This window comes from Coregonus lavaretus (assembly GCF_964263955.1).
Source record: "Coregonus lavaretus genome assembly, chromosome: 36".
In the NCBI taxonomy this organism is placed as follows: Eukaryota; Metazoa; Chordata; class Actinopteri; order Salmoniformes; family Salmonidae; genus Coregonus; species Coregonus lavaretus.
Genome location: NC_140023.1, coordinates 27,335,994 through 27,480,172, shown reverse-complemented (window position 1 = coordinate 27,480,172; position 144,179 = coordinate 27,335,994). Strand labels below are relative to the sequence as shown.

At 41.4% G+C, this 144,179-nt stretch overlaps 2 protein-coding genes across 6 annotated transcripts; both read right to left on the bottom strand.

Annotated features, from left to right (window-relative positions):
• Positions 1-25,534: 25,534 nt before the first annotated feature.
• On the bottom strand, positions 25,535-82,233 carry LOC311111055 (kinesin light chain 1-like). 4 transcript variants are annotated; one of them, XM_084153754.1, is made up of 16 exons: positions 82,186-82,233; positions 62,454-62,725; positions 61,761-61,991; positions 58,861-58,942; positions 58,177-58,405; positions 57,310-57,397; positions 56,792-56,893; positions 55,935-56,108; positions 54,989-55,088; positions 51,540-51,592; positions 51,193-51,260; positions 50,624-50,732; positions 45,139-45,297; positions 29,628-29,758; positions 28,460-28,520; positions 25,535-27,745 (listed from the first exon to the last, which is right to left on the bottom strand). In XM_084153754.1, the coding sequence occupies exons 2-16, from the start codon at positions 62,700-62,702 to the stop codon at positions 27,671-27,673; spliced, it is 1,911 nt and encodes a 636-aa protein (XP_084009880.1). In that variant the 5' UTR covers positions 62,703-62,725; positions 82,186-82,233; the 3' UTR covers positions 25,535-27,670. The 4 variants fall into 4 exon arrangements, with proteins under 4 accessions (XP_084009880.1, XP_084009881.1, XP_084009882.1 ...); XM_084153755.1 differs by having other exon boundaries at positions 58,861-58,939; XM_084153756.1 differs by lacking the exons at positions 25,535-27,745; positions 28,460-28,520; positions 29,628-29,758 and adding an exon at positions 31,449-33,703.
• Positions 82,234-102,398: 20,165 nt separating this feature from the next.
• Positions 102,399-141,272, bottom strand: LOC311110935 (adenosine kinase-like). 2 transcript variants are annotated; one of them, XM_084153581.1, is made up of 11 exons: positions 141,149-141,272; positions 126,313-126,387; positions 119,835-119,888; positions 113,784-113,862; positions 113,478-113,650; positions 113,207-113,315; positions 108,968-109,138; positions 107,501-107,536; positions 107,307-107,421; positions 103,764-103,853; positions 102,399-103,658 (listed from the first exon to the last, which is right to left on the bottom strand). In XM_084153581.1, the coding sequence occupies exons 1-11, from the start codon at positions 141,253-141,255 to the stop codon at positions 103,534-103,536; spliced, it is 1,134 nt and encodes a 377-aa protein (XP_084009707.1). In that variant the 5' UTR covers positions 141,256-141,272; the 3' UTR covers positions 102,399-103,533. The 2 variants fall into 2 exon arrangements, with proteins under 2 accessions (XP_084009707.1, XP_084009706.1); XM_084153580.1 differs by lacking the exon at positions 141,149-141,272 and adding an exon at positions 127,953-128,092.
• Positions 141,273-144,179: the final 2,907 nt, after the last annotated feature.

The following is a 144,179-nucleotide window of genomic DNA, read 5'->3' as shown; positions in this document are numbered from 1 at the left end:
CTTCCCTATGTTCAAACTTTCCCAAATTCTTAGTTATAGACTGGTCTAAGATTGTAAGACTTTCTGAGTAGCCTTGAGGTATCCTAGCCTAAGTCCATTTCCTTCCCTGAAAAGTAAAGCCGAACCACCCCTGACTATCCGGATGAACTTGGATACTAAAGAAAACATTAGCTAAATCTATCACTGTAAAATAGGAGTTCTCTGGTTTCAATTGGTTCAGCATTGTATGTGGATCTGTACACATTGAACTCTGGGAATGATATTTCCATTAAACTAACTGTAAGTCCATGACCATCCTCCAGTCGGCGCTAGGTGCCTCCTTTCTAACAGGAAATATTGGAGAGTTTCATTGTACCTCATCTCCAGGAATTATCACCTCTCCCTTAAGTAAATGCTCAAATGTAGGTGTTATCCCTTTTATTGCTTCTGGTTTCATAGTATATTGCTTTTGGTATGGTCTATTATCGAATCGAGGAATCACTTGTACTGGAGCTACCCCCTTTATTAGTCCTACATCTGTTATCCTTGTGACCATAATTTGAACAGAATTGCTGCTAACTCACCCTCCTGTTCCTGAGTTAAGAAAATCTCTTCCTGTCATCCGTTAAAACTTATCTCCAGATGGACACTGGGCTGGGTTTTTGCTCTCCCATTCAACTTTATTCTATATCTCCCAGTGGAGTGGCCATACTGATCCCCATTTTGTGTATTCTGCCAGTCAGTAATGTTCTTCCCTTGTTTTATATATTTACCTAGTGATAAACATTCCTCTGAATGTTCTTTCACTAGGACTACATGGGGGCTCCACCTTTCTCTGTACAGCCTCTGGCTCTGTGAACCCATTTTAACCCAATTTGAAAAAACAACAATCACAAATAGCCAGGCCTCACTCAATTTGATAGCTCACTTTTATGACCTAAATTCTGCCTAACTGAGATGAGCTAATCTCTTTCTCCTAGTTATATTCTAAAGATGGTAGTACACACAAAACATGATAGATATTCCCAGTCTTAACCCATCAATAATTGTTTGTATCATTCTAATTCCTCCTAACTAATCCATTAAACCACTCAAAATTCCTCGAGTATACTATGATTATTTAATTGATTACCCTAACTCTGCTACATGTGATCTCATCTCAAATGATCCATTTATCAATTATTTATTCAACTACCTAGGAAAACCTGTCCTCCCTGTATATGTCATATTTGAGTTTTTAGCCAATACAATCACAGTTACATCAAATGTTCCCTCATTTAATGGTATTTTCTTCCTAATATAACTTCCCTGAATGAGATTAAATCCCCTGTCTTCCTCTACTATCCTTATATCATTACTGGATCAATGATAATAACCGTAACAACTATCAACAACAATTGTAATAACTAATTCACATTAAATTGTGTCTTTTTTCTGATTATGCTACAATTGTAGCCTATTCTATCGCCCCAGTCCAAAATATAAGTTTATGTAACAAATCCATAACCCACCACAGGCTGGCGCCATTCCCCAGCACAACAGCCAATGCATACTTTCATCCTAACCAAAATAAATTATCGTTTTATATTCGTTCCAATTATTTTGTATTTCCCCGCTAACCCATTTCAGTTCGCTATTCAATGTATTTAACTGTTCTCTCTGATTATGCCCTAATTAATAAAACAAATACTTGCTATCGTTGGTCAGCATACGCTTAATGACATTCTTATCATCTGAACTATACTGTCTCTCACCCTCCCCTTGCTCCTTCGGGGAGAGCGCATGGTAACCTTATTACATATTTTCATAGACTTTTCTAGAATACTTCTATTTAAGATATCTAATGCAACCTTTCACATAGTAATCTAGGTATATAGCCCCACTGCGAAAGCTTTGTCTACTGTCCCTACCTGTGTTCGAACCAGGGACAACGCCAGTCACTTCACACCATCTGCGATGCTCTCAAAGTAACTACTTCCAGTTCATAGAGCAAGTGACGTCACCAAATGAAAATCGCAGTAGCTTTCACCTCAGCAAAAAACTCTCTCTCTCTTTGATTCCCTATTGTATAATTAAGTTTTTCTATTTACCCCCTAAACACGCTCGCTACAAATAGTCCATTCAACATTACCAAACCAAATACTCCATCGTACCCATTCAATCAACACATCAGCCGTGGAATTCACACTCATAAATGCAGATTATTACTCCATGCCTTGAAATGATAAATAGATTTCCACTAATAGTACCATTAATGATCTCATCTTACCCTCTGACACAAAATGAAGTTCCCTCACTGTACTACGTTAGCTCTACCATGATAATTAGTTCAATTTAACCCTCTATTTGTTTTGTACTATATTATACATTACGTCTAAAACAACATTACTTATGGTCAGTTTATTCCGCCATCATATTATCCAACAACGCCACAATCTTAAACTCATATGGGGCGGCCGACAGTTTAGTGACCAATAGCGCCGCGCCAACAACCGAGAGGTCGCCGGTTCCAATCCCCGAGCCGACCAGGCGAAAAATCTGCCGATGTGCCCTCGAGCAAGGCACTCAACCCCAATTGTTCCCATAAATCGCTCTATTCAATAGCGTCTGCCAAATTACCAAAAACGCACATGTAAATATTCTCTACTCTCTCACCCAACGCACGTCTACGCTCGGTGAGCAAGTTTAGAATAATAATAAAATAAAATTTAGAACACTCTCTCGCCAGATACCCACATGCGTTCCCAGCCATCTCCCAGTCTTTTCATGGCTCCAAAAGCCACACTTTCGCTCTCTCCAGCCCCTCCCCTCGCAACTCTACCTTTTTGAGGAGCTGTGAGGAGCTGCTTCTCGTCCCAGCGCGCCTCCAATATTCCGCCGTTACTCAAAGTATTCCAGTCCATTTATTTAAATCAAATAATTCCCACCTAATTAGTTAAAGTTTGTGCACGTTTATAAACCGAATTATTTCGGTCTAATTGTTTAACCAGTATTTTGCACGGTCAAACATCAAACGTTAAATCAAATAATAAACCAAATAGCCCAAACCAAGCACCTAAAACCAGTATTATTCTATGTCAAACATCAAACCTCAAATCAAATACTAAACCGAATTGTTTCGACACAACTATTCAAAAGCAGTATTATGCTATTTCAAACACCAAACGTTATATTTCAAATATATCAATTCAACCGTTTTACATTTACATTTACATTTACATCATTTAGCAGACGCTCTTATCCAGAGCGACCTACAAATTGGATAAGATTGATCCCCTACCCTGGGTCCTGTTTCAAAGGGTAGCTCTCGCTGAGGCAGACATAACGTCTCACTCAGAATATATGCTTGGTCTGTCTGTACAAAAACACACCAAAATTAAATTTTAAAAAAATCGTACATGCATAAAACTATAGAAAACACTACAGCATTAAGTAGAAAGTACAATTACTGGAGCCAAAGCCTTATTTTGAGATGTATCTAAATATAAGACTAACTGGAACAAAGCCTCTAGCAACTGTATATTATGCTGGTGGATATCTTGCATTATAACAGGAAGTAATCTCTCATGTTGATTTGCATCCATTAGGCTGCTACCTGCTGAGTCTTTCAGGACACTTGAGAGAACAATCTGACACTGATTACATTGGCCTGGCACTGGCAGCACAACCATTTTAGGACCATGCAGAGAATTAAAGGACAAACATTACGCGTAAACTAATGGCTTTACAAGTTACAAATCCAGGCTTGATGTTTTTTTTTTTTTTTTTTTTTCATTCTGCATGAAAATGTTTGACAGCATTAGCATATTTTTCGATCTTGACTTCCATCACATATTTCATTTCAGTATGTCTACTTTACATGCGTATCACTATGTTTTTGTGCATCTGAAATAAACCTACCGATTTTTTTATGCATCTGATTAATTAAATCTATTTAAAATAAAAAACGAAAATGTGGGATATTTCATATTTCACAACATATGATTCACATTTAGTTCAGTCACACAATTCACCACTTTAGCTTTATGTTCCCAATTGTTTTTAACGGGTTATATGGTTTAAGCAACCACAAATCCAACAGTTATTCCCAAATTATACCGTTTGGACAGCCACAGACGTCTTAATATACAGGTTTATTATTTTTTAATAACACCTATTCACTATTTTATTTCGTCTGTGATCATTCGCGCACTCATGCATACAACAACACCCAGTGTCCCCCTGACTCTATCCGTATCTAGCATTTTGATACGTGTCAGTAGCGTAACACTATCTAAAATTTAAGTGGCCATTGTGATCCTAGCCATATCTTCAGTGGATATGTGCCACAACGTTACACTTTGATCAATTAATCCCTGTATCTCACAGTTACACCATTTGTGCTCCAGAGATTTCAGTATTTTTCTCAGAACCTAGCCATATCTCTTCTGGATATGTGTCTCAGAAACAATACTCAACTAAAATTTTTGGCGTTCCTCTAATCCTAGCCATATCTCTGATGGATATGTGTCAGCAGTCAACGCCCTTAGCCAATAATTCCCTGTATCTCACAGTTCTCACCCCTGGTGATCCTAGCCTGGAGACTTCAGTATTTTTCTCAGAACCTAGCCATATCTCTTCTGGATATGTGTCTCAGAAACAATACTCAACTAAAATTTTTGGCGTTCCTCTGATCCTGGCCATATCTCTGATGGATATGTGTCAGCAGCCAACGCCCTTAGCCAATAATTCCCTGTATCTCACAGTTCTCACCCCTGGTGATCCTAGCCTGGAGACTTCAGTATTTTTCTCAGAACCTAGCCATATCTCTTCTGGATATGTGTCAAAGAAACAATACTCTACGGTACCAATGTTTTAACATCACATTCACCAGAGGTTTACATGTCACAATATTGTGCTTATCTACTCATAATAGTTTCATAATTTAGTTCACTTACATCAGACAGGTGTTTCACAAAATTAATTTGGATAAAGCCAATTTGCAGATCTTTGGTTATTTAACAACAGGTATCTGCTTACCTTTGTAGAAGCCCGGGCAGTTTGTGAAACACACGGTTCGATTAAAGAGTTGACCAAATGGGCCGGACATTTACCCAGCGAAGTCCCTTCTACCAGATCACGACGGGTATCACCAATTGTCAATGTCGCGTCAATTCAAATCTGGTATCAGGAACAAAAGAGGTCAACACTACTTCTAAGGTATACTAGTTATTTTAATTAATGCAAAAACCTTCAATGGTAAATATGATGTTTCGTATATACGGGCTCTCTGATATGCCTCGCAGGACATTCCAGAGAACTAACACATTGCTTTCAGAAACAATACCCAAATACCCTGACAGAAAGTTTCCCACTTCTCTGCTGGCCAATTAGAGTAAAGACTTGAGCGTGGTTTACACTATCTCAGCCAATCCGTTGATGCAGTGGTTGCTCTCATCTCCTCGGCGCCATTTGTTACACACTCCAGGCAGACACAAGATTATCATAACAACCTGTCATAGTGAGAAGAGCCAGCTCCCTTAGACATCATTCCCATGTCAAAGGAAGACTCATAGATCACAATGAACCATTATAGTCTTGTATTTGAAGACACAATCCTTATCTTCACATCAATCACAGCCTTGCCAGGTGTCACAGCCTACATTAGCCCAGTCAAGAATGCATTCTTTCTAAGTTAGTCATCCTATCAGTTTAGAAGAATAATAAATCCCTAATAACAGTATATACTGTATTCTGGTCATGGCTCATCCTAAAACTACTGCTATACGCACCTTTTCTATTCAAATACTGGCCATACTGTCTATACACACCATTCACATACATATATATTATTTATATCCTGGAAGCGAATTTCCTGCAATTCTATACATTTTGCTATGGGTTTTGTACTGTGTATTTATATAATGTATTCTTGACATAGCTCATTCTAATATTTCTACTACTGTACATTTGAATTTTAGTTACACTGTTTATACTCACTGCATATTTATTTATATACTGGATTCTTGACATAGCTCACTCTAATATATCTACTGATTTACATATAAATTCATCCGGTGTAGATACGTATGGATTGCATTCGGATTACTGTTACAGTGCTATTTGGGTTGCTATTGGATTCGTTCCGACATTTCTCGATTTCTTGTTGTTCTTTCTTTTCTTTTTCTTTTTTGTGTACATAACATTTTCCTGCATTGTTAGGAGCTAATAAAATAAGCATTTCGCTGCACCCGCTATAACATCTCAAATCAAATTGTATTGGTTGTGTACACATATTTTGCGGATGTAATCGCAGGTGCAGCGAAATGCTTATGTTTCTATCTCAAACAGTGAAGTATACCTAACAATACACACAAATCCCCAAAATAGAAATTAAGAAATATCAGAACAAGCAATGTCAGAGCGGGGAATATTAATATACACTACCAGTCAAAAGTTTGGACACACCTACTCATTCAAGAGTTTTACTTTATTTTTACTATTTTTTACTTGTAGAATAATAGTGAAGACATCAAAACTATGAAATAACACATATAGAATCATGTAGTAACCAAAAAAAGTGATAAACAAATAAAAACATATTTTAGATTTTAGATTCTTCAAATAGCCTTGATGACAGCTTTGCACACTTTTGGCATTCTCTCAACCAGCTTCATGAGGTAGTCACCTGGAATGCTTTTCCGACAATCTTCAAGGAGATCCCACATATGCTGAACACTTGTTGGCTGCTTTTCCTTCATTCTGCCGTCCAACTCATCCCAAACCATCTCAATTGGGTTGAGGTAAGGGGATTGTGGAGGCCAGGTCATCAGATGCAACACTCCATCACTCTCCTTCATGGTCAAATATACCTTACACAGCCTGTAGGTGTGTTTTGGGTCATTGTCCAGTTGACAAACAAATGATAGTCCCACTAAGCGCAAACCAGATGGGATGGCGTGTCGCTGCAGAATGCCGTGGTAGCCATGCTGGTTAAGTGTGCCTTAAATTCTAAATAAATCACTGAGAGTGTCACCAGCAAAGCAACCCACACCATCACACCTCCTCCTACATGCTTCACGGTGGGAACCACACATGCAGAGATCATCCGTTCACCTACTCTGCGTCTCACAAAGACACGGCGGTTGGAACCAAAAATCTAACTTTTGGACTCATCAGACCAAAGGACAGATTTCCACCCGTCTGATGTCCATTGCTCATTTTTCTTGGCCCAAGCAAGTCTCTTCTTCTTATTGGTGTCCTATAGTAGTGGTTTCTTTGCAGCAATTTGACCATAAAGGCCTGATTCACGCGGTCTCCTCTGAACAGTTGATGTTGAGATGTGTCTGTTACTTGAACTCTGTGAAGCATTTATTTGGGCTGCAATCTGAGGTGCAGTTAATTGCTGATTTTTTGAGGCTGGTAACTCTAATGAACTTATGCTCTGCAGCAGAGGTAACTCTGGGTCTTCCTTTCCTGTGGCGGTCCTCATGAGAACCAGTTTCATCATAGTGCTTGATGGTTTTTGCGACTGCACTTGAAGAAACTTTCAAAGTTCTTGACATTTTCCGGATTGGCTGACCTCCATGTCTTAAAGTAATGATGGACTGTAATTTCTCTTTGCTTATTTGAGCTGTTCTTGCCATAATATGGACTTGGTATTTTACCAAATAGGGCTATCTTCTGTATACCAACCCTACCTTGTCACACACAACTGATTGGCTCAAACGCATTAAGAAGGAAAGAAATTCCACAAATTAACTTTTAACAAGGCACACCTGTTAATTGAAACGCATTCCAGGTGACTACCTCATGAAGCTAGTTGAGAGAATGCCAAGCGTGTGCAAAGCTGTCATCAAGGCAAAGGGTGGCTACATTGAAGAATCTCAAATATAAAATATATTTTGATTTGTTTAACACTTTTTTGGTTACTACATGATTCCATATGTGTTATTTCATAGTTTTGATGTCTTCACTATTATTCTACAATGTAGAAAATAGTAAAAATTAAGAAAAACCCTTGGATGAGTAGGTGTGTCCAAACTTTTGACTGGTACTGTACATATATACACTGCCAGTCAAAAGTTTGGACACACCTACCTATTCAAGAGTTGTCTTTATTTTTACTATTTTCTACATTGTAGAATAACAGTGAACACATCAAAACTATGAAATAACACAAGGAATCATACAGTAACCAAAAAAGTGTTAAACAAATCAAAACATATTTTAGATTTGAGATTCTTCAAATAGCCACCGTTTGCCTTGATGACATCTTTGCACACTCTTGGCATTCTCTCAACCTGTTTCATGATGTAGTCACCTGGAATGCATTTCAATTAACAGGTGTGCCTTGTTAAAAGTTAATTTGTTGAATTTCTTTCCTTCTTAATGCGTTTGAGCCAATCAGTTGTGTTGTGACAAGGTAGGGTTGGTATACAGAAGATAGCCCTATTTGGTAAAATACCAAGTCCATATTATGGCAAGAACAGCTCAAATAAGCAAAGAGAAACGACAGTTCATCATTACTTTAAGACATGAAGGTCAGTCAATACGGAACATTTCAAGAACTTTGAAAGTTTCTTCAAGTGCAGTCACAAAAACCATCAAGCGCTATGATGAAACTGCCTCTCATGAGGACCGCCACAGGAATGGAAGACCCAGAGTTACCTCTGCTGCAGAGGATAAGTTCATTAGAGTTACCAGCCTCAGAAATTGCAGCCCAAATAAATGCTTCACAGAGTTCAAGTCACAGACACATCTCAACATCAACTGTTCAGAGGAGACTGTGTGAATCAGGCCTTCATGGTCGAATTGCTGCAAAGAAACCACTACTAAAGGACACAAATAATAAGAAGAGACCTGCTTGGGCCAAATAACACGAGCAATGGACATTAGACCGATGGAAATTTGTCCTTTGGTCTGGAGTCCAAATATGAGATTTTTGGTGTCTTTGTGAGACGCGGTGTGGGTGAACGGATGATCTCCGAATGTGTAGTTCCCACTGTAAAGTATGGATTAGGAGGTGTTATGGTGTGGGGGTGCTTTGCTGGTGACACTGTTTGAGATTTATTTAGATTTCAAGGCACACTTAACCAGCATGGCTACCACAGCATTCTGCAGCAATACGCCATCCCATTTGGTTTGGGCTTAGTGGGACTATCATTTGTTTTCAACAGGACAATGACCCAACCCACCTCCAGGCTGTGTAAGGGCTATTTTACCAAGAAGGAGAGTGATGGAGTGCTGCATCAGATGACCTGGCCTCCACAATCCCCCGACCTCAACCAAATTGAGATGGTTTGGGATGAGTCGGACGGCAGAGTGAAGGAAAAGCAGCCAACAAGTACTCAGCATTTGTGGGAACTCTTTCAAGACTGTTGGAAAATCATTCCAGGTGAAGCTGGTTGAGAGAATCCCAAGTGTGTGCAAAGCTGTCATAAAGGCAAAGGGTGGCTATTTGAATAATCTATCTATATATATATATATATATATATATATATATATATATATATATATATACAGCTGTGGAAAAAATTAAGAGAGTACTGCAAATTTTTCTTAAATCAGCATCTCTACATGTATGACAGCCATTCCATTCCAGTGTCTGTTGAATTCCAACACAGGCACACCTCATTCTACTGAATTAGGTACTGATTAGGTGATCACCTGAACCAAATCTTATTTAACGAGGAAAAGTATAAAAACCACTGCGGTGGTCATCACTATCCTCTTGCAATAGGACCAGCTGGATGGCAAAAACAGTGCTAATAGTACCTCAAAAGTAATATTAATCAAAAAATAACTATTGACCATGCCAAAAGAGTTGAAAAGGAAAGTTTTGAGTGAGGAAAAGAAGGGTTCAATTCTGGCTTTACTGGCAGAGGGATACAGTGTGCGTCAGGTTGCTTCCATCCTTAAAATTTCAAAGACGGCGGTTCATAAGAACAAGGTCAAGCAGCAGACATTGGGGACAACAAAGCTACCGACCGGCAGAGGGCGAAAACGACTCTCTACTGACCGGGATGACCGCCAACTCATTCGAATGTCACTCAACAACCGTAGGATGACATCAAGTGACCTACAAAAATAATGGCAAACGGCAGCTGGGGTGAAGTGCACGACGAGGACGGTTCGAAACAGGCTCCTAGGGACAGGGCTGAAGTCGTACAAAGCTAGAAAAAAGCCCTTCATCAATGACAAGCAAAGAAGAGCCTGGCTGAGGTTAGAAAAAGTCCATAAGGATTGGACCGTAGAGGACTGGAGTAAAGTCATCTTCTCTGATGAGTCCAATTTTCAGCTTTGCCCAACACCTGGTCGTCTAATGGTTAGACGGAGACCTGGAGAGGCCTACAAGCCACAGTGTCTCGCACCCACTGTGAAATTTGGTGGAGGATCGGTGATGATCTGGGGGTGCTTCAGCAAGGCTGGAATCGGGCAAATTTGTCTTTGTGAAGGACGCATGAATCAAGCCACGAACAAGGTTGTCCTGGAAGAAAACTTGCTTCCTTTTGCTCTGACATTGTTCCCCAACTCTGAGGATTGGTTTTTCCAGCAGGACAATACACCATGCCACACAGCCAGGTCAATCAAGGTGTGGATGGAGGACCACCAGATCAAGACCCTGTCATGGCCAGCCCAATCTCCAGACCTGAACCCCATTAAAAACTTCTGGACTGTGATCAAGAGGAAGATGGGTGGTCACAAGCCATCAAACAAAGCCGAGCTGCTTGAATTTTTGCGCCAGGAGTGGCATAAAGTCACCCAACATCAATGTGAAAGACTGGTGGAGAGCATGCCAAGACGCATGAAAGCTGTGATTGAAAATCAGGGTTATTCCACCAAATATTGATTTCTGAACTCTTCCTAAGTTAAAACATTACTATTATGTTGTTTAAAAATGAACATGAACTTATTTTCTTCGCATTATTCGAGGTCTGACAACACTGCATCTTTTTTGTTATTTTGACCAGTTGTCATTTTATGCAAATAAATGCTCTAAATGACAATATTTTTATTTGGAATTTGGGAGAAATGTTGTCAGTTTATAGAATAAAACAAAAATGTTATTTTTACCCAAACACATACCTATAAATAGTAAAACCAGAGAAACTGATAATTTTGCAGTGGTCTCTTAATTTTTTTCCACAGCTGTAGTGTGTTGTGGCAGACCAGGGGGTTTGATCAATACATTTACACAGATCAGACACGGAGACAAGTGTGATACCTCAGTTTCAAGGGTGTTTATTTACAACAATAAAGGAAAAAGGAAAGAAAACAGGTCTCCTCCAGGAGACCTCTTCCAGGTTACCGCCTTCTGGGCTCCGGGGAATGCTGTCTCCTCTGGGGTAGAACAACGAGCCCCTCGGTTCTATCAGATTGTGAGGACATCTGTCCAGCAGCAACCTCCAACCCTCCCGTGTGCTGCCCTCCTGGCAGCTTTATGGGCCCCGTACGGATGGTGAGCAATCAGACCCTTGATTACTCACCAGCTTCAATCAGCCCCAATTAGTCCTGGCCGGAGGACCCGTCGAGACCTGGCACGTCCAGCAGAGGGAGCCACCGCTTTGGGATACCTTGCCCAGCCAACAAAACCTGCTTTTAAAGACAACCATGTCCAATGAATACAAAGAAACCTCTCTATATAAATAGTTAATTATGGTACAGCAGCCATGAGAAATTGTCAATTTGCCTAATTAAACCCTGACAGATTCTGTAATGTCACTCAGCTCTTTTCTGGCCTATCTAATTGATCTAAGACCTGCCAAATGACAGGACTGCACCATCACTTACGTCCTTTTCTCCTATGATTAACCTGCTAATTGAGTTGATACTGGAGTGATATTGATGTTGATCTTAGACCTAACCAGACAAACACATCCTTGTTTGCTGCAGGGGTGGCCTGGCAAGGCTGGCATCACTGAAAGGAAACGGCATGGTGTTGGCGCCACGTTGCCTGGTCCAGCTGGAACTGGGAGCAGCTCTGGGCCATTCACTCAGCCTAGCTGCTCCAGTACATTGTCAGTCAGGTCCTAATCTCGGCACCAATAACTAAATCAGCTAGACTGTCACAAGAGACTAGTCAGGTCCCATAACCTTTTCATTACTAGCCCAAGCTGAGGCGAGCTCAGCTGTACTGTACTTGCCAGGTTATGCATCCACTGGAATTACTGGAACCATGCTAGAAAATAAGACATGAAAAGAAAATATCCAAGCTGGCACAGCACAATTCAGGTTGGCACAACAGTGTGCAAAGGGTATTGGTGTTTATTCTTAGCTGTCTGGTCAGAGAGACAACACATCTGTTATACAGGTTAATTTTGACAGCCAGGTGCCCTCACAGTGGTAGGAGCACCACTGTGCTCTGTGGGAAAGGGATGGGGATCAGAAAAGCTACTGCTTCAATCTAGTAAGGACAATCTGAGACGGATCAAAAATGCAAATGACTAAAGATGCCAATTATGATAGAGGCGCAGACAGCACACCTATTTTATAATGCTGGATAATGGGACAATAATGCTCAGATTCATAAAATGAATATTTGTCCAATTGCTTTTCAAACATAAGAAAATACTGCATGGACTTAGATCAGTACGATTTGTAACATTATATGTAACGAAAATATTATTTATTGATCCCATGTCAGGCATTTGAAGCCGAACCTGTGAGACCCAAATAATATCATACTATCACTCCATGGATTTCCATAGAAGTTAATGAGTGAATAACAATATTTCTGCAAGCAAACTGAGAAACAGTAAAGAAACTTCATTAGAGAGTCATGAACTAAACATCTCACATTTTATTCCTCTGAAGTCTCTAACAGCATGCTGTCGCATCCTATATGCTAATGAACTAATCTGCTCAAGAATGACGCTTGATTCCGACACAACGTCCAAATGAAGCTTGGGAAATGACTTAGACAGTTCTCTGTGTGAGTGAGCCATCATGTGAGAAAGAATCAAAGAAACTAGGCTCTATGTAGCCTGTCTTAACCAGGGCTGCTACTAGTACAACATATGGTACTGACAGACTTTGAGACTCACAGAGAGGAGGATAACTTCTTCATTCTGACTTCTCGCTGGAGGAAGGAACAGAGGGGGCACGCCAACACACAGATCGGTTTTGGATCACGGTTTTTGATTCTTCCCTAGTTGTCTCTTGTTTTTTTTTTTTTACTAATAGCCAGAGGAAATGTAAGTCACACACTAAAGTTGGTTGTAGAAACCAGGTCCCTTATCCAATTCTCAAGGTAGAATCGGATGATATAATGACATACAGTGAGCTCCAAAGGTATTGGGAGAGTGACAATGATTTAGTTGTTTTGGCTTTACTCCAGCACTTTGGATACAATTACTATGACGTTAAAGTGCAGAGTGTCAGCTTTACTTTGAAGATACTTTCATCCATATAATCTATTACAGCCCTTTTTGTACTTAGTCCCCCCCATTTTAGGGGGCCAAAAGTATTGGGACAAATTCACTTGTATGTGTATTAAAATAGTCCAAAGTTTTTTATTTGGTCCCATATTCCTAGCACGCTTACATCAAGCTTGTGACTCTACAAACTTGTTGGATGCATTTGCTGTTTGTTTTGGTTGTGTTTCAGATTATTTTGTGCCCAATAGAAATGAATGGTAAATAATGTATTGTGTCACTTTTATTGTAAATAAGAATATAATATGTTTCTAAATACTACATTAATGTGGATGCTACCATGATTGCGGATAGTCCTGAATGAATCGTGAATAATGATGAGTGAGAAAGTTACAGACACCCAAATATCATACCCCCCAAAAAGTGCTAACCTCCCCTGTTATTGTAATGGTGAGAGGTTAGCATGTCATTCTTATTTACAATAAAAGTGACTCCAAAATGACTCAATACATTATTTACCATTCATTTCTATTGGGCATAAAATAATCTGAAACACAACCAAAACAAACAGTAAATGCATCCAACAAGTTTGTAGAGTCACGAGCTTGATGTAATCATTGCGTGCTAGAAATATGGGACCAAATACAAAACTTTGGACTACTTTAATACACATATAAGTTAATTTGTCCCAGTACTTTTGGTCCCCTACATTTCTAAACGGTTGACCCGACATGGATGAAAATACCCTCAAATTAAAGCTGACAGTCTGCACTTTAACCTCATAGTCAATGTATCATTTCAAATCCAAAGTGCTGGAGTACAGAGTCAAACAACAAAACGTGTCACTGTCCAAATACTTTTGGAGCTCACTGTAACTACAGGCATAGGGTAATCTGCTGATACACAGATGTGACTGACTGTTGAAGATATGAAACTGAGCACAAATATCATCATCATGTAGAGACGATGGGATGAAAAATGGGACTTCCACAACTGCCTGTCCTCCATTGCAGATACAATATCCTCCTTCTCCAGTCATCTGTCACATTTGGCTAGTCCAACAATGCTGTATTTGGATCAGTTGACTGCCTGCAATGATTGACAGAAAATCATGAAAAAGTTCAACATCTTTTGCAGAGACAATGAGGGTCTTGAGTCTTCTGCAGGCTAGCCTACTGTATGCAGTTCACGTATTAAAATGAAGACAGTGTATATTCAACCAGCAGAAAATGAATGGCGGTGGACGGCGGTACATTGGTTCCTGCACTGTTAACCTCAACCTGGGTGCCTCACCAATGTCTATGTCCTTCTTGACTGTGAATGTATTTGAATCTTGCTGTCAGATCCACTGCCGTATACTGTATTCATGGTAATTCACAAGGGGTATGTCCTCTTTGGTCATATTGAAGAAAGGATGTGGGTCCAGTCATTACCATCCTAAACATTTGCATATCAGATACCCTTTTCTGATCGATGGCAGGTTAGCATTTTTCATTATGAATATTTTTCTGGAGGCAGCTCTGCAGAGTGGTCACTAGCTGCCACAGCCACAAAGTCATAAAATCTGATTTGAAACCTAACCCTAACCTTAACCACAATGCTAAACCTAGCCTTAAATTAAGAGCACCATCTTTTGTTTTCATGAATTTTTACAATATAGCCAATTTTGCCCATCTAGCAAGCGTTGGCTGGAGTGGTGTAAAGCTCGCCGCCATTGGGCTCTGTAGCAGTGGAAACGCGTTCTCTGAGTGATGAATCACGTTTCACCATCTGGCAGTCCGACGGACGAATCTGGGTTTGTCGGATGCCAGGAGAACGCTACCTGCCCCAATGTATAGTGCCAACTGTAAAGTTTGGTGGTTGAGCAATAATGGTCTGGGGCTGTTTTTCATGGTTCGGGCACTTAGTTCCAGTGAAGGGAAATCTACAGCATTCAATGGCATTCTAGACTATTCTGTGCTTCCAACTTTGTGGCAACAGTTTGGGGAAGGACTTTTCCTGTTTTAGCATGACAATGCCCCTGTCCACAAAGTGAGGTCCATACAGAAATGGTTTGTCGAGTTCGGTGTGGAAGAACTTGACTGGCCTGCACATTGCCCTGACCTCAATCCCGACCTCACTAATGCTCTTGTGGCTGAATGGAAACAAGTCACTGCAGCAATGTTCCAACATCTAGTAGAAAGCCTTCCCAGAAGAGTGGAGGCTGTTGTAGCAGCAAAGGAGGGACCAACTCCATATTAATGACCATGATTTTGGACTGAGATGATCGATAAACAGGTGTCCACATACTTTTGGTCATGTAGTGTATTTTGGAGTAGGCAAACATGCAGAGGTAGCATACTTTTTGAAGTGATTTGTTTGACAAAGGTAATTCATTTTAACTGTTTAAATTATGTCTTTATTATTAGGACCATAAAAAAATTGAGACCACCCCGAATGTCATGGTGTAATTCGTACTCTGTATTTAGGGTTATGAATAACATAAAAACTGATTTGGAGAGCCTTACGCTCTAAATATATTGATGAATAAAAAATTCAATGGTTTCCCACTGGGCACAGAGGTCAGTTCAATGTCTAGTTTTGATTTACAGTTGGTTGAGTTGTCAACTAACGTGAAATCAACGTGAAATCAACTAAACTTTTCCCCATGTCATTGGATTTATTGTAGTTTAAAAGTTGTGTGAAAAAAAGACAAAATGCCCTTATGTTGATGAACTTTTGCAAATCCAATCAGTTTTCCATATTGATTCAATGTCATCACCTGAAATTATGTGAAAACAATGTTGATTCAACCAGTTTTTGCCATATTCAATAGTTCAATCCATTAAATATTAGAAGGTGAGAAAAGTAGTCCTATAAACCCTAATAATCCTCACTAATCATGGAACTGTGATGACAACAGTCTAGTCGTTGTGAACCAAACTGCTACATATGGTCTGCGTTCCATAATGATTCAAATAGGCTACATGTCCCAAATTAACTCGGTAGGTTAGGCGCTATACTGTCATTTGCGTATGGCTACAGAAGCCTATAGCTTGGGTCTCCAGATTTACTCCCTGCAAGTTATAAGGCCATCATTTCATCAACTTCACTGTGGAAAAGTTGATGTGTTGATATGCTTCAGTTTGCTGCCATATGACTAGTTTAAAAAATGGCTCTAGCGATCATAAGGTAAAATAGATCTAAAGCAGTTGTAATTTATATTTACAACCCCCTTATCCAAACGGCTTACTGATTTACCTAGATCTTATCAATAGCTCTTATCAATTTGTAAATTACAGTGCATTGAGAATAGTTGTTCCACTTGGAACCGACAGGTTGCTCGACCTTATTCATCGTTTCAACGCGCATAAAGGTGGTGGAATTATGAGGGAATAAAGTCAAGGTCAGAATATAACATATCTGTATACACACCTCTGCCACATCCATTTCTGTGATCTCCACCCCGAAAGAATAGCTGGCTGAAACATGCGTTACCTCAAAAGTGCATAAAAAGGGAATTCAGTTCTATTTACGCACGCAGAACTCGGGTCTGAATCGGCCCCTTAGTGCTTACAAAAATACATCATTACTAATGCTATATATAGGTAGAGGCTCCGAACATATCAAATTACTTGAACATACTCTAACCCTTTTGCATTGCTTCTCTCTCTCTCTCTGGTTCTATCCCACATAAAAGCCCAGAGTCCCAGACATTAAAGCTCAGTTGTCCAAACTGAATCCAGTGAATATATGAACTCTTCTAACCACTCCGCTGTTGTCACTGATTATAAGGCCCACACCATTTCTGTTGCCCATGATGATTGCCGCCAAAGCAATAAACCTCATCCTGGGTCTCTCCACCGATGTCTACATCCTGTGGCTGATCGTGACCAGAGTGGGAGGGACAATGGCCTCAGAGTTCTTTGCTCTCAACCTGACCGTGTCTGTCTGCTATTTTTCTCTTTCTCAGCTTTCACACCCCTACAACTGAAGTTATGGCTCTGATGGGGACTTTCTTTAGTGCTTATATGGGCATAGGATGGCCCGTTTCAGAACTGTATATGTTTTGAACGCTACCTGGAAGTGGTCCACCCTGTGGTCTTCCTGAAGTACAAACCCCTGAGATACAAGGTGGCATGTTCTGGGTTAGTCTGGTTGGTTGTGATTGGGGCTGTTTGCTTCTTGTGGTTTATGCAAAAAAAAGACACCACACTTGAGTATGGTTATTTGAGTGTGTGGCTAGTCATATTTTCAATTATATTGTTCTTCTGCCTCTCAGTTCTTAAGGCTCTGAAACAGCCTGAGTAGGGGGAAGGGGAGAGGGAGACAGAGAGGTGACAAATAACACGAAGATGAGGGCCTTCAAGATCATTTAGATGATCAGGTGTCTATGATGGTGAGCTACCTCCCATGGGCAGTTGTTATACCTTAAGGTGAAATCTTGCCACGAATGTTTGTCTCTCCCTCAGTGAGCAGCCTCTCCTCTACCTCCACAGGGCTGGGAAACTGCCCTATATCAGGGGTCTCTAAAGATGTATACAATCTCTAGACATAGTTTTTTTCCAATCACTTTGGTGCAAATTTCACAAGTATGTGGTTAGAGTTAGGACAATAAACTGAAAATTATCGACACCAACCATAACGATCACTTATCGCAGGCATTTTGCTTATATCGTTAATTCCGATAAGAGGCCTATACTAGAGAAATGTGAAGTTTTAAATGAAATAAATGTGTTAATACGGGTGATTGTTAATGGGACAATTGATGGCTACAACCATCAAACTAGTAGTAGTAGTTTAAACAAACATTTTTTTTAAACGGTGCTGCACATTAATGTTATAAACCTATTGTTCTATTTATCGTTATCGCATCAATTCATGCAATTTATTACAATATATATTTTTCTCCATATCGCCCAGCTCTATACGTGGTACATTTTCACAGTGCCTTGCAAAAGTATTCATCCCCCTTCGCGTTTTTCCTATTTTGTGGCATTACAACCTGTAATTTAAATGAAATTTTATTTGGATTTAATGTAATGGACATACACAAAATAGTCCAAATAAAATAAATAAAATAAAAAAACTTATTCTAAAAAATAAATAACGGAAAAGTGGTGCGTGCAAATGAATTCACCCACTTTGCTATGAAGCCCCTAAATAAGATCTGGTGCAAACAATTACCTTCAAAAGTCACATGATTAGTTAAATAAAGTCCCACTTGTTTGCAATCTAAATGTCACATGATCTGTCACATGATCTCAGTATACAGTGGGGAGAACAAGTATTTGATACACTGCTGATTTTGCAGGTTTTCCTACTTACAAAGCATGTAGAGGTCTGTAATTTTTATCATAGGTACACTTCAACTTTGAGAGACGGAATCTAAAACAAAAATCCAGAAAATCACATTGTATGACTTTTAAGTAATTAATTTGCATTTTATTGCATGACATAAGTATTTGATACATCAGAAAAGCAGAACTTAATATTTGGTACAGAAACCTTTGTTTGCAATTACAGAGATCAAACGTTTCCTGTAGGTCTTGACCAGATTTGCACACACTTCAGCAGGGATTTTGGCCCACTCCTCCATACAGACCTTCTCCAGATCCTTCAGGTTTCGGGGCTGTCGCTGGGCAATACGGACTTTCAGCTCCCTCCAAAGATTTTCTATTGGGTTCAGGTCTGGAGACTGGCTAGGCCACTCCAGGACCTTGAGATGCTTCTTACGGAGCCACTCCTTAGTTGCCCTGGCTGTGTGTTTCGGGTCGTTGTCATGCTGGAAGACCCAGCCACAACCCATCTTCAATGCTCTTACTGAGGGAAGGAGGTTGTTGGCCAAGATCTCGCGATACATGGCCCCATCCATCCTCCCCTCAATACGGTGCAGTCATCTTGTCCCCTTTGCAGAAAAGCATTCCCAAAGAATGATGTTTCCACCTTCATGCTTCACGGTTGGGATGGTGTTCTTGGGGTTGTACTCATCCTTCTTCTTCCTCCAAACACGGCGAGTGGAGTTTAGACCAAAAAGCTAAATTTTTGTCTCATCAGACCACATGACCTTCTCCCATTCCTCCTCTGGATCATCCAGATGGTCATTGGCAAACTTCAGACGGGCCTGGACATGCGCTGGCTTGAGCAGGGGGACCTTGCGTGTGCTGCAGGATTGTAATCCATGACGGCGTAGTGTGTTACTAATGGTTTTCTTTGAGACTGTGGTCCCAGCTCTCTTCAGGTCATTGACCAGGTCCTGCCGTATAGTTCTGGGCTGATCCCTCACCTTCCTCATGATCATTGATGCCCCACGAGGTGAGATCTTGCATGGAGCCCCAGACCGAGGGTGATTGACCGTCATCTTGAACTTCTTCCATTTTCTAATAATTGCGCCAACAGTTGTTGCCTTCTCACCAAGCTGCTTGCCTATTGTCCTGTAGCCCTTCCCAGCCTTGTGCAGGTCTACAATTGTATCCCTGATGTCCTTACACAGCTCTCTGGTCTTGGCCATTGTGGAGAGACAGGTGTCTTTTATACAGGTAACGAGTTCAAACAGGTGCAGTTAATACAGGTAATGAGTGGAGAACAGGGGGGCTTCTTAAAGAAAAACTAACAGGTCTGTGAGAGCCGGAATTCTTACTGGTTGGTAGGTGATCAAATACTTATGTCATGCAATAAAATGCAAATTAATTACTTAAAAATCATACAATGTGATTTTCTGGATTTTTGTTTTAGATTCCGTCTCTCACAGTTGAAGTGTACCTAGGATAAAAATTACAGACCTCTACATGCTTTGTAAGTAGGAAAACCTGCAAAATCGGCAGTGTATCAAATACTTGTTCTCCCCACTGTATATACACCTGTTCTGAAAGGCCCCAGAGTCTGCAACACCACTAAGCAAGGGGCACCACCTAGCAAGCGGCACCATGAAGACCAAGGAGCTCTCCAAACAGGTCAGGGACAAAGTTGTGGAGAAGTACAGGGTTGGGTTATAAAAATATATCAGAAACTTTGAACATCCCACGGAGCACCATTAAATCCATTATTTAAAAAAAAATTGAAAGAATATGGCACCACAACAAACCTGCCAAGAGAGGGCCGCCCACCAAAACTCACGCACCAGGCAAGGAGGGCATTAATCAGAGAGGCAGCAAAGAGACCAAAGATAACCCTGAAGGAGCTGCAAAGCTCCGCAGCGGAGATTGGAGTATCTGTCCATAGGACCACTTTAAGCCGTACACTCCACAGTGCTGGGCTTTACGGAAGAGTGGACAGAAAAAAGCCATTGCTTAAATAAAAAATAAGCAAACATGTTTGGTGTTCGCCAAAAGGCATGTGGGAGACTCCCCAAACATATGGAAGAAGGTACTCTGGTCAGATGAGACTAAAATTGAGCTTTTTGGCCATCAAGGAAAACGCTATGTCTGGCGCAAACCCAACACCTCTCATCACCCTGAGAACACCAGCATCATGCTGTGGGGATGTTTTTCATCGGCAGGGACTGGGAAACCTGTTTCAGTCTTCCAGAGATTTGAGAGGTTCACCTTCCAGCAGGACAATGACCCTAAGCATACTGCTAAAGCAATACTTGAGTGGTTTAAGGGGAAACATTTAAATGTCTTGGAATGGCCTAGTCAAAGCCCAGACCTCAATCCAATTGAGAATCTGTGGTATGACTTAAAGATTGCTGTACACCAGCGGAAACCATCCAACTTGAAGGAGCTGGAGCAGTTTTGCCTTGAAGAATGGGAAAAAATCCCAGTGGCTAGATGTGCCAAACTTATAGAGACATACCCCAAGAGACTTGCAGCTGTAATTGCTGCAAAAGGTGGCTCTACAAAGTATTGACTTTGGGGGGGGGTGAATAGTTATGCACGCTCAAGTTTTCTGTTTTTTGTCTTATTTCTTGTTTGTTTCACAAAAAAAATAAATGTTGCATCTTCAAAGTGGTAGGCATGTTGTGTAAATCAAATGATACAACCCCCCCAAAAATTAGGAACACCTTCCTAATATTGCGCTGCACACCCTTTTGCCCTCAGAACAGCCTCGATTCGTCGGTGCATGGACTCTACAAGGTGTCGAAAGCGTTCCACAGGGATGCTGGCCCATGTTGACTCCAATGCTTCCCACAGTTGTGTCAAGTTGGCTGGATGTCCTTTGGGTGGTGGACCATTCTTGATACACATGGGAAACTGTTAAACGTGAAAAACCTAGCAGCGTTGCAGTTCTTGACACACTCAAACCGGTGCACCTGGCACATACTACCATACCCCGTTCAAAGGCTCTTACATTTTTTGTCTTGCCCATTCACCCTCTGAATGGCACACACACAATCCATGTTTCAATTGACTCAAGGCTAAAAAATCCTTATTTAACCTGTCTCCTCCCCTTCATCTACACTGATTGAAGTGGATTTAACAAGTGACATGAATAAGGGATCATATCTTTCACCTGGATTCAGCTAGTCAGTCTATGTCATGGAAAGAGCAGGTGTTCCTAATGTTTTGTACACTCATTGTAAGTACAGTATCTGCTTTTCACAATGCAATCTTCACCTTACTTTTGATAATATCTTCTTGTCAGTTGTTAACAATACATTTAACTATCACTTAAAACCTGTTAAATGTAACTAAATGTAATATAAAATGTAATCTTCGTAATCCCCCAAATTAATTATTTATCATGAGGGGCCATAAACAATAAATAGTAATGCTGCATACTCCAAGAAAGGTTAAAATCTCACCTTTCTGGTAAAATGTATTATAGATTGCTGAGGTGTAGTCCATTTTTAAGGACACAAGCTCAAGTACACATTACAAATATGAAAATATGAAATATTTTATATGATGTTTTTCCATTCAACAAAACTGTATAAATAAGGTTTGAAATGACTAACTATAAGATTTCACCTTCCTTATAACTGTAAAATACATATTTGTATGTTTAGTGTGCATATTCTCTAAAGGTATCTTTCGATCAAAACGTCTGCCCCCACCGCTGAGAACGTCATACAGAGCTCTAGCTTCTGTCTGTCTATGACAAACAGAAAGTGTTTTTTGTTTAAAATCTATTAATTATTTTAGATTACTTTGATAAAGTTGGCTATAAATCAATCTCTAAATGTGCTAGCGTGACGAAACCACTCTCTCCTGCTTCGCTACAATGTAAGGATTACAGGCATGTGCTATTGCCGCATTCACGTGCTAGTCGGAACTAGGAAACTCTGAAATGTCCAACTTGCTAACTGATTGTAAGCCCTACTCAGGGACAATGTTATTGGGATGCGGGAATGTCAGATTTGTATTTAAATGTTATGTTAACTGTCACTGAAGTTGGTGGTTACTACTGGTTTCAGATCCGATGCGAGACAAATTGTTAGCCATGTTTTGTGTTTTGGTAAGTGCTCAGAGTGAAGTCATGATCCCAAGAATCCTCAACCAATCACCCGACGGATATTAATGACTTTGCCTCAGGGTATCCTACGAAATGAAACTTTGCCTACCGCTCAATGAAAGCCATTTCGATCTAAGGTGTCCACAGATCGACTTATAAGCGAAAATGTCGGTCGGACCCTGTACCAGAACCACGCAGGTCCCCTAAACAGGTTAATAAGAGGTTAACGAAACAGCTCAAAACTGATAACTACTGAACCAAATTTGTATAGCGCCTAGGGTATATTTGAATGGTGCTGGAGGGAATAGCAGGCTCCTGACCAATTGTGCCATTTTGTGTGTGTTTTTAGCACTGATCTTTTTTTTTTACATAATGTTTCCGCCATCTGTTTCCTACGACCGAAAGAGCTTCTGGACATCAGAACAGCGGTCACTAACCTTGATTTGGATGAGGATTTCTACTTCAATGAGTCGGCGGTGAAGGAAATGCTGCTCATCCCGGACCAGGCCCAAATCCCAGACACAAAAAGGAAGAGGTGCCGTTATAGAGGCTGGCATGGTAATGGCAATGTTCAATCACTGGAGAATAAACTGGAGGAGCTCCGTTCGTATCCTATCAATGTGATCTCAATAACTGCAATATTTCATAGAGTCGTGGCTGAACAAGGACATGGAATATATAAGCAGCGTCGGGTAAACTCAAGGCGGGTGGTGTGTCTCTTTGTTAAAAACAGCTGGTGCGCGATCTCTAATATTAAGGAAGTCTCAAGGTTCTGCTCCCTGAGTTAGAATATCTCATGATAAGCTGTAGACCACGTGTCAAACTCATTCCACGGAGGGCTGGGTGTCTGCGGGTTTTCGCTACACCCTTGTATTTGATGAATTAAGGTCACTAATTAGTAAGGAACTCCCCTAACCTGGTTGTCTAAGTCTTAATTGAAAGGAAAAAACAAAAAGCTGCAGACACTCGGCCCTCCGTGGAATGAGTTTGACAACCCTGCTGTAGACCATACTATTTACTAAAATAGTTTTCATCTATATTTTTCGTATCTGTCTATTTACCACCACAAACTGATGCTGGCATTAAGACCGCACTCAATGAGCTGTATGGGGCCATAAGCAAACAAGAAAATGCTTACCCAGAGGCGGTGCTCCTAGTGGCGGGTGTTTTAATGCAGGAAAACTGAAATCCGTCGTATGTACTTTTTACCAGCATGTCACCTGTGCAACTAGATGCGAAGAAAACTCTAGACAACCTTTACTCCACACACAGAGACGTATACAAAGCTCTCCCTCGCCCTCCATTTGGCAAATCTGACCTTAACTCTATCCTCCTGATTCCTGTTTACAAGCAAAAACTCAAACAGGAAGTACCAGTGACGCACTCAATAAGGAAGTGGTCCAATGAAACAGATACGAAACTACAATACTTTTTCACTAGACTGGAATATGTTCCGGGATTCATCCGATGGCATTGAGGAGTTTACCACATCAATCACCGGCTTCATTAATAAGTGCATTGACAACATTGTCCCCACAGTGACCGTATGTACATATCCCAACCAGAAGCCATGGATTACAGGCAACAGCCGCACTGAGCTAAAGCTGCTGCTTTCAAGGAGCAGGACACTAATCCAAACACTTATAAGAAATCCTGCTATGCCCTCCAACAAACCATCAAACAGGCAAAACGTCAATAGAGGACTAAGATCGAATCCTACTACACCGGCTCTGACGCTCGTCGGATGTGGCAGGGCTTGCAAACCATCACAGATTACAAAGGGAAACCCAAGCCTACCAGACGAGCTAAATGCCTTCTATGCAACACTGAACTATGCATGAGAGCACCAGCTGGACCCACTCCAATTCGCACACGCCCCAACAGGTCCACAGATGATGCAATCTATATTGCACTCCACACTGCTCTTTCCCACCTGGACAAAAGGGACACCTACATGAGAATGCTGTTCATTGACTACAGCTCAGTGTTCAACACCATAGTGCCCTCCAAACTCATCACTAAGCTCAGGACCCGAGGATTGACCTGCAAAGATCCAATTTGGATTGAAACGTTGTCTTTTTGTGCGTCTGATTAAATCAGAATTGCCAACATTAATGTTTTCTTTGATACATTCTTCTGTCCTGCACCTGATAAGTTGGATGTGCAACATTTGTCTATTTCAATTAAAGGATCCGAACATAAGACATTGCATTATCAGTTTTGAACTAACAGTTTTGAAAATATACAGTACCGTACCACTTGCATCTGGAAAATGTACCAAAGTGATAAAAAAAACGAATATTCTAGGCATCTTTGTAGCCCAGCAGGCCTACACCTACTGACTCCAAGGGTGAATTGTAAACCTAGCCAATTACAAAAGTATGTAGCAGACAGACAGTGATTTGATATTATCTAATGATTTTAGATATGATCTTCTGGGTGTGAAATAAATGATATAGTTCAATCCCATCAGATCAAATCAAATGTTCTTTGTCACATGCTTCGTAAACAACAGGTGTAAACTAACAGTGAAAAGCTTCCTTACGGGCCCTTCCCAACAATGCAGAGAGAAAGAAAATAGAGAAATAATAGAAAAGAATAACTTGAGGAATAAATACACAATGAGTAACAATAACATGCTCTTGCTGTTAGATACACAGGGTACCAGGTGAGCCACCATTGTGTCAGTTGAACACAGAATGAACCAAAGTTAGCTCACTAAGTCCTCTATCCAGCTTCATAGTACAACCCCTCAGGTGTCTGCCAGTCGAATACACGTCACTTTCTAAAATGTAATACAACGGAGAGCAAGAGAGTTAGGCACAATGGGCAGGGGAACACATTTTTATTGGTCGACAGAAAAGCAGAGCTGACAGTGGAAAAGATGTACAGATGACATATCCAGTATAACCTGTAAGAACCAAAATAGATACCAGACAGACAGAACCTTACTAGAGCAGATGCATTGCAGCATATTGTTTAGCTGGACCTGAATGGCTTTTAAGTACAAAATATGAATCGTTTAAATAAGGAGAGTAGATAGAAGCCTTATCACTTTAAATCTCACAAACCCTGATTATGAAAAGTGTGGACAGATATCTGTCAAACTACTATGCAGATCCCCAATATGTACCAGCATTAAACAAAAACATCAACTGTTGAACAAGGTCCTATTCATTAGGGCACACTGTTTCAAAACGTTTCAAGACTTTGTGCAACGTCAAACGAAAAAGTGTTTCCTTTTGTACATTTTCAGATAGTACCTCCCTGTTTTTGACTGTTTTCTTTCATTTTGTGCCTAGTGAATATGACCAAACACACAACAAGCAAGTCCTTTACAATCACATAACATGCCATTTATGCTCAATGTTGATCTTCTTTACATTACAGTTGATCAATTGGTCCCATGTGGCTCAGTTGGTAGAGCATGGCACTTGCTACACCAGGGTTGTGGGTTCGATTCCCATGGGGGACCAGTACAAACAAAATATGAATATGTATGCACTCACTACTCTATATGTCGCTCTGGATAAGAGCGTCTGCTAAATGACTAAAATGTAAATCAAAGATAGAGACCCATCCAAGAGTTGTGCAAAATGATCACTCCAAAAAACAACCATATATACATTTAGAAATCATACAAAGTAACTCCACTTTAAACCAGAATATTAAGAGAGTGCCTGCTGGTGGTGATCATAACTTCAGACAGTAAATTCAATGACCTCATTCTGGGTGGAGCCATCCTGTGAACTCAATGACCTTTCAAGCATCATACTTCAGCAGGACACACATGGCACCAGCGGGTAGCAGCAATGCGCTTAATCACCCCTTTTATCTATGGTTGCGTCCCAAATGGCACCCTATTCTCTATTTAGTGCACTACTTTTGACCAAGGCCCATAGGAGGGCCCTGGTCAAAAGTAGTGCACTATGTAGGGAATAGGGTGCCATTTAGGATGTATCCTATAATAGTCACACAGTATTTCATTTTATTCGCCCTATTATCCAAAGCTTTCTACCAACACCCTGTCTCCCTAGCAATCTCAAGAGGCAACACTATTTCACAAAGGGTTAATAAATGTTAAGGTTATGTAAATCCAGCAAAAAAGAAAGACAAAATGACAGCAAACCAGTTTCCTACCAACATGTAGCGAGCTCTATCTGGGGAAACATTTTAACGTTTTTTTTTGTTTTACAAGAAGGTAAAAATGCAAAACAAATTGCAATGTTAAAACAAGGAATAGATGGCACAGGAAGACTAAATCAAAATGGTAGGATTCAGCACAATTAAACAAATGGATGTATAACAGATCGTAATTACAGAAAAGCACGGCAATGGCAACAGAGATTCCAGATGTAACTAAACTGTATACACACACACAAACCTAGAGTTATTTTACTAACGGTATACAGGAAACGTTTCACAAGAGGTGTGTTTCCTGCTGGGTAGTTTCCCAGTCTGATCCCAATAGCCTATAGGGACACACGCCTGTTTCAGGAAATGCCCTGTTTTTAATGTGTCCCATAGCCATAGTTTTGTTACATCTGGAAGCCTGAAAACACACCAGAGAACACACACAGGAGAGAAGCCTTATAGCTGTTATCAATGACAAAATGGATACCTCCAGCCCAGAAAACATTATCTCACTGGTGGAGGGTGTGGCAGGGGTAGGGGGATCTTTGGGAGGAGGTCCTGATTACTTAGAGGAAGAAGTGGGCATGTCTTTGGGACCAGAATCTCTGAAAGAAACAGGCAACCGCATCTTTGGGTTCAAGGCTCTGAAGACTTTAGAGCAACATGGATGTGTCTTTAGGGCAGTGGTTGTGGTAGCCGAGATTGAGGTGTCACTGTATCTTTGGCCTTCTGGCTCTGGGAGCTGACTCGGTGTAGTAGGTAGGTGTTTCTTTGGGGCAGTGGTTATTATGGTGGGCTGAGACTGGAGTAACATGTATGTTGCTCATTTCTCAGTTTCCGCTGTACAGATCTACAGTGCTGGAGCTCAGGCCCCGGCTCTCCTTTAGCCTGCTGATCCCTGGACCCTGAGAAAGAGAAAGAAAGAGAGAGAGAGGAGGTAGAGAGGGGGGGGGGGGGGGCATCAATATATGCATTATAATTAAAGGAAAATACAATTTTATTTATCACATGCGCCGAATACAACTGGTGTAGATTTTACAGTGAAATGCTTGCTTACGAACCTTTCCCAACAATGCAGAGTTGAAAAATAATGATACAAAAATAAAATAGTAACTAACATAAGAGTAATAAAATAAAATACACAAGAATGGAGCTATATACAGAGAGTACCAGTACCAGATCAATGTGCAGAGCTACGAGGTACTTGAGGTAGATACTGTATGTACATGAAAGCAGGGTAAAGTGACTAGACATCTGGATAGATAATAATAAGAGTATTTGTGTGGGAGTGACAGTGTAGTGTGTGTGTGTGTGTGAATATAAAGTCTAGTGAGTGTGCATAGAGTCAGTGCAGATAGTTTGGGTACCATTGGTTGACTATTTAGCAGTCTAGCTATTTAGCGGTCTTATGGCTTGAGGGTAGAAGCTGTCTCGGAGCCTGTTGGTCCGAGAGCCGATGCTCCGGTACCGTTTGCAGGACGGCAAAGTATACAAAGAATCACTTTTATTACTAACATCTCAGCCTCACTGCCTTCATACCTTAATATATGCATATTACTGTAGCAGTCATATGGCTCCATCATTTCTACAACCCACGGAGACTAGACAGGGTCTCTTACCTGGAAGCCATCTAGGTCGCTGGCCTTGTTCAAGTAGTTCAGGGAGGCAGCTCTCTTCATGCTGTTGGAACCCCCCCCCAAAAAAATGTAAAGGTCCAATGCAGCCGTTTTTATCTCGATATCAAATCATTTCTGGGTAACAATTACGTACCTTACTGTGATTGTTCTCAATTAAAATAGTAAAAAATAAGCAAAACTGGCTTCTTTGCAAAGAGCATTTTCTCAAGCAAGACTATTGCTAGGACTGTCTGGGAGTGATGGGCAAGCCTAATGGGAGGGATATGTAACCTGAAAACTAGCAGTTATTGGCAGAGGATTGAAACTCTTTGTTATTGGTCTATTAACGTATACCGCCTGGTGATGTCGCCAGGCAGACCAAAACTCCTCGCCACCAAAACAGGCAGAAAATTCAGGTGGTCTTTTCAAACAGCGCTTACACTAAAAGGGCATTATCATTGTCACAGTATTATTCCAACACAGGAAAATCATGTTTTTGACTGCACTGGGCCTTTAAGGACACCAGACCTGGGTTCAAATACATGCATGTTTAAGTATTTGTATTTTAAATACTTATTCTCTGTGTATTTTAGTATTTTCAAATAATGTGGCTGAATCAACTACTTATATTTGAAGTATTTGAAAGTATTTTCTAATAAGTTCCCATAAATAGCCTACTATTTGAAATTACTTTCAAATACTAGTTTCCAAATACATTATTTCAAATACCCCTAGGACGAAAAAAACCTGGGTTCAAATGCATGGAATATTTGAGTTTTTCCAAATGCATTCAAATGTTCAACTATTTTTAAAAAGTATGAATATCAAAATGTGAAAGTAATTTAAATACAATAAATAGTATTTGAACCCAGATCTGAAGGACATGAGGTTGTATGTGAGCTAAGCAGGTGCCTGCTGGTCTTTTAGACATCAAATTAGGATCAATCTAACCCAGCATTGGCTGATTTTTTCATGTTAATGTAAAAAGTATGTTTCAGCTTTTCCAAGCAGCATCTTGACACTGTTTTTTCCCACGACTTTCATTCAGAGTTATGTTCATTAGGCACCAAATGAATGAAGTTGGACTATGTCCATTGCAAAATGTGTGCCCTAATGAACATGACTCAGTTCTTGATTAGATTAATCTGGACAGTGATGGTGTTGATCTTACTTGGTGCTGGTTCTGGTTGGTTCTGGAGGTCCATTGCCCTGTAGTTTCTTCACTAGTAGCTCGCTGCTTCTACGCAGGACATCCCTTAGCTTCCCTAGGGAACCACTGCGCTGTAGTGCCCCACTACCATCCTGCAGATACACCCACACATCAGTGACCCTACACATACTGTACACATATACAATCAAACCAAAACAGTAAACACGAAGACAACCACACATCAGGGACCCTATACACATATTGAAATCACACAATCAGACCAAATCAGTAGACCGAAAACCACAGCTCAGTAAGCTAGCAGGCACTTTAATAATAAAAGAGACTGCAGACCAATCCACACTCTCCACATTGATTAAATAGATGTGGCATTACTGGGTTATTAGTTATTGTGTGTTAATTTCAAATTCAGATTGACATGAATATGCTTGTGGCATAGGCAGATGCCAATTAGTATTTCCTGTACCCAGGGGATCCTTTTTTTTATGTGGTCATCTTGATGGAATAGATGTAAAAGTCCTGTGTAGCTCAGTTGGTAGAGCATGGCGCTTGCAACGCCAGGGTTGTGGGTTCGTTTCCCATGGGGGACCAGAATGAAAAAATGTATGCACTCACTAACTGTAAGTCGCTCTGGATAAGAGCGTCTGCTAAATGACTAAAATGTAAAAGGTACGCAAGTGGAAGAGGTGTATGAGTGTTTGGAATTATACTATAGTAGTGGTCTACAGGGGGCTCCACCCGTCAATCCACGCATCACTTTCATCCAGACGAGTCTGTCCTACATAATAGGTCCCTCTGGCTCCAAACCAGACATTCATGTGAACACAAGTCATGCCGTTACACATGACGTTAAATTAAATGTATCTTCTCATGTCTTGAAATCAAATGTGGCCATCCACACTCAAAACGTATGTTTCTGCATAATAATATAATATGCCATTTAGCAGACGCTTTTATCCAAAGCGACTTACAGTCATGCGTGCATACATTTTTTATGTATGGGTGGTCCCGGGGATCGAACCCACTACCTTGGCGTTACAAGCGCCGTGCTCTACCAGCTGAGCTACAGAGGACCATGTTCCACAGAGACAGCAGTATATCAAATTGGTCAGCAGAGGGCACAATAAGACTTTATAGCATCTTTTGAACTGGACACTCCTCACGGCACTTCGATACAAAGTGATTTTCGTAGCATTTTTGCTGACCCTAACCCTTTTCCTAACCTTAACCTCAGTCTCATAACCTGCTACGTTAACTCTACTAACCTGCTGCATAAATTCTAGCCTGCTACGAAAAGTCACTTCGTGAAAAGAGTGTTTCCCTTTTTTGAACACTTTCACAATGTGCAGCTGAGGAAGCTTTTCATGATCAGGTGCATCAATGCTGGGCCCGAGAAAGAAAAACAGCTTCTATCGCAAGGCCATCAGACTGTTAAATAGCCATCTAGTGATGGGCTGCTTCCTATTGAAATCACTGGCCACTTTAAGAAATGGAACACTAGTCACTTTAATAATGTTTACATATCTTACGCTACTCATCTCATATGTATATACTGTATTCTATAATATTCTACTGTATCTTAGTCCATGCCGCTCTGTCATTACTTGTCCATATATGTATATATTCTTAAATTCCATTCCATTCCTTAGATGTGTGTGTATTGGGTATATGTTGTGAAATTGTTAGATATTACTTGTTAGATATTTCTGCACTGTCGGAGCTAGAAGCACAAGCATTTCGCTACACCCGCAATAACATCTACTAAACACTTGTATGTGACAAATAAAATGTGATTTGATGATCTGGAAGATGTGCAGAGAGAAATGACACTTCACAAATGAAAAACTTTATTTGAGAATACCAACTAGTGTTAAAGCAACAATCATCACAATGCAAGAAGAAATTGTAAATATTATGAAGTCCTACGTTCTAAGATGGTGCTTATAGAGTTCGCCATTGAGTTGACTTCTGCTCTACGAAACAGAAGTTCACACTATATAATATCAATTACAGACAAGTTTAATAAATAATCAGCATTCCACTATAACACAACAATATTGTCAGAATTACACGATAAACATTGCCATTTCTCTCTTTTTCAGTGTTGCTTGCATTCTTAAAAAGTATGCTTTATGGTTAGGAATGGCAAATGACATTTCAAAAGCCTATGTGATGAGTGCCTGATCAAATCCATAAATATCACTTACTACACTTTAGTACAATATGGAAATTCTATTACATTCAGTTAGTTAAACACTTAAATTAATGATCTTGAGCAAGCACTGACTATGGGTTTTGTAGTCCAAAAAGAGATCTAGTCAAAATGGACAATGTCCACCTGTAATGAACTGTGTGATGTAAGGGGTAGGGAAGGCAACATATTCCATTAAAGTGTTCAAAAGAAGTCTAACCAATATATTGACCTTGAGCCATTAAAACACACATGCTACGATTCATACGTTTTCTCCAATGGCAACACTAATTTGTCCTATAATCTCAACACATTCAAAGGCAATATAAAGCAGGCAATGAAAAGCCCATATGTGGTCACTAACTCCCCCTTGGTCTCAGAGGATAGAAAATCGAATTTGAAGACAACAGATGTGCTGTTGCTTCGACAGGGATGTTTTGGTAACGTTCCATGTTGGTTTTGTTGCAGTAGCCTATAACCATTGATAATGCGGCACTATTCCCTTTTTAAACGTAATCTGTGCACGGTAAACAACAGGCCTACAGTATGTAAAACGCTATGCATCGAAGAAGGGAGAGCAGTCTAGCCAAGAAGAACTCAAGCTCTAGGGGAATTGGGAAGGTGACAATGACTTTTGCTTATAAAGCTGCTATATTATTCACAAGCTGAAAATGCTGCAGTGTGTTTTCGTCCATCAAGACAAAACAGCTAGCGGTTACTATAACACCACATATTGGTAGTATAGTAGTAGTATAGTAGGTTGAAATACCACTGCCTTCTTCAGCAGTCAATACACAGCGAGCATAATAAAAGTTTAGTAAATAATAAGAAATAAAAAAAATGAATAGGTAAAAAATATATAAAAAGAGGACAAGTTTGAAACCCCAACATCCCCACTTTTGTCAGAGTTAGCCAGCTAATGTAATATACCAAAGTCATAAGCATTTATTACAATACAGTACCTCTTTAAAACTGCTCAGGCATATGGCTACATTTCAAAATGATGAAATGAACTTTAAGGAAGCAAATTAAAATGACTTTTTCAATAAGATACTACAATGGCACAAATACAGGCACCAAGTTTGTCAACTGCAGACCCCAAGCCATTTTGTATTTGATCACAGACTATTTTCACCAGCCAGCTGCTTACAGTCCTGGGAATGTGCGCGCGTGTTTGTGTGTGCGCACGCTCGCTAGAAGGCAAAGCCACTCCAACACAAATACAGACCGAGGCCAATGCAAAGCAACATTGAAGTCCTGAAGGGAGATGTGAGATGCAGACAGTCAAACCACAGCTATGTTGTGAAGGCAAAAGGACAGGTGTTGTCATGGTGTTTTGGGCAGATGTTAAGGGCTGTGGGAGCAGTTGCAGGTCACAGGTCAGATTCCCCATTGTCCAAAATCATTCTGTCTTTTCTGCTTTGCTCTGTGTGTTCCCCACGGGCCACCGTATTTCCAAACACTGACCCCTTCTATCATGTCATTATTAAATACAGTAGAATAAAGCTGAATATTACAGATTAATGTTAGAAGAAGAAAGAGGTGAGTTTCAGAGGAGAATGTGATAGACATGACATCATGTTAAGGGAAAATTCAGAACATTTTGACAAAGGAGCAAGACAGGGTTAGTGAATGAAAAGGGTGAAAAAGAGAGAGAGAGGGATCAGAGGGAAGAGGAAACCAAACATCCCAACGGTTGTCAGTAGAGGGACAGAGGTGACAACAAGGAGCAGTCTCGCCGAGGACACCAGGAATGGTAGAGGAGGAGCTTTTCATTTGGTGGTAGGAGAGAAGAGAAGGCCAAAGGGAATCGACAAAGACATCCTTTGCTATTTTGGTTGGGGAAGAGGAGAGAAGGATGGAGGAATAATCTTGATGTGGCTTAGGCCTGATGGAAAGAGAGAGAGAAAAACACACAAACAAAAAACATTTGATTTAAAGCTCTGGGGTGAGGCATCTTCTAACTAAACCCATTCTTTAACCTATTCAGGTTATCCTAGCGAGAAGAGATGTGCTCTTGGCCAAATATGCACTGCAGTAAGATCTACTCTTGATTTAAAATAGAATCCATCTTTATTTGCATGGTATATACACTACCAGTCAAAAGTTTGGACACACCTACTCATTCAAGGGTTTTTCTTTATTTTTACTATTTTTTACATTGTAGAATAATAGTGAAGACATCAAAACTATGAAATAACACATATGGAATCATGTAGTAACCAAAAAAGTGTTGAACAAATCAAAATATTTTAGATTTTAGATTCTTTAAAGTAGCCACACTTCGCCTTGATGACAGCTTGCACACGTTTGGCATTCTCTCAACCAGCTTCATGAGGTAGTCACCAGGAATGCTTTTCCAACAGTCTTCAAGGAGTTCCCACATATGCTGAGCACTTGTTGGCTGATTTTCCTTCACTCTGCGGTCCAACTCATCCCAAACCATCTCAATTGGGTTGAGGTCGGATGATTGCGGAGGCCAGGTCATCTGATGCAGCACTCCATCACTCTCCTTCTTGGTCAAATATCCCTTACACAGCCTGGAGGTGTGTTGGGTCATTGTCCTGTTGAAAAACAAATGATAGTCCCACTAAGCGCAAACCAGAGACATTTCTTTTAGATACATCCAAGTGTGTTCGTCCTCATCAGTAGGTGGTGGTAGAGCGATGTCGGACATGATTGGTTCAAAGTGCTACTGAGTGGATGACTGTTTTGCAAGTGTCAGGCTCCCGGTGGTTGGGGTTTGCACTTTAGGACCCTTGGATTTGCCCAAACTGATGAGGATTGGCTCAACTCTGCATGTCAGTCGGCATTGCAAAACAAGTTCACCCTTGAGTGCCGACTCGCCGATGTTGCTTGCATCTTTTTTCTAACATGATTCGTTTTTTTCTTCTAGCTTCAGATTGATTTGATAGCGAGTAACGAAGGTGTCAGGGGAAATGTATTGGAGTAAAAGTATACTTCAAAAAATATATATATGTAGTGAAGTAAAAGTCGACAGAAATATCAATAGTAAAGTACAGATACCCCAAAAAACTAATTAAGTATTTCTATTTTGTTACTTTACACAACTGCCAACAAGTGCTCAGCATATGTGGGAACTCCTTCAAGACTGTTGGAAAAGCATTCCAGGTGAAGCTGGTTGAGACAATGCCAAGAGTGTGCAAAGCTGTCATCAAGGCAAAGGGTGGCTATTTGAAGAATCTCAAATATAAAATATATTTTGATTTGTTTAACACTTTTTTGGTTACTACATGATTCCATATGGTGTTATTTCATAGTTTTGATGTCTTCACTATTATTCTACAATGTAGAAAATAGTAAAAAGAAAAGAAAAACCCTTGAATGAGTAGGTGTCCAAACTTTTGACTGGTACTGTATATTTAAATAGAAAGGAAGCATGCTTATGTTGAGACTTATGACATGGCTCTGCCTTCCTAGTCGAAGCTCAGAAATAATGTGTAGGCCTATGCGTTTATCGATTTACAATTTGAGCTTCACCATAAAATAACAAATTAATGACTGGCGATTGAATAAATTCAAGCAGCCTTTCCTTTCCTAACACATGAAATTCATCCATTGACCTAAATGGCCTGCAGCACCACGGCGGCCATTTTTCAGATGGTGCTACAGCCTCCCTCCACCTCCAGTGCTAGTCAGTGATGTTACTATTATGTCTGGGTGCAGTCAGTCACTGTGACTCAGCTGTTTGCTGTACTGTCTCTGTGGGCTCTGCTGTTGGGCAGACAGGCAAGGGTGGACTTGGCACACCGAGCCCAGCCAGTGACTGTGCACTGCAGACTGAAGCAAACGTCAGCACTGCAGCACCACAGTCATCGAACGAACAAATCGGGAGGCTTGGCAGAGAGAGGTGTCTGTAGTGACTGATGATGGATATAATACCTGAAAATCTATCCATCTCTCTATACAAATGTTATACCGCTGTGAAGAAACTGTCAGTGGCACAAGAGAGGAATATGTATAGATCATATCAATGCAGGACAGCTAATTGTTATGAACATATCTTAAAAACTTGTAATGAATAAACATTTTGGTTATAGATATTTTAGATTAACATATGGTAGTCTATATTAAGTGATAACAGTCCAAATTCTAACCCCCACCCCCTACTAGGCTACATTATAATAGGTGAGTTATACAAGCTCGGATTCTCTAGTCTGTTTTCTGACCATAATAACCCCGCCCCAACCCCCCAGCTTTGGTCCAATCAAGAGGAAGAGTACAATCCACTGAATGAAGGAGGAACATTTGATGGACAGGCTGATTGGTTGACATGGCAAGGTTAACCATCAAAAGGGCAGGTTAGTAGTTGCACAAACAGAAAGAAAAGAGGATGACGTGCATAAACGATGCATTCCATTGGACAAGGCAAAAACGCACCTAAATCACAAGCACAGTACATTCGCGCATTCACAGGCACACAGACTGAGACACGGTCTACATAACCACAGGATACGACCACAACAACACCTGCTTCCATGCTACACAGAAAATCACCACCACCCTCCGTGTACCGCTCTCCATCACTTGTTCAACACAGTGAGAAAGGAGTAAGGATGCAAGAGGGAAGGGACCTTGTGCCAACAATGCTGTTTTCACTAGACTTGTACATTTCCATAACTGATAATGCAGTAAATAAGCTATTCGATATACACTGAGTATACCAACCATTAGGAACACCTTCCTAATATCGAGTTGCACCCCCCTCTAATGCTCTCAGAACAGCCTCAATTCGTCGGGGCATGGACTCTACAAGGTGTCGAAAGCGTTCCACAGGGATGCTGGCCCATGTTGAATACAATGCTTCCCACAGTTGTGTCAAGTTGGCTGGATGTCCTTTGGGTGGTGGACCAGTCTCGATACAAGTGAAACTGTTGAGCGTGAAAAACCCAGCAGCGTTGCAGTTCTTGACACAAACCGGTGCGCCTGGCACCTACTACCATACCCCATTCAAAAGGCATTTTATCCTGCCCATTCATCCTCTGAATGGCATACATACACAATCCATGTCTCAATTGACTCAAGGCTTAAAAGTCCTTCTTTAACCTGTCTCCTCCCCTTCATCTACACTGACTGAAGTGGATTTAACAAGTAACATCAATAAGGGATTATAGTTTACACCTGGCCAGTCTACGTCATGGAACGAGAAGGTGTCCTTAATGTTTTGTATACTCAGTGAGACACACACTAGCCTTTAAACTGCACAAAGGAGTCAAAATCCAGAAGAAAAGTTCAAGTTTCAACAAACCAACTGTATTGCACCTCGACCGATTCAAAGTGAAACACATCTTTGATCTATTGACCCAAGAGGAGTCCAGTTAGAAAAGTATTTCTAATGAAAAAACACATCAGCTTATAAATCAATGTAGGTGATGAACTGGTAGTAATACTACACCAGAATTATACATGGGAACTGATGAGCATCCCATACTCACAATTAGTTATGAAAACAGCATAATTATGCTTAGATGAAACTTTTTATTCTACAATTTGACATGTTGGTACATGTATGAAATATTGATTGATTCTATATTCATTCTTTCATTGCAATGGATGGATAGACAGAGAAACATGTTCTTCAATCTGAACAGATTTCCCCCTTTGATTGCCATGATATTATTTCAACTGCCACAGCCATCACTAGGATGATAAAAGCGAGTATTCGCCAAACAAGATGTACCTTGAGGAGACACAGGCACAAACCTCAGTAACTGTATGGGCTGCTGTGAACCTCATTGGACCATTTAACAGAGTGTGATCTATCGAAACCAAATTTGTAGTAATCTCATTGGCAGAACTCAAGTGGATGAGTGATCTTTGTTATCTGCTTACAATATCATTAATTACACCTATGTGAAAGGTCTGATGATATGGTACTAGGTCCGCAAAATTCCTATAGGAGACTAGTAGGAGACTGAATTTTGGCTAATGGAAATATATATTTTTAAACCCTCTGCATATCAGAATAATTGAGTTCAGACTTTATAGCAAGCATCATATTTCTTCAGCCATCATACACGATTCAACAAATGTACACTCTACCCTTCTTTAAAAGATCAACTCCAGATCAGAAAATATTTATATGAACATGCAGAAAATAACGGCAAGGATTATGAGGACACATGAATCAGCCATAGCACAGCAGGTGGTTAATGGGTAATGTAGTGCAGTTCAAACCAATGGAACACAACACGTTAAACATTGCTGGCAGTTGTGGAACATGCGCGTTTGGAGTGGGAAGGGTGCAGTGAGGGGTGGCTGGGTGTGCTAGTGAGAGAAGGAGGCACAGACTCAGACTGGGGATCTCGGGGCAGTACCAGAAAAGGGCGTCCCAAATGGCACCCTACAGTGTTTCCCCTGTATTAATTAAGCAGCGGCGGGCCAACGCTGCTAAATCGTTGCCGCCACTCCCCAAAAAATATACACACATATATATACAGTTGAAGTCGGAAGTTTAAATACACCTTAGCCAAATGCATTTAAACTCAGTTTTTCACAATTCCTGACATTTAATCCTAGTAAAAATTCCCTGTCTTAGGTCAGCTAGGATCACCACTTTATTTTAAGAATGTGAAATGTCAGAATAATAGTTGAGAGAATGATTTATTTAAGCTTTTATTTATTTCATCACATTCCCAGTGGGTCAGAAGTTTACATACACTCAATTAGTATTTGGTAGCATTGCCTTATAATTGTTTAACTTGGGTCAAACGTTTCGGGTAGCCTTTCACAAGCTTCCCACAATAAGTTGGGTGAATTTTGGCCCATTACTCCTGACAGAGCTGTTGTAACGGAGTCAGGTTTGTAGGCCTCCTTGCTCGCACACGCTTTTTCAGTTCTGCCCACACATTTTCTATAGGATTGAGGTCAGGGCTTGTGATGGCCACTCCAATACCTTGACTTTGTTGCCCTTAAGCCATTTTGCCACAACTTTGGAAGTATGCTTGGGGTCATTGTCCATTTGGAAGACCCATTTGCGACCAACCTTTAACTTCCTGACTGATGTCTTGATGTTGCTTCAATATATCCAAATTTTCCTTCTACATGATGCCATCTAATTTGTGAAGTGCACCTGTCCCTCCTGCAGCAAAGCACCCCCACAGCATGATGCTGCCACCTCCGTGCTTCATGGTTGGGATGGTGTTCTTCGGCTTGCAAGCATCCCCCTTTTTCCTCCAAACATAACGATTGTCATTATGGCCAAACAGTTCTATTTTTGTTTCATCAGACCAGAAGACATTTCTCCAAAAAGTATGATCTTTGTCCCCATGTGCAGTTGCAAACCGTAGTCTGGCTATTTTATGGCGGTTTTGGAGCAGTGGCTTCTTCCTTGCTGAGCGGCCTTTCAGGTTATGTCGATATAGGACTTGTTTTACTGTGGATATAGATACTTTTGTACCTGTTTCCTCCAGCATCTTCACAAGGTCCTTTGCTGTTGTTCTGGGATTGATTTGCACTTTTCGCACCAAAATATGTTCATCTCTAGGAGACAGAACGCATCTCCTTCCTGAGCGGTATGATGGCTGCATGGTCCCATGGTGTTTATACTTGCGTACTATTGTTTGTACAGATGAACGTGGTACCTTCAGGCATTTGGAAATTGCTCCCAAGGATGAACCAGACTTGTGGAGGTCTACAATTGTTTTTCTGAGGTCTTGGCTGATTTCTTTTGATTTTCCCATGATGTCAAGCAAAGAGGCACTGAGTTTGAAGGTAGGCCTTGAAATACATCCACAGGTACACCTCCAACTGACTCAAATGATGTCAATTAGCCTATCAGAAGCTTCTAAAGTCATGACATAATTTTCTGGAATTTTCCAAGCTGTTTAAAGGCACAGTCAACTTAGTGTATGTAAACCTCTGACCCACTGGAATTGTGATGCTGCGAATTATAAGTGAAATAATCTGTCTGTAAACAATTGTTGGAAAAATTACTTGTAGATGTCCTAACCGACTTTCCAAAACTATAGTTTGACGAGACATTTGTGGAGTGGTTGAAAAATGAGTTTTAATGACTCCAACCTAAGTGTATGTAAACTTCCGACTTCAACTGTATATATACATATATATACACACACACACACACACACAAACATATATACATACACACACACACATATATATATACACACATATACAGCTGTGGAAAAAATTAAGAGACCACTGCAAATTCTTCTTAAATCAGCATCTCTACATGTATGACAGCCATTCTATTCCATTGTATGTTGAATTCCAACACAGGCACACCTCATTCTACTGATTTTCAGCTTTGCAAAACACCTGGTCGTCTAATGGTTAGACGGAGACCTGGAGAGGCCTACAAGCCACAGTGGCTCGCACCCACTGTGAAATTTGGTGGAGGATCGGTGATGATCTGGGGGTGCTTCAGCAAGGCTGGAATCGGGCAGATTTGTCTTTGTGAAGGACGCATGAATCAAGCCACGTACAAGGTTGTCCTGGAAGAAAACGTGCTTCCTTTTGCTCTGACATTGTTCCCCAACTCTGAGGATTGGTTGTTCCAGCAGGACAATGCGCCATGCCACACAGCCAGGTCAATCAAGATGTGGATGGAGGACCGCCAGATCAAGACCCTGTCATGGCCAGCCCAATCTCCAGACCTGAACCCCATTGAAAACTTCTGGAATGTGATCAAGTGGAAGATGGATGGTCACAAGCCATCAAACAAAGCCGAGCTGCTTGAATATTTGCGCCAGGAGTGGAAAAAAGTCACCCAACATCAATGTGAAAGACTGGTGGAGAGCATGACAAGACGCATGAAAGCTGTGATTGAAAATAATAATAATAATAATAATAATAATAAATAATTAATAATAAAAATCAGGGTTATTCCAACAAATATTGATTTCTGAACTATTCCTAAGTTAAAACATTAGTATTGTGTTGTTTAAAAATTAACATGAACTTATTTTCTTTGCATTATTCGAGGACTGACAACACTGCATTTTTTTGTTATTTTGACCAGTTGTCATTTTCTGCAAATAAATGCTCTAAATTAATTTGGGAGAAATGTTGTCAGTAGTTTATAGAATAAAACAAAAATGTTATTTTTACCCAAACACATACCTATAAATAGTAAAACCAGAGAAACTGATAATTTTGCAGTGGTCTCAGCTGTATATACATATACAGTGGGGAGAACAAGTATTTGATACACTGCCGATTTTGCAGGTTTTCCTACTTACAAAGCATGTAGAGGTCTGTCATTTTTATCATATGTACACTTCAACTGTGAGAGACGGAATCTAAAACAAAAATCCAGAAAATCACATTGTATGATTTTTAAGTAATTCATTTGCATTTTATTGCATGACATAAGTATTTGATCACCTACCAACCAGTAAGAATTCCGGCTCTCACAGACCTGTTAGTTTTTCTTTAAGAAGCCCTCCTGTTCTCCACTCATTACCTGTATTAACTGCACCTGTTTGAACTCGTTACCTGTATAAAAGACACCTGTCCACACACTCAATCAAACAGACTCCAACCTCTCCACAATGGCCAAGACCAGAGAGCTGTGTAAGGACATCAGGGTTAAATTGTAGACCTGCACAAGGCTGGGATGGGCTACAGGACAATAGGCAAGCAGCTTGGTGCGAAGGCAACAACTGTTGGCGCAATTATTAGAAAATGGAAGAAGTTCAAGATGACGGTCAATCACCCTCGGTCTGGGGCTCCATGCAAGATCTCACCTCGTGGGGCATCAATGATCATGAAGAAGGTGAGGGATCAGCCCAGAACTACACGGCAGGACCTGGATAATGACCTGAAGAAAGCTGGAACCACAGTCTCAAAGAAAACCATTAGTAACACACTACGCCGTCATGGATTAAAATCCTGCAGCGCACGCAAGGTCCCCCTGCTCAAGCCAGCGCATATCCAGGCCCATCTGAAGTTTGCCAATGACCATCTGGATGATCCAGAGGAGGAATGGGAGAAGGTCATGTGGTCTGATGAGACAAAAATAGAGCTTTTTGGTCTAAACTCCACTCGCCGTGTTTGGAGGAAGAAGAAGGATGAGTACAACCCCAAGAACACCATCCCAACCGTGAAGCATGGAGGTGGAAACATTATTCTTTGGGAATGCTTTTCTGGAAAGGGGACAGGACGACTGCACCGTATTGAGGGGAGGATGGATGGGGCCATGTATCGCGAGATCTTGGCCAACAACCTCCTTCCCTCAGTAAGAGCATTGAAGATGGGTCGTGGCTGGGTCTTCCAGCATGACAACGACCCGAAACACACAGCCTGGGCAACTAAGGAGTGGCTCTGTAAGAAGCATCTCAAGGTCCTGGAGTGGCCTAGCCAGTCTCCAGACCTGAACCCAATAGAAAATCTTTGGAGGGAGCTGAAAGTCCGTATTGCCCAGCGACAGCCCTGAAACCTGAAGGATCTGGAGAAGGTCTGTATGGAGGAGTGGGTCAAAATCCCTGCTGCAGTGTGTGCAAACCTGATCAAGACCTACAGGAAACGTATGATCTCTGTAATTGCAAACAAAGGTTTCTGTACCAAATATTAAGTTCTGCTTTTCTGATGTATCAAATACTTATGTCATGCAATAAAATGCAAATTAATTACTTAAAAATCATACAATGTGTTTTTCTGGATTTTTGTTTTAGATTCCGTCTCTCACAGTTGAAGTGTACCTATGATAAAAAATTAGACCTCTACATGCTTTGTAAGTAGGAAAACCTGCAAAATCGGCAGTGTATCAAATACTTGTTCTCCCCACTGTATATACACAAAATATATTTTGATATGTTTAACACTTTCCTGGTCACTACATGATTCCATATGTGTTATTTCAGAGTTCTGATGTGTTCACTATTATTCTACAATTTAAAAAAAATTTAAAATAAAGAAAAACCCTTGAATGAGTAGGTGTGTCCAAACTTCTGACTGGTAGTGTATATACCATGCAAATAAAGATGGATTATATTTTAAATCAAGAGTAGATCATACTTTTAACTGGCAGTATGTATGTATGTGTATATATATATATATATATATATACACACATACATACATATATACACACACATACATACTGCCAATCAAACATTTGGACACCTACTAATTCAAGTTTTTTTTACATTGTAGAATAATAGTGAAGACATCAAAACTCTGAAATAACACATATGGAATCATGTAGTAACCAAAAAAGTGTTAAACATATCAAAATATATTTTAGATTTGAGATTCTTCAAATAGCCACCCTTTGCCTTGATGACAGCTTTGCACACTCTTGGCATTCTCTCAACCAGCTTCACCTGGAATGCTTTTCTAACAGTCTTGAAGGAGTTCCCACATATGCTGAGCACTGCTTTTCCTTCACTCGGTCCAACTCATCCCAAACCATCTCATCCCAAAAATCTCAAAAATGCAAATTTCCACCGGTCTAATGTCCATTGCTCGTGTTTCTTGGCCCAAGCAAGTTTCTTCTTCTTATTGGTGTCCTTTAGTAGTGGTTTCTTTGCAGCAATTCAACCATGAAGGCCTGATTCCAACAGTCTCCTCTGAACAGTTGATGTTGAGATGTGTCTGTTACTTGAACTCTGTGAAGCATTTATTTGAGCTGCAATTTCTGAGGCTGGTAACTCTAATGAACTTATCCTCTGCAGCAGAGGTAACTCTGGGTCTTCCATGGAAAGCTTCAAGTTCCTCAGCGTACACATCACTGACAATATCGCCTCTTCTATCTCAGGAGGCGGAAGAAATTCAGCTTGGCCCCTAAGAAACTTTTACAGATGCACAATTGAGAGCATCCTGTCGGGCTGTATCACCGCCTGGTACGGCAACTGCACCGCCCGCAACCGCAGGGCTCTCCAGAGGGTGGTGCGGTCTCCCCAACGCATCACCGGGGGCACACTGCCTGCCCTCCAGGACACCTACAGCACCCGATGTCACAGGAAGGCCAAAAAGATCAAAGGACAACAACCACCCGAGCCACAGCCTGTTCACCCCGCTATCATCCAGAATGCGAGGTCAGTACAGGTGCATCAAAGCTGGGACCGAGAGACTGAAAAACCTTTATCTCAAGGCCATCAGACTGTTAAATAGCCATCACTAGCCACCTTAGAGGCTGCTGCCCTATATACATGGAATCACTGGCCACTTTGACTAGTGTTCCATTATTACTTAAATAATGTTTACATACCGCTTTACTCATCTCATATGTATATACACTGTATTCTATTCTACTGTATTTTTGTCAATGCCACTCCGACATTGCTTGTCCTAATATTTATATATTTTTTAATTCCATTCTTTTACTTTTAGATGTGTGTATTGTTGTGAATTGTTAGATACTACTGCACTGTTGGAGCTAGGAACACAAGCATTTCGCTACACCTGCAATAACATCTGCTAAATATGTGTACGTGACCAATAAAATTCAATTTTCGGTTACTGGCCCAACGCTCCTACCCGCCAGGCTACCTGCCGCCCCTATCCTAATGAAGCTGTGACCTATCAGATTGACACATTAGCTAGGTGTCAATAAGGTAGGCCAAACAGTATAGCCTGGTGAATTCTGTAAAAAGGGATTCTGCCTTCCCAAGAAGCCCCAGAGTGAACCTGTGCCATTTCCTTCTCTCCTGTTTAACAAGCAACATCGGTGACATTTAACACAAACTATTGGATATTAAAACGAGAAATTAAATACTTCCAACAAGCACCACTCAAAAAATGTAACACATACAAAGCCAGAAGTTAAATGAACAGGAGTTACACAACAGGTTATGCCAGCACAATCAATCAGCTTTGTGCCTTTCCAAAAAGGATTTCCAGGTGACGCTTTAGTGAGGACAGGGTAATAACACAGAGAGCTGGCTGACTGATACAGTATAGATATCTGGAATCAAATTCCTTATAGATGCATCTCCAGGACCAGGAGTGAACAGCCTTGAATGCACACATACTTTACTACTGATGACACTGTCAGCCTCCCAGATTGTTCATGCTTCACCCCAAATGTGCGCTTCAGATGGCGGTACACTCCCTCTCATGGATTTAAGAAATGGTGACAACTCCCTTCAGCAAATGCTTACACACCAATCCAATGCTTTTAAATCCCATGATAGGTAGTGTGCAAGTACACACTTCGGGGAAAAGTGTGTAGAATTGGTACACAACCACTGTGTGGAGTGCCTGAGATTAGGGCTGCGGGTGTGTTACCTGTACCAGCCCATCAGCTCAGCAGTGTACTGTTTATAATTGCTCTGTCCATCATTAAGGCCACTGGAATTTTGGGGACTGAATACGTTTCAGTGGATTTGTACTCACCCCGTTCCACTCCACGTCCATACTCACTTCCTCGCCGGTCTCAGAGCCGCTCTCGTACTTGACGCTGGACAGGCTGTCCCGGCTCCTCCGCTTCTCCCTGTCCCCTTCGCCATCCTTTAAGATCTCCACCACACGGGTCTGGTGGATAGGGTCTATGCCCTGGGGGAGGGACAAAAAAAGACAGGCGCCCCAGACACACACACAGACACACACAGACACACACACACACACACACACACAGACACACACACACACACACACACACACACACACACACACACACACACACACACACACACACACACACACACACACACACACACACACACACACACACACACACACACACACAGACACACACTTTAAAGACATCCCTAACCTTGAACAATTAAATGGCTAGCTAGTGCATTCTAGTACAGATGGGCTGTGGAATTAGAGTGGAATTACAGGGGTGTTATGTGATCTTTGTTCCACTGCCTCTGTTGAGACATTCTGCTGGTGCATGGAGGCAACGGAGCCACTACAGAGACATGGACACGACCATGACAGTTACATGAGAATGATGTTAGGAGGGATACATGGAGACTATTGAGAGTTCCAGTTATAATTAAACCACTTACTGTGTTGATCTGCATCCAAAGCATGGTAGAGAGAGGAAAAAATAGCATGAGATTCATTGCCCTGACCCATCCTATGAGCAAGTAATGCATACTGTACACACTTATGCAATAGGGGTGCACTAAGTTTATTGGTTTATGAGGAATTATTTATTCAAATCATACAAGTATTCAAGTATTACAAAAGCATTGTAGCTTTAGGCATTGGCATATACAGTGACTATAGAAAGTCTACTACCCCTTGAACTTTTTTCACATTTTGGGATTGAGATCGATTTAATTGTACATTTTTGTCATTGATCTACACAAAATACTCCATAATGTCAAAGTGAAAAGTATATTTATTTTTTCTTAACTAAGGAATTAGTTGCATAAGTATTCACCTCCTTTGTTTAGACAAGCCTAAATTAGTTCAGCAGTCAAATGTGGCTCACAAAATGTTTCACATATGTTGATGTTGGTGTGGTGCTGGAGATGAAAATGAAAGTTGATATTTTGTTTAATTTCCCTTGAACAAATCACAAGTTATATGTACTGACTGTGTGAAATAGAGATTGATATAATTGTTGAATGACTAACCCTTCCTCTGTCCCCCATACATACAACATCTGTAAGGTCCCTTGAATTTCAAGCACATATTCAACTACAAAGACCAGGGAGCTTTTCGAAACCTCAGAAGGGCAGTGATTGGTAGATGGGTAACAATAAATCAGACATTGAATATCTCTTTTAGCATGGTCAAGTTAATAATTATGCTGTGGATGATGTATTAAACCACCCAGACACATCAGGGATGTCACCATGAGACCATTGGTGATTTTAAAACAGCTACAGAGTTCAATGGCTGTGATGGGAGAAAACTCAAGATGGATCAACAACACATTGTAGTGACTCCACAATAATTACCTAAATGACACAGTGAAAATAATAATAAAAAATATACAGAATAAAAATATCCCAAAACATGCATAGGTATTCAACAAGGCACTAAAGTAATACTTCAAAAAAACACAGCAAAGGAATAAACTTTTGGGCCTAAATGCAAAGCCTTATGTTTGGGGTAAATCCAACACAACACATCACTGAGTAACTGCCTATTTATGGTATTTTCAAGCATGGTGGTGGCTGCATCATGGTATGGGTATGTTTGACATCAGCAAAGACTGGGGAGTTTTTCAGGATAAAAAGAAACAGGATGGAGCCAAGCACAGGCAAACTCCTGGAGGAAAACCTGCTTCAGTCTGCTTTACACCAGACACTGGGAGAGGAACTCACCTTTCAGCAGGACAATAACCTACAACAAAGCCAAATCTACACTGGAGTTTTTTTTAACAAAAAGACAGTGAATATTCCTGATTGGCCAAGTTACAGTTTTCACTTAAATCTGCTTGAAACTGTATGGAAAATTGCTGTCTAGCCATGATCCCCAACACCTTGACAGAACTTAAAGAATTTTGAAAAGAATAAAATGGGCAAATATTGCACAATACAGGTGTGCAAAGCTCTTATAAGACGTACACAAGAAGACTTACAGCTGTAATCGCTGCCAAAGGTGTTCCTAACATGCATTGACTCAGGGGGGTGAATACTTATCTAATCAAGGCATATTGTTTTATTTTTCATTAATCTTTAAGAAATATTAAACATTTTCATCCACTTTGAAATTAGTGTATTTTGTGTAGATCGTTGACAAAATAAATACAATTACAACCATTTTAATCCCACTTTGTAATACAATAAAATGTGAAGAAGTCCAAGGGTACATTATACACCGTTTGAGTATTTACAGTACCAGTCAAAAGTTTGGACACACCTACTCATTCAAGGGTTTTTCTTTATTTTGACTATTTTCTATATTGTAGAATAATAGTGAGGACATCAAAACTATGAAATAACACATATGGAATCATGTAGTCACCTGGAATGCATTTCAATTAACAGGTGTGCCTTCTTAAAAAAATTAATTTGTGGAATTTCTTTCGTTCTTAATGCGTTTGAGCCAATCAGTTGTGTTGTGACAAGGTAGGGGGGGTATACAGAAGATAGCCCTATTTGGTAAAATACCAAGTCCATATTATGGCAAGAACAGCTCAAATAAGCAAAAACAAATGACAGTCCATCATTACTTTAAGACATGAAGGTCAGTCAATGCGGAACATTTCAAGAACTTTGAAAGATTCTTCAAGCGCAGTCGCAAAAACCATCAAGCACTATGATGAAACTGGCTCTCATGAGGACCGCCACAGGAAAGGAAGACCCAGACTTACCTCTGCTGCAGAGGATAAGTTCATTAGAGTTAACTGCACCTCAGAAATTGGAGCCCAAATAAATCCTACACAGAGTTCAAGTAACAGACACATCTCAACATCAACTGTTCAGAGGAGACTGCGTGAATCAGGCCTTCATGGTCGAATTGCTGCAAAGAAACCACTACTAAAAGGACACCAATGATTGGGCCAAGAAACATGAGCAATGGACATTAGACCGGTGGAAATCTGTCCTTTGGGCTGATGAGTCCAAATTTGAGATTTTTGGTTCCAACCGCATTGTCTTTGTGAGATGCAGAGTAGGTGAACGGATGATGTCCGCATGTGTGGTTCCCACCGTGAAGCATGGAGGAGGTGATTGTGATGGTGCTTTGCTGGTGACACTGTCAGTGATTTATTTAGAATTCAAGGCACACTTAACCAGCATGGCTACCACAGCATTCTGCAAAGATACGCCATCCCATCTGGTTTGCGCTTAGTGGTACTATCATTTGTTTTTCAACAGGACAATGACCCAAAACACACCTTGAGGCTGTGTAAGGGATATTTGACCAAGAAGGAGAGTGATGGAGTGCTGCATCAGATGACCTGGCCTCCACAATCACCCGACCTCAACCCAATTGAGATAGTTTGGGATGAGTTGGACCGCAGAGTGAAGGAAAAGCAGCCAACAAGTGCTCAGCATATGTGGGAACTCCTTCAAGACTGATGGAAAAGCATTCCTCATGAAGCTGGTTGAGAGAATGCCAAGAGTGTGCAAAGCTGTCATCAAGGCAAAGGGTGGCACCTTTGAAGAATCTAAAATATGAAATATATTTTGATTTGTTTAACACTTTTTTGGCTACTACATGATTCCATACAGTGGGGAGAACAAGTATTTGATACACTGCCGATTTTGCAGGTTTTCCTACTTAAAAAGCATGTAGATGTCTGTAATTTTTATCATAGGTACACTTCAGCTGTGAGAGACGGAATCTAAAACAAAAATCCAGAAAATCACATTGTATGATTTTTAAGTAATTAATTTGCATTTTATTACATGACATAAGTATTTGATCACCTACCAACCAGTAAGAATTCCGGCTCTCACAAACCTGTTCGTTTTTCTTGGCACACTCCTGTTCTCCACTCATTACCTGTATTAGCTGCACCTGTTTGAACTAGTTACCTGTATAAAAGACACCTGTCCACACACTCAATCAAACAGACTCCAACCTCTCCACAATGGCCAAGACCAGAGAGCTGTGTAAGGACATCAGGGATACAATTGTAGACCTGCACAAGGCTGGTATGGCCTACAGGACAATAGGCAAGCAGCTTGGTGAGAAGGCAACAACTGTTGGCGCAATTATTAGAAAATGGAAGAAGTTCAAGATGACGGTCAATCACCCTCGGTCTGGGGCTCCATGCAAGATCTCACCTCGTGGGGCATCAATGATCATGAGGAAGGTGAGGGATCAGCCCAGAACTACACGGCAGGACCTGGTCAATGACCTGGAGAGAGCTGGGACCACAGTCTCAAAGAAAACCATTAGTAACACACTACGCCGTCATGGATTAAAATCCTGCAGCGCACGCAAGGTCCCCCTGCTCAAGCCAGCGCATGTCCAGGCCCGTCTGAAGTTTGCCAATGACCATCTGGATGATCCAGAGGAGGAATGGGAGAAGGTCATGTGGTCTGATGAGACAAAAATAGAGCTTTTTGGTCTAAACTCCACTCGCCGTGTTTGGAGGAAGAAGAAGGATGAGTACAACCCCAAGAACACCATCCCAACCGTGAAGCATGGAGGTGGAAACATCATTCTTTGGGGATGCTTTTCTGCAAAGGGGACAGGACGACTGCACCGTATTGAGGGGAGGATGGATGGGGCCATGTATCGCAAGATCTTGGCCAACAACCTCATTCCCTCAGTAAGAGCATTGAAGATGGGTCGTGGCTGGGTCTTCCAGCATGACAACGACCCGAAACACACAGCCAGGGCAACTAAGGAGTGGCTCCGTAAGAGGCATCTCAAGGTCCTGGAGTGGCCTAGCCAGTCTCCAGACCTGAACCCAATAGAAAATATTTGGAGGGAGCTGAAAGTCTGTATTGCCCAGTGACAGCCCCGAAACCTGAAGGATCTGGATGAGGTCTGTATGGAGGAGTGGGCCAAAATCCCTTCTGCATTGTGTGCAAACCTGGTCAAGACCTACAGGAAATGTATGATCTCTGTAATAGCAAACAAAGGTTTCTGTACCAAATATTAAGTTCTGCTTTTCTGATGTATCAAATACTTATGTCATGCAATAAAATGCAAATGAATTACTTAAAAATCATACAATGTGATTTTCTGGATTTTTGTTTTAGATTCCGTCTCTCACAGTTGAAGTGTACCTATGATAAAGATTACAGACCTCTACATGCTTTGTAAGTAGGAAAACCTGCAAAATCGGCAGTGTATCAAATACTTGTTCTCCCCACTGTATGTGTTATTTCATAGTGTTGATGTCTTCACTATTATACTACAATGTAGAAAATAGTAAAAAGAAAGAAAAACCCTTGAATGAGTAGGTGTGTCCAAACTTTTGACTGGTACTGTATATCTATAGTATTATCCTGACCTGCTTGCGGGACCTCATGGCACACTCCTCCAGGGTCTCAGCGGCCTCTAGCTTGCCCTGTCGGCGGTAAAGAGCTCCCAGGTTTCTCAAGGTGGTGTTCACTGTCGGGCTAGAGGGCCGACAGATATATCAGTGGTCACTGAGTGTCATAATGACGACAGTTTTGTGTTCAGTAGGGTACACCGTAGCCAAAGTTTTGCAACAAAAACTAAAATCTGTGTTCCTATTGGAAGTTCAGGTTCTACCTCGCACTTTCATCGTTTCAAAAAGTTGATTATCCTAGTGAACACTACACAGCAGTCACAAATGGTCGTAACAGAGGTCATGTCATATTGTAGACAACCAGTTAAATTCTATGAAATTTCATGGTTAAATATTTTGGGAAAGAACTTGAGATTAATCTCTTAATAACGCTATGCACAATTGACAAAACTACATTACCCTGTTATATTGAAGCCTTTGAAAAACATAATTGCAATGTCCCAATGTCTGTTTGAATAGGGGCCAGAGACTAATGACTTAACGTGTTGTCTCAGCAAGGTCATCACAATTCCTGGCTCTTGACTCACCTGTTCACTTTGCAGGCCTTGTACCATCCTCCATACTCGCCGTACGGGATGTTGTCTCTGTGCTTGCCCTGGAATCAAATCAAAGTTTATTAGTCGCATACACAGATTTTCAGATGGTATCGCAGGTGCAGCTAAATGCTTATGTTTCTGGCTCCAACAGTGCAGTAATTAAAGAGAGAAGTCATTAAAGAGAGAAGGAGAGAAATGGGAGTGGTGAGTGAAGAGAGTGGAACTTCAGACAGTAACTATTACATTCATGCTGTTATACAGGTAAATGTTATAGAGCTCCACCTAGTATGGCCTTAGCACACATGTGAGATCAACATGGGTAAATACACAAAACCCACCTTACTCATCTCCTCCCTCTCTTCCGCGTGCATCCAGATGGGTTTGTTCTCAGCTGCAGATAAAGAGACAGGAGAGGTGTTCTGTACAAAGCTGTCAGGCTGACCACAAACAGACATATACATACAGTGCCTTCGAAAAGTATTCAGACCACTTGACCTTTTCAGCATTTTCTTTCATTACAGCCTTACTCTAAAATTGATTAAATAAATAAAAAAATCTTCCCCCTCAATCTACACACAATACCCCATAATGACAAAGCAAAAACAGGTCTGGAATCTTTTGCTAATGTATTAAAGATAAATAAAAATACCTTATTTACATAAATATTCAGACCCTTTGCTATGAGACTCGAAATTCAGCTCAGGTGCATCCTGTTTCTATTGATCAACCTTGAGATCTTTCTACAACTTGGAGTCCACCTTTGGTAAATTCAATTGATTGGACATGATTTGGAAAGGCACACATACCTGTCCATATAAAGATCTCACAGTTGACAGTCCATGTCAGAGCAAAAACCAAGCCATGAGGTTGAAGGAATTGTCCGTAGAACTCCGAGACAGGATTGTGTCGAGGCACAGATCTGGGGAACATTTCTGCAGGTCCCCAAGAACACAGTGGCTTCCATCATTCTTAAATGGAAGAAGTTTAGAACCACTAAGACTCTTCCTAGAGCTGGCCGCCCGGCCAAACTGAGCAATCGGTGGAGAAGAGCCTTGGTCAGGGAGGTGACCAAGAACCCGATGGTCACTCTGACAGAGCTCTAGAGTTCCTCTGTGGAGATGGGAGAACCTTCCAGAAGGACAACCATATCTGCAGCACTCCACCAATCAGGCCTTTATGGTAGAGAGGCCACACGGAAACCACTCCTCACTAAAAGCCACATGACAGCCCACTTGGACTTTGCCAAAAGGCACCTAATGACTCTGACTATGAGAAACAAGATTCTCTGGTCTGATGAAACCAAGATTGAATTATTTGGCCTGAATGTCAAGCGTCACGTCTGGAGGAAACCTGGCACCACTCCTACGGTGGAGCATGGTAGTGGCAGCATCGTGCTGTGGGGATGTTTTTCAGCGGCAGGGACTGGGAGACTAGTCAGGATCGAGGCAAAGATGAACGGAGCAAAGTACAGAGAACTCCTTGACAAACACCTGCTCCTGAGCGCTCAGGACCTCAGACTGGGGCGAAGGTTCACCTTCCAACAGGACAACAACCCTAAGCACACAGCCAAGACAACGCAGGAGTGGCTTCAGGACAAGTCTCTGAATGTCCTTGAGTGTCCTAGCCAGAGCCCGGACTTGAACCTGATTGACCATCTCTGGAGAGACCTGAAAATAGCTGTTCAATGACGCTCCCCATCCAACCTGACAGAGCTTGAGAGGATCTGCAGAGAAGAATGTGAGAAACTCCCCAAATACAGGTGTGCCAAGCTTGCAGCATCATACCCAAGAAGACTCGAGGCTGTAATCGCTGCCAAAGATGCTTCAACAAAGTACTGAGTAAAGTCTGAATACTGTAAATGTGATATTTCCTGTTTTTTTTTAACCTGTTTTTGCTTTGTCATTATGGGGTAGTGTGTGTAGATTGATGAGGAAAAAAACCTATTTAATCAATTTTAGAATAAGGCTGTAACGTAACAAAATGTGGAAAAAGTCTTCAAGAATACTTTCCGAATGCACTGTATATGATCTGAGGACCGGGCAGTGCACCTCTCATTTCTATTCTTTAAAAGTATGTGACGCAGCATTCTTCAGACGGGATAAAAGTTGTCATTTTAAAGTGTCATTGTTTCAAACTTATAGGTATTCTGAACTATTAATGATCAAGACTTGGGACTTTTCACAAGAAATTGACTGTTCCATTAATAACATTTCTCCTAGAGATTAAATGTGACTTGCTAAATACAGTTTCTCTCATTGAAACTAGACCAATCAAGTAAATTATTTTACCCATATGCCAAGAGTCTAAGGATTAAAATACACTTCAAATATGTGCTTTGGAGTATTGAAACTGGTCGGAGAAAGTCAATGTACTGTGTGATTGACAGTACTCTTAAATTGAGTGGTACTGTGTTAATGATACTGTGCACATTTGAATACAAAAAAAGTATTCCCCAAAAATAAAAAACAATGAATCCTGATGGATAAATGTGTATTGGGGACAAGTGAACACAGACATGGTGATTAAAAATCCATTAATAAATATGTATTCATTAAACATGCATGCATTTGACTTAAACCCACGCAGTATGTTAATTGTGCATAATACAACACAAAAGCTCACCTGCTCCTTTAAAAAAATATTTAGCAAGAACAGTGTTTCAAAAGATTGCTTTGAAAACGCTATGAAAACTACTCCCTAATACCAAATCAACTGAGGCGAGATCAATTAATCTATAAAATCAAAAAGGTTTAAATCAATAAACCTAGTTTTTTTGTTATCACAGATAAAACCCATTAACCCATGACAACATCTTTGTTTTACTGCATGTGTTGAGACAGAAGTCACAAATATACTCCATTTTAAGAACAAAAAGACAAAGATAATATATTATACATTGTGAAATTGTTATACTGCACCTACTTGGTCTAAACTTCAGGAGACCAACAGAAAAAAAGAGTTGCCTTGTCCCCCAATTCATGAACATGCTTTGAGGCAATCTTTTAGTTTTGCTCTGTCAGCTTTAATGTTCCCTTGTGCCAAGTCGCAAGCTTTCGTTCTATTTTTGTACCAATGCGACATTCTAAAGTAGGATATCAAATCGCTTGAGGCAGACCATTAAATAGCGGAGTTTAACCGAGTTCATCCTAAAGGAATAAGAGCAAGGAAAGTTCATCTGTTAAAACCTCTTTATTTTCTTCAGAATTGTCTCTTGAAAAATCCTATCATCCTCTGACTGGTGATCAAGCCTCGCCTTGACAAACCAACGGCACTCTGTTTAGAGCACTGTCCATTTTTTAACCCTGTGTCCGTCAGTGGCCCTGCTCGCTGGGGTAAGATGAACGGTAAGACAAGAGGAAACACATGACATCTCCTTTCTAAGGGAGCCCTGGCCTACCACCTCCACCAGTTCTGCTCATATCTTCATTATAGAAAACTACAGGTAACTGCCAAAATAATGGAAACGCTTGAGTAAATGAGGAATACAAAGTATATTGAAAGTGCTTTCCACCACAATCAACAAAACACCAAATGATAGAATTTCTCGTGGAAAAATAGTGTTGCATCCCTCCAGTAGAGTTCCAGACACTTGTATAAATCTATGCCAAGGTGCATTTAAATTGGCTCATGGTAGCCCAACGCCCTATTAAGACACTTTGTTGGTGTTTCCTTTATTTTGGCAGTTGTATATTCCCCTTCTGAGGTAAGAGCTTTGATGTTGCACTGTACAGTCAAGGAAATGCAATTTGATGCTTTGGATCATACTGTAGAACTCAGTTCTTCTTACCATCAACAGATCCAAACTCTTTCTCATGGGCACGGGTCAGAATCTCTTTGTACAGAATCTCAGCCTCCTTGTATTTCCCCTCTTTGAGAAAGCAGGATGCCTGGAGAGAAAAGAGAGGAGAGAAAAAAAAGTGCTTATCAATGTTGTATCAAAACAAGGGTATTGAATCACACTGTGTTCCCTGAAAGAACATGGCCAATCCATCCATCCACATATATCCCCAGTGTAGTTCAGGGGCTCATGAACAATTATATAGCACTACCGCGCCTGCCTCTGGGTCTCAATACAACACCTCAATGAATCATAAAGCAGACAAGATATGAGTGGGCGGACGAGACGAACTACAGGACTCTGAAAGCAGACAGAGAAGAGAAATACACAAAGCCCCAGTGGCCTTGTGCAGTGCAGCAGTTTGCTTTTACACACTAATTGAGACCGTTTTTCCCGTTTGTAGAGACGAGTCCAATTAACTACAAAGCAAAGGTGCCGCTGTCTGTCAATCATGCTGTGAATGTGAAGCAAACTCTAAAGTGGAAAATCACCTTGGTTTCTTTTCTCTGAATACCAATATAGATGGTTCATCCTGACTGAATCTAATTCTTTGAAACTCCACAGCTGAATGTGAAGTGATGTTTTTCTTTAAAATCATTCAAAACTCTAGGCAAGCATCTTCAGCATCTTCAGCATCTTCAACTGTAATTACAAACCACTCCCACAGGAACATAACTAATCTAGGGACACAGAAACCCTGACTCTAACCAAACATACAAGTTCAAACTAATCCACACATGGCTTATATTGGGTGTGTTTCTATAGGTGAATGACTATGCACGTTAACATTAGTTTTTCCTAATTGGACAAGTCCAGGTAGTCCCTCCCTGTTTGTCAGTTTTCTTCAGTTTGGTGCCTAATGAACACCACCCAAGTGTTGCCAAGTAGTACTCACCAGGTTGTTCTTGGTTTTGGCCACATTCGGATCGTCCAGACCCAGTCTGCACTCGTAGATTTCCAGGGCGCGGCAGTAGTAGTACTCCACCTCCTCGTACTTGCCCTGGTTCTGACACAGCAGGGCCAGGTTGTTCAGCTGCTTGGCCACATCTGGGTGGTCCTTGCCCAGTACCTGAGAGTGACAAAAACATAAGTTGTACATGTATTTGTATGTTGTTTGGCAAACATGAAGGTCAATATAGTATCCGTGTAATTATCTATATGGTTGTATGAACAAATCGCATCATTAAAACGGCAAAATAACAGAAATTCTACCAAAACCGTAATAAAACGGTCAAATAAAAACTGCCACAACGTTAACACAATCAGTAGCATTTTCTAAGCATATTATACAAGTATCTTAGTGCTACAGGAAGAGAGCTTAACTGTTTTGTTGTCTACCATTGAATGACCATTTTAGTACGTCTCAACCTTTGATTATGTGTTCTAATCTGCTTAATTTCCCCAAGTCTCTTTCAGCAGTCAACATATCCACCCACTGTGTCAGTATAAGGTTTCTCCACTCCAAGCGAAGCAAATCTAATAAAATCCAGATCAATACGGAGCGATCTGTTCGGGGCTCTGAGGCACAGAACGTATCTGCTATGTTCTGTCTGCACTGTTCTTTCTCTCTTTTCCTCCAAACCTCTCTCTCCCCCTCCCTCTCCCCGGTAATTATAATCATCACTTCACAGGAATTTCATTCTGCGAGAGTTTCTATCAGAACTGAGGCCTAGATAAGTGTGTGTTTTCAGGTGATCTGAGCAATATTATGTCAGGGTTGCAATAGATAACAGGTCCAGGGATATGGCCTACCTTTTCTCTTATCTCCAGGGCTCTCTTGCACAGTGGCTCGGCCTCCTTGTACTTGCCCCTCTTTCCGTAGAGCACGGCCAGGTTGTTGAGTGTGGCGGCAACCTGGATGACAGGCACAAACCCAACACACAACACAATGACTACTTGGAGTTATTGTCACTAATCAGCAACCATTTTTATATAATATCAGTATTTCTATCTATGTCATCAGGTGATGTATCAAGACCATAACATGGATATTGCCCAATCTAACATGTTTTAGCCATCGGTCACTTGGGTCTGGTATAAGTGAGATTCCTATAGCCGACAGTGAAATACAAGGAATTGATCTGGATAAAGCATGAAATCCATATAGAGATGTAGTGTGGGATGTACATTATTGGCTCCCCAGTGACAGAGCCCACAAAGTCATTTTGGCTATTATGAACTAACACCTGATGACAAATCTTTTTATTCTACATATGGGTCCGTTTGTCTGTCTACATAGTGTGGTTGTCATGACGAGGGTCCTTGCTTACAGCAGGGTGGTCTTTGCCAAGAGTCTTCTCCCGGATGGACAGAGCATCGTTGAGCAGATGTGCAGCCTCTTTGTATTTGTTCTGATCCCTGGAGAGAGAGAGAGAGATCCGATATGATCTCAGCATACATGCACACTGCCAATCATAATGTGCTGTCTTCACTGCATGCATAGAAATGCAGAAATTAAGGATAGTATATATGCACTGAAGGATTAATACTACAAATCCTACAAAGATGGCAAATAGGAAAACCTAGCCAGGCAATCTGAACAAAATAACAGGTAGTGTAAGATTCTGGGTCTTGTTCACTATGCACAAACAAAACTGAAGACAACTGACTGAAAAGGCCCAGTGCAGTCAAAATTCAGTATTTCCTGTGTTTTGTATCATATTGTACAACTGCTGATGAAACTAACACTAAAAGTGTGAAAGCATTTGATCAGTGTTATTTCCTGATAGTTGCCAGTTGAAAATACAATCTACACAGGACCTTCTAATCAGCAGGTTTGCATGGGCTGGAGTTTCGGCTTTCCATGGTGACATTACCATGCGGTAAATTGGTTAATAGACCAATAACAAAGAGTTCCAAACCTCTGCCAATAACATCTAGTTTTTAGTTTTCCCCTCCCAACTCAGACCACTCACAGACAGTCCTAGCTAAATTCTTACTTGAGAAAAGTTTTATGCTAAAAAGCTATTTTCGCCCATTTTAATGGAAATCTATTACAGTAAGGTACTTCATTGTTACCCAGAAATGATTTGATATAGAAAAAAAAGAACTTCTGTATTGGGCCTTTAAAACGTTGTCTGCTGGGTGCCCTAATGAACACGACCCTGGTATAGATTAAGGAGGGTGCCAGGCCTCACCTGTAGACCAGGGCCAGTATATTGAGCATGGTGGCCACATCAGGGTGGTCGTGTCCGGAGGTCTTCTCCAGGTCCTCCAGGGCCTGTTTGCAGAGGGGCACGGCCACCTCGTAGCGCCCCTGGGAGGCATACTGGATCACCAGATTGTGGAGGGTCCTCAGGCGGGCTGGGATCTCATAGCCTCCCTGTTGGGCTGCAGCCACCGCAGCACTGTTGTGCTGGTGCTGCACTGTGGGGGTGAAGGAGGGAGGGGACACAGAGCAAAGGTCATGTCAACAGGAAGACGAAGGACACTGGTTGACCTTGTTATAGGTAACAAACAGTGCAGTGAAAGACTGAAATGTTGCCACAACAAACAATGTGCAGAGGTAATTTCATGTGTGAGGGAGTAACCTTTTCTACAACAGTGAATTTTGTAATTGCATTTGAGTAGCAGAACTCCAATAATACATTACAAGCCATGGTTCTACAATTATATCTAAGACTGTGTCCCAAATGGCACCCTATGGGGCCCTTGTCAAGAGTACTGCACTTGATAGGGTAGAGGGTAGGCTGACATTATTGTTATCCTTTATTTAACCACAGAGGTCACATTGAGATTAACATCTCTTATTACATTTGGGATGCATCCTAAAAAGTACAGAGATGTCAGGGATGGCTAGTAATAATGTCAGTGGTTCTTACTGCCTTGGCCTTGCTCCTCTTCATCGTTGGGGAAGAGATCATCCAGAGAGTCCTTGGGGGGCTCGCCGTCCTTCTCCTCCTGCTGAGAGACACGTCACCCGTCATTAGCCCAATTAACACAAGCACTTCACTACCATGAACAATACACAGCATCATTTTGTTTGATACGCCGGTAAACAGCTTAGCTGTCCAGTAGCAGACAGGGACCGGAAGAACCATGTAGAAAGGCTCAAAGAGGAGCTAGGTTTTTGGTTTGGTTTTATTGTTACCCAGCACTGTGGCGCATTCTGTGGTTTCTTTTACTGAATAAAAGTCCTGGGTAGTTTCCCTGGAGAAAAGGTCCACCTTGGTCTAAGCTTGTGTTACTTCACATTCTCGTCACTTGTGTGCCGGCCCAGCCCCACTGACTGCTACACTAGTGGAGAATGCGGGCATTATACCTCGGGGCTTGGAGGGTTAAGTGACAAGAGACTGAAGTAATACCAGATCATGGAGAACCTCATCAAGCAGCTGGCTCATGACAGCCAGGCCCAGTATGACATGCACAGGGAGTTCATTACAGAGCAAAATTCTAGGTTCCTGGTCCACCTACAGACCATCACCGCTGGTGCTTCACAGGCGACCCAAACCAGTGGACCCAACCCGGGAAGGTTCCTGTTGAAAATGACAGAGGTGGATGACGTGGAAGCCTACCTCAACCTCAGAACCGCAACACAGGAGGGTTGGCCAGAGAGCACCTGAGCTGGGCTGCGTGGACCCTTCCTGGCTGGAGATGCACAACGGTCCTACTATGACCTATCAGATGATCAAGCTAAAGACTACAAGGTGGTTAAGGCAGTGATTCTGGCCCGGTATGGCTACACGTTGATGACCCGGGCCTTGAAGTTCCATGAATGGACCTTTGTCCCCGCCCAGTCAGTTAGGGCCCAGATGCACTACCTTATCCGTCTGACGAAGGCCTGGTTGTAGAGTGACCCCTCAGGGTTCAGTGTGGTGGAGAAAGTGTAATGGACCACTTCCTACGGGCCATTCCCTATGTTGCCAAGATGGTGGCCAGCCAGGGCAATCCACAGTCTGTGAAGCCGCCCCGACGACGTAGGTTCGAGCTATGGGTGATCGGATGCAGAAGTTGTGGCCAATGGTAAGAGAGCATATGGCCCAAGCCCAAGAAGCACAGAGGAGGGTCTACAATCAGGGAGCTCAACCCAGAGAATTCCAGAATGGGGAGAGAGTTCTGGTACTGGTGCCCACAACAGATAATAAGTTCCTGGCCACCTGGAAGAGCCCATACGAGATCCTGGAGAAGGTGTCCAGTGAACTACAAAGTTCAGCAGCCAGGGCGCCAGTGCAAATGTGTCCCCTGTCCGCACAGAAGCGGCTTGAAAAGGAGGTTGCCATCAACACCCAGCTTACAAAACTACAGCGGCAAGAGATGGGGGAACTAGTGGACCAGAGCAGGGACATCTCTCCCCTCCCAGGGTGCACAACCTTGAAGCACCCCCACATCCACACAGAACCATGTTGGAAAATTAAACGCTTGAGAATTAATAACTCTTCAATATGTACTGATAACATTACAGTGAATGCAGCAGATATTCTGAAAACCAGATATATTTTTTAATTCATAATCGTCTCAAGACCAGTGGGGGGAAAAAAAAAACAGAACAGTTTGGTTCCTTTTCAAAATTCAGTTACGTTTTATGAACTAATGACACGACCCAGAAGAGATTTTAAATTCTACATTTAGTCAGCGTCCTTCAAGAACCCTTGGGGGAAATTGCACATCCATATGCATTTAAACATTTTCTTAGCCAGGCAACCTCTTCAAAGACCTTAAAATAAAAAAAACTGATAGCAGGGTGAGGGTTGTGGTCCCAGAGGTTGTTAATCTGGAACGGGTCCTGCTGAGTTAAGCAGCAGTCATTGCGTGGGTCATTACAGCTTCAGTGAATGATTGAGGAGAAAGTCGGGTGCATTCAATGACGTTCAGAACGTTGCAGATATAAATTTAACGAATCAACCTGACATTATGGACAATCCTATATGACAGAAAATCCTATCTGTTCTACAAAATGCATTTCTATCTGAATGTTTTGTAACATTGCACCCTTCTAAACAGACCCACAAATACAGCCAGGGTCATTTTCACTATGCATTAAACAGAAGTGAAAAAAAGGACTGAAAAAGGGAGCGACAACCTACACTTGTCCAATAAGAAACATCTATTTTTCATTGCAAAACATTTACAAAATGTTGCATGCCCTAGTGAACATGACCCAGGGGGATTCATTCCAACCACTGGATCATTGAGGCACTGACCAATCACTTTCCAGGAAGACCATGCAGGTCATTTCCCCTTCCCGGTAAAGACGTGACAGCTGCATTAATCTCATTCCAATTTCCTCTCCTGTTGGTTTGCTTCTCTTCAGAGAGAAGAGATTACATACAAAATCAGATAAATACGTTGTGTGTTCTATACATCATTATCATTGAAATAGAATGTTTTAATACCCTTAGGAATTGCATTATATTTTCTGATCTGACTACATTGTGAGCATTTTACCTTTCACGAGTTATTCTTTCAACACCAAAGCTAGCTAAAGAAAATTCAGAGCCCAAATCAATGAAGCGTAATGACCCATTATACCCTAAAGCATTGAGAACAATGATCAACAAATACTTTAAAGGATACTGTAGGATATCTGCAATCGAAGCACAAAATAATGCACTATGCAGTGCATGCTTGCTGAAATAAAATACCCAATCTTCATGAAGAATAGATTAATAAACAGATTTTTGGGATTAAAGAACAGAAATGCTAACACCATAACCTGTGTGTGTGGGTCTGAATACATGTGTATAAGTGCGTACGTGAATCCACACATTTCTTAGAAACTCACAGTGGGTGAGACGTCCTCGTCGTACTTCTTGAGCTGGTTCATGAACTCCAGGTGCTTCTTCTCCTCCTCCAGCTGGGCCACGCTCTGCTCGCTCTTCTGCAGCTTCTGCTGGGTGTTGGCCAGCTCGTCCCTCAGCCACTGGTTCTCCTGGCACAGCCGACGCACCTGGGCTCGCAGCTTCTGCTTCTCAGACTCCACCGCGTTCAGGTGGTTGGACAGGGCCATCATCACCTGAGGAGAAGATTTTATCAGACCACTGCACATCAGTAGCTGTCCATGGTTCTCTTCAGTACGCTTTCATCTTAGTTCTCCCTGGTTCCTCAGATGGAGAAACAGCATTAGAGTAAGAGAACAAGGAAATGGCAGACAGGTAGGTGGTGGAGAGAGAGCAAGAGCCTTGTGAAAGACAGAGAGACCCTAACAGACACAACTAGCTGTGGTTAGGGTGAATCATGATGATTGTTTTCCTAAGCTTGGTCTAAAATACTGTAGATTAAGTTGCTGTGAAATACAAATACCCTCAGAAGTTGAAGAAGCATATTAGCAACCAACTTGAGTCATTTGCAGAGAATCTGGTCCCAGATCTGTTATACCGTCTAGCCAATGGTCATTTTAACACCAAACAAATTTAGCAAGACAGCATTAAACAGATCTGGGACCAAACTACTCAGCTCCTCCCTCAGGCTTACATACCTGTGCTTCTCCCAGGCCCAGCTCGATCATCTCCACAGACTTGCGCAGAAGGCTGGACTTCTCGTGCACCAGGTTGGCTTCCTCATCTTTCTTCAGGCACTTGATGGTCTCCAGCAGGCTGTGCAGGATAGAGTTGTGCTCATTCTTCAGTGCCTCCAGGCCCTGGATCACCAGCTTGGTGTTGGAGATTATCTCCTCCTGGGACAGCTTCGACAGCTTCTCTTCCCTTGGGTACACCATCGTGGACATCGTCTAGTCTACCGTAGGGGGACCTGGGGGGAGAGGAAGGGGGGGAAACAGAGGAGGACAAGGGTGGGTTAATGTCTTGGAAGAGAGAGGTAATATATAGGGTTGCAAACTTCCCATAACTTTTCCCAAATTCCCAGGATGTAAAGAAAACCCGGTTGGAAGATTCCCTGGAATCTGAAGTTTATAACCCTAGGTAGAGGGGCCTACTCAATGTCACGTGAAAGGAAATGTCAATTAAATCAACTCTATGCATCCCAGTGGGGCAATTATTGCAGGGCTCAGTGCTTACTGTCTCAGCAGTCAGTGTCAGTCAGGGTGACAGGAATGGAGCTGGGTACTGTCAAATCTATACTGAACAAAAATATAAACGCAACATATTAAGTGTTGTTCCCATGTTTCATGAGCTGAAATAAAAGATCCCAGAAATGTTCCATACGCACAAAAGGCTTATTTCTCTCAACTTCTTTGCATCCCTGTTAGTGAGCATTTCTCCTTTGCCAAGAGAATCCATCTACCTGACAAGTGTGGCATATCAAGGATCAAACAGCATGATGATTACACAGGTGCACCTTGTACTGGGGACAATAAAAGGCCACTAAAATGTGCAGATGTCTCAAGTTGAGGGAGCATGTAATTGGCACGCTGACTGCAGGACTGTCCAGAGCTGTTGCCAGAAAATTGAATGTTCATTTCTCTACCATAAGTCGCGTCCAGCCACCCGGACAGCTGATGAAACTGTGGGTTTGCACAACCAAATAATTTCTGTACAAACTGTCAGAAACCATCTCAAAGAAGCTCATCTGCATGCTCGTCGTCCTCACCAGGGTCTTGACCTGACTGCAGTTCGGCATCGTAACCGTCTTCAATGGGCAAATGCTCACCTTTGATGGCAACTGGCATGCTGGAGAAGTGTGCTCTTCATGGATGAATCCCGGTTTCAACTGTACCGGGCAGATGGCGTGTGTGGCGTTGTGTGGGGGCAAGCAGTTTGCTGATGTCAACGTTGTGAACAGAGTGCCCCATGGTGGCGGTGGGGTTATGGTATGAGCACGCATAAGCTATGTACAATGAACAAAACTGCATTTTAAATCGATGGCAATTTGAATGCACTAGAGATACCGTGACAAGATCCTGATGCCCATTGTCGTGCCATTCATCTGCCGCCATCACCTCATGTTTCAGCATGATAATGCATGGCCCCATGTCGCATGGATCTGTACATAATTCCTGGAAGCTAAAAATGTCCCAGTTCTTCCATGGCCTGCATACTCACCAGACATGTCACCCATTGAGCATGTTTGGGATGCTCTGGATTGACGCGTACAACAGCATGTTCCAGTTCCCGCCAATGTCCAGCAACTTCACACAGCCATTGAAGAGTGGGAGAACATTACACAGGCCACAATCAACAGCCTGATCAACTCTATGCGAAGGAGATGTGCCGCGCTGCAAAGGGTGGTCACCAGATACTGACTGCTTTCTGATCCACACCCTACCTTTTTTTTAAGGTATCTGTGACCAATAGATGCATATCTGTATTCCCAGTCATGTGAAATCCATAGATTAAGGCCTAATTTATTTATTTCAATTGACTGATTTCCTTATATGAACTGTAACTCAGTAAAATCTTTGAAATTGTTGCATGTTGGGGTTTATATTTTTGTTCAAGATAAAAAAATATTAACACAAAAAAACTACATCCGTCCACATCTCAGTGGTTCAGTGAACCCGCCCTTGACAGTGACAGGCAATGACGATGTCATCTCTCTGGTCCAGTCATGATGACACAGTAAGCTTGAGACTGACAACCTTAAGTAGGACATATTAATAGAGATTTTCTGGACATGCAAGAAGAGACAAAAGGATTGAGACTTCATCAGTGAGATGGGTCATTACTTGCATGGGGCTGTCAGAATTATGCCATGACTAATAGTAGCCTAGCCTAATCCTAGTACATCAACTGCCCAAAGTGAGTCACCACTGCAGTTTTTAATGAGTAGCCTACGCTAGACATTACTCACTGTTCTGTGTGGCCTTGATAGAAGAATGTTAGTCCCAGCCTTATCATAGATAACTACACTGGCCTTGTTTAAACTATAGGCCTGTAGGCTGTAACACTGGCCTTGTTTAAACTATAGGCCTGTAGGCTGTAACACTGGCCTTGTTTAAACTATAGACCTGTAAGCTGTAACACGGGCCTTGTTTAAACTATAGGCCTGTAGGCTGTAACACTGGCCTTGTTTAAACTATAGACCTGTAAGCTGTAAAACTGGCCTTGTTTAAACTATAGGCCTGTAAGCTGTAACACTGGCCTTGTTTAAACTATAGGCCTGTAGGCTGTAACACTGGCCTTGTTTAAACTATAGGCCTGTAGGCTGTAACACTGGCCTTGTTTAAACTATAGACCTGTAAGCTGTAACACTGGCCTTGTTTAAACTATAGGCCTGTAGGCTGTAACACTGGCCTTGTTTAAACTATAGGCCTGTAGGCTGTAACACTGGCCTTGTTTAAACTATAGGCCTGTAAGCTGTAACACTGGCCTTGTTTAAAACTATAGGCCTGTAGGCTGTAACACTGGCCTTGTTTAAACTATAGGCCTGTAAGCTGTAACACTGGCCTTGTTTAAACTATAGGCCTGTAGGCTGTAACACTGGCCTTGTTTAAACTATAGGCCTGTAGGCTGTAACACTGGCCTTGTTTAAACTATAGGCCTGTAGGCTGTAACACTGGCCTTGTTTAAACTATAGGCCTGTAGGCTGTAACACTGGCCTTGTTTACTTCTCAGCTGCTCTTATTCCTATAATTTGTATAGACTTACACTACAGTATGTGTAAGGTGAATTTGTCCATAGACCTGCTTTGCATGATGAACAGCTGTAGGGGAGAATGGGATAGGAGAATTCTAGTGGACAGGCGGGAACGCTTTGGGCCAATCTCAATAACACCAGGTTCAGAGCAGGTCAGGGCTGCAGCTGTGGGACTGAGGGCACACAGATGCATCCTTATGGAGGGTGTCGGTCTAGTGCCTGGCTGTGGACTTCAGTGACAGGCGTTCTTGCGCCTGCTTGACTGAATGACTGGCTGACTGTGTCAGGCTCGGTCATGGACAGCGGACACAGGGTGGATGGCATAAATCATGAGCAGTTGGAAGAACGGCTGGTGAGGTCACTTCAAATGACAGTAATATACTGCTGTGTGGTGTGTGTCCTTGAGAAAAGCACTTCAGAGCTATTCTATGTAGAAAGTGCCTAGGAAATGTAGGTTTAAAAGCCATGTTTATTTCTTTAAATTAAAAACCCAATAAAGATAATAGGAATGGCCGCTCCCATTAGTGGATGCTCTGGTCAGTGGGTAAGCTCGCCCCACCCACACGCCGGCATGGCGAAGCCCCCGCCCCCAAGGGATTTCCCAAGAGTGTGAAGGACCAAGCCTGACGCCCAGGTGGGCATGGAAGCGAGCTCACCCATAAGCACCAGGACCTACATGTAATCTGATTAAATGTTTTTTTACTAAATCAGTTATGTTACCAGCAAAGATATTATAATCAGATTACAGATACTTTTGAAAAACTAGATGATTACTTATTGGATGACTTTTACCCCTTTGTTTTCTCAATGACATTCAATTCAGCATTGAAAAAAGGTGCAAGATACATTTGTTCCACCTGAGGAAGTCTGACCATAAGTCAGAGACCACTATGATGACACACCAAATGCGTTTGATGGATTCTTTTAGTCTTCTTGTAATGCCTCTTAGTCCAAAAGTAAAACTAATCAGATTACGCTAATGTGTTTGGGTAATCCTAAATTTACTTTACTGATTACAATTTGACAGGTGACTAGTAACTAATGATTACATTCAGAAAGTAACCTACCCAACCCTGTGTGTAGGCTGTCTGTTTAGAGTATGCAGTGCAGGATTTAATGTTTTCCTGGTATTTTACAAATGTTCCATCCTGAGAATAAATCACCTTTCTCCCGCCAAAACCAGAAGTGTCATTCAAAAGCATATAAATAGCCCTATGTCTGGATTTGATTAAAGCGTTGATCAAAAATGCATGCCTGATGCTACCTGAGCCTGATGAGCCATACATTAAATGAGCCCAAGACCAAAAAAGGCCAAATGATTGTGCCGTTATCCAATACATAAATATGATATAGGCTACTACACATTACGCACAACAGAAAAACAGAAAAGCCCATAGATGTAGCTAGCTATATGCTCCCTTGGGTAAATAAATGAAACAAGCTCCAGTAGGCTAATCTTTTTGAGTGTGAACTGTATTACTGTACTGTATTGTATTATATGGACTGGAATTACACACATCGTTCAAACCATGATAAAGCAGGGAGAGAACATACGATTCTGGTGCAGCACATGTGGCCTACAAAGTTACAAGTATAGGCTAGCGAATTTTATTTAAATACTTAAATATAATAGGGCCTATTTGACGCATATACCTTTCATAACATTTCCCCTAATGTTATTAGCCTACCTCCTCTTTCTCGATTGTTGCTTAATTCCTTCCTCGCTTTAAACAGTTAAATTAAATACACTTCGTTGTCCTTCTCTTCATCATTCTAATGACATCCTTGAATAATACAGGACTAGAATTAGATGCAGAAGGCTTTCACTTCCCTTTATGATGATTGAATGGTTAAGGGTCTGAATAAATAACTGCTATAGCCAACCACCATTGCGCGTTCGCTCTTCTTTCAAACTACCCGTGAGTTCTATTGGCTGCTGTATTTAACATTCAGCAAACAAGAGCTTGCGTCCCTTTTCGAATAGTCTATTAGTATAAGCGTCTGCTAAATGACTAAAATGTAAATGTAAATAAGAAATTTACAAATCTTAAAAAGAATATCCAGCCAGCTATTCTAGTCTAGCTTTTCCTGCACGGGACTCCAAGAGCTAAGGAGCGTTTTTTTAGGAGAGAGAGGCCAGCAGCACACAGTTGTGTGCATATTGCGCAAGAGACAGAGGCTATAAGTTAGAATCTTATTATGCATAACCCATCATTAATTAGCTAAATATAAGGCTAATACTGCATTGAATGTATTACCTGAAAGAGGTAGGCTAGGAGATATATATATATATATACACACACATACACACACACACACACACACCTATACATCCATCCATAGAGATATATCTATTTATATATACACACACACACATATAGACACTACCGTTCAAAAGTCTGGGGTCACTTAGAAATGTCCTTGTTTTCGAAAAGAAAAGCAATTTTCTTGTCCATTAAAATAACATCAAATTGATCAGAAATACAGTGTAGACATTGTTAATGTTGTAAATAGCTATTGTAGCTGGAAACGGCTGATTTTTTATGGAATATCTACATAGGCCCATTATCAGCAACCATCAGTCCTGTGTTCCAATGGCACGTTGTGTTTGCTAATCCAAGTTTATCATTTTAAAAAGGCTAATTGATCATTAGAAAACCCTTTTGCAATTATGTTAGCACAGCTGAAAACTGTTGTGCTGATTAAAGAAGCATCCCGGAGTCGCCTCTTCACTGTTGAGACTGGTGTTTTATGGGTACTATTTACTGAAGCTGCCAGTTGAGGGCCTGTGAGTAGACTCAAGAAAGCCAGTTTTATTGCTTCTTTAAATCAGCACAACAGTTTCCAGCTGTGCTAACATAATTGCAAAAGGGTTTTCTAATGATCAATTAGCCTTTTAAAATGATCAACTTGGATTAGCAAACAACATGCCATTGGAACACAGGACTGATGGTTGCTGATAATGGGCCTCCGTACGCCTATGTAGATATTCCATTAAAAGAAATCAGCCGTTTCCAGCTACAATAGCCATTTACAACATTAACAATGTCTCCACTGTATTTCTGATCAATTTGATGTTACTTTAATGGACCAAAAAATTGCTTTTCATTCGAAAACAAGGACATTTCTAAGTCGCTTAGAAATGTCCTTGTTTTCCATGAAAACATACATGAAATGAGTTTGAATAGGAAATATAGCAAAATAAATAGGAAATGTAGTCATTGACAAGGTTAGAAATAATGATTTTTGATAGTAATAATAATTGTGTCCTTCAAACTTTGCTTTCGTCAAGGAATCCTCCATTTGCAGCAATTACAGCCTTGCAGTCCTTTGGCATTTTAGTTGTCAATTTGTTAAGGTAATCTGAAGAGATTTCACCCCATGCTTCCTGAAGCACCTCCCACTAGTTGGATTGGCTTGATGGGCACTTCTTACGTACCATACGGTCAAGCTGCTCCCACAACAGCTCAATAGGGTTGAGATCCGGTGACTGTGCTGGCCACTCCATTATAGACAGAATACCAGCTGACTGCTTCTTCCCTAAATAGTTATTGCATAGTTTGGAGCTGTGCTTTGGGTCATTGTCCTGTTGTAGGAGGATATTGGCTCCAATCAACCACCGTCCACAGGGTATGGCATGGCAAAATGGAGTGATGGCATGGCAAAATGGAGTGATAGCCTTCCTTCTTCAAGATCCATTTTACCCTGTACAAATCTCCCATTTTACCACCACCAAAGCATTCCCAGACCATCACATTGCCTCCACCATGCTTGACAGATGGCATCAAGCACTCCTCCAGCATCTTTTAATTTGGTCTGCGTCTCACAAATGTTCTTCTTTGTGATCCGAACACCTCAAACTTCGATTAGTCTGTCCATAACACTTTTTTCCAATCTTCCTCTGTCCAGTGTCTGTGTTCTTTTGCCCATCTTAATTTTTAACTTTTATTGGCCAGTCCGAAATATGGCATTTTCTTTGCAACTCTGCCTAGAAGGTCAGCATTCCGGTGTCGCCTCTTCACTGTTGACGTTGAGACTGGTGTTTTGCGGGTACTATTTAATGAAGCTGCCAGTTGAGGACCTGTGAGGCGTCTGTTTCTCAAACTAGACACTAATATATTTGTCCTCTTGCTCAGTTGTGCACCGGGGCCTCCCACTCCTCTTTCTATTCTGGTTAGAGCCAGTGTGCGCTGTTCTGTGAAGGGAGTAGTACCCAGCATTGTACGAGATCTTCAGTTTCTTGGCAATTTCTCGCATGGAATAGCCTTCATTTCTCAGAACAAGAATAGACTGACGAGTTTCAGAAGAAAGTTCTTTGTTTCTGGCCATTTTGAGCCTGCTCGGGGCGGCAGGTAGCTTAGTGGTTAAGAGCGTTGTGCCAGTAACCGAAAGGTCACTGGTTCTAATCCCCGAGCCGACTAGGTGAAAAATCTGTCGATGTGCCCTTGAGCAAGGCACTTAACCCTAATTGCTCCTGTAAGTCGCTCTGGATAAGAGCGTCTGCTAAATGACTAAAAAAATTAAAAATTTAAATGTAATCGAACCCACAATTGCTGATGCTCCAGTTACTCAACTAGTCTCAAGTAAGCCAGTTTTATTGCTTCTTTAAAATGCTAACATAATTGCAAAGGGGTTTTCTAATTATCAATTAGCCTTTTAAAATGATAAACTTAGCAAACACAACATGCCATTGGAACACAGGACTGAGGGTTGCTGATTGTGGGCCGCCGTACGCCTATGTAGATATTCCATAAAAAAATCTGCCGTTTCCAGCTGCAATAGCCATTTACAACATTAACAATGTCTACACTGTATTTCTGATCAATTTGATGTTATTTTATTGGACCAAAAAAATTGCTTTTCTGTCGAAGACAAGGACATTTCTAAGTGACCCCAAACGTTTGAACGGTGGTGGCTCTCTCTCTCTCTACACACACCTATATATCGCTATAAATATATAGGGATATATATATCTATATCAATCTAGAACAGGATTTTCTATTTGATGGAATTTAAATTGAGTTGATGGAGATAGAGAAAGACTGCGAGTGTTCACCCGTGCACTGATTTAAAGCAACGATATTCGAGTGATAGGCTGTTTTAAAACTCTGCAACGGCAATTAAAAAAATAAATCTTTACAATTAAAAAATATGGTGACCCCGAAAACCAGACAGTATTTATATTACTGTAGCATAGACTATGCTGAAGCAAATGTAGGCCTACCTGTCACAAGAAAAAAAGTTACCATGATGAGATGATCGGTCTACATGCATTGTAGTCCCCTGTAGCTCAGTTGGTAGAGCATGGCGCTTGCAACGCCAGGGTTGTGGGTTCGTTTCCCACAGGGGGCCAGTATGAAAATGTATGCACTCACTAACTGTAAATCACTCTGGATAAGAGCGTCTGCTAAATGACTAAAATGTAAATGTAATTGTGAACTGCACTCCACACTGAGATGGGCTGTTTGTCCCCACCCTGAGCGTTGATGATTCATCATGCAGAGGCCGTAGAGAAGCCATATTTAAACATCGCATATAATTTAAAACAGTTCCATTTCACGCCATGCTGTTCATATGAATAATTTATTATAATTTACCAGTTTCTCAGTTATTTATCCAGGGAAAAGGGAGTGGCTTTGGGCGGTAAATCATGGTACCCGTCATTCAACCCTAACGCAGTGTCACGGTCTCCCATTGTGCAGTAGATACCATGTGATCACAGGCTCCAGGAGGCAAGAGAAGTGTGATTGATGATGACTGATTTAAGGACGGCTCTGGGCAGGCGCATGGAGAGAGCTACAGCAGTCAAACTAATGAAAACATAAGGTATGTAAATGGGCTGAATCTAAATCAGGATTCAGGAGGACATATGTCGTATAGCCTAGGCTAGCCTATACTTTCTGTAAATTACGGAGCGCTGGAATAGGCAATGGGAGTAAAATTGATCCATAGGAGTGTCAGGTAACATATGGAGCAGAGGACGATAAGTTGTTTGTTGAGTGGAGATGGAGAAAGCCTGAGGGGAAAGAAAGGAATGAGAACACGGGCTATTTCTATCAAGCATCTCAAACTACGAGTGCTGATTTAGGATCAGTTCTGCTTTTTTACTTATCAATGTTTTACTAAACACTTATTTTTCATAAAACTGCATTGTTGGTTAAGGGTTTGTAAGTAAGCATTTCACTGTAAGGTCTACACCTGTTGTATTCGGCGCATGTGACATATAACATAGGCCTATTATGATATTATACAAATTAGGGGATTCGTAATAGGCCAATATTATACAGAACAGGGGATTTGCTCCCACAGGCTACATGAAAAACCTCAAGAGTCTAATGCACTTTACCCTTCAAAGGAGAACTGTCATAATCTAATATGAGAAAATAGGCTACTAACAGCAAAGCCATTGTTTTGTGACAGCTGTTGCCTGATTTCTGCCATCTACACTACTGGTCAAAAGTTTTAGAACACCTACTCATTCAAGGGTTTTTCTTTATTTTTACTATTTTCTACATTATAGAATAATAGTGAAGACATCAAAACTATGAAATAACACATATGGAATCATATAGTAACCAAAAACAGTGTTAAACAAATCAAAATATATTTTGTATTTGAGATTCTTCAAATAGCCACCCTTTGCCATGATGACAGCTTTGCACACTCTTGGCATTCTCTCAACCAGCTTCACCTGGAATGCTTTTCCAACAGTCTTGAAGGAGTTCACACATATGCTGAGCACTTGTTGAATGAATGAACAGGAAACATTAAAAAGTCTCACAATGAAGCCAGTCAACAGACAAGAAGAAACATGTTTTTAGGAGTGCTGGAATTGCCCACAAAATGTACAGAAAAAGCATGGTGGCTTACATCAAGGTGTGTTTACTTTTCAAATTAAGACGACAAACCTGCAAAACCTGCTTCTGTGCAACTACAGGGTAATCTTGTAGCTATTCAAATACCAGGTGACTCCAGCAGTAGCGTAGCCAGAACTGCTGACTTCCTGCTATTCTACACATTTTGCCATGAAACAGAGAAAATGTTGCCGTTTTAAAGCGAATTAAAGATCAAATATAGGTATGTTGACTGTGATAAAGGCACTGGGTTAGTAGCTGTCTTGTGTGCTAAATGAACAAATGAAGTAGGCAGTGGCATGGTGCAAATAGCCATAGAAGCACAGTAACATATGCCTCAAAGCAGTCATATTCGTGACTTATTGGGGGGGGTGTGGCTTTCAGTTAGTTATTTCTGGCCACCCATCCCATGAGTGAATGTCATTCAAGTTCATCCTGAATGTAATTTCAGTGCGCTGCTTGCTATGAATTCTATCCGATGGTGTTTGCATGTTTAGGTAAAAATAAATAATGTCCCGTTTGGAACACTGACAAGTAGAGCATAAAATATTTTTTAAAAATTTGCACAATGTGATTGGGTGGGCCTGACTCCCCAGTGGGTGGGCTGGACTCCAGTAGTTTAATTTCTTATGCAAGGTTAAAGAGTCAGTGGCAGAGAAGGATTTGCATAGGCTAGTAGTCTATAGGCCTTATCTTGCTTTACAAACACAATGACTGTATAATTCCCCTTGCTTAGGCCTAGGCTATATGACCATTTCTAACTAAGCCAGGAGGAGCCAAACGAATAAGGTGGATTTTGAAATCAACTGGTAACACACACACACACGCGCAAACACACACTTTAATCCAGTGAACGGAGAAGAAAGGGGATTTAGAGAAACCCTGGATGAAGTGGGAGAATATTACAAGCCTCTCACCAAGGTTGCACTGAAATCACACACAAACACGAAACAGCAGTGCCACAGAAGCTTAGGCTATGTTTCTGGTTGATGTGGTGCACAAAGCTTCTACTTGCCCAAGCTAATATTTCTATGCTATTTGAGCTCGTTGAACGATGAAACACATTCACAAATCAGACAGTTTATTAGGCCTAACTGTCTCACTGTGAGACTCAGTGGAGTGCCACTGCTATGGATGAAAGGATACAAGTCTCAGAGGCTCACAGCAGTGACAGGCTAACCAGGGTCTCAGACAACAACAAAAAGGTGTGAGCTATTGTTTCAAGCTCCTCAAGCGGTAAGGTATCACTGTGCAACAGTGCAGGAGCAAAACCCCTTGAGGTATGATTGCTGTATCAAGGACTTCTAGCTAATCCAGTAAATGGGTATCATATCATCAAGAGTAGTGAATGTTCAAACAGAATTCTTACTGGTGTTTTAGGACTCCTCTAGAATCCAACCATTTAAAATACCAAATAACCCAAAATAAAAAAATTGGAAAATGTAGAGCGACCTGAGATTACGAGGCAAGTGAAGTTTGTCATGAGTATTTCCCTGGAGGCAAAACTGAGCCGTTTCTGTTAGATGGGCCAGCTGCAAAGTCAAAATTGGCTATACTATAAAATTCATGAAAACAAAAATGAGCTTTTTGGTCTTAATTTAAGGTTAGGCATTCGTGTTAGCACTGTGGTTAAGGTTAGGTTTAAAATCAGATGTTATGACTTTGTGGCTGTACCAACTATTGACCACTCTGCAGTGCTGCCCCCAGTACAGTAAATGCCAACCTGTGTTTGGGAGGGGGGTAAGTGGATGGTGTAGTAGGAAGTACCAGAATCAATTTCTAGGGGTTTACAAAGTGACCTAGCCATTACCATTGATTACCAGGTACTATATGTACTAGGTGGTGTAATGGATGCAAGCAAGTAGTGTTCATGGCCTTTTTCCATACCAGCACCAGAGGGTCTCCAGTGATTATGGTAAAGTAGGCTCTAGTGCAGGGCTCTCCAACCCTGTTCCTGGATAGCTACCCTCCTGTAGGTTTTTGTTTCAACCCCAATTGTAATTAACCTAATTCAGCCTATCAACCAGCTAATTATTAGAATCGGGTGCGCTAGATTAGGGTTGGATCGAACACCTACAGGAGGATAGCGCTCCAGGAACAGGGTTGGAGAGCCCTGTTCTAGTGTCTCCATCACCCAGGGTGACACTAAATACTTCTGAAGAGCAGAATCAACAACCTCTGCATAATCAAAACAGTTGCTTTGTAAGGTGTTAACTGTGAAAGATGTCAGTCCATGTGCACAGTTAGCCATCGTTATGTAAAATGACAGCAGCCTCAAAAAGTCCCAGCAGCCTCAAGTCAGAGCAGGTCTGCTGAGGCCATCAGTAATTCCCTATCAGTGTGCCAAGGATTTCCATTGTAGGTTTATCTGAGGCAATGAGGTTTGCACAGTACAGTAGCTACTACAATAGTCTGAGGATATGCTTAGACATGCTAACACCTATAAGCAAAAACAGGCTATCACGCTCCATTCCTAATGCGAAAGCAATGCCCGTTAGTTACATCACATTGTGTGCAGGACACTGCATGATAGCCTACTCCTGCCCATATGTAGGCTAAAGATTTCCTAGTTCTGTTCATAAGCAGAGGTGGTTATAAGAAAAGTGGGAGATGAGGTGGCCCATGTGCTAATGATGATAATATCCAAGCAGTTCAAGCAAAGTAGCGACATTTTAGAGGAAGGGTTAGATTAATCAAGTCCTATGTAATTATCCTGATGCTTACCGCTAACCTAGGAACAAACCTTACCGATATATAACCTAGGTCTAATCTAACCACACAGAGAAGAAAATCATTTTGAATCTAATTTCCATCAAAACATTCTTCAGGCAAAATACTAGGCTAAATGACAGTATTTTGCTAGACATATGACACTAACCAGACATACAGGTATCAAAACATCAACAAAAAAATGCAAATAGCCTATCTCCCCAGTGTTTTAAGTCAACTTGACATGGACTATGTAGAAAGACCCACATCTATACAAACCAACATTCCAGCAGAAAAATAACCACACGCACAAAAATCATTTAATAATAATATAATAATAATAATATGCCATTTAGCAGACGCTTTTATCCAAAGCGACTTACAGTCATGCGTGCATACATTTAAAAAGCGGAGAACATTTGTTGAATAAGAAACCTCATACCAAAACGTCCTGGTCTGAGAGTGATTCCTAAACACTGCCACTAAACACAATCTATTAAGTCCCTGCACCGTTAACCTGTACCGATGTTGAAATAAAGCCATCTCAGTGGACCAGAAAACCAACCTCAGTTTTGGCAACAGCTGATCAGATCAGATCCTCATCGCTTGGCACAGGGAGAGGCTGATGAAATAATAACTCCGTCACCAGCAATACACCCCGAGCACAGTCACCGTAGCAACAGCATCACAGAAAGACGAAGGCTAATCCAAACAGAAAGAGAGTGAGGCTCCTTGGGATGAGGGAAGGGAATCTCTGAATGGATGGAAACAGCTAGGCAGGGCAGTGTTGGGATAGAAAGGACGGAGTGTGTGTCTGTGGTGGAGAGGATGGGAGAGCTCTGTGCCTGCAGGACTGTGACCTTCCCACTGCTCTGAGAACAGCCAGCCTCAGCACGGTGGTGACGGAGCAGGCATCAGGGTGTGGAGCCCCACCCTCACAGAGGAGCAGGTTGGGTAGGGGGAGGGGAGAGGGAGCTGTCCTGATCAAGAGAGCAGACACTGCCTCTGCTCTGCAGCCACCCCCATGCACAAAACACTAGCAATATTGGGACTCCGCACGCACACAGGTTTGGGCACGTTTGCCAGTTCACATACCATTATCCAGGTGGAGTAAGGTCATGCAGACATAACACAGGCTATTTCCCAAAAACAGACATTTAGGCCACAAAGAATACACAAACACATATCCTAGGCTACAGTTGCTAACTACTTAGTGACTATAGCCTCTAAAACACTGTTTTAATCTAACTAACAGGTCAACATGCTGTGAGAATTCCAGGTTAGCATTCATGAGCCTAAGCTCAATGATAAGACAGGAAGGATGGATCATCACTGACACCCTTCTAAATAATACAGAGCACATGTGAAGATCTCATCCACACAAAATGTACTAAGCTATGCTCTGTTGTTCATACAAAGCCCTAGGGCAGGGATGGGCACCAAAACCAAATCTATTTTTTGAATGGTTTATACTATTTTTTTAAAATGAGATATATATATATATATACACACCCGTTCAAAAGTTTGGGGTCACTTAGAAATGTCCTTGTTTTCGAAAGAAAAACACAAAAAAAGTCCATTAAAATAACATCAAATTGATCAGAAATACAGTGTAGACGTTGTAAATGGCTATTGCAGCTGGAAACGGCAGATTTTTAATGGAATATCTACATAGGCGTACGGAGGCCCATTATCAGCAACCATCAGTTCTGTGTTCCAATGGCACGTTGTGTTTGCTAATCCAAGTTGATCATTTTAAAGGGCTAATTGATCATCAGAAAACCCTTTTGCAATTATGTTAGCACAGCTGAAAACTGTTGTGCTGATTAAAGCAGCATACTTTCGCACTATATATATATATATATATATATATATATATATATAGTGCCTTGCAAAAGTAGTCATCCCCCTTGGCGTTTTTCCTATTTTGTTGCATTACAACCTGTAATTTAAATGGATAATTATTTTGGATTTCATGTAAATGGACATACACAAAATAGCCCAAATTGGTGAAGTGAAAAAAATTACTTGTTTAAAAAAAAAAAAAAAAAAAAAAACAACGGAAAAGTGGTGCGTGCATATGTATTCACCCCCTTCGCTATGAAGCCCCTAAATAAGATCTGGTGCAACCAAATACCTTCAGAAGTCACATAATTTGTTAAATAAAGTCCACCTGTGTGCAATCTAAGTGTCACATGATCTGTCACACCTGTTCTGAAAGGCCCCAGAGTCTGCAACACCACTAAGTAAGCGGCACCATGAAGACCAAGGAGGTCAGGGACAAAGTTGTGGATAAGGACAGATCAGGGTTGGGTTATAACAAAATATCAGAAACTTTGAACATCCCACGGAGCACCATTTAATCCATTATTTTAAAAAATGGAAAGAATATGGCACCACAACAAACCTGCCAAGAGAGGGCCACCCACCAAAACTCACGGACCAAGCAAGGAGGGCATTAATCAGAGGCAACAATGAGACCAAAGATAACCCTGAAGGAGCTGCAAAGCTCCACTGCGGAGATTGCAAGGTATATACAGCTGTGGAAAAAATTAAGAGACCACTGCAAATTTCTTAAATCAGCATCTCTACATGTATGACAGCCATTCCATTCCAGTGTCTGTGGAATTCCAACACAGGCACACCTCATTCTACTGAATTAGGTACTGATTAGGTGATCACCTGATCCAAATCTTATTTAACGAGGAAAAGTATTTAAAAAACACTGCTGTGGAGCAAAGTGCCTTTGTGTGAAGTGATATATAAAAGCTGTATATGTTTTGGTGGCAGAGCTCTCCATGATTAAATAATACAGATCATTCTTGCTGGTTGTGAACCTTTGTTTAATTCATGATTAAAACCAGAGCCTTACACCCTCTGGGAATTATTCAAAGCATTAAGTTTAATTAAAGATAGAAATTCTCGTGACAATGAGAAACATATTCCATTTTATTTGGAACGGCAAACCAGACAACATTTAACGGGCCTATTTATATACTGAATATTAATTCGGAGGTCAGAAATGAAATATTAAAGCATTAAACCGATCATTAAAAGCTTCAGTCATACAAAAGTTATACTTAAATCCAAACAGGTTCTCTAGCAAATTAGTAAAATTGTCTCACCCCATGTTCAAGAATGGCCTTTTCCCCTATATTCAGATTACAACCTCTCACTTTCAGTTATTTGAAAAGGAAATCTCCCAAATATCATTATTTCTAAAACAAGCCATAGAAAGTTGGTTGTAATTTCAATTTAATCCTCCAGAAACGACAGAACAAATAATGCAACAAATATTGTGGTTAAACTCAAATATACTAATTGATTTTAAAATGTTTTTTGAAAAAATGTTTTTTAAAAGGTATAATCTTCGTAAATTATACCATAGGTAGGACTGGTGGAGTTGTCGCACATGCAGTTAACAAAAACATATGGAAATGGCTGCTCTACCCAAAATTAAAACCAAATAATTGCAGCATTACCGCAAAAACGGAAGAGGAAATTGGTAGGGGGAAAAGTAAGGAACTTGTCTGTCGGCCCTGCATTAAAGACCATAATTGGTTAAAGAAAATTGTGATAAATAAAAAAGTATACGAGTTTTATTTAAGGACCAAATGATTGACCGCCGTCCCATATATATTGCAAAATAGTTGGGAAGAGATTAACTTACTGATTCCATGGCAAATGGTTTATGAACGGATACGCAAAACGACGCCGGATTCAAAACTTATAATTTTTCTATGTAAATTATTTTAAAAAATTCTTGCTACCAATAGAATGTTATTTATATGGGGGACTGGAAGTGATGCAGACAATTACATTGATGGAAGTTACAATATTTCTGCAATATTAAAGCTAATCTACCCCCTAAAAAAACTATTTAAAACATTTAAATAGGGAGGACAGGAAAAAATAAAACAGATCACTAGCACTGCAAATACAAGCCAGTTTGACTGAAACCAAGACCTCTGTGCCATCTCCCCGGAGATGCATTTCCCCTTGCTCTGGCTGCTGAACACCACTAGATAATTTAATCATCCTGTTTACCGCACATACGCACATCCCCTCCTCCCCAGCGGTACCAGACACAAAGAACCGTCAGCCAACTGGGAGGGTGTGGCAGGACATGGGACAGCTGAGAGGGAAGTGCCCATGACACAGTTCCAATTCATCAAATCATGAGCCCCTGCCAGCCCGCTTTAGGGAGGCTTTTTCCACATATGGCAGGTTTGAATGGGTCTGTTTGGTGAGGTAGGCTGGTAGAGGTTAGAGACAAGAGGACTATCATTATAGCCTAGGCTGCCGTTGTCATTGCGCTCTCACTGTAGTCTGTAGTACACAGTGGCCTCGCAGATAAAATATCAAAAGAGGTTAGTGTATCGCTAAAGCGAGCCAGAGGTGCAGCAAATCTGATAGCCAACAAATATGCTGTGGCTCTCTGTACACGTGTACATCTATCTGATGCTGGCTTCCCTTGCCTTCAATGCTAAGGGAAGCAACAACGTCATACTCGTTTGGACCAGACAGCATCAGATAGATGGCCTATAAGTAGAGAGACAGAGGCACTGTTTCGCTCACATGCTTTCTCCTGTGAGATACATTCAGCCTCTTGTGAATTGAAGGACAATTATGAAACACAGAGACAAAATAAATTATTACATCTTTTTTTTTGGTCCATTTTTTGGGGAAGCCTGGCTTCACTTGGCATCCATGAACACACGCCACTGGTAATGGGTAAATCCAGTTGAATTAAATTACTTTTTGACAGCACCCCTTTTGATTTGAGTGAAACCTTCCATAAATATTTGCCCATTGTAGAAGGGCTCAGAAAGGGAATTTTGGACCTGAATGCCGAAACATTCAAAATATAAAAGGTGCTCAAAGTTGACCCATTTTGCATACCCCACCATACCATGAGACATCCATGTCTTCCTCAATGGAAAATATAAAATGGTTGAGATCGATATCATTAAAAAAAAAACTTAAACAGGGTTTTCAAACTAGTTCATACAAAGTCATTTTTTAACGTCAATTATTTAAAAATGCGTATACTTTTTTCATATTCACATATGTTGTAGATCCACAGATGATGCAATCTCAATCGCACTCCACACTGCCCCTTTCCCACCTTGACAAAAGGAACACCTATGTGAGAATGCTGTTCATTGACTACAGCTCAGCGTTCAACACCATAGTGCCCACAAAGCTCATCACTAAGCTAAGGACCCTGGGACTAAACACCTCCCTCTGCAACTGGATCCTGGAATTCCTGATGGGCCACCCCCAGGTGGTAAGGGTAGGCAACAACACATCTGCCACGCTGATCCTCAACACGGTCCCCTCAGGGGTGCGTACATTGTCCCCTCCGTACTCCTACAAACTATAATGGTCCAAACACACCAAGAAAGTCGTGAAGAGGGCACGACAACACCTTTTCCCCCTCAGGAGACTGAAAAGATTTGGCATGGGTCCCCAGTTCCTCAAAAAGTTATACAGCTGCACAATCGAGAGCATCCTGACCAGTTGCATCACCGCCTGGTATGGCAACTGCTCGGCATCCGACCGTAAGGGGCTACAGAGGGTAGTGCGTACGGCCCAGTACATCACTGGGGCCAAGCTTCCTGCCATCCAGGACCTATATACTAGGCGGTGTCAGAGGAAGGCCCAAAAAATGTGTCACCGACTCCAGTCACCCAAGTCATAGACTTCTCTCTGCTACCGGAGCGCAAAGTCTAGATCCAAAAGGCTCCTTAACAGCTTCTACCCCCAAGCCATAAGACTGCTGAACCATTAATCAAATGGCAACCCGGACATTTTTTTTTTTTACACTGCTGCTACTCACTGTTTATTATCTATGCATAGTCACTTTACCCCTACCTACATGTACAAATTACCACGACTAAACTGTACCCCCGCACATTGACTCAGTACCGGTACCCCCTGTATATAGCCTCATTATTGTTATTGTGTTACCTTTTTTATTTTTTAACTTTAGGTTATTTAGTAAATATTTTCTTAACTATTTTCTTAAAAATGCATTGTTGGTTAAGGGCTTGTAAGTAAGCATTTCATGGTAAGGTCTAACTACACCTGTTGTAATCGGCGCATGTGACACATACAATTTAATTTAAGTAGCTAGCAAGCAACAAAATATGCCAAATAACAGTCTAAAAAACACTTGAGGGCAAATAAATCAGATTTGACCGTCCAGACAAGTCACACGGCCAGGAATCAGATTTGTATCTGAGGCTAGATTTCTTATGAAGGTAGTTTGAAATGTGGCTTGAAATATACGATTCCATGTTCTTTTTGGATGTTCAGACTGCATGAAAATGAAGAGATTCGAATCGGATATGCAAATACATAGGATTTGGGTCACTTCAAACTGCCAAAGTTAACATGGCTTTAGTCTGAATCACAAGCACTCCTGGAAGTAGTGTGATGTTGCGTCTCTGGGTGTTTAGAAACTCTGATGACATAACGAGGAAAAATATTTATAGATAGCTATTTAGTGGTTGACTAGTGCCGCGTTCAAAACAACTGTGAACTCGGAAAAATACAAGGTCAAATCATGACGTCAGTTATCTAGCTGTCGAGCTCTAGAAAGAGGTCCGAGTTCGATAACCGTTCAAATCGATTTTTCCCAGAAGGAGCTCGTTCCCCCGCGGCATTGATGGAGTACAGCTACGGCTGGGAGTTACTTTTCGTAGCAGGTTAGGAGAGAATTTTCGCTAACCTTAACCTAATTCACCTAGTTAGCTACGTTAATTATCTTAACCTGCTGCGTAAATTCTCCTTACCTGCTCCGAAAAAGTCACTTCCAATCGTAGCTGTAGTAGTTATACCCCTTAGCAGCCTACTTTCTTCCATGAAGATAACTATCTACATACCTAAGAATGAGTGAAAATTGGTTGCTACAAAAACACTGCGAACTGCTTCACTAGCATTGTTATCTAGCTAGCCAATGGTTTCTCCCCCACATCTATTTATTGAGAATAAACTGTAAATCAGCAAAACACAATAATAGTTACATGACATCTTCTAGTAATATACGTTTATGGCAGTCACACGTTGACTTGAGGTAAAATAAAATAAATATCGAACTTGGACTCACCGAGAGCTGAGACTAACAGCTGGACCCTTTAAATTCAAAATGTCCTCTGGAAAGCCTATGCTCCCAGAAGGCTTTGCGTGGAGTTAAAATGACGTCATATTTTGTATTCACCAGTTTGCTGGGCGGGGCATGGATTCTTCTTCTTCTTTTACATTTACATTTTAGTCATTTAGCAGACGCTCTTATCCAGAGCGACTTACAATTTTTTGTGAGTGCATACATTTTTCATACTGGCTCCCCGTGGGAATCGAACCCACAACCCTGGCGTTGCAAGCGCCATGCTCTACCAACTGAGCTACAGGAGGCTTCTTCTTCTTCGGTATATTGGCGTTTGCACGCTTTAGCCGCAGATAGTTCTTCTTCTTCGATGAGGTTTAACGGCGGTTGGCTTCCAATTTGTTGCATTACCGCCACCCACTAATAATAATAATAATATGCTATTTAGCAGACGCTTTGACTTACAGTCATGTGTGCATACATTTTTACGTATGGGTGGTCCCGGGGATCGAACCCACTACCCTGGCGTTACAAGCGCCATGCTCTACCAGTTGAGCTACAGAGGACTGGAGTACAACTCCCTTATATTTTGCTTGAAAAATAAAATAAAGAAATACCCTACCATTTAACACTACACTCACAAATTCAAAAATATTATTCATAATTAACACCACCCTACTCCACTATTTAAATATATTCATTCCTACCTCATGCCCTCAACCTGAAATGATGGGACATCACCACTTAACACTCCCTGTAACTCTTCTGATGTCAAGTCTCGAACACCCAAATACCTCTCTGCAGCCACCACCACCACCTCAATTTTCTTCGACTTACGTTCCATCCCTGCACTACAATTAATAACCATTGCTATAAATGCTAAAAATCCAATCTTACTGAAACATCACTTGTTGGCCTATCCCTCTGTACTGGTACATATCTACTACTCTCACCACTCCTCCCCCTTGATCCATCTTCCTCTACTTTCTTCACTACCTCAGCATATGACAACTTCTTCACTACTCTTACCCTGGAAACCTCAACCTGTCTCTCTCGCATGGGACATTTCTGATCCCCAGCCCCATGGGCACCCCTACAATTAGCACATACCCCTACTTTCCCCAATACTACACATTAATTTGTCTCATGCCCTTCTGCACACTTCTCACACCTTGGAACCTCCCTCCTACACACTGCTGCCACGTGCCCATAAGTTTGACACCTGTAACATCGAAATGTATTCGGCACATAAGCTCGTACAGGATAACTTGTATATCCTAACTTCACTTTGTCAGGCAAAGACTCAACTTCAAAACTCAAAAGGACAGACAATGACTCTTCTGTTTCCCCACTCTTGCCACCCTGTTTGCGTCGCGCTAAACGACAAGCATCACAAACACCGGGAATCTTCCCCTTCAGTTGGTCAACTTTTACATTTACTGCTACCCCAGTAATCACTCCTTTCAATGGCGCCCTTTTCTTGAGAGCGAAACCATTTGTTTTAACTCTGAGCGCCTTCTCCCTCTGACCAACAGAAACACAAACAATTATCACTAGACCACTTCTGGTTACCCTCACCGATTCCACTATACCCAATGCTTTTTTCACCCATCCTGAAACCACAAATGGATTAACCAAAAGGCAAGGGTCCACTTTTTACAAAAACTTCACTCCTACTGTGACAGACTCATCTTTATCCTGACCCTCTGTGCAAGCCTCTGGCTCCGAGTACCTCACCACACCTACCACCTCCGATACTTCACCCTCATTCACTTCCATTTCTCCTCCTGTCTTCAGCTTACTTGCTTACATTGTCTACCATTCTTCTTTAACAAACCTTCTCCCTTTTTCCCACCATTATTTACTGACTCAAGCTCCCAGTCTTCCTCCCTCTCTCTCTTAGACCTCCTCTGCCTCTCTTTTTCCCTCCATTCCTCCTCCGTCATCCAAGTATACGTCTCCTTATGATAATACTGCACTTCTCCTGACATACATCTGTTTCTTGCTTTCTCAAGGGATGCCATTTACGAGGCTCTCACATGCTCACACCGCACATATAGTTATAAAGATCTTTGATTTTAGTGTGCATCCCGCTACCTACTGTGCGGGATGGAAACAGGATTCCCCCCAAAACTGAACAAACTACCAAAAACTGCTAAACTACTAAAAATCAAATAAACTAAATCAAACAACTTTTCTGTTAAAAATAAAACAGATCTGATCCCTACACAGGCTCAATGGGAGCCTGGGAGGGCAGGCCGTCTTCCGGCACCAGTCCCCCTTGCAAGTCTTCAGATGTAAAATCCTTAAGTCCCCAAAACTTGTCTGCCACAGTCTCAATAATGTCCAGTTTATTTGACTTCTTTGAGACTTGAGTCGTACAGTTTTTAACTGTGGAAATGAACGCCGCAAAATCCACCTTTTAAACACACAGTATCTTTTGACTGGCAGCAAATGTTTACTATAGGCTGTGGTGCGTCCACTACCATATCTTCACTAGCGTCACTTGTTTTCTCAACTCTTTTAATAGCCTCCGCATAGGAGGTTCGATTGACCGCTCTAACTTTTGCCACCTCAATATCCTTCACCCTTACAGGGCACTCCAGGAACTCGGGATCATGATCCCTACCACAATTGCAACACTGTCGACCTTCTATACCTCATTCTTCAGTATACTCTGTCCGTCTGCAAACACTTGAAACATGGCCAAATCCTTTAAAATGTTTACACTGCAGTGGTTTGGGGACAAAACTCTTACGGCGTATCTTACATAACCAAGCTTCACATGCGTAGGTAGATGCTATTAATCAAAAAACAACAGGACCAACAGACTTTCTTATTTTTCTCCATTCACCCAGCGGGTCAGATGCCGGGCACCAACCACACCAGGAATTCTCTTCAGGTATTCAACCTGAACATCCATCGTCACCCCTGAAATAACTCCTTTCATGGGTGCTCTGCACCGAAGTTCAAAGCACGATACTTCTGTTGTCCGGATTCTTTTGAGGCCCATTGCAATCTTCCTCTGTTCTTCAGCAATACAATTAATCAAAAATAAGACCACTCTGATAGACTCCACTTTTCCCAGCGCACACTTCACCATTTTCAACATCTCAAACGGGTCTCCCACATATGCATCCTTACTCAACAAACGCATCCCAACAAGAAGCGATTCATTATCATTCATACACGTATCCTCCAATCCAATTTTAGACAATTTCATTTTTGTTCCAGTTTTTGACACTACTGTTGTCCATTCAGGACATTCATCTTCGCCAACTTTGCTCAATGCGCTGCTTGATTCGAACTCAGCATCCTCTTGCGCCATCTCTCCGGGGGAATGGGTTTGGCTTTACAGTACATTAAGTAATGTCAAGTATATATTTTTTTCCAGGTCCCATTTGTCTTCAATACACTGAAGTCGCAAGTCTGAGATTTCCAAGTTCTCAGTTGTTTTGAGCACAGCATCTGCTCAAGCCATGTGGTCGTTATCAATAAAATGTCACAATATGATGCAGAGCATTTGATTTGGCTGCGGGGGGGGGGGGCAAGGAGAGTAACTGCATGCTTTTCGTGATCAGTAAATATAATAATAATAATTTATTACATTTCTATTGCGCTTTTCATAGTATCTGAAAGCGCTTCAAGAGCAAAAAACAAACAAGCAATATATCATGACAGGTGAAAGGTCAACCAATAAAGGCCAAATCTTTGAAAGCTGCATCCTCCAAAGATGGAGAGGTCGAGGAGGGGGAGAACTCCTCCCGTGAAAATGGCAGAAGTGGATGTTATGTTTGAATCAGATGGCGTGTCGAGTTGAGAAGAATTGGCAAATGCAAAAGTTAATAAGAGAAGTAAAGTGGTAGTGGAATCTAGTAAATCCAAGCCTAGTTCTGAAAATGTTTTGGTCGGAGTAAAGCACCACCCATACACTGGAGAGAAACCGCCACCTGACTCCTCAGGAGAAGAAATGGAGGAATCTGGACATTCGGTTGATTCAGAAACTCCAGCCAATAGTCCTGCACCCAAAAAGACACAGAAAGAATTGTCTTTGCGCGAACTCCAGGTCAACATAATCGATGCTGTCACTGCAAAGATAAACGGAAGAGCCGATAGTCTGGAGCAAATGATACGCGAAAACACATAAAAAATCGTTGACCTCGAGACCTCTCTGAATCATGGATAGGAGAGTATAGAAGAGCTTAAACGTGCAAACACTGCAACCTCTGATAAATGCACTGCACAGGAGAAGACCATCGCTGACATGCAAGAGCGCTTGTCGGAAGCGATACCGGAGAAGGTGGGGGCTACGGCTTTACGGTGTCCCGGAGGACCAGGGTGAGAATGGGAAGGGCATAGTAAGTGACATCTGTAACCGTGTGGCTCTGGACTTCCCCGAAGGATATATGGACATGGCTGTGGATGTCGCTCATCGTATTGGGAAGAAGCAAGATGCCATTGGCAGCCGTTCGATCATCATCCAGTTCGCTTTCCGCACAGCGAGAGATGCAGTTTGGAAGAAAGCAAAGGAAAGCGCCTTTCTGAAAGAGAGAAAATGTAGATTCGGTGAGGACCTGACTGCAGCAGACAAGGCAGCAAAGGCAAAGTTGTGGCCTCTCGTCCAACAGGCCCGAAATCAAGGAAGGGGTGCATACTACAGGGAAATCAGAGCCTTTTTCGCCGACAGAAAATAAATTTGACCGGGTTGATTTGCTCCGCCAGTAGGCTTACAAGGTAGCCCATTCCCCACAGCAAACTGAGCGTTCTAGTTTTGAAATCCGGTGATATGGTTTACAAGTTAAGACTTATGTTAATACATATATGAAGCACCTTTTATAGAGAGGGTAGAGTTGAGATTGCATAGGATTTTCCTTTCTATTTTGTATATACAGTTGAAGTCGGAAGTTTACATACACCTTAGCCAAATACATTTAAACTCAGTTTTTCACAATTCCTGACATTTAATCCTAGTAAAAATTCCCTGTCTTATGTCAGTTAGGATCACCACTTTATTTTAAGAATGTGAAATGTCAGAATAATAGTAGAGAGAATGATTTATTTAAGCTTCTATTTCTTTCATCACATTCCCAGTAGGTCAGAAGTTTACATACACTCAATTAGTATTTGGTAGCGTTGCCTTTAAATTGTTTAACTTGGGTCAAACATTTCGGGTAGCCTTCCACAAGCTTCCCACAATAAGTTGGGTGAATTTTGGCCCATTCCTCCTGACAGAGCTGGTGTAACTGAGTCAGGTTTGTAGGCCTCCTTGCTTGCTCACGCTTTTTCAGTTCTGCCCACAAATGTTCTATAGGATTGAGGTCAGGGCTTTGTGATGGCCACTCCAATACCTTGACTTTGTTGTCCTTAAGCCATTTTGTACAGGAATTCTATTCCTTCTGCTATATTTTATTGGGCTTCATCGTTTGATGTAAACTGGCGCCGTGCTTGGCTCACTCCACACACATTTATGGTGACCAATAAAGTAAAGATTATCCATAGATTCTACCCTTGTAATAGCCTGATTTCTAAATATATACCTGATGTTACTGGTGAATGCAGTTTTTGTGAACTAGAAGCTGAATCTATTGAACACTTATTTTGTAATTGTGTATATAGTGAGGTGTTCTGGACTGATGTACAACTATATCTTGGCAACAAAATGCATACAACCATTGAAATATCTAAGTTTGACATATTATTTTACTACACTGATTCCACAATTGAACGTCAGTATGTCATAAATCTCTTTATTTTATTAGGAAAATGTTTCATACACAAATAAAAATATATGAAGAAAAAGCTCCTTTTTAATTTTTAAAAATCAGATTTGGAAAACTATTTAGCGTCATTAAAATGTATACAAAACAAAATGTCAAAAAAATGTATTCGTTACATGTCTGTATTTGATTTGATATAATGTGGATTTGTATTATTATTATTTTTTCTCTCTTCCTTATTTCTTTGTGTAATCCCTCTGGCTGTTCTGTTTTTTGTGTTTGACATGTTACTGTTAAATAAATAAAAATAAAAGAGTTACATTAGTAGTGCCCATCCAAGAAGGCTCAAGGTCATTGGCCACAGATAAAATGACGTCGAATCACGTTATATCTACAGCAGCTTTGATTGGACTGATCCTGTCAACGTCATACTTTCAAAATCCTAGCTAGCAGTCATCATCATGAATCAAGTCGGCAATCTACTGGCAAATCCTTTTTAATCCTTGTAATATGAAGATAAATAATGAAGAGAAATTATAGATAAAACGTATCGGTGCTCATCGGCCATTGGACATAAACATTACTCAAGAAGTTGGAAATCACAAATTCAACAATGAGTGGTTTGGAAGGAATCAGTGGTTAACTGCAAGCATTGCAAAGCAATCACTAGCCTGCTATTCAGTGGAGTGTGTGTGTGGTCCCAATTATTGGTTTAACGTTCTGTTTTCCAAGCTTAAAAGGATAAACATTCAACATTGGCCATGGTGTCAATCCAGCATGACTTCTGCCGCGCTCAAAACAACTGGGAACTCTGAAAAAAACTAGCTCTGACTAGGAAAATACGTTTTAAACGGTCATGCAACTCAGAATTGCAAGTCGGGAACTCGGGCCTCTTTCTAGAGCTCCGACCTGAAGATCACTGACGTCATCATGATTCAACCTTGTTTTTTTCAGAGTTCCCAGTTATCTTGAAAGCACCATAAATCCAGAGAATGTCAGGATGAGCTAACTAACGTTAGCGAAGCTAACACCATTGCGGATCCAGGCACAATTGACCTGGTGATTCAAAAGATGACTGATAACATTACTAAAGTGATCGATGTCAAGATAGGAACGGTCTTGGAAGCAATAGCAGGCCATTCAGCCGAACTACAGAAGGTTGTCAAGCGTGTTGAAGAGGCGGAAGGAAGAAATGCTACTGTGGAAACGTCAACGACATGAATGGACACTAAGATAAAGGCACTTGGGAGACCGGTGAGCGAAATGGTGGAGCACATTAATGACTTGGATAATTGAGGACGCAGATGCAATATCCGTGTGGTGGGTCTCCCGGAAAATACTGAAGGGACACGTTCAGTTAAATTCTTCAAGGAATGCATTCCTGGCTACCTACATATGGATACAAAGGCTGGACGTGTGAAGCTGGATAGAGCCCATCGCTCTCAAACATCGATACCCGGTCCCAACCAGCGCCCACGACCATTTGTTAAAAATATATATCTTTTTTTGAGTTTTACATTTTACCCCTTTTTGTCCCCAATTTCGTGATATCCAATTTGTAGTTACAGTCTTGTCCCATCGCTGCAACTTCCATGCGGACTCGGAAGAGGCGAAGGTCGAGAGCCATGCGTCCTCCGAAACACGACCCCGCCAAGCCGCACTGCTTCTTGACACACTGCTTGCTTAACCCGGAAGCCAGCCGCACCAATGTGTCGGAGGAAACACCGTACAGCTGGCGACCGAAGTCAGCGTACATGAGCCCGGCCGCCACAAGGAGTCACTAGAGCGCGATGGGACAAGGACATCCCGGCCAAACCCTCCCCTAACCCGGACGACGCTGGTCCAATTGTGCGCCGCCTCATTGGTCTCCCGGTCGCGGCCGGCTGCGACACAGCCCGGGATCGAACCCGGATCTGTAGTGACGCCTCTAGCACTGATCAGTGCCTTAGACCGCTATGCCTCTCGGGAGGCCCCCCAGTGGTTATCTCTGTATTTTTTATTTTTATTTAACCTTTATTTAACTAGGCAAGTCAGTTAAGAACAAATTCTTATTTACAATGACAGCCTACCAAAAGGAAAAAGGCCTCCTGCGGGGACGGGGGCTGGGATTAAAAATAAAAATATAGGACAAAACACACATCATGACGAGACACCACAACACTACATAAAGAGAGACCGAAGATGACAACGCATCATGGCAGCAACACATGACAACACCGCATGGTAGCAACACATGACAACAACACGGTAGCAACACAACATGGCAGCAGCACAACATGGTAGCAGCACAAAAATTGTACAAACATTATTGGGCACAGATAACAGCACAAAGGGCAAGAATGTAGAGACAACAATACATCACGTGAAGCAGCCACAAGTGTCAGTAAGAATGTCCATGATTGAGTCTTTGAATGAAGAGGTGGAGATAAAAATGTCCAGTTTGAGTGTTTTTTGCAGTTCGTTCCAGTCGCTAGCTGCTGCAAACTAAAGTTCCACAACTTGAATGTTGACCTGTTTAAAGGTCTTGCTCACATCGGCTACGACACAGTCGTCTGGAATAGCTGGTGCTCTCATGCATGCTTCAGTGTTGCTTTCCTCGAAGCGAGCATAAGGCATTTGGTAGGTTCGTATCACTGGGCAGCGCGGGTGTGCTTCCCTTTGTAGTCTGTAATAGTTTTCAAGCCCTGCCACATCCGACAAGCGTCAGAGATGGTGTATTACGATTCAATCTTAGTCCTGTATTGACTCTTTGCCTGTTTGATTGTGGGCATAGCGGGATTTCTTATAAGCGTCTGGGTTAGAGTCCCGCTCCTTGAAAGCGGCAGCTCTACCCTTTAGCTCAGTGCGGATGTTGCCTGTAATCCATGGCTTCTGGTTGGGGTATGTACGTACAGTCACTGTGTGGGGGACGACTTCATCGATGCACTTATTGATGAAGCCAGTGACTGATGTGGTGTACTCCTCAATGCCATCGGAAGAATCCCGGAGCATATTCCAGTCTGTGCTAGCAAAACAGTCCTGTAGCTATTCCAGTCCTGTAGCTTAGCATCTACGTAATCTGACCACTTTTTTATTGACCGAGTCACTGGTGCTTCCTGCTTTAGTTTTTGCTTGTAAGCAGGAATCAGGAGGATATAATTATGGTCAGATTTATCAAATGGAGGGCGAGGGAGAGCTTTGTACACGTTTCTGTGTGTGGAGTAAAGGTGATTTAGAGTTTTTTTCCCTCTGGTTGCACATTTAACATGCTGGTAGAAATTAGGTCAAACGGATTTAAGTTTCCCTGCATCAAAGTCCCCGGCCACTAGGAGCGCCGCCTGTGGATGAGCGTTTTCCTGTTTGCTTATGTGGTCCTCTGTAGCTCAGCTGGTAGAGCACGGCGCTTGTAACGCCAAGGTAGTGGGTTCGATCCCCGGGACCACCCATACACAAAAATGTATGCACGCACGACTGTAAGTCGCTTTGGATAAAAGCGTCTGCTAAATGGCATATTATTATTATTATTATTATTATGGCCGTATACAGCTCATTGAGTGCGGTCTTAGTGCCAGCATCGGTTTGTGGTGGTAAATAGACAGCCACGAAGAATATAGATGAAAACTCTCTTGGTAGATAGTGTGGTCTACAGCTTATCATGAGACACTCTACCTCAGGCGAGCAAAACAGTTTTTAATGTCCCGTTGGTAGGATATACGCGCTTTTAGTTCGTCCACTTTATTATCCAGCAATTGTACGTTGGCCAATAGTACCAATGGCAAAGGCAGATTAGCCACTCGTCGCCGGCTCCTTATCAGGCACCCCGATCTCAATCCGCGATATCTCTGTCTCTTTCTCCTGCGAATGACGGGGTTGAGGGCCCTGTCGGGTGAATACCTCTCGTCCGACTCATTAAAGAAAAATTATTAGTCCAGTTCAAGGTGAGTAATCGCTGTTCTGATGTCCAGAAGCTCTTTTCGGTCATAAGAGACGGTAGCAGCAACATTACGTACAAAATAAGTTACAAACAATGCGAAAAAAACAACAACTGAATAGCACGGTTGGTTAAGAGCCCATAAAACGGCAGCCATCCCCTCCGGCGCCCCCTTTCCTTTTAAATGGTCTCCCTCAGGTTTTACGTATCTGGGTATATTCATAACTCCTAAATTCCAGCAAATGTACAAAGCCAATTTTGTTACCTTATTTGATACAATAAGACAGGATCTGGAGCGCTGGAACTCTCTTCCGATTTCATGGTTGGGTAGAATATCCCTCTTGAAAATGAATATTTTACCTAGACTACTTTACCCAATCCAAATGATCCCAGTCTTACTTTCCAATGAGGTAATAAAATATTTAAATGGCTGGTTAAGTTCCTTGATATGGAGTAAACGCAAGCCAAGATTTAAGATGGCAATATTGCAGCTGCCAGGTTCTATGGGGGGCTTGGATCTGCCCAATATTAGGTTTTATCAGTGGTGTGTCCACTTATGTTATATTTCTGACTAGATCACAAATGATGACTCCTCTATTTGGTTAGACTTCCTTTTCAAAATATCCCTTGCAGGATTGTTTATTTTTCAGAAGCTTCAAGTCTGTAAAAGATTACTGCAATAATCCCATTACACTTAACACACTCAAAGCATGGAGGTCAGTTCAACTTTTTTGGGGAAGGTCCAAACTAACCTCTGCTCTTACCCCGATTCTCAGCATTGCTGGACGCTGGCTTTAACATTTGGCTTAATAAAGGCAGACTAAATGATTTATTCGCTGATAAGATTTTATTGTCATTTTAGCAGATGGTTGAGAAATATCGATTCCCAAAGCAGGACATTTTCCGCTTTCTACAAGTAAGACATATTTTGAAGAGCACCACCTTGATTGGCAACCCTGATGTGTCTGTCATTGAAATAATGTTTTTTTTCTCACAAAGGAAAATGTCTAAGTTTATTTTATGATGCTTTAAGGTCCTTTTCTACTGTTGACACACAGGGGGTCAAGCGAGTGTGGGAGAAAGAATTGTCTGTTACTATTGACGAGGAGATGTGGGAGGACATTTGGAGATATGCAAAAACATTATCTATCTGTAATCGTACTAGAGCAATCCAATTAAGAATAATACACCGATTGCATATATCCCCAAATAGCCCCTCCTCTCCTCAGTGTCTTAAATGTAAAACTGAAACAGACACCATAACACATTGTTTATGGTCATGTTCCAAATTACAAAGATACTGGTCTAATGTTCTTCAAGAAATTGAAATAATCCTAAGGGTCGACCTAGGATTGGATCTAGTTTCTTTGCTGTTAGTCTCCCTAGTAGGCATGTTACTTCTGTGGTTAAGAAGAGGCTTTGCAACATCCTTACCTTCACAGAGAGGAAAAACATCCTCTTACAGTGGATTAATGACAAGGCCCCTTCTATTAAGGATTAGCATAAGATACTATTTGAATGGGTGCCATTGGAATGTCTGACATGTACATTACATTCTAAAACAGATCAGCTCTACAAAGTGTGGGAACCTTATTTAAATGACCTAGAACCTGATTTATCAGCTATTATGCTGCAAGGATTTTCATAGAAAGAGGGTTGTTTACTAGTCTCAGGATTACACTGTATGTTCCATGTGTTGGGCCTAATTCCTTTTTTAAACTGAGCTTTTGTGTTTAATTTCTGTCTGTATGTTCGTTAAACAATTGTTTTCTTTGTTATTCTTATTTGATCTTTGTTACTGTATCGCTTAATATGGGAGAAAATTGTGAAATTCCAATAAAAATACTAGTACAAAACAATTACAGCACTTACAGTTGACCGGGGCAGCTCTAGCAGGGCAGTCATTTGCATACTGACTTGTTGGAAAGGTGGCATCCTATGATGGTGCCACGTTGAAAGTCACTGAGCTCTTCAGTAAGGCGATTATCCTGCTAATGTTCACTATGGAGATTGCATGGCTGTGTGCTCTATTTTATACACCTGTCAGCAACAGGTGTGGCTGAAATAGCCGAATGCACTAATTTGAAGCGGTGTCCACGTACTTTTCTATATATAGTGTACTTGTCAGGTATAGTGTTCCCTTTTATTTTATATCACTCAAATATCCAATTAATGGTGGCCAATATTTAGATATCATGAGGTTACCCTCACGTATATGAAATTACATGATCAATTGCTGTTTACTGATCATGAAAATAATGCAGTTACTTGCTGTATAAGTCTGATGATAGAGCTAAATTTGCACAATTCTTTTACATGGAATAATCGTACATTTGTATATTCTATGCTCTTCAAGATGTGATGATATTACAACCAAATAGTTAGCATTTATTTAACAATTCCTTGAAAATGGCACGCAGTTGTCATTGGTTTTAGAGTTGGTGGTCTCCTTGCCCCCAGCAGGAAAGTCGAACGCTCTGCACCATATTGTGATGTTTTATTGATAACAACCTATTGACTGTCTGTTGGAGGCTTGAAACACTCAACTTTCAACTCTGGCTGAAGGTGTCTTAATCGGTTGCACAAGGGGTTGGAACCAAAATAATTTTCCAATCGTTTTGTTCTGAACAGAACTATTACCAGGCAGACACTGGAATACGTTTCTGAGTGAGGGCTTTGCATACAGTAGGCGCTTTGTTGTGTTTTTTTATGACTGACTAATGTGCTCTCTTGATCTCTTTTTTAACGTTGAGCCCTGCAAGAGCAGCTTCTACCCTGTCCAGGAGCTGAAGAGGCCTCTGAAGTGTCTGGAAATCTACTAGACCACACCTTGTTATGTGACACACATCCCTGCATACAAGGTCAAGTTAGACTATTAAAAGGTTCTCACATTTTTTGCATGTTTTTTTGGCAATAATACGTGTCATATATCAGTTTGCAAACAATGTAAAAAAAAATAATAATAATTGTAAAAAACAAAACAATAATTGAGTTAATAAATCTGCATACAAACATGGTCTCTTTTTTGATTTCTTCAGTAAGGCAGCTCCAAAACGGAGGTGTTTCCTAGCTCAGTGCTTTCTGTGGTGGTGGTGCAGCCAGTGGAAAATACAGAGCATAGGGGTTGGTAATGTTCTCTAGTTGCGCTGTGATTGGCTCAGTGTTCTGTCACTCATGGGGAGACTATGTCACTGCAAAATCTTCCTGGAGAGCAGGTTAGGGACCTTTTTGGTTTAAATTATAGTAGCGTGTTTCTGCATTTCTCAACAAGGAAATGCTTCTTCAGTGCTTTAGAAAGTATCTGCAACGTAGGAAGATATGTGCTATAAGACCCTTTTTGTTATTTATATCCTTAATTTATATCCTGTCCTCTCTCCCAGACTCCCCTCATACGCAACAACAAGCTTATCCCCAGTGTTGGCACTATGCTTGTACTAAAATATTCACTCCATGTGACCGTGTTTGTGTTGTTTCCCTCTCTCTAGACCCCAGAAGTCACCAGAACTGCAGTCTGTCTTGATACTCCATTGTCGAAGGCATAAGATCTGACTAAGAAGGCCCTGTTCGCCCACTACTGCATGGCCACGAACGACTCCAACACCATCATCAAGTTTGCTGACGACACGACGGTGGTAGGCCTGATCACCGACAGCGATGACATAGCCTACAGGGAGGAGGTCAGAGACTTAGCAGTGTGGTGCCAGGACAACAAACTCTCCCTCAACGTCAGTAAGACCAAGGAGCTGATCCTGGACTATAGGAGAAAGAGGGGAGGGCACGCCACCATCGACATGGCTGTTGTGGAGCGGTTCGAGAGCTTCAAGTTCCTTGGCGTCCACATCACTAAGGACTTAACATGGTCCACACACACCCGCACAGTCGTGAAGAGGGCACGGCAGCGCCTCTTCCCCCTCAGGAGGCTGAAAAGATTTGGCATGGGCCCTCGGATCCTCAAAAAGTTATACAGCAGCACCATCAAGAGCATCTTGACTGGCTGCATCACCGCTTGGTATGGCAAATGCATCGCCCTTGACCGCAAAGCGCTACAGAGGGTGGTGCTGACATCCCAGTACATCACTGGGGCCGATCTCCCTGCCAACCAGGACCTCTATATCAGGCGGTGTCAGACGAACGTCCAAAAAATTGCCAAAGACTCCAGCCACCCAAAGCATAGACTGTTCACTCTGCTACCGTCCAGCAAACAGTACCGAAGCATCGGCTCTCAGACCAACAGGATCCGAGACAGCTTCTACCCCAAGCAAAAAGACTGCTAGATAGGCAATTAATGGTACCCAAACTATCTGCACTGACTCTGCCTTGTACTGACCCTACAGATTTTTTTTCTCACCCATCTACACACAATACCTCATAATGACAAAGTGAAAACATGTTTTTAGAAATTCTTGAATACAGAAATATGTCATTTACATAAGTATTTACACCCCTGAGTCAATACAGTGGGGGAAAAAAGTATTTAGTCAGCCACCAATTGTGCAAGTTCTCCCACTTAAAAAGATGAGAGAGGCCTGTAATTTTCATCATAGGTACACGTCAACTATGACAGACAAAATGAGGAAAAAAAATCCAGAAAATCACATTGTAGGATTTTTAATGAATTTATTTGCAAATTATGGTGGAAAATAAGTATTTGGTCAATAACAAAAGTTTCTCAATACTTTGTTATATACCCTTTGTTGGCAATGACACAGGTCAAACGTTTTCTGTAAGTCTTCACAAGGTTTTCACACACTGTTGCTGGTATTTTGGCCCATTCCTCCATGCAGATCTCCTCTAGAGCAGTGATGTTTTGGGGCTGTCGCTGGGCAACACGGACTTTCAACTCCCTCCAAAGATTTTCTATGGGGTTGAGATCTGGAGACTGGCTAGGCCACTCCAGGACCTTGAAATGCTTCTTACGAAGCCACTCCTTCGTTGCCCGGGCGGTGTGTTTGGGATCATTGTCATGCTGAAAGACCCAGCCACGTTTCATCTTCAATGCCCTTGCTGATGGAAGGAGGTTTTCACTCAAAATCTCACGATACATGGCCCCATTCATTATTTCCTTTACACGGATCAGTCGTCCTGGTCCCTTTGCAGAAAAACAGCCCCAAAGCATGATGTTTCCACTCCCATGCTTCACAGTAGGTATGGTGTTCTTTGGATGCAACTCAGCATTCTTTGTCCTCCAAACACGACGAGTTGAGTTTTTACCAAAAAGTTATATTTTGGTTTCATCTGACCATATGACATTCTCCCAATCCTTTTCTGGATCATCCAAATGCACTCTAGCAAACTTCAGACGGGCCTGGACATGTACTGGCTTAAGCAGGGGGACACGTCTGGCACTGCAGGATTTGAGTCCCTGGCGGCGTAGTGTGTTACTGATGGTAGGCTTTGTTACTTTGGTCCCAGCTCTCTGCAGGTCATTCACTAGGTCCCCCCGTGTGGTTCTGGGATTTTTGCTCACCGTTCTTGTGATCATTTTGACCCCACGGGGTGAGATCTTGCGTGGAGCCCCAGATCGAGGGAGATTATCAGTGGTCTTGTATGTCTTCCATTTCCTGATAATTGCTCCCACAGTTGATTTATTCAAACCAAGCTGCTTACCTATTGCAGATTCAGTCTTCCCAGCCTGGTGCAGGTCTACAATTTTGTTTCTGGTGTCCTTTGACAGCTCTTTGGTCTTGGCCATAGTGGAGTTTGGAGTGTGACTGTTTGAGGTTGTGGACAGGTGTCTTTTATACTGATAACAAGTTCAAACAGGTGCCATTAATACAGGTAACGAGTGGAGGACAGAGGAGCCTCTTAAAGAAGAAGTTACAGGTCTGTGAGAGCCAGAAATCTTGCTTGTTTGTAGGTGACCAAATACTTATTTTCCACCATAATTTGCAAATAAATTCATTAAAAATCCTACAATGTGATTTTCTGGATTTTTTTTCTCAATTTGTCTGTCATAGTTGACGTGTACCTATGATGAAAATTACAGGCTTCTCTCATCTTTTTAAGTGGGAGAACTTGCACAATTGGTGGCTGACTAAATACTTTTTTTCCCCACTGTACATGTTAGAATCATCGTTGGCAGCGATTACAGCAGTGAGTCTTTCTGGGTAAGTCTCTAAGAGCTTTGCATACCTGGATTGGACAATATTTGCCCATTTATTATTTTCAAACTCTGTCAAATTGGTTGTTGATCATTGTTAGACAACCATTTTCAAGTCTTGCCATAGATATTCAAGCAGATTTAAGTCAAAACTGTAACTCGGCCACTCAGGAACATTCACTGTCTTCTTGGTAAGCAACTCCAGTGCAGTTTTGGCCTTGTGTTTTAGGTTACTGTCCTGCTGAAAGGTGAATTAATCTTCCAGTGTCTGATGGAAAGCAGACTGAACCAGGGTTTCCTCTAGGATTTTGCCTGTACTTAGCTCCATTCCGGGGTTTTTTATCCTGAAAAACTCCCAAGTCCTTAACGATTACAAGCATACCCATAACATGATGCAGCCCCCACTATGCTTGAAAATATGAAGAGTGGTACTCAGTAATGTGTTGTATTGGATTTGCCCCAAACATAACACATTTTCTATTCAGGACAAAAAGTGAATTGCTTTGCCACATTTTTTGCAATATTACTTTAGTGCCTTGTGAATAGAATGCATGTTTTGGAATATTTTTATTCTGTACAGGCTTCTTTCTTTTCACTCTGTCCATTAGGTTAGTATTGTGGAGTAACTACAATGATGTTGATCCATCCTCAGCTTTTTCCCATCACAGCCATTAAACTCTGTAACTGTTTTAACGTCACCATTGGCCTCCTGGTGAAATCCAGGTTTCCTTCCTTTCCGGCAACTGAGTTAGGAAGGACGCCTGTATCTTTGTAGTAACTGGGTGTATTGATACACCATCCAACGTGTAATTAGTACCTTCACCATGCTAAAAGGGATATTTTTAATCTACCAATAGGTGCCCTTCTTTGCGAGGCATTGTAAAACCTCCCTGGTCTTTGGTTGAATCTGTGTTTGAAATTCACTGCTCGACTGAGGGACCTTACAGAGATGAGGTAGTCATTAAAAAATCTTGTTAAACACTATTATTGCACACTGAGTGATTCCATGCAATTTATGTGACTTAAGCACATTTTTACTCCTGAACTTATTTAGGCTTGGCCTAACAAAGGGGTTGAATACTTATTGACTCAAGACATTTCAGCTTTTCATTTTTTATGAGTTTGTAAACATAATTCCACCTTGACATTATGAGGTATTGTGTGTAGGCCAGTGACACAATCTCAATTTAATCAATTTTTAATTCAGGCTGTAAAACAACAAAATGTGGAAAAATTCAAGGTGTGTGAATATTTTCTGAAGGCACTGTACGTACTGTGTGTGTCACTGAGTGCTTGGTGGATGACGTGAGCAGCAGGGTAGAAGTAGGGAGAGAGGTTGAAAGTGGGAATATCGTCAGCTTCTATAGTACACTATGTTCATGTCTCTAGTAGTCAGCATCTGAAATAATAGTAATAGTAGTCAGGACGTGTAAAACATAGCCTATTTTTGTTCTAGTGTAACCACCCTTGCCTAGGTAGGCTCGTTATGATTGAACCCTACTGGAGTTTGTCTACGAGCTGAGACCTGGGTTCGAGATCTGCAAGGGGAGCCGCATATGAAGTGAGATTTGTTTCTTTATTTACATTTTTAGTCATTTAGCAGACGCTCTTTTTCAGAGCGACTTACAGTTAGTGAGTGCATACATTATTTTTTTCATACTGGCCCCCCGTGGGTATCGAACCCACAACCCTGGCGTTGCAAACGCCATGCTCTACCAACTGAGCTACATCCCTGCCGGCCATTCCCTCCCCTACCCTGGACGACGCTGGGACAATTGTGCGCGGCCCCATGGGTCTCCGGGTCGCAGCCGGCTACTATTATTCTTTAAATGTGTCTACCACTATCCGTGCGTATATTCAACATAACTCACAAGTAAAACTATCTGACTATATTAAAATATTTTGTAAATAAAACCACAAAAAAAATTCGCAAATTAAACCATAATCCGTGAATATGTTAAAAATATTTCACAAATATTCACCATAAATCTGATCAGAAATCACAAACCATGATCTGAAAATATATTAAACTGCTCACAAATAAAACTACAATTTGAACAAATGTTCAGAAATCCCTAACATTTACAACTGTGGAATGCGCATTCAAAAAGTGCTTGTGGATCTATTCTGTGTTTAGAATTTTTCCGCCTGTCGATTGTACAATCCACAAACGTGGCTTCAGATGAGTCAGCTATTTCCATTCAACGGTATAACCTGTCACGTGACATCATGGCATTCTCATTTGGCCATTTCCTGGTAGAACACTTTCTAGCAATGTGAGTATAACGTTTATTTAACAAATTATGTTAAAATGTTCAACAAATGACTTTCATATACATGTCAAATTTGATCATTGGGGCATGCAACGCCGAGTGTGTGCTTTTGACATCAACCCACTAGCCAAGCTAGCTAACGTTGGACACTACCGATATAGCTAGCAGGCGATCTCGTCAGTTTAGACGAACAATCAAAGTTAAACTAACTTGTTAATTCAGGAATGGGTCAATTATGAAGAACCGCTCAGTTTAAATATCCTGAAATGGCGATCTGTATAGCCAGCTAATGAGAAATGTTGAAAATAATTTCATTCAATATGTGATTTGTTTGCAGGGCAAAGCACTCTGTCCCATAGCCCAAAGGCCGGCAGATGGCGATATTGAGTCGTTTCCGTCCAAACGCATTGGATGCAGCTGGCAATACACTAGAATCCCCCGTGGAATGGTTTGTATCGAAAACCTTCTCCCTTCAGGCTGCAAAGGCGTCGATTTCCTCCTTAACTGGATTTAATGGCGAAAAGCGGGAAAAATAACGGGGAAGATTTGTACTTTCTTTATGAAACACCATTTCCCACCACCATGCTAAAAAAGTGGCCAATGCCTAGGAATGCTAGTCCCCGATGATGCGAATAGGTTGCACCGTTCTGAAATTACAGCACTTTCTGTACATAGACCACCCATTTTAGGGACCAAAAGTTTTTGGATAAATTCACTTCTGTGTATTAAAGTAGTAAAAAGTTAATTATTTGGTCCCATATTCATAGCACGCAATGACTACATCAACCTTGTGACTTTACACATTTGTTGAATGCATTTGCCGTTTGTTTTGTTTGTGTTTCAGATTATTTTGTGCCCAATAGAAATGGTAAATAATGTATTGTCATTTTGGAGTCACTTTCATTGTAAATAAGAATATATGTTTCTAAACAATTCTACATTAATGTGGATGTAACCATGATTATGGATAATCCAGAATGAATCGTGGATAATGAGTGAGAAAGTTACAAGTGCACAAATATCATACCCCCAAGACATGCTAACCTCTCACCATTACAATAACAGGGGATGTTAGCATTTGTGCGAATGTAACTTTGTCAGTCATCATTATTCACAATTCATTCAGGATGATCTATAAACATAGTAGCATCCACATTCATGTAGAAGTGTTTAGAAACATTTGATTCTTATTCACAAATACTTACCTTTTTACTACTAATACACGTAAGTGAATTTGTCCCAATACTTTGGAACAGATTTCTGAAATTAAAATGACTTGGAGCTGATTGGCTGGTGTTTTTACAGACTTTTATGTCCAGAAAACTTGGGGGGCCAAATAAAATCACCAGTTGGGGAGTAGAGAGAGATGGAATCAGTAGGCGCTGTAACCAAGAGAGGTGGTTGTTTTAAGGGGAAGCGGTACAGTGACCAAAAAGTTCTGACTCACTGAGGGTGCGTGCCCCTGTGAGTGCATATCGATTCTGTGTGTGTATCAGACAAGTTCTTGGTGCACTGTGTGATGGGTCAGTGACGCTGGTCCTGGGATACATGATGATCGAGTGAGGGCACTGGTCGACGCTATTGAGCATGTATGACAGCAACATTACGTTCTGCCCAATCGAGGCTTCCTGAAACAACTGAGAGACCTGGATATAAAACTACAGGAGGACATACTAAGATACTGACACACACACATCCATCCATCCATCAGTAGAGAAGCAAACAGGAGATGGGACTATAACAACATGAATGGAAGTAGAAACTATAATACAGTATATACTCTGTCTGAATGCTCACTGGTTGTATTTTCAACCCCATTCTTTTTTTAAATGTGTGTATTGCCATAATGTTAAGTTATTACACAGTAAATACACTATTACAAATCAACCATATTGTCTTGATGTTAATAGACTGACTGGTGAAAGCAATATGGTGATGGCTCCCATCAATAACAATGTGTTCTCAATTTACCTGGTGAAATTAAGACAAAAATACATTTGTTAATTAAATATCCTTTGTATTTTGAGGTCAGCATTTGGGTTAGCAGCTCATATCGAGGATCCGTAGGATCCTTTCCTGAATCATAACAGTAATTTTATGAAAGAATTAACACTAGCCAGTGTCACTGGACAGTGAGTGAAGTATTCTGTGAAAACACTGATGCAAGTAGAAGCAGCAAGTCACCATACCACACAAATGACACACACAGACTCCAGGAGGTTCAAATCAATGATTTCAACAACCATACACATGAGAGGAGAGGTGCTTACTTCTGCCCTAAGCCTCACACCCCCTGCAGACCAAGTTCCCCATTTACAAAGGTTCCCCTTTTACAAACTAAACATTTGCACAAAGGTTTCTAGAGTGTTATGAGACAATTATAAACAGCCTGTTATAACATTGTGTTTTAGACCAACTGAAATGTGTTTATTAGCCAATATCACAGGCTACACCTGCATCATGTTAAAATTACAATTATTTAAATAGGAATATTTTGTAAAACAGCCATAAAAATCACTTCAGACTCAAGAGGCTTTGACACGTTTACAAAGTGTACAGAGAACTTTACACGTTTACTGTGCGCTTTAAGGTTAAGGAATCCGTTTGGCTTTACAGCAACACTGGCCTGCAACAACACTTCTCCGCTTCAATAAGCCTCCAGTCACAATCAAACATCAATCACAATGACACTGCCTATCTCATTTCTAAGTGTAGTCTTCTTAATATCTCTGATAGAGCTGCTTTCCTAGAGATTATCTTCAACCTTCTCAAAAGAAACATCCTCCATCAAATTACAGTATTCCACCCATCCGTAACTAACCCATTAACCATGCCCCTAACCGGTTACCTAACCCTGACCCACTAACTTGGCTTTAGCTCGGTCTCCAAGGAGAAGACTGGACAGCAGTTGGTTTCCAGCAGCAACCTGCTGTGTGTGTAAACATGACAGTTTACTGAGAGGCTGATAGTTAACTGTGAATCGGGCAGTATTAAGTGAGTACCATCAGTCTAACTGAGTGTACTGAGGGCAGTAGACTTCAGCAGAGTCATTAGGGAGGGCAGTTGAAGATCAGTATAAACAGATACTGCTGTATCGGGCAGTGTGGCCTGAGAGCATCCCCTAGCGGAGGACAAGAAGAACAGGCACAGAAGTCTGGTTGCAGAAAGACAAGTGAAGGAGGGATGAAAGCAATGATAGATATATGGATGGATCGAATTAAAGCATGGATGGATGGTTGGAAAAAAAAAAAAAAGGACGGGAGACCTGGTTTCGTTAAGTTGGAAGGTAAGGGTCAGAGGTAAGGGTGGATGGGTTAGGGGTAAGAGGTCAGCAATTAAGGTTAGAGGTAATCAGTGGAAGTCTGGTTTTTCGGGGAAGGTGCATCCTGCTCGTCTGATGATGGTGTTGGCAGCGTAGTGTCCTGCTTTCACACACTGTTCCAACTCCTTGTCCTGGACCAACTCTGACAGGAATCCTGCATGACACACACACACACACTGATTCAACTTTCTCAAGGACCAGACAGATATCCCTACAGAAACGTTCATGCACATAGATAAAGACACTCAGGGACATGTACCTCCTACAAAGGCATCTCCGGCTCCATTTGTGTCCACAATGTCCTTCTGATCAATCTTCAGCACTGGGAACGTCTCCACCTTGTCACCTCCTTCACACACACACACACACACACACACACACCCTTTACACTCATACCCGTATACGGCTTGAAAATAGCAGATTTGGGCACTAATAAGCGCCTAAATTGGAATGTAGTGGCTGTAGAGTAACATGCTATACATGACGTCAGAACTCTGGCTCTGCGCTTCACAGCGCTGTACAGATATAGGATCTTAATTTGAGCCATTTGCTGCAACAGGAAAATATTCCCGCAGCAATAGGAAATGTGAATTATTATGAGTATTATAATTAATGGATATTTTTTGTATGGGGTTAATACATTTTCTGTTTGGGCGAATCACGTCTAACATTTTAAAGTGGAAATAAACTTCAAAATACGTTTTAAACCTCTAATACACTACAAGTATGCATTTCCTGCAGTGCAGGAAAATTCGCAGCAACAAAAGAGTGATCAAATTAAGATCCTACATCTGTATGGGTTTTGACTGACGGCCGTTCTGAACTTAAGCATTGCGCGCAATTTCTTTTGTTGTCAGCGAGGGAAATGCTGTAAATTGCGATGACTCAATGTATTTTGAAAGATGAGACGTTGAGAATAACAGGATTACAATAAATACTGCTTTGATGTCATACAAGCAAGCCAAACACCTGTGACTCCAAAACTCATGTCATATACAGTGTCAATGTTTATGATCAATGTTTGATGTACCGTTACATGATGATATGGCATCATACTCTGGGTTGTTCTGAACAGAATGAGCCCATGTTTGTTTATTGTGAAGAAAATTCACTGCGGCACACGCACCTCAATGCACTCATGAATCCTTTCTATGAGCACCAATTACAATCTGTTTCTCTGAATTGCCTTGTGAAAGCCTAACACTGTAAGATCATATTTTATAACTTAGCTAGTAATGTTGGCAATAGAACAAGCTTTCAAATCATACCCACCTGACCCAGATTGTGATTTATAATCGACCGTTTTGGGATTGCGTAAACAACAACAGTTATTGTTTAATGGCTGGGTTGCAGGGCTGTGTTCCAAACAAAACAACTACTTAAGTGTGTTTGCTCTAGTTCCTCAACGGCACAGGTAGGAGAGCTCAAAAAAGTACCTTATAGTTGAAGACTCTTCTACACCGGCTCCGACGCTCGTCAGATGTGGCAGGGCTTGCAAACTATTATAGACTACAAAGGGAAGCACAGCCACGAGCTGCCCAGTGACACGAGCCTACCAGACGAGCTAAACTACTTCTATGCTCGCTTCGAGGCAAGTAACACTGAAACATGCATGAGAGCATCAGCTGTTCCAGATTACTGTGTGATCACACTCTCCGCAGCCGATGTGAGTAAGACCTTTAAACAGCTCAATATTCACAAGGCCGCAGGGCCAGACGGATTACCAGGACGTGTACTCCAAGCATGCACTGACATTTTCAACCTTTCCCTGTCTGAGTCTGTAATACCAACATGTTTCAAGCAGACCACCATAGTCCCTATGCCTAAGAACACTAAGGTAATCTGCCTAAATGACTACCGACCCGTAGCACTCACGTCTGTAGCCATGAAGTGCTTTGAAAGGCTTGTCATGGCTCACATCAACACCATTATCCCAGAAACCCTAGACCCATCCAATTTGCATATCGCCCCAACAGATCCACAGATGATGCAATCTCTATTGCGCTCCACACTGCCCTTTCATACCTGGACAAAATGAACACCTATGTGAGAATACTATTCATTGACTACAGCTCAGCGTTCAACACCATAGTGCCCTCAAAGCTCATTACTAAGCTAAGGACCCTGGGACTAAACACCTCCCTCTGCAACTGGATCCTGGACTTCCTGACGGGCCGCCCCCAGGTGGTAAGGGTAGGTAACAACACATCCGCCATGCTGATCCTCAACACAGGGGCCCCTCAGGGGTGCGTGCTCAGTCCTCTCCTGTACTCCTTGTTCACTCCAGGCACGACTCCAACACCATCATTAAGTTTGCCGATGACACAACAGTGGTAGGCCTGATCACCGACAACGATGAGACAGCCTATAGGGAGGAGGTCAGAGACCTGGCCGTTTGGTGCCAGGACAACAACCTCTCCCTCAACGTGATCAAGACAAAGGAGATGATTGTGGACTACAGGAAAAAGAAGAGGACCGAGCACGCCACCGATTCTCATCGACGGGGCTGTAGTGGAGCAGGTTGAGAGCTTGAAGTTCCTTGGTGTCCACATCAAACAAACTACCATGGTCCAAGCACACCAAGACAGTCGTGAAGAGGGCACGACAAAGCCTATTCCCCCTCAGGAGACTGAAAAGATTTGGCATGGGTCCTCAGATCCTCAAAAGGTTCTACAGCTGCACCATCGAGAACATCCTGACTGGTTGCATCATTGCCTGGTAATGGCAACTGCTCGGCCTCCGACCGCAAGGCACTACAGAGGGTAGTGCGTACGGCCCAGTACATCACTGGGGCCAAGCTTCCTGCCATCCAGGACCTCTATACCAGACGGTGTCAGAGGAAGGCCCTACAAATGGTCAAAGACTCCAGTCACCCTAGTCATAGACTGTTCTCTCCGCTACCGCACGGCAAGCGGTACCGTAGCGCCAAGTCTAGGTCCAAGAGGTTTAATGAAAATGAATTACTTAAAAATCATACAATGTGATTTTCTGGATTTTTGCAAAATACCTGCAAAATCGGCAGTGTATCAAATACTTGTTCTCCCCACTGTATATATATATATACTAGGTGAAAAATCTGTCGATGTGCCCTTGAGCAAGGCACTTAACCCTAATTGCTCATGTAAGTCGCTCTGGATAAGAGCGTCTGCTAAATGACTAAAAATGTAAAATGTAAATATATATATATATTTTGTATTCTTTCTTAAAACTGCATTGTTGGTTAAGGGCTTGTAAGTAAGCATTTCACTGTAAGGTCTACACCTGTTGTATTCGGCGCATGTGACAAATACATTTTTATTTTATTTTATTTTATTAAAAGTGCATTGAATTTGCTTAGGAACTGCACACACTTTGGAGATGTGAGACACCAGTTTGTCCTCTCACTCAAACCCTTGTAATTGTTTTGTCTTATGTTGCACCTACCCCACATTTTCCAGGAATAGTTTTATGTTACTGAATCAGTATTTTCAGAATTCATTATCAACAAATGTGGCGAAAAGTACAGTAAATGTAAAATGCACATAAAATCAAAAGTGTAATGTTTGGATTCAGTCTTGTGAACTGTTGTGTACTCACCTTTGGTCTAATAATTTCCCCATTATCTCCAAAATGTTCCCGTTCAATTGCAACCATGGTTATGCATATGCTTTTCATATTTATTGTGTAAGAAACATTTAAATGTAGCCTTATACATATAGGCCAATTCCCACGAGTTGCTGAAGTCAGGCTAGTTTCTGCACTCATATCAGTGTGCGAGTGTCAGCGTGTGTGCCTGTCAACGTGTGTGTATATGTGTAGTTACCATTGGTCATGATGGTTCCGTCCTTCCCCTGAGTTAAGACAACAATTCTCGGTCTCTTCTTGTTGACTTTGGGAAGAGCCTGGGCCTTCTTAGCAATCTCCTCGATGTCCTCAGTCTACAAACACACATCGTAGTCACAAACAAGCTATTCTAATATACAAGAGTGTTTGTGTTTGAAATCGCAGTCCACTCACCTGAAAGCCTTGCTCTTTTGAAAACGTAGCCGCCTCCTGAAAAACAGAAATGTCCCATTAGTCTCCGTATACACGGAGTGTACAAAACATTAGGAACACCTGCTCTTTTCATGACATAACTTTCACCTGGTCAGTCTATGATCCCTTATTGATGTCCCCTGTTAAATGCCACTTCATATCAGTGTAGGTGAAGGGGAGGAGACAGGTTAAAGAAGGAATTTTAACCCTTGAGACATGGTTTGTTTATGTGTGCCATTCAGAGGGTGAAGGGGCAAGACAAAATATTTAAGTGCCTTTGAAAGGGGTATGTGTTACGAGAATTTATATCCCAATGTTTCAAAAATGAACTTATTACTCAGTCTGTATCCCAGAGGTTGTAAATCTCTAATAATCAGATCAAGCAGCCCAGCATACAATCATCAGGCTTTATTAATGAGAACGTTCTAAAACAAAATGGTCGTACAATATTTTTATATGCACACGTCAGAGGAAAAATCCCACCCCTCTTTAGGCGGGCTGTAGTTTTCCACTGGAAAACTGCTCTCCTGACCATCAGGTCACACACACACACACACACACACACACACACACACACACACACACACACACACACTCTTCCAAGCCTAACAGTTTCTCTCCTCCCTATATTCCTCAGTTATCACCGTTCTCACAATATTCTGCACCATGTTTAACAGTTCTTCTTCTTCGCCGTCCGGTCTAACGCCTACTCACATTGCTAAATAGTAACACAATGTCATAATCTTTACTGGTCCTACACTCACACATTACCAAGTAGTAGATTCTAACACATCTCACACAGTTTCGGAGTATAATAATTAGTCACTACTAAGAAAGTACTAATCATACTTAAAACAAGAACATTTCACAACTATATTTAAGGGTGGAACATTTTGTCATTACTTTTAACCTGTATAAATTTTAATTTCTATATCAGTATGGTAGTAGGTGCCGGGCGCACCGGTTTGAGTGTGTCAAGAACTGCAACGCTACTGGGTTTTTCAGGCTCAACAGTTTCCTGTGTGTATCAAGAATGGTCCACCACCCAAAGGACATCCAGCCAACTTGACACAACTGTGGGACGCATTGGAGTCAACATGGGCCAGCATCCCTGTAGAACGCTTTCGACACTTTGTAGAGTCCATGCCCTGACGAATTGAGGCTGTTCTGAGGGCAAAAGGAAGGTGTTCCTAATGTTTTGTGCATTCAGTGTATTTCGCCATAACGTTCTACCTCGTTTGCCTGTCGGTCTCTCTCCATCGTCCTCTCGCTCCCTATCTGTCTGCCTGTGTCTGTCACCCTTTCTCTGCCTATTTGCCCATTGCTCCCTTTCTTTCCGTCACTCTCTCCCTGTCACACTCTCACTTTACCCATCTGTTTGTCTGTCTCTCTCTCTAGAAGGACCTAGATACCGGATAAATTAGTGAATGAGGGTGTGTGTGTGTGTACCGTCTCGTTGCCGAACAGCACGTCCACGTAGGGCATGACCTCCATGAGGCCGTCTTTGAAGAACTGGGAGATGAAGGGAGCGGAGAGGTTCAGAGTGAACAGCTTGTTATTCTCAGACGCGTGTTTGGCCACTTTCAGTATGGACTCCAGAGACACTGTCAGGAAGAAACCCTACAGAGAAGATAATAAAGCCTGTTATCACTGCTACACAGCCTGTTGTAATCAATGTTACTAAACCTGTTATAATCAATTCTACACAGCCTGTTATAATCAATGCTACACCGCATGTAATAATGTTACAGAGCATGTTATAATCAATGCTTCACAGTATGTTATAATCCATACAACTAAGCCTGTTATAATCCATGCTACTAAACCTGTTATAATCCATGCAACTAAACCTGTTATAATCCATGCAACTAAACCTGTTATAATCCATGCTACTAAACCTGTTATAATCCATGCTACTAAACCTGTTATAATCCATGCTAATAAACCTGTTATAATCCATGCTACTAAACCTGTTATAATCCATGCTACTAAACCTGTTATAATCCATGCTACTAAACCTGTTATAATCCATGCAACTAAACCTGTTATAATCCATGCTAATAAACCTGTTATAATCCATGCTACTAAACCTGTTATAATCCATGCAACTAAACCTGTTATAATCCATGCAACTAAACCTGTTATAATCCATGCAACTAAACCTGTTATAATCCATGCAACTAAACCTGTTATAATCCATGCAACTAAACCTGTTATAATCCATGCTACTAAACCTGTTATAATCCATGCAACTAAACCTGTTATAATCCATGCTACTAAACCTGTTATAATCCATGCTACTAAACCTGTTATAATCCATGCTACTAAACCTGTTATAATCCATGCTAATAAACCTGTTATAATCCATGCTACTAAACCTGTTATAATCCATGCTACTAAACCTGTTATAATCCATGCTACTAAACCTGTTATAATCCATGCTACTGAACCTGTTATAATCCATGCAACTAAACCTGTTATAATCCATGCAACTAAACCTGTTATAATCCATGCTACTAAACCTGTTATAATCCATGCAACTAAACCTGTTATAATCCATGCTACTAAACCTGTTATAATCCATGCTACTAAACCTGTTATAATCCATTCAACTAAACCTGTTATAATCCATGCAACTAAACCTGTTATAATCCATGCTACTAAACCTGTTATAATCCATGCTACTAAACCTGTTATAATCCATGCTAATAAACCTGTTATAATCCATGCAACTAAACCTGTTATAATCCATGCTACTAAACCTGTTATAATCCATGCTACTAAACCTGTTATAATCCATGCAACTAAACCTGTTATAATCCATGCTACTATACCTGTTATAATCCATGCTAATAAACCTGTTATAATCCATGCAACTAAACCTGTTATAATCCATGCTACTAAACCTGTTAAATCCATGCTAATAAACCTGTTATAATCCATGCAACTAAGCCTGTTATAATCCATGCAACTAAACCTGTTATAATCCATGCAACTAAACCTGTTATAATCCATGCAACTAAACCTGTTATAATCCATGCTACTAAACCTGTTATAATCCATGCTAATAAACCTGCTGTAATCCATGCTACTAAACCTGTTATAATCCATGCTAATAAACCTGCTATAATCCATGCTACTAAACCTGTTATAATCCATGCTAATAAACCTGTTATAATCCATGCTAATAAACCTGTTATAATCCATGCTAATAAACCTGCTGTAATCCATGCTAATAAACCTGTTATAATCCATGCTAATAAACCTGTTATAATCCATGCTACTAAACCTGTTATAATCCATGCTACTAAATTTGCTATAATCCATGCTACTAAACCTGTTATAATCCATGCTAATAAACCTGTTATAATCCATGCTACTAAACCTGTTATAATCCATGCTACTAAACCTGTTATAATCCATGCTACTAAACCTGTTATAATCCATGCTACTAAACCTGTTATAATCCATGCAACTAAACATGTTATAATCCATGCTACTATACCTGTTATAATCCATGCTAATAAACCTGTTATAATCCATGCAACTAAACCTGTTATAATCCATGCTAATAAACCTGCTATAATCCATGCTACTAAACCTGTTATAATCCATGCTAATAAACCTGTTATAATCCATGCTAATAAACCTGTTATAATCCATGCTACTAAACCTGTTATAATCCATGCTACTAAACCTGTTATAATCCATGCAACTAAACATGTTATAATCCATGCTACTATACCTGTTATAATCCATGCTAATAAACCTGCTGTAATCCATGCTACTAAACCTGTTATAATCCATGCTAATAAACCTGCTATAATCCATGCTACTAAACCTGTTATAATCCATGCTAATAAACCTGTTATAATCCATGCTAATAAACCTGTTATAATCCATGCTAATAAACCTGCTGTAATCCATGCTACTAAACCTGTTATAATCCATGCTAATAAACCTGTTATAATCCATGCTACTAAACCTGCTATAATCCATGCTACTAAACCTGTTATAATCCATGCTAATAAACCTGTTATAATCCATGCTACTAAACCTGTTATAATCCATGCTACTAAACCTGTTATAATCCATGCTACTAAACCAGCTATAATCCATGCTACTAAACCTGTTATAATCCATGCTACTAAGCATGTTATAATAAATTATTCACAGCCTGTTACAATCAATGCTGCACAGCCTGTTATAATCAATGCTACACAGTATGTTATAATCCATGCTACGAAACCTGTTATAATCCATGCAACTAAACCTGCTATAATCCATGCTACTAAACCTGCTATAATCCATGCTACTAAACCTGTTATAATCCATGCTACTAAACCTGCTATTATCCATGCTACTAAACCTGTTATAATCCATGCTACTAAACATGTTATAATAAATTATTCACAGCCTGTTATAATCAATGCTACACAGTATGTTATAATCAATGCTAGTAAGCCTGTTATAATCAATGCTACTCAGTGTATATTTGCTACTCAGTGTATATGTACACTACCAGTCAAAAGTTTGAACACACCTACTCATTCGAGGGTTTTTCTTTATTTTTATTTTTTACATTGTAGAATAATAGTGAAGACATCAAAACTATGAAATAACACAATCATGGCAATAACAGCTCAAATAAGCAACGAGAAATGACAGTCCATCATTACTTTAAGACATGAAGGTCTGTCAATACGGAAAATGTCAAGAACTTTTAAAGTTTCTTCAAGTGCAGTCGCAAAAACCATCAAGCGCTATGATGAAACTGGCTCTCATGAGGACCGCCACAGGAATGGAAGACCCACAGTTACCTCTGCTGCAGAGCATAAGTTTATTAGAGTTACCAGCCTCAGAAATTGCAGCCCAAATAAATGCTTCACAGAGTTCAAGTCACAGACACATCTCAACATCAACTGTTCAGAGGGGACTGTGTGAACCGGCCATTAGACCGGTGGAAATGTGTCCTTTGGTCTGGAGTCTAAATTTGAAATGTTTGGTTCAAACCGCCGTGTCTTTGTGAGACGCGGTGTGGGTGAACGGATGATCTCTGCATGTTTAGTTCCCACCGTAAAGCATGGAGGGGGAGGTTTATGGTGTGGGGGTGCTTTGCTGGTGACACATTCTGTGATTTATTTAGAATTCAAGGCACACTTAACCAGCATGGCTACCACAGCATTCTGCAGCAATACGCCATCCCATCTGGTTTGGGCTTAGTGGGACTATCATTTGTTTTTCAACAGGACAATGACCCAACACACCTCCAGGCTGTGTAAGGGCTATTTTAGAAGAAGGAGAGTGATGGAGTGCTGCATCAGATGACCTGGCCTCCACAATCCCCCGACCTCAAACCAATTGAGATGGTTTGGGATGAGTTGGACGGCAGAGTGAAGGAAAAGCAGCCAACAAGTGCTCAGCATATGTGGGAACTCCTTCAAGACTGTTGGAAAAGCATTCCAGGTGAAGCTGGTTGAGAGAATGCCAAGAGTGTGCAAAGCTGTCATCAAGGCAAAGGATGGCTATTGTTTGGTTACTACATGATTCCATATGGGTTAATTCATAGTTTTGATGTCTTCACTATTATTCTACAATGTAGAAAATAGTAAAAATAAAGAAAAACCCTTGAATGAGTAGGTGTGTCCAAACTTTTGACTGGTAGTGTATGTGGTCTTTGTTACTCACAGCAATATAGTAGACTTTGGCTTTCTCCACCAGTTTCCAGTTCTCCTTCAAGTCCAGATGTTTGTCCTTCTTATAACAGTTAGCTGCCGCTAGGTTAGCTACCAGAGACCTGAGACAGGGAACAAAAGAAAGATTGCAGTTGATGAGAGGGACACTTTGGCGTTCGATGGAGTGGAATCTTGACCTGTTGTCCTTGGAGTGTGTGTGTATATTATGAGTGAGAAAGTGTGTGTATGTGTGTATTATGAGAGCGAGAGAATGTCGTGTTTACCTGTTGTCCCCGGTGATGCATGCGGCACAGGTCCCTGTAGGCTTCTCTGTCTGCTCATAGTAGTGGGCGTCCACGTGGGCCTCCTCTGACTTCTGTTTCAGAATCTCCCCAAACTTATCCTCCCCGATACAGCCGAAGAACGTACACACTTTGTGGGGATCCTGGATCATCCACTGGAGAGGAGTGGGTGTGTGTTAGAGTAGTTTAGAGTGTGTGGTGTGTGTCAGTGTGTGTGAATGAAACATACATTTCGGAGAAGGTACTGTGGGATAGTGTAATGACTAAATGTGTGTGTGTGTGTCATACCTGGGCGATTTTTATAGAGTTCTGTGTAGCTCCTCCGGCATGGTACTCTACTTTAAACTTTTTGACAATCTCTTCAAACCTACAACACACATGCACGTACAATGTTTAAGACAACAGGGAAAAGTTTGTTATATGGTTTCAAGCTTTACTACGATTCAGTACATATGGTTTGAGAAACATTATATTTTCCTCTGAGACAGAGCTAAAGACCGTTATGGCCCAAGTTACATGTTCTGTTCTCTATACTTAGCAGCCTTATCACCTACTGATAACACACACAGACCGACAGATGGAGTGAGAGAGAGAGTGAGAGATGGAAAGGGGATGGTAGAGGGGGAGAGAGACGGATGGGGGAGAGAGGGAGGTGTTTGCGTGCGTGCATGTGCTGGTCCGCGTGTGTATGTATGTAAGGGGGGAATGCATGTTAAACAGACTAAAATAGGGCTGGCCCAGCAGATCACAGTGCCAAGGAGGTGAGGCTGAGATTTTGCGAGACTGTTTGCGCCATTGGCTTAGAGAGACGCAGAGGAGTGAATCAGAGGCCTTCGCCCTCCAGCACAGCTATTTCCCAACCTTAGTGGTTTGTTTACTGCCCAGTCTGTCTGCTGACTCAACTAGAGCAGGGTGGTCGTTGGCTAACAGAACAGCTGAGGTCAGTATTGGTCACAACTCAAACATCTGGACAGGAATGGGCTGGGGGGAAGGGGGACAGCACACCTAGGACACAGCTCAAACACCTACACATGGGGTCCGTTCAGTATGACACAAAGTTACAGAACGTTCAGATAGAAATGAGTTGTGTAGAGCAGATATGATTGTCTGACAAGTAGAATAAATCAACTAATTTATATCTGCAACATCCTGAATGTTACACTTCTTAGTCTCAATACGCCTCCTGCAGTGAGACGTTTCTCCTCGACCAATGGGAACGCCTGGATTAGAGCGGAGGGAAACTCCCAAGGCTACAACAAACAGAGACTGTTGCCTTTTACACACCTCTCTCTGCTCCTTCAGTCTGGACATGCTCCAGATATAATAACTATGTACATATTTTCTGGGGCAGTATGAATCAAGTCTCAGAGTAAGGGCTTTTCCCACATAGTTTTGAGCTATAGCTCTATTTATTGATTTTTGGTCCGGTTGGTTTCATATTGCCAAATGTCAAACAAACTAAAATTCCTAAACAAAAACCACGTGTCCATGCAAGTCATTTGTTTATTGGACATAAATGCTCACGTTAAATCCATCTATGAGCATCATGAAGCATCACTTGTGTGTTCCAATCTTCATAATACTTTCGCTTTGGTCTTCCAAAAACATGCGGGAGGAAACTGAGCAATAACCACTCCAACTGCAATGTGAATAGGCTATTCAGTAACCTATATCCCCATTATAGCCCCTGTCTCCCCTAATCGGATACACTCATAAATGCGCTGCTACTCACAATGTTTCAGAGATGTCAAGTTATGATGCTGCATGCATTTTGCAACCAATCATACTGCGCAACTCTGGTTCTTTTCCTGTGTTTGGACCTGACTGCGTTCTCACCTGCAGCGAATCACGGTGCGTTGTTTAGTGCGCTCCCGAGTGCGATAGTGTTCACACCAGTCCAACCAAACCGAACTAGAGGGGAAACGCACTACAGTTGTAAAAAAAACGCTACAAACCAATTCGACGTGAAAGTCCCCTAAGAATGTTGATCTAGGATCAGGTTCCCCGTGTCCATGTAATCATATTAATTGTGATTGAATTGGCAAAATCAGCATTCCTTCTCTGAGACACTTAGTTAATAGGTCGTTATCAATAACATTTCACAATAAGGTGCAGTGTTCAATTTGCCTGCTGTTGGGCAAGGAGAACCCCAGCTACGCTAAAACTATTGACAACTGCGTGTCGTTTTCAAGGGATTGTTAAATAAATGTTAAGTATTTAGTTGGAATATCATCACCTCTTGAAGAGCATAGTCAGAACTACAATTTTCCAATTATTCCATGCAAAACAATTGCACTGAGGTAAAGACAGTTTCAGGTTGGATATTCGCGCATTCAAACCTCAATAGCTTTCATACCACTTGAGCCACAGACTCCAAATAAGTGTCATGATGTTGGAATAATTGCGCACAACATTGCACAGGTCTTATTTTCATGTTATGGACATTACTTTGCTTTCCAAAGCTAATAAACATGTGGAAATGTGAGCAACATTCCATATTCCTAGTTGAATTAGTTAGGGAGCGTAAACAAAGTACAAACTTTTTTTACATTCGAATTTCAATAGCTCCTTGGTCATGTGACCTACTGACCTCAAACAAGGTTCAGCATGTACACTCATTGGGCCTACACATTGCACACCCTTTAGTTTGTCCATTTTCATCTCACACATTTTTACATGAATCTTTTTAACTTTCTAATTTCAATAGCTCTCTGGTCATGTGACCCACAACCCTCAAACTGCTGTCAGAATATCCACTGACAAGCCTTATATATTGCACACCACCTGAGATGAAAATGGACGAAGGGTGTGCAATATATAAGGCTTGTCAGTGGATATTCTGACAGCAGTTTGAGGGTTGTAGGTCACATGACCAGAGAGCAATTGAAATTCGAAACAATGAAAAACATAGACAAATTCATGTAACATCACCTGAGAGGAAAATGGACAAACAAAAGGTTGTGCAATATATAAGGCTAGTGAGTGGATGTTCTGAAAGTAGTTTCAGGGTTGTAGATCACATGACCAAGGAGCTATTGAAATTGGAAACAATGAAAAACATAGACAAATTCATGTAAAATCACCTGAAAGGAAAATGGACAAATAAAAGGTTGTGCTACATATAGTGAAGGAAAAAAGTATTTGATCCCCTGCTGATTTTGTACGTTTGCCGACTGACAAAGAAATTATCAGTCTATAATTTTAATGGTAGGTTTATTTGAACAGGGAGAGAAAGAATAACAAAAAAATCCAGAAAAACACATGGAAAAAATGTTATAAATTGATTTGCATTTTAATGAGGGAAATAAGTATTTGACCCCCTCTCAATCAGAAAGATTTCTGGCTCCCAGGTGTCTTTTATACAGGTAACGAGCTGAGATTAGGAGCACACTCTTAAAGGGAGTGCTCCTAATCTCATCTTGTTACCTGTATAAAAGACACCTGTCCACAGAAGCAATCAATCAATCAGATTCCAAACTCTCCACCACGGCCAAGACCAAAGAGCTCTTCAGGGATGTCAGGGACAAGATTGTAGACCTACACAAGGCTGGAATGGGCTACAAGACCATCGCCAAGCAGCTTGGTGAGAAGGTGACAACAGTTGGTGCGATTATTCGCAAATGGAAGAAACAGAAAAAAACTGTCAATCTCCCTCGGCCTGGGGCTCCATGCAAGATCTCACCTCGTGGAGTTGCAATGATCATGAGAACGGTGAGGAATCAGCCCAGAACTACACAGGAGGATCTTGTCAATGATCACAAGGCAGCTGGGACCATAGTCACCAAGAAAACAATTGGTAACACACTACGCCGTGAAGGACTGAAATCCTGCAGCGCCCGCAAGGTCCCCCTGCTCAAGAAAGCACATATACAGGCCCGTCTGAAGTTTGCCAATGAACATCTGAACGATTCAGAGGAGAACTGGGTGAAAGTGTTGTGGTCAGATGAGACCAAAATTGAGCTCTTTGGCATCAACTCAACTCGCCGTGTTTGGAGGAGGAGGAATAATGCCTATGACCCCAAGAACACCATCCCCACCGTCAAACATGGAGGTGGAAACATTATGCTTTGGGGGTGTTTTTCTTCTAAGGGGACAGGACAACTTCACTGCATCAAAGGGACGATGGACGGGGCCATGTACCGTCAAATCTTGGGTGAGAACCTTCTTCCCTCAGCCAGTGCATTGAAAATGGATCGTGGATGGGTATTCCAGCATGACAATGACCCAAAACACATGGCCAAGGCAACAAAGGAGTGGCTCAAGAAGAAGCACATTAAGGTCCTGGAGTGGCCTAGCCAGTCTCCAGACCTTAATCCCATAGAAAATCTGTGGAGGGAGCTGAAGGTTCGAGTTGCCAAACGTCAGCCTCGAAACCTTAATGACTTGGAGAAGATCTGCAAAGAGGAGTGGGACAAAATCCCTCCTGAGATGTGTGCAAACCTGGTGGCCAACTACAAGAAACGTCTGACCTCTGTGATTGCCAACAAGGGTTTTGCCACAAAGTACTAAGTAATGTTTTGCAGAGGGGTCAAATACTTATTTCCCTCATTAAAATGCAAATCAATTTATAACATTTTTCACATGCGTTTTTCTGGATTATTTTGTTGTTATTCTGTCTTTCACTGTTCAAATAAACCTACCATTAAAATTATAGACTGATCATTTCTTTGTCAGAGGGCAAACGTACAAAATCAGCAGGGGATCAAATACTTTTTTCCCCTCACTGTATAAGGCTACTCAGTGGATATTCTGAAAGTAGTTTGAGGGGTGTAGATCATATGACTAAGGAGCTATTGAAATGTGAAACTTGTAAAAATTATTGTAAAATCTCATGAGATGCAAATGGACATACAAAAGGATGTGCAATGTGTAGGCCATTATGAACCTTGTTTTTGGTGTGTGGGTCACATGACCAAGGCGCTATTGAATTTCAAAAATTAAAACAAATAATTTAAAATAGTGCGAGATGTAAATCAACAAAAAAAAGTTTGTGCAATATGTCTCTCTGCCATCGGGTTCGCTAGAACCAGTTTTGAAAGTTTTAATCGTTAAACAGCTATTGAAATGTGAAAATGTTGATTTGTCACCATGTTGACGTCCCTAACTGCTGTTGGTGGACGTAAGGAAAACTACAGGCGAATATCCGTTGAATATCCAACCTGAATCTGTCTTTACCTCGGTAACAATTGCACACATTTAGCTCTATCATCAGAGTTATACAGCAAGTAACTGCATGCTTTCATGATCAGTACATATCAATTGATCATGTAATTTCAGATACGTGAGGGTAGCCTCAAGATATCAGCCACCATTCATTTGATATTTCAGTGATATAAAAATAAAAGTGATCTATACCTGACAAGCATGAGTGGTTTAGGTTAATTTTCCATCCTTTGTGGGCTCTGCCTGTCAAGCAGCAGAAGGGCGCATTTGCCGATGTACTGTTAGCTGATAATGTTTACTTTGCAAGCTAACGGTAGCGTAGAAACTTTGTACAGTTGGCTAAACATAGTGGTAAGTAGAACAAATGTACTTTTTCTCTAACCAACTTGGACCACGTCAAATTAGCTAGCTAGCTAATAACAGATCACGTCAATATAGTTAACAAGCTAACTTTCAGGAAATAAACTAGATGGCTATATCCAAATATTGTTTGATTTGCTTGCCATCTATAATGGTGATGACAGTAGTCCGACTGACAACTTTGCCAGGACGAGAACTTGGCGATGTCAAGCTCTTTCCAAAAGCCTAATATCTGATGAAGCAAGCTAAATGACACGTTGTTTGCTTAGCTAGCTAGCTGCATGCCAAATTATTCTCCCAACGCCTTGAGAAGTGCTCAATGTTTTAGGGTACCACATTCATATGATATACTGATCTGAATACAACCTTGGTTGTATCCTACTGAATCTTGGGAAAACCTTCCACTCTGCTGTCTTCTTATCTCTCTGTGATTAAATGTAGACTTTCTTTCTCTAACTGCTTTGGCCCGGAGGGAGGGGGAGGTTAGGCCTCTTGCTCTTCTATTGGCTAGTTCTGAACCTCCTGCCCCATCATTGGCTAGACTCGTCCTGGTGAATTCTAGAACGTGTCTGTTCTGTCCAGCCCACTCCAGGAAAGAGAACAGCTCAGTGTGTGAATTTACGGACCCTGCATGTGTGCGTGCGTGTCTGAACAGTGACCACACAGCGCACCTACAGTCAATCAGGAGTCTAAAATGGAAAAACACTTCTTCATGCAACAGAGAAACAAGGCAAATGTGAGGCTACTGAGACTAGATTAACCTCGGATGATGTTGAATGATTGTTTGAATTAATGGAAGTGGTAGGAGGTACCCACAATGCTTTGTGCTTGTCCTCTGCCAGGATCTGGTCGTTGGGCTTCAGACCATACCTGAGAGAGAGAGAGAGGGAGAGAGAGCATGAGATTATCTGATTATATACATATGTGCACACCGAGATGATTAAAACCCACTCCACTTTAATCAGGATCAAGTGGATTACTTTACACCACAGCTCTCTCTGGATTTATCAGCTTTGTTTGTTTGTGTGTGTGTGTGTGTGTGTTGAATGTGAGTGTAGACTACTATTATTGTTCCCTAAAACCAAAGAATGTTCAAGGTTTGGTCCTATTCTATAGTTCTAATCCATTGTTTACGTAAGTGGTCTGAGACAGACTGGTCTCTGGGCTGTAATCTAGCAGAGCCCTTTGATCCGCTCCCACTACTAAACACTAATTAAACCTAACTAACCCAACTAAACTTTATCCGAACCCCACTAACCCTTAACGTGCTCTCACTACATACAGCTACTACCCCAACATAGGAGCTACACTAGGGCATCGAGGAGCGTCTCACGCTCTGCAAAAGCTACAGGTCTAGTGTAGCAGGTCAGTAACCCCCACTGCTTCAGTCCAGATAAATTTCCCCTTTTCTCGTCCCTCCTCTCTTCATTTGGTGACATACAACTTCATAGCACTGTGACATGATGGGACAGGCTAGAGGAGTGACACACACACACAATCTGATCTCTTACTATGGCCATCTCTGTGCCAGCCTGCTAGCTATATCTCACACATACATGTGACATCTCTGTGCCCATGCCAGCCAAGACCCCACTGTCAGGACAGGAGTGAGGGAGGGTGAAGAGAGGGCGAGATGGGTTAGGAGTAGGGGAGAGTGGTGAGAAATGAGGCCAGGGAAATAGTTTGGCCTTGGACGGTGGAATGATTGGACTGTCAGCCCTACGTGTCAGTACAGGACACTTCCTGCCACGCACAATGAGTGGAGCACTGGGGCGTGGTCTCAGTCAGGGTTGACTGGGTCAGTGGTAGCTAGCAGGGCTCAACTGAGGCAGAGCATGTAGCTTTAGTGAGCCGAAGGGTTCTTGTTCCAAACTTCCAGTTAGTTTCTGTTTATTCAGTTTTACAATATAGCATTTCCAAAACTGCCCAAAAAAGGTCTGTGTAACATGTAGGCTAACTGTTTCTAACGTTTTGTTTACTAAGAAAATATATTTCAGGGAAGGGGCCACCTACTGCAGTTTGTGCCCTTCAGGATGGATAATCTGCTACCCTACTCAGTGGCTGACCAGTGCCGCTTCCAGCCACTCAGGTGCGCGTCCGAAAGGTTGGGAATTAATATAACAGACAGCAACAACATGCGGGAGGAAATGCAATAACCGCTGATTGCTGTGAATAGGGGAGACCCCGTCTGGTTGTCACAGTACTTAGCCTATTCCTCCCAATCTAGAGTGCTTTGTAGCCAAATAATTGTAAGATATAAATGTGTGACTTCTTTGCAAGAGGTTATCTACCTGGTCAATTCATGTTAGCATCTCAAAACATTGAGATGAGGGGAATTTCTGTTTTTATAGGTGGTGGAAGTAAAGAAATTAGGCATGTCTTGGTATTTTCATTGTTTGAATTATTGGAGGCTATCCATGAACAATTATGTTTGTTGAAAAAAGCAAAGGGAGAGCTATATTTCAAACCTATTTCCGAAATGCTAGGTCAAGCCATGTAGAAATTATAGCATCATAGTTAGCCTTTATGCTTAATTCGGAATGGTTATATAAAAAGTAATACTAACAAAGTATAAACTGTTGAATAATGAATATTGTTCAATCAAAATCAATTGCCTGATTAGTGTTAGACTCTGTTGGCTACATTCATTTCAAGTGGACAGTGTGATTGGTAGGTTTAAAGGAATAATCCACTCAAACTATCTAGTGGTATTTTTTTAATTAGTCCACTGTTGATACAATCCCAAAATGTTTTGCAAGTCAGCAGTCAAGTTTTCAAGATATAGGATTTTCAAGAAGCAAAGTTTCACTTGCCACAGTATCATGATAAAGCAAAATGTATCATCATGATGAAAAACACAGTGAAAATGAAAATCCTATATCTTGAAAACTTGACTGATGACATGCAAAACATTTTGGGACTGTATCAACAGTGGACTAATGAAAAGAATACCTAAAGATAGTTTGAGTGGATTATTCCTTTAACACTAAAACCGCCAAGATGGTCAATCTGACCATTTTCAATTTAGTAATTTCAATAAAAACCTTTCACCTACCCGTCCCTGACTTTTCCTCAATATGTGTATTACACTATAGGAGTACTTTGAGATAAATATCATAAAAGACAAAAACTCAAAATAGCCATGACATGACCGTATGCATATTGAACAGTAGAATAGCAGGGCCTCGAAGAGTAAAAATAGCAGCCAGCCCCTCTTCATGCCAATGACACATCTTTTGGATGTCAGCATTCTAACAGTCTAATAAATATATGCTATTGGAAAAAATAATCATTTGGTTGGGTTTATAAAGGTCTTAGGTAACATTAGAATACAGAAACATTTATATTTGAAATAACAACTTTTTCATTACGTTACTATAGGCTGGCTATATGTAAAAACAAAAACACTAAAAACACAGAATTTCAAGTGTCAAATACATTTTATTTGTGGAGTGCCTTTGTTACAACTATGAAACCAAAAAAATATACGTTGGAACACAGTAAAAGCTTCTTTTTATAACAAAACAAATAAAAATACCCAAACCACCAAGACGCACGGTCAGCAAGAGGCGCAGTCAATGAAGAAAATATCAGTAGCCTAAACATCAGTATAAGCGCCAAGTGTGCGTGTGGATAGTGAAAATCAGCACAAAAGTTATAATGGATTTATAATGTATTTAAGTGTCCATATGACAGGTCAAAATAGTACATTATTGTCAGTTATTGGACACATTATTTGTGGCTTCGCTCATGCTTACATTATGGTGTGCGTCTTCACGCAACAGTTGGATCTCATTCAGCTGTTATCCCTTGTCCTAACAGTCACCACACAAATCTTTGTCACTTTCACTTGCTTGCAACACTTCCCACAAACAAGTCGCTTGCAGCTGAAACAGGTGTCGCGGGTTCTGTTCTGTGTGCATCTGCCCACCTGGCAGTTTCTCCTCCCCGGGAGCTGTGTGCAATTATGCTTGCGCAATGGCTCGCGTGGAATCTTTGCTGCTGCCTTGGCCCTCATGTCTCTCATGTAGCCCGTGTGCCAGACTCATGATGAAGTCTCTCCTGCTCATGGTTTTGTTCAATTACTGCTTGAACAACACATGTGCGTTGATAGCAGCCAAGTCAAGCAGGTTGTAGAACACAGCAACAAGCCAGCGGCGAGTTCCACCTTTCACCGAGTACAGCCGTCTGATCCAAAACATCCACACCGACCTATGGAACAAAATAAAAAAAGGTGAGGATAATTTTCTCATAGGAAAAACAACACGTTTGATACAGAAGAGCGTTGCATAAGTGTATCTATATATGGCAATGTGTATTATGTAATAGTGACATACCTTCGTTTGTTGTAGTGTGTAATAGTCTCCAGTTCTCTTTGCTGTGTCCCGATCAATGGCAACTGTCAACTGTCGGATGCATGGCGCTCATGACACAGACGTTTTTTCTTGCCTTGCATTGGTAAAGTGTGAGTGTGGTCTTCAGCACTGTTGTGAAGAACAGCACCACTGTTATTGAGAACTGCTACTGTGCAGTTGCCTTATTTTGCGTAAAGGGAGGGAGCTCCCATCTATTTTGTACATGGTGCCGGCCAGGCTTGTTTTCTTTGCGAGCAACTTGTTCGCTAATGACAGTGAAGGGAAGAAATTGTCCATGGTGACATTTCTCTCCTTGCCAATGTAAGGTTCCACAAGCATGATCACCACATTAGCCGACACTCGATCAACTGCTGTCCGATATGGATATTTTCCCAGATATGGAAAGCCATTCAGCATGATTCAGAATAGTCATCAGAGATCCATTTCTTCCCTGCCATCCAAGTCGTTTTTATTCAGATCTTGTAGTAACGCTAACGCAGCATGTCCATCCATTAGTCTTGGTCTTGTCATTGTAAATTACACACGCTCTCACTGTGTAGCCTACTCCAAGTAGGCCTAGAGTAGACTAATAAGACTGCTTGGATTCGGTGGACTGATATAGGGTATATACTGTTTTGAGATTATACTTTAAAAAGATCAATACAGTAGAATGGCCCACCCTGTTCTTCATTCACAATTAGTGCTGACATAATTGTATTTATCTGTGCTTAGTAGCAGGCTATGGCTGTGTCATGCCAATGAAATCAACTTGTTCATTTAGCAGACGTCACAGGCTATGCCCTACCAGTCAACACATATTTTACAGTAAGAATATAATGGAATATAACAGAAGAAAATTGAAAGGATATTTTTCCCAAAAGGCTATATTGCTGATTGTCACCTGTACTCACATGGGCATGGATCCATGGTTATTCTAGGAACAAGTTATATTTTGAAACAGAGACCATCAGCACAATTTTTAGAGTTGTTTGTGTTTCTTCCATTTGCACTCCCTTTAAGAGTGTGCTCCTAATCTCAGCTCGTTACCTGTATAAAAGACACCTGGGAGCCAGAAATCTTTCTGATTGAGAGGGGGTCAAATACTTATTTCCCTCATTAAAATGCAAATCAATTTATAACATTGTTGACATGCGTTTTTCTGGATTTTGTTGTTGTTATTCTGTCTCTCACTGTTCAAATAAACCTACCATTAAAATTATAGACTGATCATTTCTTTGTCAGTGGGTAAACTTACAAAATCAGCAGGGGATCAAATACTTTTTTCCCCTCACTGTTTTGGTTTTGTACACGAGCTTCAAAACAGCTGAAAAAAACAATATTTTTGGTTATGGAAAATATATTTCACAGCGATTTAGATGGTACATTGATTCTCTACACTATAATTGCTTTTTTTGTCACAAACTGAAATTAGGCAAATTATTAGAATTTTAGCAACCAGGAAATAGTGGAGCGATTTCTGCTTAGTGCATCTTTAAAAGACACAGGTCACAAAAATTAAATGAAAGTAAGCAATATACCCCATTACAACTGAGCAAGAGGACAAACACATTAGTGTCTAGTTTGAGAAACAGGCGCCTTACAGGTCCTCAACTGGCAGCTTCATTTAATAGTACCCGCATAACACCAGTCTCAACGTCAACAGTGAAGAGGCGACTCCGGGATGCTGACCTTCTAGACAGAGTTGCAAAGAAAAAGCCATATCTCAGACTGCCCATCTTAACCTTTTCTTTTTATTGGCCAGTCTGAGATATGGCCTTCACTGCGCCGGAGTCGCCTCTTCACTGTTGACGTTGCAAGGAAATACCAGATGGCCAAACCCTCCCCTAACAGTGGACGACGCAGGGCCAGTTGTGCGCCACTTCATGGGTCTCCCGGTCACGGCTGGCTGTGACACAGCCTGGGATCGAACCCTTGGCTGTAGTGACGCCTCAAGCACTGCGATGCAGTGCCTTAGACCGCTGCGCCACTCGGGAGAGCACCCCATTACTTCTTACTAGTAATACATTTATTGTTTTTGAAACATTAGAAAGCATGCTCATCGGTTTGTGTGTGATATTTTGTGTAATTATGGCGAAACATATATTTTGTTTGGTGAAAAATCTGAGTGGCTGGTAGATTTTTTAAATCTACCTGCCACAGTGGCTTGTGGACCAAAACGTTCATTTCCGACCCTGATTGTCACCCATCAGACTTTTGTCAATTTATTCTGGTCTTTAGGCCACATCTATTATTATTATTATGGGTAGGCAACTGTTGTCTTACAGTCAGAAAATACACTATCATCTTATTTTAGTATTTACAGTCTATGCGCTTCTGGATAAATCAATACATTTTCTGACTGATTACAATTTAGATTTGGTGTCCTGAGGTTGCTCATGACCTATTTTAACATAATAAATGCATTAATTTTGCAATTTATTATTTATTATAGAAAATTTACACAATTGAAACATTAACGGTCAGAATGACTGTCATGGCCATTCTAGTAGTTATGGAATTCCGGCGCTCCCAGTGTTAAGAACTCCATTTTAGAATAATCTATGATAAAAGGGTGCCCATTTCAACCAAAGACCTTGGTCTTTCTATTAATATATAGGCCTACTGGTGTTGAGAAATACATAAAATGTTTTATAGAAATCAAGTTATGTGCATTTCATTAAATGCTTGGTTGTTTTCCTGTGTTTGGTCCGGGCTGTGTTCTGACCTGCAGCGAACGGCACCATGGTACGAATGGAATTGGCCTGAGACAACACTTTTTGAGTGAACTACTCTTTTAATATAATAATGCAACTACTCTGCACTTGTTTGGTGCACATCAGAATGTGGATAGTGTTCACACCTGTACAAACAAACCAAACATAGGGGGTACAAACGATCTAGCTGTGAAAGCCACCTAAGCCCCGTACCCAATGACTCACTTATCCAGGAAGTCCTTGTCCACGACGGCTGAGATGTCCAGAAGGGGGTTCCCCATCCCGAACAGAGAATTAGGGCTGTAAAACACACACATACAGATTAATATCAATCACATTACTTTTGTATTGTTACAAATCATCAGAAAATGGTGGAATAACAGTCTATGCGTTCCATTGACCGCCCATATGTGTACCATTCACGCGACGGCAGGATAATAGGTAGGCCTAAACAGTCTGGCGCGCTACATAACGTCAATAGGTGAGAATATGGACTGTGAACACAGATGGTGTTAACAGAGATGTGATAGAAGACCTATATTCATTCATGCATCATCACATGACATATTTCACTTAAAGGCACCATCAGGAGGACAGCAGTGTGTGTGTGTGTACGCATGCTCGTGTGTATCTTCCAGGGATGAGTTGAACACAAAGCTTGATTTTGTAACAGTTGTAGTCTTGTGACAAGCGTTATCCCAAATATGTTTCTAAACCAACATCTCTCCTACCCACCTCTCCTCCCCCTCTGAGACCCAATAGTAAAACAGAACTGACTTGAACAAACAGACCTGCCTGCGTGTGTGTGAGAGAGTTTCAGCTGCGGGTCAAAAGACTGACACTGCTGAGGGACACAGTGTCAGAGTGATACGCATATTAAATCAGGCTTCAGTACACACACACGGCTTAGGTATAATATTCAAGACCAAAACAAATAAAAGTGGACAGGCTGTGCAGGGTCAGGGTGAACCTTGTTGAACTCTCTCTCGCTACTGTACATCTGGGGTGTATTCATTAGTGCACACTGCACACCATAGCGAAATGTTTTGCAACAGAAAACGTTTTGCAACGAAAACGTTTCTTGATGGACAAGTTCAGGTTATTCCCCCCCTGTTTTGACTGTTTGCTTCCTGCATATAGCCTTGTAGAAAGTGTGAAAATGTATCAGGTAACATGATCCTCCAACGGAGAGGTTTCTTTATAAGTGCCTAAATGTCCTTTTATCTACTGTACTTTTTGTTTTTGATACATGTGTATAAATGACGGAATGTATAATAACTGATACTAATGTATACTATAGAGAATAAAATGTATTATAGATGACGCTAAAGGAAATATGCACCATGTTTGATTATGATTGTTTTTGAGTGTCTCAAAACTCTATTTGAGTGGTCCATAATGTAGTTTAAAAAAATCTGTATTTTGTATTCTCAATTGTATCATTGTGGAGTGACACTTTAATAAAATGTTCTAACTTACTCTAGCCTTCATTAATACACTATGTTAATAGGCCTCTAGGGAGTTGGCCCGTTCTTAATAAAATAATGATCAGTGTTTCACTGACGCCCCACCCTTAATGCACACAGGTTCCTACTGAACAAGCTCTCTATATGCTCCCTTATGATTACAGTGGTGAGGCAATTTCCCTACCACCATACCAGCTACACCATTATTTCAGCATCCTACCATCCACTAAACAGACAACCACAACCTACTATCCACTGAACAGTCTATGCATAGTCTATACCACATCTGCATCCTACCATCCACTATATAGACCAACACCTCAGCATTGAACCATGCACTGTACAGACTATATAACACAATGCACATCAGGTCCTCTCCAAAGTCTAGTGTGTCCTTACCTTGCTGCTGGCATGGTGTACGTCTGTTTGTCTCAGAAACAGTTTAACTCTGTGTAACAGACCTGTTGGCCGCCTCAGACTAACCAGCCAAAAAGGACTCTTCGTCCCCAAACCTCGGGTTTCAACCTCCCTTGATGAATGCTTGAATCGATTTTCGTCTGAAAGCCCGACCCCTCCTTTCGAGCTGGTCTGATAGGCTATGCGAGAAGAGGGAGGGACAAAGTACTGCTGTCTGGCTCTGTGATTGGTGAGCTTCACTATTTTGTCTCCAGGGGGCTCATTATTACAGCGTAATGTGTGAGACAAATGTGCACAGATATCATATTCAGACACTTTCCCGATAGGAGAACTCCCACACAAAGTATCAGAATAGCTAACGTTAGCTGGCTAAATTAGAGGGATATGTTTGTCTTTAGAAAATAGCGTATAATAATGATGCAACGATTCAATTGTGAACACGCGGGAGGCATGCATGCATGTATTTACTAAATAACGGTAGGCCCTTTGTTCAAGTCGTTATCAGACCAACTCCGAAGACACATTTTCTGTAATTATAATTAGCTGACGTTAGCAAGCCTAGACGCCGAGCTAGCGGTGTGAGTAGCTCCCGATGACACGACAGTGACATTGAACTTGTGTTGAGGAAAGCGCTACTCAGCCTCAGACTAAACATTAGATTCGTCGGTGCTTCAAGGATTTACAGTCACAGACAGACCGAGACTTGGGTGACAGGGTATTGAGCCCCTACCTCTGACCCCTAACCCACTATGATCGCAGATAACTTCACATGCTGACTACACCGGCCACGCGCGTGCGCATTTTGATTTTGACCATCCACATCTTATGTGATCAGGACATGCAGGTTGAAATATCAAAACCAACTCTGAACCAACTATATTAATTTGGGGACTGGTAGAAACACATTTAGCTTGCTACCTTGCTGTTGCTAGCTAATTTGTCCTGGGATATAAACATTGGGTTGTTATTTTACCTGAAATAAAATAAAAATTATGGATCTTTGTAGAATATCGACCCATTTTGAGCCACACAAAATCAAGTGTTCTCTACTCCCAACAATTAATCCACAGATGAAAGGGAAAACCTAGTTAATTTCTATTAAGCTCTCCTTGTTCAATCTTCTTCTGCGAATTTTATATGGTGGTTGGCAACCAACTATAAGGTGCATTACTGCAACCAACTGGACTGGAGTGTGGACCTTGTTCATCTTTCAATCACCCACGTGGGTATATGCTCCTAAAAACCAATAACGAGATGGGAGAGGCTGGACTTGTCCTAACATCTATGTCCACAGATGATATTAAAGAAAATGTTTAGGGACGCAGAGTGATTGAGGCCAAAATGTTGATCAGTAGGAAAGAGGGTCAAAGAAGTGTAAGCTTATCAGTGATTAAGGTTTCAGAAAGTTTTGCCAGGAAAAGTACAAATAGGATTTCATAGTTTAAATGTTAGAGAATTTGTCCCATATGCACCGCAGTGTTTTAAATGCCAAAGCATGGGACACGTAGCTGCTCAGTGTAAAGGATATAAAATATGTGGCAAGTGTGGAGGGGAATATGATTACGGTGAATGTGGAAGCAATGTGAAGGTGCTGTAATTGCTGTAATTGTGGAGGTGACAACAGTGCAGCATTTGGTGGATGCCAGGTGCAGAGAGAGGCTGGAGAGGCTCAGAGATATAGGATCAGTCATGATGTATCATATGCAGAGGCCGTAAAACAGATCGGTAAAACTACAGTGCGGACTGATGGCGCTTACATGGATGTTCCTGTAGTAAGTGGACCTACTGTTGGGGCTGGTGCTTCTGATGGTCCTGGCATGGTTCCGAGGCCTGTTCAGAAATCTTGCGCTAATGAATGTGCGGTGTCAAAGGACACTTTGATAATGAATAAAGTTGACTTCATAGCTTTTATTGGTAAGGTTATCAATACGACTCGGGTTGTGAAAAGCAGAAATGCTAGGTTGAAGGTTATTGTGGAGACTGCAATAACGGGATAACAGATGTTAGTGTTGAAATTGGTTGTTGACATGCTGAACAAGCCTAAGGGTGGAGTGTTTCAGCATGATATAGATACAGTTTAATGCGGTGGGGGGTTGGGAAGGTTTTTTTGGGGAGTGTGTGGTAGAAGTTAGTAGGGATTTATTGGGTTTTGAATAATATTTTCATAGTAGTACAGAATTGGGCAAATCATTATTGATCGTACATTCCAGCACAGTAGTTGGTGGTATGCACTTTAAACGTTTGTTTGTGGACACCTATGATATCATGAAGAAGAAGAAGAGGCGGGACTTGCAGCGCGTCAAGCGTCTAAACTAGAACTAAGTTCTATTTTAGTGCCTGGCTACGCAGACGCTCGTTAACGCTCGCGAGAAGTTTTGATGAAATTATTGAATAACATGTGTAAATTGATTTTGCAACGCTCGCGCACACAACGTGGCTGGTGCATGTCAGAGCACGCACAGCTACATATCAAATACACATGGGCTGCACCAGCCTAACAGCCCTGCTACACTATATAGCCATCGGCCGTCCGCCATTGCCGTCAGCCGTTGAGGAAATGCTTCCTTTGAAATCAATTGAGTACGTTTAAATGCACACTAATAATTTAATATTAAACTGATTATGGTAGAAGGCCGAGTATGGCATTAGTCATGTAAACACTGTACTCTGATGATCTGAAAATCGGCGTACGGTCATAATTGAAGCAAGCATATGCCGATTAAAACACGCATACATTCATCCCATCTTGTGAATTGAAATAATGAGAAATGAAATTGATTTTGGTTGCATACAGTGAGGGAAAAAAGTATTTGATCCCCTGCTGATTTTGTACGTTTGCCCACTGACAAAGAAATGATCAGTCTATAATTTTAATGGTAGGTTTATTTGAACAGTGCTCCTAATCTCAGCTTGTTACCTGTATAAAAGACACCTGTCCACAGAAGCAATCAATCAATCAGATTCCAAACTCTCCACCATGGCCAAGACCAAAGAGCTCTTCAAGGATGTCAGGGACAAGATTGTAGACCTACACAAGGCTGGAGTGGGCTACAAGACCATCGCCAAGCAGCTTGGTGAGAAGGTGACAACAGTTGGTGCGATTATTCGCAAATGGAAGAAACACAAAATAACTGTCAATCTCCCTCGGCCTGGGGCTCCATGCAAGATCTCACCTCGTGGAGTTGCAATGATCAATCAGCCCAGAACTACACAGGAGGATCTTGTCAATGATCTCAAGGCAGCTGGGACCATAGTCACCAAGAAAACAATTGGTAACACATTACGCCGTGAAGGACTGAAATCCTGCAACGCCCGCAAGGTCCCCCTGCTCAAGAAAGCACATATACAGGCCCGTCTGAAGTTTGCCAATTAACATCTGAATGATTCAGAGGAGAACTGGGTGAAAGTGTTGTGGTCAGATGAGACCAAAATGGAACTCTTTGGCATCAACTCAACTCGCCGTGTTTGGAGGAGGAGGAATGCTGCCTATGACCCCAAGAACACCATCCCCACCGTCAAACATGGAGGTGGAAACATTATGCTTTGGGGGTGTTTTTCTGCTAAAGGGACAGGACAACTTCACTGCATCAAAGGGACGATGGACGAGGCCATGTACCGTCAAATCTTGGGTGAGAACCTCCTTTCCTCAGCCAGGGCATTGAAAATGGGTTGTGGATGGGTATTCCAGCATGACAATGACCCAAAACACAAGGCCAAGGCAACAAAGGAGTGGCTCAAGAAGAAGCACATTAAGGTCCTGGAGTGGCCTAGCCAGTCTCCAGACCTTAATCCCATAGAAAATCTGTGGAGGGAGCTGAAGGTTTGAGTTGCCAAACGTCTGGCTCGAAACCTTAATGACTTGGAGAAGATCTGCAAAGAGGAGTGGGACAAAATCCCTCCTGAGATGTGTGCAAACCTGGTGGCCAACTACAAGAAACGTCAGACCTCTGTGATTGCCACCAAGTACTAAGTCATGTTTTGCAGAGGGGTCAAATACTTATTTCCCTCATTAAAATACAAATCAATTTATAACATTTTTGACATGTGTTTTTCTGGATTATTTTGTTGTTATTCTGTCTCTCACTGTTCAAATAAACCTACCATTAAAATTATAGACTGATCATGTCTTTGTCAGTGGGCAAACGTACAAAATCAGCAGGGGATCAAATACTTTTTCCCCCTCACTGTATGGCCTCGACTATACACCACTGGTTATTTTACTAAGATTTATGAAGTCAAGAAGCTACTACTACTAGCTAGCTACATTAACTAGCTAGGCTCACAATGTAAACAAATGCAACTTGTGTAATTAGAGGGTAATTTAGTACAACCACTAGCAACAATTTAATGAGTACTTGCGAAAAACTGGACCAAAGCTATTGTACTTATGCATAATCGATTAATTTCCCCTTCAGTAGGGGAAAATACAATAAAGCTGAAGTGTAAAGGGTTTATCAGAGTCCAAAACGTGTATGTGTATGCACATACGTGTTCTAGAATATTGGTCATTTGGCTTTCATAGTCGTAGTCGTGGCGACAGAGCGGACTCCAATGAATATTCACACAGAGTGTATAAAGGCACAGAGTGTATAAAGGGGAACCTTGTAACTTGCTGTTGTTAGGGATATGTTGAGAATTACATGATGAAAATGGATTTATGAGATAAGATGATAATTAATACCTTTATACAAATTGTTTTTAGTAGCTATTTTGGCTATTTAGAATTGTATAAGAGTAGCCTAGTTAGGCACATGTAGCACTTCATCTTGAATCACTATGTAGGATAAGTAAGGGATAAACGCCGGCATTCTGTACATTACCTTGGAGCCGAGTCCCTTTGCAGAGTTCATTTTTCCAAGGTAATGTACAGAACGGAGGTGTTTATCCCACTTATACCACAGTTGCCAAAGAAAACAATATGAAAGCACACATTTACTGGTATACATCTCGTTGCCATTTCCATTTTTGGTTCGAACCCAGTTGTTCATTCTTTATGTTCGGTTGCCATGCTCAGTGGCAACATTTTTATCCCTTGCTTGCTGCTAGCTAGCCAACTTGCTACGGCTACACAGTCACTACCTCTGCAGCCAGAATAACAGCAAAGTTTATTCTGTTGCATTTGTTTAAGCTGGTTGTCCCACTTATACCACAGTTGCCAAAGAAAACAATACACAAGCACATTTTTACCTGTATAATTTTGTTGTTGATATTTTCATTTATATAAGCGAATTCAAAACTTTCTCATATTTTGGTTGCTAGAAACGCAACCCAGTCGTTCGTTCGATTAGTTCAATATTTATGGACGCAACCCCGTTGTCCGTTCTTTATGTTCCGTTGCCATGCTCGCTGGCAACATTCCTATCCCTTGCTTGCTAGCTAGCCAGCTAGCTACAGCTAACACAGTCAAGACCTCTGCAGCCAGAATAACAGCAAAGTAGGTGTTTTCTATTGACATTCATTACGATACATTCATAACAATGAGCTAATACTGCCCGATTTTGTCTGGCATAGCTAGAAAAGTTTGCCTTCTCGTCAGGAAACTCGTCAACACTGACTGTTAATTAGGAGGAGATCGCATTGCATATCAAACACTAGGCTAGAAGCTAGCTAAATAGTTTGTTGCAAGCAAACCTGCCAATATGACAACCCCAAAAAAATACCTGTTGCTGAAAACAGCTGGTCCCTAATTATTGTTATTTTATTGTATTACTTTTTAACTTTAGTTTATTTAGTAAATATTTTATTAACTATATTTTCTTAAAACTACATTGTTGTTTAAGGGCTTGTAAGTAAGCATTTCACGGTAAGGTATACACCTGTTGTATTAGGCGCATGTGACGAATACAATTTGATTTGATAGCATAGTGCCACTTGCGTCATGACTGCAGCAGTAGGGACCAGAGAAATTCATGTTCATCACTCACCACGTTAGGTCATCATCAGATGCTCCAAAAAAATAGGTCTCTGGAAAAACAAATCTAATCTAGCTAGCTAAATTCTTTCCTCGTTGGACCTGCGTTTACAATGTATCCAATTTCAGTTTGTGTAGTTGTGGGTTTAGCTTTCTGTAACTTTGTAGCAAGTACAGTCTGCATGTGTAGACACATACTGCGTCATGATTGCAAGGTGTCCCGATATCTTTTCCAACTCTCCGGTAATCTGGTTTTAATGTCCATTCTAGAATGCCCTTCTAGCCAATCAGAATCGAGTATTCAACAATGCTGTGGTATAATGAATAGAATTTCTTCAAATGTTATTGTAGCCTGATGCACTACTTTTGTCTTTCATTTATTAGTCAGTTTCTCCAAAATGCAATGTGTTCACCAGTTTTTAAATTACTATATATTATTATTACTAAATCTAACAATTATGTTTTGTAGAGCATCCATCAGTCCTCAAAGAAGTGCAGGTGCTTGGGAGGGAAAGGAAAACAATTTTGAGTAAGCATCAGTCACCTATCTTACTCATCCCTATTGTGCAGAAGTAATTCTTACATTCACAATACATATGAGATAGTTGAAATTGACCTATCCCTAATCCTTTTCCTCCCTCATTTCCATGATTTTTATATTAACTAGCCAACTGTGAATAGGTGCATTGTGAATAACATAAACACGTTTAAAAAAATTAACAAGGATACATTTATTCTCATTATTGGAAAGGTGACCTCATGCCTGAACATACGATGTATGATAGGCCTATATGTTTTCTATAGGATGAACTGGAAGAGGGCTCCAAAATCCAAATAAATTAATACAATTTGTGGCAAGGCTCAGCCAAGAACCCCCCCAAAAAGGTGTTGGAATTGATGGGTACCCTCTATAGCCGAGAGACTATGGCAAAATCCTCACTTACAGGCAAGAAGGCCAATGCCTTTAAGGACCATGAAGCAAAACCTTAACTCTGTCCCACACGGGTTTCTGCCCTCTACTGTAAATTTAAGTTCAAAACCTTTCAGTCTTAGCTTAAAGATTGTGTTTTCTGCATGCAGGGTCACCAACAACAAAATGTAGCCTACACAGATGTGTTTCAACATACAAATAGCAGACCTGTCAACATTGGGAAATGTTTTTGAATAACAGCGCAACCCCCTCCGCTCGTTCTCCACCATTATGATACTCAATAGCTAGTAGTGCACATCAAAATAACTTTGGCAGTTAAATTCCCATGTACCGAATAGAAAATACAAGGAAATGGGTTTCCATCGCATTTTCAAGTTACTGATAGTTTTCTCCCTATTTTCTGCACTCTGGTCTTTGCACGTGTGCTCTAGCCAACAGCTCACAGATACCGTGCTTTAATGGCGGGCCGTCTGATTTTTTTTTTGAAAAAGGTGTACCATCTTAATAAAACACAATTTTCCACCACCATTTTCGGATTTTTCAGACAACTTAGGATGTTTCACAACCTTGCCTCAACGCGGTGTGCAACATCCTAAATTGTCCGAAAATCTTTAAATGGTGGTGGTAAATAGTGTTTTATTAAGACAGTATACATACTTTTCCAGTTTTTTTCAGACGGCCCGCCATTAAAGCTAGTTGAGGAGGGAAATGATGCCTTTGCAGCCTGAATGGAAGATTCTTTATGTACGAGCCGGCCCACGGGGGACAGGAGTGTATTAACGGCTGGGCACATCAATCCTAGCGCCCACTATCGGCTGCCTAGGCTAAGACAACATATTGCATGACTCCAAGTTTACTTCAATATGATGGTTATTATATCAATATTTGCGCATAAATGTGTTTCCACAGCCAATTCTTGCATAATTAATTTTACAGACACAAAAAGATCCCACCTTGTCTAGCCTATTTTGTTTTGTCAACATTTGGAAAGTTTAAGACAGTGTAACATGTAACCACGCCAGCCCCTCCACATACGGCTTCTTCACCTGCGGGATCGTCTGAGACCAGCCTCCCGGACAGCTGATGAAACTGTGGGATTGCACAACCGAAGACTTTCTGTACAAACTGTCAGAAACCGTTTCAGTGAAGCTCATCTGCGTGCTCGTTGTCATCACCAGGGTCTTGAACTGACTGCAGTTCGGCGTGGTAACCGACTTCAGTGAGCAAATGCTCACCTTCGACGGCCACTGGCAAGCTGGAGAACTGTGGTCTTCACGAATGAATCCCGGTTTCAACTGTACCAGGCAGATGGCAGACAGCGTGTATGGCATTGTGTGGGCGAGTGGTTTGCTGATGTCAACGTTGTGAACAGAGTGCACCATGGTGGTGGAGGGGTTATGGTATGGGCAGGCATAAGCTACGGACAACGAACACAATTGCATTTTAACGGTGGCAATTTCAATGCACAGAGATACTGTGACGAGAACCTGAGGCCCATTGTCTTGCCATTTATCACCTCATGTTTCAGCATGATAATGCACGGCTCCATGTCGCAAAGATCTGTACACAATTCCTGGAAGCTGAAAATGTCCCAGTTCTTCCATGGCCTGCATTCTCACCAGACATGTCACCCATTGAGCATGTTTGGGATGCTCTGGATCGACATGTACAACAGCTTGTTCCAGTTCCCTCAAATATCCAGCAACTTCGCACAGGCCACAATCAACAGCCTGATCAACTCTATGCGAAGGAGATGTGTCGTGCTGCATGAAGAAAATGGTGGTCACACCAGATATTGACTGGTTTTCTGATCCACGCTCTAACTTTTTTTTATTAAAGGTATCTGTGACCAACAGATGCATATCTGTATTCCCAGTCATGTGAAATCCATAGATTACAGCCTAATGAATTTATTTCAATTGACTGATTTCCTTATGTGAACTGTAACTCAGTAAAATCTTTAAAATTGTTGCATGTTGCGTTTATATTTTTGTTCAGTGTATTTAGAAAATTGATTTCTGTTACGAAACATGTATTTCACAGTGGCAGTGGTGGGTAAAATCACTGGGGAAGCCAAGCCAGTAGAAAAAGCTATATTAGAACCTGTGTGTTGTGATAAATGCATTGTTTGCTCTATAACCTGTTGCCTTGTGACTGTGATATATAGGCCTAAGGCCGAGACATTAACAAGACACAGTGGCAGAATAAATTCAACCACACCTTTTTTTCATAAGAAAACCAGAGAGCAACCTCTGTCTGGTGAAGTCCACAAAGCATATTGCATGTAACAACCAGTTATGACCTACAGCATGGCCAAGCAAGTTAATGTTTCTGACATTTTTGGACTCCTAAACAACTATTGATTTAGAACCACGGAGAGTTACCGCAAGTCGCAAAGAAAACAGGAGCTGCCTCCACTACTCCAGCACCATTTCAACTTCAACACTATCAATCACATATGCTTAGTCTAATACAGTGACAACTAAAAGATACAAGGACAACAACAACGAGATGCAACAATTTAAGTTGTTTCTGTCAATGACGTATTTCTCGATGTGATAGGAATTAAGCCAAATCCAAACTGGCTTCCCTTGACACTCAGTTTAGCTCAACGATGATTGACTATTATTTTATACTTAATTTTTTTATCAAGGGAGGCCGAATGCTCGCTGGCTTGCTTCTCTTGCATTCAATGCTACGGGCGGCAACAATGTCATACTTTTTATGACCAGACAGAATCAGATAGATGGCCTACACCTACAGAGACAGAGGGGCACTGTTTCGCTCACTCTGATGCTTTCACCGGTGAGATACATTCAGCCTCTTGCGAATTGAAGGAAGATTATGAAAACACAGAGACGAAAAATACATTATTTTCTATTTTTTCTTTCTTTCTTGGTCAATTTTTTGGGAAGCCTGGCTTCCCTTGGCAACCATGAATATACAGCACTGGTATTTCAAAGTCCTCTGAAATATTTTTTCTGCATTCAAATGGCCTAGAGGAGTGTCCCAGTTGGACAGTAGGCGAATGGCATACTGGGACAGTCAAAATGTCAATATTCTAAAAAGGTGTGAGTAGTAAGGAAACCATTTAGTCATTTTGACTTACAATTACATCCCATTACAAAATATGTTGTAATGAGACACTGAATATCCTTCCTTAGTTTTTTATAACCTTAACATTATTTACCTCAGAACCCTGTCATTTTCCATACCATGACTCTAGAAACACGTGTCATTACACGGGATGCCATGCCCACAATGATGACAGCACACCTATTGAATCCATTTTTTATCATCACATGCTTCCTCACTAACACACAGTCATTGATTGTTGGTTATGTTATTGTACACATGTAAAGATATCCATTACAAAGCTTAAGTGTCCCACTTAAACCAATACTCACCCACAGATAACGAGGTCCAAGAACAACAATGAAGCCAAATCGTATAGATCTACATTGTCATTGATAGGCCTATATATTTATTTATTCAGTAATTGAATCTTCTTTGCTTGATGAACTGTTCAATAATTATTTGAGGATAACACAGTGCCACGAACGCGGCCCACTACCAAGGACTCCCTTATCCATGGCCAACGTGAGTAAGACATTTAATTGTGTTAACCCTCGCAAGGCTGCCGGCCCAGACGGCATCCCTAGCCACGTCCTCTGAGCATGCGCAGACCAGCTGGCTGGTGTGTTTACGGACATATTCAATCTCTCCCTATCCCAGTCTGCTGTGCCCACATGCTTCAAGATGGCCACCACTGTTCTTGTACCCAAGAAAGCAAAGGTAACTGAACTAAATGACTATCGCCCCGTAGCGCTCACCTCTGTCATCATGAAGTGCTTTGAGAGACTAGTCAAGGATCATATCACCTCTACCTTACCTTTCACCCTAGACCCACTTCAATTTGCTTACCACCCCAATAGATCCACAGACGATGCAATCGCCATCACACTGCCCTACCCCATCTGGACAAGAGGAATACCCATGTGAGAATGGTGTTCATTGACTATAGCTCAGCATTCAACACCAAGCCCATCATTAAGCTCGAGGCCCTGAGTCTGAACCCCGCCCTGTGCAACTGGGGTCCTGGACTTCCTGACGGGCTGCCCCCAGGTGGTGAAGGTAGGAAACAACACCTCCACTTCGCTGATCCTCAACACTGGGGCCCCACAAGGTTGCGTGCTCAGCCCACTCCTGTACTCCCTGTTCACCCATTACTGTGTGGCCAAGCACGCCTCCAACTCAATCATCAAGTTTGCAGACAACACAACAGTAGTAGGCTTGATGACCAACAATGACGAGACAGCCTACATGGAGGAGGTGAGGGCTCTGGGAGTGTTGTGCCAGGAAAATAACCTCTCACTCAACATCAACAAAACAAAGGAGATGATCGTGGACTTCAGGAAACAGCAGAGGGTGCACCCCCCTATCCACATCGACGGGACCGCAGTGGAGAAGGTAGATAGCTTCAAGTCCCTTGGCGTACACATCACTGACAAACTGAAATGGTACACCCACACAGACAGTGTGGTGAAGAAGGTGCAACAGAGCCTCTTCAACCTCAGGAGGCTGTAGAAATTTGGCTTGGCACCTAAAACCCTCACAAACTTTTACAGATGCACAATTGAGAGCATCCTGTCAGGCAACTGCACCGCCCACAACCGCAGGGCTCTCCAGAGGGTGGTGCGGTCTGCACAACGCATCACCGGGGGCAAACTACCTGCCCTCCAGGACACCTACAGCACCCGATGTCACAGGAAGGCCAAAAAGATAATCAAGGACAACTACCACCCAAGCCACTGCCTGTTCACCCCGCTATCATCCAGAAGGTGAGGTCAGTACAGGTGCATCAAAGCTGGGACCGAGAGACTGAAAAACAGCTTCTATCTCAAGGCCATCAGACTGTTAAATAGCCATCACTAGCATGTTAGAGGCTGCTGCCTATAGACATAGACTAGAAATCACTGGCCACTTTAAGAAATGGCTGCTGCCTATAGACATAGACTAGAAATCACTGGCCACTTTAAGAAATGGAACACTAGTCACTTTAATAATATTTACATATCTTGCATTACTCATCTCATATGTATATACTGTATTCTATACTATTCTACTGTATCTTAGTCCATGCCGCTCTGTCATTGCTCGTCCATATATGTATATATTCTTAATTCTATTCCTTACTTAGATTTGTGTGTATTGGGTATATGTTGTGAAATTGTTAGATATTACTTGTTAGATATTACTGCACTGTCGGAGCTAGAAGCACAAGCATTTCGCTACACCCGCAATAACATCTGCTAAACACGTGTATGTGACCAATAAAATTTGATTTGTAATGTCAGTAGCCCATAGGCTATATAGGCCTATGAATCCATAAGGGATAAACGCCAACGTTCTGTACATTACCTTGGAAATAATGGACGACGCAGCGGGAAGAGGCAGAGCCGAGTACTATAATATTCTTATAATAAATGTCTATGATAAACTTATAGGATTGCTTTAGATTTTTTCTGTAAGGGAAAGGGTAAACTCACTCAAATCTACATTTCATAAATGTTTCTCAGACCTCAAAAGTGGTCTCCTGATTTGGTTTAAGTATTGTTATGGACTTAGAACAGTGGTTCCCAACCTTTTTCGGTTAATGTACCACCAACTGAATTGTGCTCTGCCCAGATTACCTCTGAAGTACCCCCCTCAAATGCATTTTACCAGTAGGCCTACGGTCTCATGAGTCTTCTCAAGTACCCCTTGTGGATAGGCCAAGTAGCCCTAGGGGTGCCAGTACCCCTGGTTGGGAACCACTGACTTAGAACATCCAAGTTTGTTGTTTTTCCATTTTTAAACAAAAGTGTGACAGAGCGAAAACCTGAACAAAAAAAAGGGAACATCTGAAACCTGTGGATTTCTTACTCAGTTGACAGCCTAACTTATCTGTTTCAATAGTAGGCCTACTATTAGCTTCTTGCAGAGTACAGCTTGACACCACTAAATAATGCTTCCACACACACAGTTAGCAGACAACACATGTACGCATTGCATAAACTAGCTAGCTGATGTTACATTCTTTCCATTGACGTTGTCAAGACTATTAATGAATGAATGAATGAATGAATGGATGCTACAGTTTAAATGCTTGATCGAGTTCTCATTGATTCAGAGTTCACAAGTTAGCACCTCGCCTCAAGGTTTTGGCAAACATATAAAGCCTAAGCACGTGTACAGTATTTAACTAGCTAAAGCTAAAGCTTCAGAGCCAGACTAGTGTAGTCAGTAGCCATGCTCAGCAGATCTGCATTCAGCTAACTAGTTAGCTATAGCTACCCGAGTTTGGTCGGGGTTTTCTCTGGAGTCTTCTTTTCTGGAGTTTTCTTCTCCTTTTTCTCATCTGACAGTCGGAGTTTCTTCGCTCTTGGTTCGCCTGACGCCATGGTTCTGAAGGAACACGCTGCGACCTCCTTGAATAAAGATAGCTATCGTGGATATGAACCAAGAGGCAGATAGAGAGGGGGAAACTGGTATCAGAATCAACAGCCGGAGCCCAAATGTAGCTGCCCACAGACTGCGCCTGACCAGAAAGACAGTTACTTTGGTCAGAAGTTGATAACTTAGTTGTGCGCCCTTCGGTCAGAGCATGTTACACACAGATATTCACTCATGTCAAGGTTTAATGTTTAAAGGTTTTATGTAAAGTGTGTTTGTGCTGATAAGAGAGCATAAGTGTGCATGGTAAATCAGGCTTTTGTGTGTATTCATAGCTTGCACCTCCGTCACATGGCATGGCATGGTGTGACGGAGGTGCAACCTATGAATACACACAAAAGCCTGATTTACCATGCCATAGTGGCAGGGTTGCTATATTTGTTTTTTCCTTCCAAATTGGGCTACTTTGAAAACTATGTCGCGGGTGAAAATGTGTTGGTCGTGGGTGGCGGGTTTTTGGGCTACTTCTAAATTGCACCGCGGCCGCTGGGCATTTATCTAATATATATCTATAACTGTAACCTGCTGCTGCTGACAATCAGCACTAGTTGAGAGAGTGTTGCAGCAGAGTCACGGAGCCAGAGCATCACGCGCGCACATCGTGACAACTTTTTACCAGTTGTAGGTATGCAATTTAGATTGGTCATTATGGAGACACCCTTTTTCCATAAAACATATTAAACGCGCTAGAACTGATATAACGATGACAACGCGTTGGAAAAGGACTTTAGGCGCACTAGAGCTCTAGATAAATTCGCTCAGGGATGGTTTAAAGTAAACTACATTCTAATGTCTATTTTTCCTATGGATAATCGAATCAAGCGAAGGGTTTTACTCATGCTCAGTTCTAGTGTCTGGAGCGCTGCGTGAGTGGAAATGTGAAATGGAAGTTCTGGAACTCCCTCGCGTGCTTCTGTTATGGGAAAAAGTCCACAATTAAAATTACATTAAATGTGGAATGATATGCTACATTTGCATCTGTTGGCCATCAAGTAGGCTATTCATCAATATGCTAGTGTAGGCTACTGGAGTCTACCATTTGATACCATTTGATACAGTACAACACAATACAGTACAATAACTGTTGAAATGACGATACCACTTGAGTCATTGCAAATCAATTTGTGCCACTTGTGTAGCCTACCCGGAGCTGGCAAACATATCTAATAAATAGCCTATAACTTCGTTGTTTGTTGTAGCCTTGTGTTATTATGCAATTGTTAATGGCCATGTTTAGTTAATTAAATGGGAAGTTATCAATTGTGATCATGGTCACAGCACTATCGCGAATGTATCATTCTCCACTTATCCCTGAAATGAGATGTTGGCCTTTCAGGATCTATAGGCTACCTGCATCTAACTAAGTAAACCATGGCAAAGTAAGTCTCGCAAATAGGCAATTTATAACGGTTTGTAGTCTTAACATCTGGCACATAATGAAGGCACAATTGCCAGAAAATAGCCTAACATTCGTTTTTTGAAGTTCGTCCAAGTGTTTCTTGCACAGAGATTGAGATCCAATGTCCAACTTTCATCATTCAAACTCTCCTGTCGGATTTATCTATAGTTATGCACATGCACAAACAGGATTTATTTAAGCAATAAAGCACAAGGGGGTGTGGTATATGGCCAATATACCATGGCTAAGGGCTGTTCTTGGCTAAGGGCTGTTCTTAAGCATGATGCAAGGCGGAGTTACAATTATAAACTGGGTGGTTTGATCCCTGAATGCTGATTGGTTGAAAGCCATGGTATATCAGACTGTGTACAATGGGGGGAATGACAAAAATATATACTTTTTACTAATTACATTGTTAACCTGTTTATAGTAGCAATAAAGCTCCTCAGGGGTTTGTGGTATATGGCCAATATACCATGGCTAGAGGCTATGTCCAAAGAACAGCCCTTAGCCGTGGTATATAGACCATATTCCACACCTCCTAGGGCCTTATTGTTTAATCATAGCAGTCCAAACAAGTTCAATCGACATCCATTGACGGAAAATGATCTGGAGAGTTTAATAAGGGTGATTTACCTTTTCTCTTGCGACATTCTTAAACTCACAATAATTATTATTTTGATGTAAAACCGAATTTTGCTGCTTAGCCTACTTCATTATAAATGACATAGATATTCCTTGTTAATTTGCTCGATAACATTATGGAAAAAGGGTTTCATGGATAAATGTGGCAACTCAGTTTCTGCACTTTTTTTTCTTCTTCAGTTTTCAGGCCTTGTGGGGCGGGTTTTCATATGTGATTGTAATGGAATTTTAGCTAGACCTGGCAACACTGCATAGTGGTGATAAACCCAGTCAGTCTGGATGGATGCTAACTACTGTTTCCTCTAAATTACACTATAGTGCCTGGAAATACGATGACATTGCTAAAGTAGTGAAATATTTTAGTAGAAAACAACTTTGCCAGCATTATCATGTCGTCAAATATCAAATATCTCTTTCAGTGCCACACAGTTACATTAGTGCCCACTGCCAAGCAGGTAATGATCATTTGTGATCAACCCAGTCGCTCATACGGCGTATGTATACCAGGCAGAAATAATTTTCAAACCTCATTGAATACACACGTCAAAATCACTTTTCGCGTGCCCACAGTCAAATCTACGTTGGTGTCGTCGGCGCACAAACTGCTTTCCCGGATGAGTTCTGAAATTTAAACGAGACTGATGAGCTCCGAAATTGAACGGAGACTGGATTGCTATCAAGGTAAGGTTAGCCTAGCACAAATGAGCAAACTATTAATTTACAGTTCATAACCATATATGGTCATTATTTGAATTTTAAGCATCATGAGTTGATAGTTTCTCAAAATATTTCGTTGGTTCAGCTTGGGTACAAACGTATTTACCACAT

Bases quoted from the DNA above. Each gene is read 5' to 3' on its own strand.
- LOC311110935 (XM_084153581.1), bottom strand. From the start codon at position 141,255: ATGGCGTCAGGCGAACCAAGAGCGAAGAAACTCCGACTGTCAGATGAG. The intron at 119,889-126,312 runs GTGAGTCATTGG...TCTCTCTCTCAG, and splicing joins GACAAGGACTTCCTGGATAA to GTATGGTCTGAAGCCCAACG. The intron at 113,863-119,834 runs GTGGGTACCTCC...TGTGTGTTGTAG, and splicing joins GAGGACAAGCACAAAGCATT to GTTTGAAGAGATTGTCAAAA.
- LOC311111055 (XM_084153754.1), bottom strand. From the start codon at position 62,702: ATGTCCACGATGGTGTACCCAAGGGAAGAGAAGCTGTCGAAGCTGTCC. The intron at 61,992-62,453 runs GTATGTAAGCCT...TCTTCTCCTCAG, and splicing joins TGGGCCTGGGAGAAGCACAG to GTGATGATGGCCCTGTCCAA. The intron at 56,109-56,791 runs GTAGGCCATATC...TGTCACTCTCAG, and splicing joins CCCTGGAGATAAGAGAAAAG to GTACTGGGCAAGGACCACCC.